General features: G+C 34.3%; 1 protein-coding gene across 1 annotated transcript; it reads left to right on the top strand.

The window, feature by feature from the left end:
• Nucleotides 1–112,634: 112,634 nt before the first annotated feature.
• LOC149527818 (pentatricopeptide repeat-containing protein At2g21090-like) lies at nucleotides 112,635–114,407 on the top strand. Its single transcript, XM_089812097.1, has one exon. It carries the CDS (start codon nucleotides 112,635–112,637, stop codon nucleotides 114,405–114,407), a length of 1,773 nt encoding a protein of 590 aa, XP_089668223.1.
• Nucleotides 114,408–144,179: the final 29,772 nt, after the last annotated feature.

Raw genomic sequence — 144,179 nt, 5'->3', positions numbered from 1 at the left:
GAAATGTACCAAAGAACCTTGTGAGGCACCTTTTTTTTAATTTGATCTTATCAATGTCTACTAATATGATAATTAGGGCATTCTATTGCAAATTCATGTTGTTTATGATATAGAATGTGATCATTGGGACATGAATGTATTGTCTAGTACTTCATTCCAATCTAATTCATAATGGTAGATAATTCTTAGTAAAAATGAGGTAGAATGTTTGATGATGGTAACAAAAACACACCTATCAACCTACAACAACAAATATGCATTATTAATATAATGAATATTAATTGTATGCTAACATTGAAGATGACAAAAATGGCATACCTTAGCATACGTGACATTTCTACATTGGATAAACCATTCATAAATTTTAAGTTCACCAGCAACACTATAGGTGAGAGAAGAGTTGTTTGGGAGCCTTCGTATAGGGGCTTGTGTGCCTTCTCAAGTAAAGGTATACCAAGACCATCTTCATCATCATTATCAAATGCACTAGTACCATCATTGTGAGCCTCTTCATCACCTTCTCCAATACCATCTTCTTCAATAATTTTCTCTAGAACATTGTCATCTTGTTACATGGGAGTGTTATCCTTAGCTTGGATATTTACACCTCCATGCTCCTCTAGTAGGAAATTCACATTCAACAATGGACAAAAATCATTGTCCCCTTCAACATGACCATTTTACCTACAATGGCTCTAGGCTATTGTGATTAGAATTCTTTGATTCTTTAAGCCCTTACACTTTTTACAAGGACAATTACATTTATCATCTTTTCTTTAGAATTGAGACCACAATGTAGCCATTGTCTCGTTATTTTGTTCTGGGTTCATATTGTAAGGTGTGGTCTTTATTCATAGGAAAATATATCTGCAAATAAATTGGACATGTTGTACTTAATGTTTATATCTACACATATGGTTTTGAAAGAAAAATTTGATCTAACTAATATATATATTATCTGCAAAAAAAATGGACATGTTGTACTTAATGTTTATATTTGCACATATGGTTTTGAAAGAAAAATTAAAATTGGACATGTTGTACTTAGTGTTTATATCTACACACATGGTTTTGAAAGAAAATTTTGGTGTAACTAATGTGTATATCTGCAAAAAAAATTAGACATGTTGTACTTAATGTTTATATCTACACATAAGGTTTTGAAATAAAAATTTGGTGTCATCAAGAGTTGAATTGTTCTCATTAAAGTCCTAGTTTATTCATACTTGTCCAAAAATTGTAAACCTTATATTCATATGTTTTGATGGATTGGTGCTCACATTCAAATTCAACCCTTTCCTTCTACATGATTTAGTTTGTAACATAGGTCTTTTTTACTAAATTTTATTCTTGGACTAAGAGCTTTTATCCATCCATAAATAGCATCGTCAACCTCCTCTATGTTATACTTGTTTACCCTAAGTCTGGATTGAGGGTTTAGAAGTAATTTTTTGTTTTCTTTCATTCTCGCAACCCAAACTTATTGATACCTAGTGGATAGTTGTATTAGAAGGTGGAGATAGTATGTAGGGTGAGGATATTGGGATTTTTCATTAGATGGAGATGCAACACTAAATTTTATAATTGTGACTATAAGTTTAACATGCTAATTGCTAAGAATCACAACATATAAGGTGTTGTAGGACTAGTGAAGGAAAAGTCTTTAGTGGAAGGAATGGAAATACCATGCCAATGATGTTTGTGGAAGAATTTTCTTCATGGGTTTCATGGGAAAGATACTTTAAGGGAAAACAACATTTTTAAGCCCAAAAGGCCTAGGAATTAGGGCTTGGTAGGAAAAAGATGAAAACTTGTGATCTTAAACCAATATTAGATATTTAGATATGGTTTTACACTTACTAAGAAATTCTATAAATATTTTTGGTAGTTGTGTGGAATTTTGTGAAGTTTAGTTTAAATTTGGAAAAAACAAGGCTACTAGGAATGAGCCCCTTTTAGGCCCCTAGTGGAACTTTTGAATTTGGAATATTGGGAAGGGCTAGATTTGTTAGTTGGCCAATAAAAATTGTAGAAGGTTAGAGAATGAGATGTTAAGGTGTATGGAGAGAGGAGAGGAGTCAGTATTTGAAGTCATGACTATATTACTACCAATAGAAGAGCATCCAACAATGCATACATTCAACAATGCGTAACTTAAAAATCTTTGCAGTGAGTGGATAATGATATGATAGAGGCTTAATAAATTACACTTAGTTGGATTTTTTGCAATTATTAACAAGAAAAACAATTATAAATGGCATAATATCATTTTGATGAAACGCTTACCAAATACATGCTTTGAAAAAAAATTACTTATTGATTTGATGAAACCCTTGGCAAATATATTATGTGGTAAGAAAAGTTGTAGATTTCTACCACTTAGTGATGGTAACTCAAAACCTTTCAATTGTCTATAATGTCAACTCAAAACCTATCAAAATTCTACAATGGAAATTAAAACTTTGAAAACATCTTCAATGGTAACTCGATCAACCTGCAAACCATACAAGAAATGCAAACATAAATAGCAAAGGCACCTAAGTCAACTTGAAATACAATAAAAAATAAAGGCATGAAAGGAAAATTGATGGAAAATGGTTTCTTCTTAACTAAAATGGAAGCCATGCTTGATGCAATCATTCCTTGTCATACATTAGTTCATTGATCAATCTCTCCCAATGATCAGCTATTTATTAGCTTCAAGAACAAAAAGGAATCAATAAGAGCCCTTCCAAAACAATGCAATGCTTAAAAGAAAATGCATAGCATAGCTTGGAAAATATGATTCAAAAGTAATAAAGGGTTCTATTATCTTGCATATTACTACCATTACTATAAAACATCTGATTCAAGAACATCCAACAATAATTGATCATTAAATCAATGACTAGAATGTGGTAGTTGTCTTGATTTAAATGTAAAGATTGAAATCAAAGGCAAGTTGGCACAAATTGCTTGAGATTATTTCAAGGTCTTGAATCATATTCATTATATCAAGCTTTGTAACAGAACATAGTTGCTTGTCCAAGTTAAATTTGTATGTTGGAAAAGAAATTGTTATTGAATATTCATAGTTTCTTTACTTTAGCTATTAAAGTTTTAAAAAACCTCCCCTTTTTTGAAATGCATAACATTACAGACACATGAAGATCTGAAATCGTAGAAAATTAGAGTAGGAAATAATTATTGAAAAACTTGTGCACGCATACATATAAATACACAAAAGAAAATAAGAAAGCATGCATATAAGGTCATGTTCCGTCTCCATAGACTATTTGTTAAAAATGGAATGATTTATAAGTTATCCTATAAAACTATGCACTGAAAACTTATTTATTGATATCATAGTTTTTCATAACACAATTATTTTATTTCAGATTGGCCATATTTATGTTCACTTGATTAACTCAAAAGACAGTGACCATTCGTGTATCCAAAACTGTACTATTTGTTGCAAAATGGATGATTTATAAATATGTTTTTGAAATTATGCACTGAAAACTTCTTCATTAGATATCATAGTTTGGCCTAACATGGTTAAGTTTTTAGATTGGCCATACTTAGATCACTTGACTAATTCAAAACCTAGTGACCAAGTATGTATCTTTAAGTTTTTGTATCTAGATTTTACACACAGTACCTATAAATGAACTCCTAATGAATGATTTAATAGTGGGAATCTAGAATATTTAGAAATAGTATTTGCAAAAGGCTAGCAGCTTAGTTGTAGGGCATCCACCATTGATGTGATGGCTTCTAGGATGGTGTTGTAGCTAGACCATGCAAATTTACAAGAGTTCAAGTCTATATAAGGATTGAAACATCTATATAAGCCTTAATTTGAGATCCTAAGCATCACACTCTTGTATAGAGGCAATAAGGATGGCTTTTTACCCTTTTTTGAGGAGTTAATATTTGCAATTGTACATATAGCTAAAGGAAAACACCTTGCATTACTATGTAGATTTCAATTTCCAAATCCTCCCTCAACTTACTAAACATATTTGAAGTTTTGAAGATTTTAAGTATATGTGAAAATTCTCCAATAAATTCCATTCATTACTCTTAACATTCAATTTCTTACAAGAATTACCCCATACACTCTTATTTCAGTATTTCATGTATCCCCTTAATCTTTTGCAAGAATGAAAGTTGTACTTTAATATACCTTAGGAATATGTCAGTGCTTCTTCCTTACATCAAAGAAAGCTTATAGCAACTTCTCCAACATTTGTATGACCCACCTAGGAGTGAAAAGTCAAAGGAATAGTAGTCCCTTGATTGAAGAATTTCATCACAATCAAACTTAACTTGCTAGATGGAAATTAATGTTATGTTGTACTTTTTACAACTTTAGGCATTATTAATTGATATGGATAGTATTAGCTATATGAAATGAAAAATGGATACCCAAGTAAATGAATTTTACCTAGGTCTATAAGTTTTCATTTTTTTTGAAGGTATAGGTGAGACAATTGAAATAGGTGAAACCTATGCAAGGAAACAAGTGTGTCTCCTTGCATAGAGAAGAAATGATGTTATATTTCACTAGGATGACCAAATCTTTCCATTCAAGGTCTATATAATTAAATCTATTCATTCTTGCAAGTTATTGTTCCCCTTTCCCCTTTTTTTACTAATCACCTTCAGAATTGTATTAGTAATAAAAAATAATTGGTAATCTAACATTGTTAGAAATATTAATCTTCCCTTGGATGTATTTAATTGGGATATTCCAAGGATTCCTAAATGTAGTTTGTCCTATTGTACACATGTAGAGGACATTTCATTTACTTGTCCTTTAGTCCACATGTGAGGACAGCTCATTTTTATAATTCCTTTATTAAGGAATTTAGTTTATCCACCTTAAGAGGATTGTGACACTTTGCACACACCTATTATGAATGTGGCATTCATAGAAATGGGAGTTACACATGTGAGCACATGCAACTCCTTTCTCATCTCTTTAAAAGAGATGCTCCTCTCTCTTTCTTCTTTACACATCATTTTGGTGTTATTGTATTGAGCTATTTTGCTCCACCACTCTCTCTCTCTCTCTTCTAGTCATTTTCCTTCATTCATAATATTCACAAGGGGTATTCTTTGCTTTCCCCTTATAAATCCTTGCCTCCATTGTTGAACTATCTTAGTGTATGCTCTTGGATTTTGCTTATCTCATGGTAACATTGTTTCACACTTAACTTACTTGGATTGTTTTCTTTCCTTTCTCTATCTTATCATTTCTTACATGGTATCAGAGCTTGGTTACTAATCCTCATTTTAAGTTTTTGTGTTGAAGGTTTCCATTCATTGGAGCACACCTTATTTGGAGATGTTATTGAGAGAAGAAGTTTGTTTTGTGATTTTTAGCTCATCCTAACATCTTGTGTGTGCAAGTTTTATTTTATCATCTTTTATCATTTTTTTACTAAATCTCTTTGGAAGGCTTCCCGCCAAAGGGTTTTTCCTATCAAATATTTCAATTTTTTTTCCCTCTTGTTTTGGAAGGCATGCCACCAAAACAAGGAGCATTTATCATTCATATTATATAGCACTCATTTATTATAAATTGTACATTTTTTAATTTTAATTTTAAATATTTATCATCACTTATTTCAATAGCATTTAATTTGTGCAATTTTGTAGATTAATTATCATCATTTAATTTATTTTTTAAAAAATTCCCTAATATTATTATTATAGGGAATACTTAAATAATCCTAAGTGTTATTATTATTATTTTTATCCTACATTCAATAGATTAGTTAAAACCTTTTTATTTTTAAATTTAAAATATACTTTTTTATCTATGAGATTTTAATTTTTTTAATATCTCATTCTTTCCAAATCTGGATCTTATCTTTTGATTTTCTTTCCAAGATCATTTAGCATCCTTTCTGTTGGATACAATTAAGTAATTTTTTATTGTCTTTGATGTTACACAAATGCCATATCAGTTATCAGACAGAGTCTACCAAGTTCTGTCGGTCAGGAAAATAGTTTACAGAGTCTACCGAGCTCAATCGGTCAGTAAAGCCTTTTGTAGTGTATATCGAGCGTTCCTGTATGTCACACGGTGAGTTAGTGTTAACCAAGTTCGCACGGTAAGCTAAAGAAAGTTTAGTTCTTACCGAGATCACTCGGGTATCAAAGGATTTTGTAGCGAACGGTTAGTGTTAACCGAGTTCGCACGGTAAGCTAAGGAAAGCTTAGTTTTCACCGAGCTCACTCGGTAATCGAAGATAGCTTTTACCGAGTCTAGTCGGTTTCCAAAGGAAGTGGCAGGTTTACTGAATTCCCCGGTAACTATAGTTTTTACAGAGTTCTGTCGGTTAACACAGGAAGCAGTTTTGTTTTTTTTTTGAGCAGAGTCGGCCAGTGAAGAATTTTGTTTTGATTGTTAGTTCAAGCTGACTTTGGAATATGTTTTGTCAAGTTGTTTGGGCCAACCTAGTATTATGTATAGTATATAAAGAGGTGCTCAAGATGCGGAAAAGTGGAATAGAGAATATATACAGATAGTGCAAGGAAGTGCAAAGAAGAGACTTCCGTGTGCCTAAGCAGAGTTGAGCAGAGGGAAATCTTGGAGCTGCAAAGATATATTTAATCAGTAAGGATCTTGTGGAGCTAAACTGAGATCTGTATTCAGCAAGATAAGTTGCATGTATTTTCAGATCATTCATTGTTGCTTTCTAACCATTGTAACAGTGATTCCAAAATCTCCTACCAGAGTTGGTTTAATAGCCATTCCATAAATCCTTTAACAGGGTGGCAATTCATTTGAATTGTTCTAAAGACCTCTTACAAGGCCACTCCTAATAGGGTGATTAAATCCTCTAACAGGGTCACACCTAACAGTGTGTTTTGTAACCTTTAACAGGGTTGGCTCCTAACAGGGCTCACTTCAGAAGAGTGAAAATTGGTGACTAGTTGCTAGTGGTTTTTCCCATATTGGGTTTCCACGTAAATCTGGTGTCTACTGTGTTCATGATTACTTTTTTTTGCATGGTCGCTTATTTCAGTAAATGCTTAATAAATTAACTAAACATCTATCAAGTTTTAAGCAGTAATTTATGTGTTTACTGAGTAGCAATAGCAACTAAGTTTAAGGCATCTTTGGGACTGTTGAATTTGTTTTTGTGGTAACTGATTCACCCCTCCCCTCTCAGTTACCCCATCTTCATTTTCCAACACTTTCTTGATTTTTTTTTTAGAATCTTTCATTGTTTATTCCTATTATTTTCCTTTTCCCAAATCGGCTTTCTATATCACATAATTTTTTTTAGCAAATTCATTGTCTCTGCATAATCTTCAAATTGAATTTCTTTTTCATTTTTTTTCTTCCTACCCTTGCATCTATTTGTATCTATTCGAATGAACCCAAACCCTAGACCAGTTATTTTGCCTTAATCCTTGCATTCTATCACTAATCAAACTCAAATCCAAAATAATCGTGGGCACAACAAAAGAGCCCTTGAGAGCTTTTGTTGTATAATAGTCAAGCATTCTTTCTTGTTTTGTGCCTACCAGAAGTCAAACCTATCTTCTTGTTCTATACTTGCATTTTATCACATGTCTCAAGCTAGAGATTTTTGGATGCTATGATGGTATGCACTAGATCTAGTAAAGGAAGACCTTATTTATTTGAGTTTTTTGTTCTTTTTTGCCCTATACATATCTTATTGGCAACTCTATTTGTTTATTTAAGTTTTTTGTCTTCTCTTTGAATTTCCTGACACTTTCTATTGACTACATGGCTCCCAGACGTGAATGATTTGAAACCCTTTCTATTTTTTTGATTTGAAATGCTTAATAGTGGTGCAAGAACTTCCCTGCTAAACCATTTATTTATCACTATGAAGAATTTGTGTGTGGGTTATCTGACTGATTTCTATCCAAAAATTTGACTGGCTTCGTTAACTCCCATAGCATTGGTTGTGCCACCTGCAACAAATACCTAAGACCAATGTATAAATTCAGCTTCCTTCATTTTTTTTCAACATTTTTTTTGCATGCAATTCCTTTACATTCAATCATTTCTTTTAACATTTTTTTTATTCTAAAGTTTAAAGTTTTTCTTGTCTCTTTCACTTAAGCAAGGTTTAATTCATTAACTTTTCTTTGTTTGAGTTTTTTTTTTTAACTTTTGGTTTTACTAATAAAGTTTTTTAATTAAAAAATTTATATATATTATTGATTATTTAGAAGAATCATAAGTTTTTCAACGTTTGGTTTATCATTCAATATTTTAATTCATTAAGTGGTCTTATTACAAAGTTATAAAATCAATTTATAACTTCAAAATTTGATTCCTTATAAAAAATTCAATCATTTTACATCATTAGGAATCATTATTATAGCTAGTTAGATTCCTTTTTAATGCAATAATCATTTCATCATTCATTTTTTCTTAAGGCAATAACCATTTAATTATTCTAAATGCCTCTGCTTTATTCCTTATTAATTATTCTAAAACATCTCTGCATGATTCCTTTTTGTTTTAGATTAATCATTGTGCTAACGTTTATTTGCAGGGTTGTATCTTTTTTTAAAGAAAATATTCATAGTTCCATTAGCACATTTTTTAAAATTCTAGTTAACTTTTAACTCATATTTCTATAAAGGGGACATTTCTTTTCCATAAAGATGTCAACCTAAATTCTAGAAATAAAATGTAATAGCTCTAATTATCACTCTTGCAAAACACATATTTTGTTCATTTTTTGTTTCAAACACCTGTTCGAGATAGCCACTGATCCTTCTGTTGAACCTGGTTCAGCAGCTACCCAAGATGAAAAAGATACTTGGAAACTTAAAAATGAAGAAGCTTTAGGTTTAATTGGTATTTCCATCATTCTATATTTATATTCTTTAATTTCAAATCGTTCCAAAGCTCATGAAGCCTAGACAATTTTGCAAACACAGTATGATAGTGTAGATGAATCCTGCAAAATACAGTTGCAAGATCAACTTGAAGATCTCAGGTATACATATTTTAAGACCATGGATGAATTTTTGTTAAAATTTGATTCTATTAAAAGTCATCTTATTGGTTTAGGTGTTTAGTCAGATGACATTTGCTTAATTCATATTATTCTTAAAAGGTGTCTTCCTAAGCAATTTCAACAGTTTATAACTAATATTCATGCACAGCTTGCTATTCCTACATCAACTGCTCAGTTAACTTATGTTATTTTTCAAAATTTATTAAGACAAGAAGAAGCTAAGATAATTTAATTTGGTACTCTTAAATCAACTGAACATGCATTTATGTCTTATAATTCAAATAGTAATAACTTTCGTTCAAATAATAATAATCATCATAATATTAACAAACACTATAATAATAATTCTAATAATTCCAATAATAAATCTAATGTCAAACATAAAAATAACAACAATAACCATAACAATCATCATAATAACAATCGTAATAATAATAATCAAAGGAATCATTCAAATTCCAAACCTCATTGTTCTTATTGTGGCAAAGATGGTCATGTTGTCAATAACTATTTTAAAAAGAAAAATGGTAAAAAACCTATGAACAACAGTAACCATAATCAAAAATCAAATCATAAAAAAGGTAACTCTAATGGTTCTAATTCTCGTCATGCTTATACTTGTAGCTATAATGTTTGTAGACCTTTAGAGTGGATTGTTGATAATGGTGTATCACAACATGTAACTTCTCATAAGGAAATTTTTGATTCTCTACAACCTGATATTATTAACATTCCTATTCAATTAGCTAATAATCAGACTTGTAAAGTTGTAGTTTTAGGTGATGTAACTATTCCTAATGGTAAACTATGTGATGTACTGTATGTTCCTGATCTAAAAACTAATTTGCTTTCTATTTCAAAGTTATGTCAGGACTATAAAGTTGAATTCTATAAAGATATGTGTTATGTGATAGATCCTCAAACTAAACAAGTGATTTCTCATGCTAAAATGGATAATGAAAATTATTTAAATTCCATGAATTTGCTAGTTCACGATATTATTTACATACTTCCATTGATTTCAATATATGGTATGAAAGACTTGGCCATTTAAATTCAGATTATATTACTTTAATGCAAAAAAGAAATATGGTTGATCGCTTGCCTCACATTATTCCTTCTAAGATTGCTTGTACTAGTTTTATGAGTGGTAAGATGCATAGGGAGCCCTTTCCAAGTGGTAAATCATGGCAGGCAACTCATAAGTTATACCTTGTGCATAGTGACCCTTTGGGGCCCATGGAGAATAACTCCATCCAAGGTTCTCGGTATGCACTTACCTTTGTTGATGATTTTACTAGACAAACTTGGATCTATTTTTTGCATAGAAAGGATCAAGTTCTTGATATATTCATTGAATTTTAGTTATATGTTGAAAGGCAATCTAGTTTTAAACTTAAATTATCAAAAATAATAATGGAAAGGAATATGTGAATAATGCTTTTCACTCTTATTTGAAATCATGTGGAATTAAACATGAGCTTACTATTCCTTATACACCAGAGAAAATGGTGTGGCAGAAAGAAAGCATCAAACCATTGTTGAAATGGCTAGATGCATGTTACATGCTAAGAATTTGCATTATAAATTTTGGGCTAAAGCCATGTTTTGTACAACTTATCTTCTTAATAGGACTCCTACCAAAGCTCTCAAGGATATTACTCTAGAAGAGGCTTGGTCTAGTAGGAAACCTGATTTACATCACTTGCAAATTTTTGGATCTATTGCTTATGTTTATACTTCTAAACAGAAACAACATAAATTAGATGCTAGGTCTTCTCCTTATGTTTTTGTTGGTTATGATGAAAACACTAAGGGTTATCATGTTTATGATTCTACTACTAACAAAGTTCAAGTTGCTAGAGATTTTTGCATTGTAGAAAATGGTGTACATGACTGTTCTACAGTGGCACTAAAATTGTGCTAGTGGAGGACCAACCTCCTCTTAACCCTACTCCTCCTCTTATCCCTACAACTCAAGGTCCACCTATTATTTCTGCTTCTACTAGTAATGATATTCAAGTAGCTACTAATGATGCTTTTATTGATAATGGTTCTTCCTCTAGTGATGATTCCATTACAACTAAATGTAAACCTAAATGGGCTCAAAGCTTAATTAATGAAAGTGATGACTATATTACTAGATTCAGTGGAATTAAAGCTAGAAGGATTAATTATTATAATTATGCTTTGATGAATACTATTATGAATTATAATAATCCTAAGTCTTTTGATCAAGCTAACTCTCAACCTCATTGGCAAAAAGCCATGAAAGATGAATATGACTCTCTAATTGCTAATCAAACTTGGGACTTAGTCAATTTACCTCATGGCAAGAATATAGTTTCATGTAAATGGTTATACAAAACAAATTTGAATGCTAATAATGAAATTAGTAAATTTAAGGCTAGATTAGTTGCTAGAGGTTTTTCATGAATTGAAGGATTAGATTATAATGAAACTTTTGTACCTATTTCTAAAATGCCTACTATCAAATTAGTTCTTGCCTTAGCATCTAAAATGAATTGGCCCATTCATCAAATGGATGTTAAAAGTGCCTTCTTAAATGGTGATTTACATGAAGAAATCTATATGGCTCAACCTCCTAGTTTTGTTAAGAAAGGTAGTGAAAATCTGGTTTAAAAATTGAAAAAATCTATTTATGGTCTCAAACAATCACCTAGAGAATGGTATTCTAAAATTAATTCATTCTTTATTTCTCAAGGCTTTTATAGAATTAAGAATGATCCTAACTTATATATTATATTGAAGATGATATTATCATTGTTATTGTTTATGTGGATGATCTAATTCTCACTTCTAGTTCAAATGCTTTGATTTTTGAGATTAAGTTTCAACTTAAACAAAAATTTCAGATGCCTGATTTAGATATTTTACAATACTTCTTAGGGATGCAAATTTGGCAAACTCCTAAGGGTATCTTTCTTTCTAAAAGAAAGTATGCTCATGACCTTTTAGAAAAATTCAAGATGAATGATTCTAACCATGTTTCAATTCCATGTGAATTAGGAACTAAATTAGTGGTTGCTATGAATACTCCTTTTGTTGATGAAACTTTGTATAGGCAATTGGTAGGAAGTTTAAATTATTTAACTCTTACTAGACTTGATATTGCTTATAGTGTTGGTTTAGTTTCCAGATTTATGTCTAAACCTACACAAACTCATTTTAAAGTTGCTAAAAGAATCTTAAGGTACATTAAAGGAACTATTAATATGGGATTATTTTATAATGCCAATTCTGCATTTCTTTTACATGGCTATACTAATTTCGATCTAGGTGGAGATCCCAATGATGGGAAATCCACTTGTGGCTATTTTTTCTTTGTTGGTTCAAGTGCAATTTCTTGGAAAAGTAAAAAAGAACACTTTATTTCTCTTTGCTCAATTGAAGCTGAATACAAAGGTTGTACTAATGTAACTAAGGAAACCTTATGGCTTAGAAGACTTCTTGAAGATTTGGATCTACCTCAACAAGCACCTACCCCTATACATTGTGACAATCAAAGTGCCATTGCCTTGGCAAAAAATCTAGTTTTTCATGTGAGGATCAAACATATTTGTCTTCAACATCACTTCATTCGAGAACAAGTTGAAGAAAAGAAAGTTACTCTCCTTTAATGTAAGGGTGAACATCAAGTGGCTAATATTTTGACAAAACCACTTTCTAAAGAGAGATTTCAATTTCAGTGTAAAAATTTGGGTTTACAACCCTTTGATTTAAGCTCCCCAAGTAAAGATTAAGGGGGGGTGTTAGAAATATTAATCTTCCCTCGGATGTATTTAATCAGGATATTCCAAGGATCCCTAAATGTATTTTTGCCTATTGTGCACATGTAGAGGACATGTCATTTACTTGTCCTTTAGTCCACATGTGAGGACAACTCATTTTTATAATTCCTTTATTAAGGAATTTAGTTTGTCCTCCTTAAGAGGATTGTGACACTTTGCACACACCTATTATGAATGTGGCATTCATAGAAATGGGAGTTACACATGCGAGCACATGCAACTCCTTTCTCATCTCTTTAAAAGAGATGCTCTTCTCTCTTTCTTCTTTACACATCATTTTGATGTTATTGTATTGAGCTATTTTGCTCCACCTCTCTCTCTCTCTCTCTCTCTCTCTCTCTCTAGGAATTTGCCTTCATTCATAATACTCACAAGGGGTTTTCTTTACTTTCCCCTTATAAATACTTGCCTCCATTGTTGAAATATCTTGGTGTATGCTCTTGGATTTTTCTTATCTCATGGTAACATTGTTTCACACTTAACTTACTTGAATTTTTTTCTTTCCTTGCTCTATCTTATCATTTCTTACAAACATAAATTTGATAGCCAAGTAATCAACAGATCCTCTTCAATGATAAAATTAATTAAATTATTTTGTTGCGCATGGATAATTTTTCTAATTTTCTCTCCTCTTTTGACCTTTCAGCCAAGCCCTTTCTTCACTAAAAAATTAACAAATTTTGAGGCATGACTTGAGCATGGATCTGAATGAAAAAACTACTTGAGCATCTTTGTATTGTTCTTATGATAAATTATAGTTTTCTCACTTTATAATTGTTATTTAAGTATAGGTGAAAACAAAGAAATCTCTAGAATTCATGAACATGTCATATTTCACCATATGCCCTTTTGGTTATACATGTAAATGATTAGCTATAACTGTAAACTTTTTGTATGTTGACTACTATAAACTTGATATTCTAGACTGTGACATTTGTAAATTTCAAGTTTGGATAGTTTGATAGATTATCTTATGCCACTAAGTGCCTTAAGGTATAGTTGTTGATTATTAAAGACACATTTAAAATTTTGTAACAATATCAATGAAAGCAAATAAAAATGAAAAAAACAAAGGATGGTGATTCACAATATAAAGGTTTCAAATTACGCACATTAACACAAGCCATAACAAAAATGCACAAACTCAATAAGGAACACATAGAAATCCATCTTGTTATATTCTTCCTTATTCTGATGTAGAGACACAACCTTGGAAAACCTAGGAGGATGGTTCACTCAAATAGGTTTTCTTCAAGGCTCTCACACATCACAACTATAATTACAAAATGAGCTCTTTAATCAAATCTACATTAATTGAAATATCATTTCAAAATATCTATTAAGACCCTCTATCTTCTTCAATATTATTTTCCCTATTCCAAGTAGTTAAACACTTTTAGAATCATTTCCTTATCCAAATTTTCATATTCGCACCTCAAACTCATTCATAACTATAGGGAAAAAATAGTTGCCACATATGAAAACACATTGGGATAAACTATACATTAACTAGTAGAATTATTAGTCCATTTCATTTTCTCCATGAAGAACCGATACCATTATTCTAAAACAAATTTATATTCACCAAATTCAATTTTGAAACTAATCCTCTTTTCTCAATATAGTCATTCCTTCTAAACAAATAATCAGTACCAAATGGTTTTCTAATCCTAATTTTGAACTTTAAGCTTATCTCTTCATTTCTAATGCAAAGGGAAGGGTGGTGGTCTTCAAAACACAATGAGAGTTTACAATTTCAAAGGTTTAGGAACTCAAGCCTATCAACAACCTCTAATGTTTAAAGAACCTGACACATAATGATGGATTTGGTTTCCTAGGCCTCAAACCACTTAGACTTAAGGAATCCAAATATTTTGTTTTGATTCCCATGCTTCCAATACACAAAGTTCTTTCAAACTGTTCCAAAGGCCTAATAGGCTATCCAATAACCCTACAATAGAATTAGGATGGTAATAACTTCATCCTCCCACAAAACACTTGACAAGATGATAGAATTTATAGACACCCTTTTCAGAGTTCTATGACAAATCAAAAATATTCATATGCTTGTTTTGGAACAATACACCTAACCATGACTGACCCTCTGTTTTCAATACATAAAATGACCAAATTTTCAAAGGAAGTATCAAAAAATGACCTCTTATCAACCCAAACTCTAGGATAGTGTCTTCTTATGCCTTCAATTTCTTAATTCCAAAAGGAATTAACCTCCAATGCTCTATAACCTAGAAAACCCCAAATTGTGCCCTTAAACGCTTGTAATCCAAGGCTTCCTCAATCTTTTGGTTCTCCACATTTTTTATCCAAATTTATGATGGATTCACCATAAAATGAACATTTTACAATGTTTCCAATCACAAAATAGGTCCCTTGTTCGGTTATAATGCTCACTGTTATACTTGAGCATCCAATTTCAATGCTTTCCTCACTATTCTTGAATTGTGATCACATAAATCTTGCTTGGATCTGTATATACATGATTGTAAATCTATAATACATGTTAAATTAATTCATTCCATGAATATTTGGCCTCCATATTCATGGAATGTTCCCCATTATCCTAAAAAACTAATTGTGGTAACAAAACAATTAATAGAAAGTCATTGGTTTGCACTTAGCGCAATAGTAAGTACAATCCCAATAGAAACTCATAAAATATAAAAATTATTGGTTAAAAAATCTCTATCAATACATATATAAATTAACCAATTCAAATTTAGATTATAGAAATGAATATAGTTGTAGAAAACATGGAAAACTTTATTATTCAAATGTTTTCCAACTTATACACCAGTTCTCTATCGTCCCCCATAAAAGAGACTTCTTCAAAATAACCATTCCAACCAATTGTCATTGTTGAGTTGGAAGGTTAAGAATTAACCAATAATAAACTAAAAGTTTCCCTCAATTTTGCAAACTATCCATTTGTTTTTTAAATATTTGAATATTTCAATAACAAGAAGGTTTTATTAGAATGTACAACTCTTTCCTAATTGTTTCCTAGACTCATCCCCAACCTATCTTAGACTCCTAGAAACTTTATTGAAAATATTATTTAAATTTAGACATTATTAGTCCATTACAACCAACTATTAGTCCTTTTGAGGACCTTACAAAAAGATTGAGGAATTAGATTATTTTAGTATCATTATAGGTTCTAAAATCTTCCAATTGATTTGAAGACCTTGTTTATACATTCTATCCTTCTGGTTTGTGTTGAGGGTCTTTGAGGTCTCCCTAATCTTCAACTTTGGCTTGAATGTTTGAGGTGCTCCTACACCAATCTCATTCTCATATGTATCTTGCCATCTTGAAGACTTAGTGCATAGATTATTTATTTGACTAAATAGTGAGAATCCATAGTCTTCAAATTATGTCAATATCAGTAAGAGGTATCTAAATTTGCCTTTAGTTTGAAAGGTGTTTTGGATAATTTGAGTTCTTAATCTACCTTCCAAGGGCGGCTATAAGGTAGAGCAATTTGTATTGGTGTTATGAAGCCTCTAAGGTGTTTAGAACCTTATGCATAATGAAGGTACTATATTGGAAATGAGTTAGTTCATTTTGAATCTTATAGGGATATGGTGTTGATAAAGATCTAGGAGGTTTGAGGTGATGGAGGTTTTGTGTGGTGAGGTGTGAGAGGTTGTTGTGTGATTTTTTTTGAAGGTATAGGTAGAGACAACCAGAATAAGTGAAAGTGGCACAAGGAATATGTCATTCACCTTATCTCTAATCTTAGAGAATTGAAGGGGATAGCATATGTTATGCTTAGGTAGTATTAAAAGAAGCCTAGCCTACTTTGAGATTTTTTGTATTAACAAACAAGTATCATCTCCACCATTACTTGTATCAGTATTGCATATAGTCAAGTAGATAATATGTATGCTCTTCAATGAATACATGAAAATCAAGCTGTGAGATATTTGTGAATATGCCTTTGGCTTGGTTGATTCTAGTAATGTGAATAGTAAACCTAATTTAAAATAAATCAGACCCATTAAATTGAGTTCCAAAATCAAGATTGGCACAATCTGTCTAATAAGAAATAAGAGGGGTAGGAAGATGCCAATTGTCAAATACAGAAAAATATTTGGGTAGTGTGTAAAAAGCATTATTGAAAAGAAATGGAGTTGGAAAAAGATGAATAAATGAAGTGAGCAACATGATAAGAAGAGAGAATGCTAAGGGAGAAAGAGAATCTTTGAAAATATTAATGAAGCAAGGTGAAGTAGACTTGAGAAGATGTTTCCTTTTAATTAAGGATTGGGTGTTTTCCTCAAGATTAAATTAGATGAATAAGAGGAATAAGGCTCACTCAAGTAGATAAAGAGAAATTAAAAGAATGGTTTTGTATTGCTATGTGGAAGTAATCAAGATAAACAAATGTGGAATGGCATTGCTATGAATTTATCAGCAATTTGATTTTTCTATTGGAGTAGTAACAAAGAGGGATAATGATGTTTGGCCAATTCTAGAAGATATTTGGAAGGAATGTTGAATCCTTTGCATTTCTAAATGATAAAAAAATATGGAATGGCATTGCTATGAATATAACAATAACATGATTTTAATCTTGGAGTGGTAACAAATAGGGATAATGATGTTTGGCCAATTCTAGAAGATATTAGGAAGGAATGTTGAATCCTTTTCATTTCTAAATGATAAACAAATATGGAATGGAATTGCTATGAATATTTCAGCAACATGATTTTACTGTTGGAGTAGTAGCAAAGAGGGATAATGATGTTTGGCCAATTCTAGAAGATATTTGGAAGGAATGTTGAATACTTTGCATTTCTAAATGATAAAAAAATATGGAATGGCATTGATATGAATATATCAGCAACATGATTTTACTGTTGGAGTAGTAGCAAAGAGGGATAATGATGTTTGACCAATTCTAAAAGATATTCAGAAGGAATGTTGTATTCTTTGCATTTCTAAACAAGAGAGATTGAAGATGAGGAGTTGTCAAATGTTTATTGATCAAGAAGTTTCATAGAAATGACTTCTAAGAGACATGCTTTTATGGCATGTAGAGATAGTGAGAATTGGTTAGGAAAAAAATCTTTTCAATGTCATCGCTTCCTAGCTAGGTTCCCACTACTTCACTTGCAACCCTCATAGTGGTGGGGCTAGCATGGTTGATTATGCACTCTCCAACCATTTGTTCCTCCATTCCATCTACCACTTCTCCATTCTCAGATGCTTGCACAAGTCTTGTTGCCTCTTTCTTTCAAAACATTTATCCAACTTTCCCAAATAAATTCTTTCATGATGAAGAGATAATTATACTAGATTGAAATCAAAACACTTTGGATATAGATGCCATGGTTGTATGAAGTGAATTGTGTGATAGAAAAGCTGAGAAAGAATGTTTGATGATGTGGAAGACATACTGATGGAAATTGTGCCAAATAATACATTGAATGAGAAGACTCTAATCTTGGAGAAATTGGTGCAACTATTGAAAAGATCAATAAACCTAATGTACATACCAAGTCTAAGCTGATGGAAAGAGATAAGAAGAAATTTGAACATAAAGTGTTGGAAATGATTACAAGAAATATTTCTATATAGCAAGTGGGTTTGTCTACCCAAGTTACCTAGTTAGAAACAAATGTGCAAAATGTTTTAACATTATTCAATAAATTGTGTGTTATTCCATTTCTTACCAATAAAATTAAAAACAAAATGTAGAAAGTGAGTGAAGATCTAAAAGAAAGTGCAAAGACACTAAAGGCTGATATCTTTACTTCATAATTACATTACTCCCAAGTGCTAGATATCAACATAATCTCTTACAAGAGGAAAGTTGATTAAGGGATGAGATTAATTAAATTCAAGCATTACTGTTACCTCATCTTTAGGTAATGTAAGATCATTTAAAGATCACCCAAGATCTTATTATTTCCTTGAGTGTATCATTTTCCAATATATGAATGGTCTCACAATAAAGGCAAAAATTTAACAACATATTGAGCTACTAAAGACAAATAAGGACAATACCATGGCATGAGACAAATTGTTAGCACTATCCTCTACATTCAGGTTCAAGATTATCACATATACATTGTTCAAGCTAGTCTTCTCCATAATAGAAAAAATCTAGGTCTAATAAATGGAGAGGTCTAATAAGGTTTAATATTTCACAACCTTCAGAATAAGCTAGGCCTCAAGAACAAAACCTAAAAGAAAACTACTAGAAAACTAGGAAAAGTTATTGAAAATAGTAGGTAAAGTTCAAACATACCGAGATGAGAGAGAAATGGGATCATCTTTCCATGATTGGATTAAGAGGAGGTATCATCATGGTGATCCCTCACTATTGCCTTTGCTCTTTCCCAATCCAACCTACATAACACCAAAACACAAATCAATTGAAAAAATCAAAAACTGAAAATCTAAAAGCACAAATGTATGCATTGAGCTTTCGAAGAGAAGAAGAACCCAAAACAATGGTGTATGCACTCAAAAATGGTCGCCTAGACTATGGGCCCCCATTATTCAATTTATCAATTTATCAAATTTTCTGAATCAATGGTTTGTAATATTTTATTAAATCAATTCAAATCAATTTCCTTGATCAAATTCGATTTATTTCATTTCTAAGATTGATCATTTTATTCCAAGTCTTATTTAATTAAAAGAAAATCTTCTCTTTTAATTAAATAAAATAAAATCCCCATTTAATTAAAAGAAAACCTCTCTTTTAATTAAACAGTTCATCTACATTTAATTAATTAAGAGAAAAAGCTCTCTTTTAATTTAATTAAATATCTTCTATTTAATTAAAAAGAACTTGCTCCCTTTTAATTAAATAAAAATCCCACTTAAATATCTCTTTTGATGAAAAAAGGAAATAAAATAAATTCTTTTTATTTAATTTCTCTACACTTAAAAATGTGATCTAAGTGAGATTTATCTTTCCACTTTCTCCTCAACCACTCCTCTTTTCTAATTGGTGGAATCTTGTCTCACATAGATCACCACTTTCTTCTCAACCACTCCTCTTTCCTCATTGGTGGAATTTTGTCTCACATGGATCAAGCTCTATTATCCCATATTGGTTGTGAGAAGCCTCTCACCTCCATAATTTCCTTTATAAGGAAGAGCCCTCTCCTCATGTTAGACACCCAGGATTATGCTATCGTTATGCTGCAGGTTTGAAGACAAATTTCTGAAGGAGTTTGAATACAAAAGCTTTTTGTGGAGAACTTCTATTTTCTTGTCTTTTTCTCTCTTGCACCCATCATGGGCTTTTAGCTTAGATCTTGCATTTATAGATTAGAGTTTGCTTTCATAGATTAGATCTTATTTTCATGCATATCTGAAGATCATGGAGACTAGTATTCTTGCTTTTCCTCTTTGAATCTCTCATCTCATGGTGTACTTGCATGGGCACAAAAATAGGTCAAACTGAGGGCCTCCATTGCAAACCCTTGCACTCTATGAGTAGAGAGCTATGGATCGATTTGTGAGGGCTCATTCTTGAGTTTTCTTACATGTAATGATTCATAGAAGTGTGGCAACATTTTAGCACACATTTTTGGTGCCCACCGTGGGGCTTGAATCAAGTTTCTAGCTCCATTTGATTTTATTTTTCATCTCTGATTTTTTACAGTAGCATATTGGATCTAATCAAGTGCTCTTGTAAATTTTTCACTTTGGTTTTAAGGCCAACCCATATATAGATTGGTTTGCAGGCAAAAAATCTAGTTGGTTTAAAGATTCAATCATATCTTATAAACCACTTAGATTTTGGTTCTAAAAAAAAATTTCTGGGTTGTTTTGTGATCCCAAATTGACCTCACACTTCAATTTCTTTCTTTGACTACATGTGTTCCCGAATCGATCACACATTAGTCAAAGAGGGGCAAATGTATGCACCCAAAAATGGTCGCCTAGACTATGGGCCCCCATTATTCAATTTATCAATTTATCAAATTTTCTAAATCAATGATTTGTGATATTTTATTAAATCAATTCAAATCAATTTCCTTGATCAAATTCGATTTATTTCATTTCTAAGATTGATCATTTTATTCCAAGTCTTATTTAATTAAAAGAAAACCTTCTCTTTTAATTAAATAAAATAAAATCCCCATTTAATTAAAAGAAAACCTCTCTTTTAATTAAACAGTTCATCCACATTTAATTAATTAAGAGAAAAAGCTCTCTTTTAATTTAATTAAATATCTTCTATTTAATTAAAAAGAACTTGCTCCCTTTTAATTAAATAAAAATCCCACTTAAATATCTCTTTTGATGAAAAAAGGAAATAAAATAAATTCTTTTTATTTAATTTCTCTACACTTAAAAATGTGATCGTAGTGGGATTTATCTTTCCACTTTCTCCTCAACCACTCCTTTTTTCTAATTGGTGGAATCTTGTCTCACATGGATCACCACTTTCTTCTCAACCACTCCTCTTTTCTCATTGGTGGAATTTTGTCTCACATGGATCAAGCTCTATTATCCCATATTGGTTGTGAGAAGCCTCTCACCTCCATAATTTCCTTTATAAGGGAGAGCCCTCTCCTCATGTTAGACACCCAGGATTATGCTATCGTTATGCTACAGGTTTGAAGACCAATTTTTGAAAGAGTTTGAATACAAAAGCTTTTTGTGGAGAACTTATATTTTTTTGTCTTTTCTCTCGTGCACCCATCATGGGCTCTTAGCTTAAATCTTTCATTTATAGATTAGATTTTTCTTTCATAGATTAGATCTTATTTTCATGCATATTTGAAGATCATGGAGACTAGCATTCTTGCTTTTCCTCTTTGAATCTCTCATCTCATGGTGTACTTGCATGGGCACAAAAATAGGTCAAACTGAGGGCCTCCATTGCAAACCCTTGCACTTTATGAGTAGAGAGCTATGGATCGATTTGTGAGAGCTCATTCTTGAGTTTTCTTACATGTAATGATTCATAGAAGTGTGACAACATTTTAGCACACATTTTTTTCAATGGCATTCAAATAACAGGCTATTTCATAGTCATTTTGAAATGTTAAGATCTCAGGTTCTTGGTTGCATTGGGACCAATCAATTAGATCAGGATGAACAAGGGATAAATCAATGACAGGTTCAAGATTGTGAATATGGATGATATCTCTAGTGTTTGAAGATTCAAGGTCTGTCAAGTAACTTCCTAAACTACCCTATCTATGATTCCCAAGAAAGTCATGTTATTTGTACCCTTGTTGGTCATGAGTCATCTCATTATGGTGCCATTTACTTGTACATTCGTGATGGGATTATACCTGAAACCTTTAACCGATCTGAATGCAGAAACCTTATTTGAAATGCCTCTCATCACTCCCTTATCTCTGGTGATTTGTATAGGAAGGGTCTAGATGGAACACTTCTTAGATGCTTAGAAAAGCATGAATCTGATCAAGCGTTAGTTGACATCCATGAGGGTATCTGTGGGGGACATTCTAATGGTCTTGCCATGGCTTCAAGATTGCTTAGGGTGGGATACTATTGGCCCACAATGCAGATTGATGCAGTAGCTTTTGCAAAGTCATGTGAAAAATGTCAAAAACATGGTAATCTGATACATACTCCAAGTAGGGAGCTCATTCCTTCTATATCTCATTGGCCATTTCAATGGTGGGCCTTTGATCTTGTTGGGCAAATTCATCCCAACTCGTCATCTGGACACAAGTTTATTATTACTGCCACTGATTATTTCACTAAATGGGTAGAAGCTATCCCACTTTCTGTTGCCTTGGGAAAGACAATTTCTCTATTTATTTTGAATCATATTATTTGTAGATATGGAGTGCCTTCTGAGATTATCACTGACAATGGAGGTCAGTTTAAAAATAAGGACCTTAAGCAACTCTATAAGAAGTTTAAGATAAAACAACATTGGTCCTCTATTTATTTCCCACAAGGGAATGGTCAAGCAGAAGCATCAAACAAAACCATTCTTTAAATCTTGCACAGAACAGTTCATAAGAATGGTAGAGATTGGCATTTACAAATAAATCCAGCTTTGTGGGCCTATAGAACGAGTATTCACACTCCTACTGGGGCTACTCCTTTTGCTCTTACATATGGTGTTGAAGCAGTGTTACCTTTAGAGGTTGAAATTCCTTCACTTAGAGTTTCTCTCAAAAGTCTAGTTACAGATGAAGACTACCGTGCCATGAGACTTCAAGAGTTAGAACTTTTAGATGAGAAATGCCAAGCATCATTTGACCATATGAGAGTCTATCAAAAGCGCATGTCAAAAGCATTCAACAAAAAGGTTCACCCTAGAGAGTTTCAAGTGGGAGATCTTGTCCTACGTGTGAATCATAAGAATCAACAGAATAGAGATCAAAAGGGTAAGTTTGAACCTAATTGGCTTGGACCTTACATTATTACAACAGCTTTTGGTTTAGGTGCCTATTTACTATCTACAGCAGAGGGAGAGCAGCTCCCTGATCCTATCAATGTCTTGCACTTAAAGAAGTTCTATCCATAATGCCCATTCTGTCTAGGGGCATCTTTGTACATATTTATTGATCCTAAAAAAAATCCAAAAAAATTGATATATTTCAAAAATCCAAAAAAATGGTATATTGTAAAAAATTCTAAAAATTGAAAAATGTCCTGAAAAAATGATCATCTTAGTGACAACCTAGCAAAAGGCACTTTGATGTATCTTCAAAAAAATTATATATTCCAAAAATACAAAAAAAAAAATTATAAAAAGTCTTGAAAAAAAAAAAAAAAAATCCAAGTGGTGAAAACTTGGAAATAGGCGCTACTTGAGGCCTTTGCACCCTTGTTTCTTAGCACATGTCCTCGACACTTAGCCTTTATCCACCTTGCCTTGTCCTTTTTACCTTGATTTGGAATTGGTCTTTGTCTAGGGGGCATAACTATGCTAGTTTTGGTTTCTTAGATGTGTGAGTCTTTAGGACACCTCGCAAATGGTTTTTTTCAACACCCATTGACATTGAGTGTTTTTCAACACTTATTGGTTTGGTCTTACCCAGTATCATCATGTGATCTTACCTTCCTGCAAGCATTTGATCCTTGTCCTCAGAACTCAGTATCAGTTAACACACTTAAATTTTTTAATGCAACAATTAATGCTTGACTTATGTCATAATCTTTCCTTTGTGTGCTGACTGTTATTGATTTTTGTTGAGTGTCCTTGTCTGATAAATCTCTCCATGATGCATCGTTAGAGGACTTGAGGCATGGGACATGTTTTTATTTTTTGTTTTCTTGCGGGTGTGGTCTTGAAACTCTAGAGTGTCTCTTGTTGTCCCCTCGAAACACTTAAGAGATTTGAGGTATCATTCTTGATTGTTTTTGCAAACCCATTCTTATGGTCATCTTGGCATCTATGCCTTGATGTGAGCATGGTTTTGCTACATTAAATTGGGTAAGCTAACATCAAAGTCATCTTGATCTTTATGTCTTTGATGCTTATGTTATAATCTTTCCACATTCCAATCCGATATTAATTACATTCATATCTTCATAGTTGCGCTTGTGACTACTGATGATTGTGTGATTTTTCGATGTCTGTTAATAATGGCCCAATGATGAAAATAAGTTCTTTTACATTCTCTAATGAATGATGAACACAAAATCCTATGTTACAGTTGCTCTTTTGCAAGTACACCATTGCATTTCATGTAGCTTGCATTATTAGACTTCATGTTAGTTTGCATTTTTAGGCTGCATTATGAGTTTGAGAGGGTTCTCCTTTCATCTTTATTGTGGACATTTAATCAATTGTGGTCACATTTTGATCTTCATTTCCTTATTTTCTTTTGTGATCTCAATCAAAATTTCTATCTTAAATAGTTGATTGATTTTTGGAGCATTTTCTTTTCTTATTTCTATTTCTTTTCATATCTTTCAAACTTCTATCTTCCATTTTCTTTTTCCCCACTTCTTTTCTTCTAAATCAACTTTGGGGCATAATATTTCATGCTTGATGATCTACCTTGGTTCTATGATTCTTATATCTTTCATCTTACATCAAGAACCTTATCTCTTGTTCGATTTGATCAAATTTATCAATTTTTTATTTCTCCTCTATCTCATTTCGATTTTGATCACGAGGGGGCAGTAATTATCAATTTCAATCCTTGATTCAGTTTTATGAATTTTATCCTCGACTTTTTCAAGTTAAAATTTATTTGTATTCTTTGTCGTGATGTGTTCCCAAGTCGACCACACATCTGGATTGTTTTGTGATCCCAAATTGACCTCACACTTCAATTTCTTTCTTTGACTACATGTGTTCCCGAATCGACCACACATTAGTCAAAGAGGGGCAAATGTATGCACCAAAAAATGGTCGCCTAGACTATGGGCCCCCATTATTCAATTTATCAATTTATCAAATTTTCTGAATCAATGGTTTGTAATATTTTATTAAATCAATTCAAATCAATTTCCTTGATCAAATTTGATTTATTTCATTTCTAAGATTGATCATTTTATTCCAAGTCTTATTTAATTAAAAGAAAACCTTCTCTTTTAATTAAATAAAATAAAATCCCCATTTAATTAAAAGAAAACCTCTCTTTTAATTAAACAGTTCATCTACATTTAATTTATTAAGAGAAAAAGCTCTCTTTTAATTTAATTAAATATCTTCTATTTAATTAAAAAGAACTTGCTCCCTTTTAATTAAATAAAAATCCCACTTAAATATCTCTTTTGATGAAAAAAGGAAATAAAATAAATTCTTTTTATTTAATTTCTCTACACTTAAAAATGTGATCTAAGTGAGATTTATCTTTCCACTTTCTCCTCAACCACTCCTCTTTTCTAATTGGTGGAATCTTGTCTCACATGGATCACCACTTTCTTCTCAACCACTCCTCTTTCCTCATTGGTGGAATTTTGTCTCACATGGATCAAGCTCTATTATCTCATATTGGTTGTGAGAAGCCTCTCACCTCCATAATTTCCTTTATAAGGGAGAGCCCTCTCCTCATGTTAGACACTCAGGATTATGCTATCGTTATGCTGCAGGTTTGAAGACCAATTTTTGAAGGAGTTTGAATACAAAAGCTTTTTGTGGAGAACTTCTATTTTCTTGTCTTTTTCTCTCTTGCAACCATCATGGGCTTTTAGATGAGATCTTGCATTTATAGATTAGAGTTTGCTTTCATAGATTAGATCTTATTTTCATGCATATTTGAAGATCATGGAGACTAGCATTCTTGCTTTTCCTCTTTGAATCTCTCATCTCATGGTGTACTTGCATGGGCACAAAAATAGGTCAAACTGAGGGCCTCCATTGCAAACCCTTGCACTCTATGAGTAGAGAGCTATGGATCGATTTGTGAGGGCTCATTCTTGAGTTTTCTTACATGTAATGATTCATAGAAGTGTGGCGCCCCATGGTGGGCACCAAAAATGTGTGCTAAAATGTTGTCACACTTCTATGAATCATTACATGTAAGAAAACTCAAGAATGAGCTCTCACAAATCGATCCATAGCTCTCTACTCATAGAGTGCAAGGGTTTGCAATGGAGGCCCTCAGTTTGACCTATTTTTGTGCCCATGCAAGTGCACCATGAGATGAGAGATTCAAAGAGGAAAAGCAAGAATGCTAGTCTCCATGATCTTCAAATATGCATGAAAATAAGATCTAATCTATGAAAGAAAAATCTAATCTATAAATGCAAGATTTAAGCTAAAAGCCCATGATGGGTGCAAGAGAGAAAAAGACAAGAAAATAGAAGTTCTCCACAAAAAGCTTTTGTATTCAAACTCCTTCAAAAATTGGTCTTCAAACCTGCAGCATAACGATAGCATAATCCTGAGTGTCTAACATGAGGAGAGGGCTCTCCCTTATAAAGGAAATTATGGAGGTGAGAGGCTTCTCACAACCAATATGGGATAATAGAGCTTGATCCATGTGAGACAAAATTCTACCAATGAGAAAAGAGGAGTGGTTGAGAAGAAAGTGGTGATCCATGTGAGACAAGATTCCACCAATTAGAAAAAAGGAGTGGTTGAGGAGAAAGTGGAAAGATAATTCCCACTTAGATCACATTTTTAAGTGTAGAGAAATTAAATAAAAAGAATTTATTTTATTTCCTTTTTTCATCAAAAGAGATATTTAAGTGGGATTTTTATTTAATTAAAAGGGAGCAAGTTCTTTTTAATTAAATAGAAGATATTTAATTAAATTAAAAGAGAGTTTTTTCTCTTAATTAATTAAATGTGGATGAACTGTTTAATTAAAAGAGAGGTTTTCTTTTAATTAAATGGGGATTTTACTTTATTTAATTAAAAGAGAAGATTTTCTTTTAATTAAATAAGACTTGGAATAAAATGATCAATCTTAGAAATGAAATAAATCGAATTTGATCAAGGAAATTGATTTGAATTGATTTAATAAAATATTACAAACCATTGATTCAGAAAATTTGATAAATTGATAAATTGAATAATGGGGGCCCATAGTGTAGGCGACCATTTTTGGGTGCATACAAATGGAATTCTAGGTCAAATCCATGCCCAGGACTCAGCGTATGTTGACTGATCTGCAAAAAGCCAAAATGGGATGACCCCCAATACACAGGCAAACTTGTCCTAGTATTACCCAATGTGCAAATGAAGCTCCAATTTCGCTGCTACTTGTGCTCATACCTTTAGTAATATAATGTGACATAACATTATAAAACTTTTTCTTTTTCTGTTATAACATTGAGTTGGTCGAAATTCAACTTGGGAAAACATAGGTTGGTTCAAATTTCAACCAAATTAGGCACAAATTTGTTATTTTTGACCAATGTAGGAATGAAAACAAAAAAAAGGAAGGAATCATAGCTTTTGTCAAAAAATTTGGTAGAAAAAAAAGTGCAAATGTACCAGTGTGTGTGAAGTTGCCATCCAATATCTATAGAGAATGTGAGATATATGTCAGAGAGGGAGCCAATACAATTGGTATTACAATACACTTTTTCCATCGAATGGTAACTAAAGGTGTTTCCATCAATGTCAAGAGGGAGATTATTGGAACTACAATTGAAATAATTGTTATGTTTTCACTAATGTGAAACATTAATGGTAAGACATTTTCTAACACTATAGAGTGTCATATCATTTGATTGATGAATAAGATTTGAAAGGAGAGATAACAAGATGAACTAGTAAAATAGTTTAGTAAAGAGGAGTAAGTATGATGGAGCTACAAAGGTCACTTGATCAATTAGTATTTGACAAGATAATATGTTGTTTGATCATTTTTTTAAGTAAAGAAGAAAGATGAGTTAAAGTACAAGTAGAAGAGATGATTGATGTGTTGGTGTTTTATTTTGATGTTAACAGTGCTAAAACTACTAGGCGACAAAAGGCTTAATACCTAGATATCAGTACATACACAACCTAAAGAATAGCCAATTCTCATTATCACTTGCATATGCAAAGTACTAGGACCCAACTCCAACAAAACTTTAGACGGTTTTCTACTCTTTTGGCTCTGTAAAAACTAGGGCGGGTGTACCCGGGGATGGTTCAAAGATGGAACAATTGTATGAGAATTATTCTTAGTTTCATTTTGATTCTCATCTCTAAATCCTCAAACATATACGTAAATCTTACCGAATTGATAAACACGTCCCTTGAACAGATATGGCCAAGAAATCTTCTATAGCTCTGCAGATGTTTCCAACAGCAATGGCTAAATGAAGCTAAAACAATCCATACAGGCAAGTGCTGGCCAACTTTGAATATCTTACAGGAAATATAAGTAAAAATTGATTTTATGATGTACTTTGAAAAAGCCAGTCATAATATACTTCTCTTTTGGCTGAAATACTTTCGATCAGTGCCTAATCCATTGGGGATTCAGAGTCAAGTAAATTCTTAGATCTAATTTGTTGCTTTGCAACAAATTTTCATCAGCAATTCTTACTAGAATTTATCATTCAAAAATCCTTATTAACACCCAAACAACCTCATCACATTCATCAGAGCCTTTATTTAATCCATTGAATTAACAGCAATAACAAATGGATGTACAGTCTTACTATATTGCAATCAATTGCATAAGCTTTTACTCACACAACATCAAGGTAGCTAAGTATTTAAAAGGAGACAAAATTCAGAAAAGAACAGATATGGGGACAGTTCATAATTTGTATTCATTTCCTTTGAAAATGGTATATCCTTTACAATAGACCCAGAAAGACCTTCAGAGAAGAAGCACAGTTCTTTCTACATTCATTTATATCTCAGAAATTTTGACAGAAAAGTATACTATAAATTTCCTTCCCAAAATGTTTGGACCAAAAACAGAACTAAGCACAATACTTAGTAAAAACCAAATTCGGACCCTTCTTTAGCCTTGGGATCTCACTTAAATAATGTGAGATGCAACAAGCTTCAGGCTAAAGAAGGTGACAGGTGTCCTCCTTTAGAAAAACAAAAACAAGAATAACAGAAAGGTTAATTACAACAACAATTCTTGGCGGGTCCCTTTCTGTTATGCTTCTTGGTTGTTATGATCTGATCTCACAATCATTCTTCATCTTCAGAGTACATACCCATAAGGTCTGTAAGTGATGTATCATCTTCTGTTACATGCAAACTCACTTTAACCTGGGGATTTTCTATGTCATCATTGTTGATTACAAAAGTAACTATTACTCTTACATCTTCTTCGTCATCGTCTCCTGACATATGCTCACTAAACTGATTTTTCCATCTGTTAAAAGTATCATCATCTGGCCAATCAAAACTTAGGGTTTCTCTTTGTATCTTTATTAAAGAATTGGCATTTTCCTCTAAATGATTTTATTCTTTTCTCATAACAGCATAATATAATTGTATTTTTACCAGCTCCTCATTTGTCTTTGCCCAAAACCAATGGCCAGTCTCACTGATGATGTTTGTTATTCTGTTATCGAATAATTCATCCATTTCCTTTTTCCATTTTTCTTTTTCCTTTACCATATCAACAGATTCTAAAGCACAAGGAAATAGGGTGAATTTTTCAGCAAGATATTTTGAAAAATAGAGTATCAATTTTCTCTGTAAAGAATTTCTTTTATTCTCAAAATTATCTAATTGATTCAATAAATCAAAAATCTTTTCAACCTGATGATAAGGCATTTGGACTGTAGATATACAAATAATTGTAACATCATTGTTTCTCTGTCTCCATTTCTGTGCAAGAGAATCTAGTCCATCCTTTTCTTTATTTAACTCATCCATGAGGGTTACAATCCTTGTCAACTGATCATAAAAAGTTGACCATTGTATTTTATCCCTCAAATATGTCACACCCTGCCTCCATTTCTCTTCCTGCTGATTTCTAAATTCTATCTGCCACTCATGTAATTTGGTTTTTTCTGCTTCAAATTCCTCTGCAGTATAGAATTGGGGTCTTTCAGGGGTGTTAGGTATCTCAATAATAGGGGTTAATTCCACAGATGACTATGGGGGATATGCAATTCTCAGTGTACTGGATTCTCCTACTTTCCTCTTTCCAAGTACCTTTTCTAATTGAGATACCCTATTTTCTAACTCAATTCTCCTTTTTACCTCTTGGTTATAGGCATCCACCACTATTTCATATTTATTATGCATATCAATCATTTCCCTCTCTTCTCTTTCCGCAGTAGCCAAGGCAAATTTAGAATAATCCACATTCATGTGGGTTGCCTATACATTTGAAGTATCAGTAACTCTCCTTATAATGATACTCCCTGTTAATCCTGAATCATCAGGCTGTGATGAAGTAGTTCTAGATCCTCTTCTCAGGGACCACATAACAAGGGCAGCTTGATCATTGCTGAATGTTGTACCCAAGAATTCCTCTTTATTTGGATCCTGGAGTCCTAAATTATTTGAAACAGAATTAAAAATTAATGCGTCAGCAATGTCCCAATTGGGCAATAATAAAACATTAGCATTTTTTACCATCTGTCTTCCCTCATCAGGGGTTATATTTTGGAACTCTTGCACCATTTTTTCCTTTATTAGATTTTGAATGGAGGTCTCATCCATTTCTGGATGTTCTGTTTTCATATTCTTACACCTTTGCTCAAAAATGTGCATGTTTACCCTCCACGCAAACTGATGGAAATCCCTAAATCTTACAAAATTGTTATCAGATAAAAAATGTTGACTGGCTTGTTCCAAAATAGGGTCCAATTCCCTTCCTCTGAAATCTGCTATAGTTAATTCAAAACTTGGCACAGGGGGTTCCTGGGGGTTCCCTTCATCAATTTCTGCTTGTGTAACAAAAATTTCTCCTTGTGACCCCATTTGTTCGAATTGCTCATTGGTGAGCTGTTCTTCCTCAATTCTTATTGGGGTTTGAGAAGGTGAGTAACTTTCATCAGGGGATTCTTCCTCCCTTATTATTCTTCTTCTTTTGGGAGAAGGTTCAGGGGGTCTTTCTTCTAGGATAGTGCTGGTGGATTCAACTATCTGTTTTTCTTTATGTACAACGGGCACCTGCTGTCGAACAACAGTATATCCTGTCTTCTTTCGTACCACCAGTGGACCTATTCCAATGTTGGGGGTGAAACCCAATTTTCTCATAATTTCTCTGGCTTTATTTGGAAAAGAATTAATAAAATGTTGTTTCTTCTCATTCATTACTTCCATTATCTAAGAGAAAGTACTCATGAGCTTATGTATTTTATCTGCATTGGTTGCAGCATTACTAAGAGGACTGAAATATTTGTCAAAACAATTAATGAATTCCAAAACTTTTGAATAGACTCTCCATTTTTCTTTCTTTATTTCTTGCTCATGGAGAGAGTATTCATTTCTTATTATATCTTCAGGAAAATAGAATTCATGCTGAACTGGACAAAGCTTGATTCTAAATCTAAGGGCAGAGTTAAAGAAACCTTCTGTATCACAAAAACGAGAGTGAGACACTGCCATCTTATATTGATCCAAAATTTTATGGAGAAAGACCCACCCTTCTTTAGTTATCACAAACTGTTGGGCTATAGTACAAGTAGGAAAAATTGATCCTATCCCCCTTTTGTGCAAAAAGGCCTCCTCCACTCCTCCCAACTGCCACAAAAATTCAGCTATCCCTACCTTTAAAGGTACCTGATAGGGTAACACATGGGGTGTTCCTTTGAATCCATAGACCCTGATGACAGTTGAGACTGAATATGGGATAATATCTCCCCAATTATGTGAAACTTTTAAATTATGGGTTTTGTCCATAGGCCTAACAAGGTGCATTAATGCCTTAGGGATTCTGGGATTATCACTCAATATGAGGCACCTTAGTTTGGAGGCAAAGTGCCTATCAAATCTAACGAAGCTAGCATTTTCTGCTTCCCAGGTCATGTCTGCACTCCATAATTGGACTGGCAGTGCCTCCCCTTCTTGTTCTCTATTTAAAACCATTTCTTTACCAAAATAAGTGGCCTCTTTAAAAAGAAACATATGCATCAATAAGGAATACTAACCCCAAACCTTTTCCACCTTGCCCTGTGCAATCCCCACCAATCCCTGGTGAATCTCATTTGCCAAGTAAGATGCAAAATCAAAAATTATTTCCACACCAAAAGAGGAGATTTGGGTGATCATATACATGAAGCTCCCCGGAATAAAGTCTTCTTTGCCCTCTTCGAAGACTCTGCACAGGGTCCTATATATCTCCACTGCCCTGGCATTAAAGCATGATTTCTTGAATGGTTCTTTAGAAGATGATGTTATGGTTGGGAGGCCTCCAATCCGGCCTATGTGGGCTTTCAGTGCACCCTGTCTAACTACACCCCTCTTGGATATATATTCTTTTTCTAAATCTATCAAATTAATGGGCACATGATACATGGTGAGGGGTCCCAGACTGAAAATCTTCCTAATCTCCTCGGGACTGATGGTAACTAAAGCCTCACCATCCATTCTTCTCACTACCTTAGTGGCTTGGTCATAGTTTTTTGCTATAGCTTCAAGCAGGTCAAAATCCATAAACACGCTTGGGACAACAAGCTTCCCAAGATCAAAATTTCATATATTGGCATGAGGGGCATATAACTTTCTTTCTGCAAACCATTTTTTGAATAAACTCAAACCAGTTTGAGAAGTTTGAGCATCCTGGAACCAATTACCCTTATCATACAATCCATCAGCTACCCTTAACCTAGGGTTCAGTGAGGTTAACCTCTTAACTTGCACCATTTCTACAGTAGATTCAGGAAGTAACTCAAGCAAATCATCATGCACATTTCTATCCAAGTAGTTTATTGCACCTGTAAATCCCTTCTTAGGAGGCATCTTGGGCTATCTTTTTAAAACTTAAAAGCTCACGAAGATGATGGTAGTTTTACTTACTTGAATTCTGTCTCAATTCTCCTCTGTATTCCTGCAAATTTTTTGCGAACAGACAACTTGACAATTTTTTTTTTATCAAACCTTGGCACGCTTTTCTTTCAGTAATGGCTTCTGCACAAGAATGGCTTCAAATATTTTCTCACGTGAAATGAAACTGTTGAAATCTCTCTTTATTATACTCTATTTTTCCTCACGGACGAAGCTTTCTTGTCTAATTAATACAGAGAGTGGCACTACATTTTTCATTTAAAACTGCGTCGTTGATCTTCAAAGATCCTACGATCATGCGGTACAAAGAGAACAACTAGGAGTTATATTTGCCATGTCAGTTATTTTACCCAATGAGAACTTGCCACGTACAAAATTCTTTCTTTTGATGGCACTTATATTTAGACCCACTGACGACGGAGAACACATGTCAGCATGTCGCTATTTCGTTATGCATAAAGAACAAGCACCTTGCCATGGCGAAGCGGCAACAATTGTTGATCAGATCAAGAAATGATCGAAAGATACACTACAGGGCTTCTTAAGAAAGAAGGCGGCGGGCCCAACTCGCTATGTCGCTATAATTATCTCCCTTGCAACTCTTCATAGCGAGGTAGCGAGCTCCGTTGATCCATTTCAAGCTGACGTTCAAGATTTCTTGTACATTCAGTCAGATAGGTATAATGAGAATCGGATCTCTGCATAGTTGGCACATGTCAAAATTTATCACAGTCATCTGTCATTACACGTCATCAAAGATCTTGCCGATCTTTTGCCATTTTAGGGGGCCTCGCTAACTCGCTAACGGTGAAGCACCTGAATTTTCTGATAGCGAAGTAGCGAGCTCCGGCACTTAAAAGGATTCCATGCCGGAAAATGCAAGGGTTACCCAGTAATTACTTCTGTTAATTAAAACTGATTCTGACAACGGTATTTATGACTTCTCATGCCACCTGGTGTAATTATGATACAAGCAAGATGCAATGTCATCATTTTTAGATTTTCACTTGGCCTCGCTACTTCGCTAATGGTGAAGTGTCTGAATTTTTCGATAGCGAGGTGGCAGAACTTCCAAAAAAATCAACATTCTGACTCTAATGTCAGATATTCTAGTGGGTCCCTATCCTTTTTTTGCATGGTGAATTGCAAAGTGTACCTGCACAATAAAACATTTAATAAGCAAATCTCCGATCGCCGCATCTTCACTTTATGGTCCCACCGCTTAAAATACTCAATACTCGTTATCTCGCTATACTTAATGAGCATGCAACTCTCAACAGCGAGGTAACGCCAATGGTAGATCTAATCGGATCCGACGGTTGGGACAAATAGGAAGAGAGGTAACCCGGGAGAAAGGAAAAGGAATATGACAGCATATTCGTCTCTTTTGAAAATTCAAAATTTCGCGCCCGACAATTTATGAATAGGGATGATATAGGGTTTATATGGCAATTTTTTCTTATAGATGGTTTATCCAAAACCCTATGTTTCACTTAGACATAGAACATTTGACTTTTCTATGATTTAACTGAAAATTTTTACTACAGAAAAAGTCAGACCAATAGTGGCTCTGTCTGGGGATGATAAACTACTTGAGTCTATGCAAGGATTCAGAATCTATGGGAGAGTAGACCACACATCCGGTAAAGTGACAACTTCTTCAGAGAGCACAGAGCAACACACAAAAACAAAAACTCAGACTGTACAAGGATTTATAGAAAACAGGACTACAGGAAACCCTAAAACTATTGTTCATGGAAGAAAATAAATATTTTTTCAAGAAAAATACCTCTTCAAGAACTGTCCATGAACTGGAAATTCAAGAATATTATCAAATATATCTTTGATTATGTAAGAATCTTTACCCCAAGCATTCTCAATGAGATATGGGCCTAACCAAATGGGATCAAATTTGCCATGTTTTCCTTTATCTTCAATTCTAGCGTTCCACATTAAGACTAGGTCTCCATTTTCAAATTTCTTGTTTACAGTTCTTTTATCATAGAGTCTTTTGACTTGTAACTGCAATTTTTGATTCCTCAGAGATGCTTCTCTTCTGGCTTCGGTCAATCTACCAATTCATTCTTTCTTTCTTTCATTTCATCAGTAGTATCTTCATCATATGACTGGATGTAATTGTATAATCCCATCAAGTTGTTCTGGGGCATTCTAGCTTGAATTCCATACACTAAATCAAATGGAGCCACCCCAATTGCCTTCTTTACAGTTACTCTATCAGCCCATATTGCCAACTGTAACTTGGAATCCCATGCCCTTTTATTATCGTCCAAGGTTCTCTTAATGATTTTCAACAAGCTTTTATTTGTGGACTCAGCTTGCCCATTCCCTTGTGGATGATATGGAGCAAATGATGTTCTTGTCATTCCATATTTATCACAAAACTTGATGAATTCCTCAGACCTAAAACACATAGCATTATCTGTGACAACTTTCTGTGGACATCCAAATCTGGAAATGATATTATTCAATAGGAAATTATTTACCACTTTACTCGTTGCATTTCTGGTAGGGATAGCCTCTACCCATTTTGTAAAGTAGTCAGTAGCAACCAGAATCCAAGAATAGCCAGTACTGGACTTGGGAAAAATTTCTCCTATGAAGTCCATACCCCATTGTTGAAAAGGTGCTTTAGTTTCAACTGGCTTCAGTGGAGTATTTCCTGAGAATTTCAGCTTTCTAGCAAATCTCTGACAAGGATCACATTTCTTAACCATAACTTGAGAATCTTTGAACAAAGTAGGCCACCAGAAACTAGCCCTCATTATCTTATGTGCAGTAGTTTTGGCCATGTAATGTCCTCCACATACTCCAGCATGCATTTCTTTCAAAATCTCTTTTGCCCTTTCTTTGTCAACACATTTCAACAGAACTCCTTCAAAGTTTCTCCACCATAAGTTATTTTGAACAATTACATACCTGATGGCTTGCAATTTAATATTCCTTTTTTCATTATCAGGCAGATGGGGAGGAACTTCCATATGTTGCAAGTAATGTATAACATTGGTGTACCAGTCACACTAGTCCATGTCGCAGAAATCAGTTCTAAAATCATCATTTACTAGGTTTATCTGATTAGCTTCCAGGTTAGTTTTGGCCATAAGTTTGGCCAAACCTTGACCTCTTAATAACTTAGTTATCTGCATATCAATGTTGAATTCTTGGATTCTATTGATCCATCTACATCTCCTTCCTGACACTTCCTGCTGAGAGAAAATATCTTTAACTGCAGCACTAGGTACAAAGGCAATAATAGTAGCGCCTACCAAATAACTTCTGAATGCTTTTACAGCCTTTACCAAAGCATATGCTTGTTTTTCATTTATTTCATACTTCAGTTCAGCATGCTGCAGGGATTTGCTAAAAAAGGCAATAGGCTGCTCAGACCCTTCTTGGTTTTTCTGTAATAAAACTGCAGCTACAGTATGGAATGATGCAAAAGAAAAAATATGCATGGGTTTAGTATAATCTGGGGTCCTCAACACTGGAGCATTTTTTATCATAGTTTTTATATCCTAGAATGCCTGTGAAGGTTCACCATTCCAATCTATAACAGTTCCTTTCTTGAGCATTTTTGAAATGGGTCTACTAATTTCAGCGAAATTGGTAACAAACCTCCTCAGAAAATTAACTTGGCCAAAAAAGGACTGTATACCTTTCACGTTTTTAGGTTTGGGGACTTTATCAATAGCTATTACCCTTTCTGGATCTATTTTCACCCCATCCTTAGACACTATGTGTCCTAATAACTTTCCTTCTGTGACCCCAAACGAGCATTTCTTTGGGTTTAGAGATACCCCATATTCCAGGGCTTTTATAAAAAAAATTTCCAAGTGTTTGCAGTGATCTTCAGCCTTGTTAGAATACGCTGTAAGATCATCCTGGTACACAACCATAAATTTTTCAATATACTCATGAAATGCTACATCCATGGCTCTTTGGAAAGTAGCTCCTGCATTAATCAAGCCAAAAGGCATCCTCACATACACATATGTTCCCCAAGGGGTTGTGAAAGCTGTTTTGAACTGTTCACTTTCTTTTACCAGAACTTGATTATATCCAGAAAAGCCATCCATCATTGACATCAATTCAGAGCTGGTCACTTGTTGTAACATGGCTTCCATATTAGGTAAGCCATAATTATCTTTTAGAGATGCAATGTTTAGATTTCTAAAATCCACACAAAGCCTAATATCTCCATTCTTTTTTCTTACAGGAACAAGGTTTGAAACCCAAGTAGAATGCCTAATTGGTTTGATTATTCCACCATCTCTCAGTTTTGTCAGTTCTTCCTGCATTTTTGGGGCAAGGGTAGGATTGATTGGCCTCTGTTTTTGCCTAAAAGCTTTTACATTTTCTTTTAACGGTATGACATGCTGGAAAAGGTCCTCCCTATAAGCTTTAAGGTCATCATATGACCAAGCAAAAACATGTATGTACTTTCTAAGTAGGTCAATCAATGCTTTTCTGATTTGAACAGGCAGATCTTAGCCGATGTAAACCCTTTTAGGGAATTCATCCGTTCCCAAATTCATTTCTTCTAGCTCCTGCGGTTTGGGGTCATTTACTCCCGATTTTACTCTGTCTTGGTTATCAAAAATATTCTCCAAGACTACCAACCCCTTAGGTATCTTATTTGTTTTTATTTCTTGACCCAAAATGGTTTCTTTCCCATTTATGGTTTCAATCAGTCCATTGTAGTCCATCTCCTGACCATGGTATTTGTCTTCATTTAGCAAAAAATTTGTAATATCTTTGTCATCTTCAAACACCTACCAATTTTCAATGTTGTCAGGTATAGAAGGTCTGTTTTGGGCCTCAATCTGAGAGATTCCTGCAAATGATATTTCTTTTGGTTTGATAGCTACATTGGCCAGAAGATCAGCCATTTTATTCTGGGTCCTATCTCTCCATGAGATCCCAAATGCATCAAAGAATTCTATTTGATCCCAGACTGTGTTTCTATATTGTTTTAATCTCCTATTTTTTGAGGAGTAGGTTCCTTTGATCTGAGAGATGATCAATTCAGAATCCCCTATGACACACAATTTCTTAATTTTGTGGTGTGTGGCCACTTTGAGTCCTAGCAGCAATGCTTCATATTCAGCGATGTTATTAGTGCAAGTAAACTTCAAGGTGAATGAATACCTGAAGGTGTTATTTTCAGGGGACACAAAGACTACACCTGCCCCTGCACCCTCTTTAGAACTAGCCCCATCAAAGAACATTGTCCATAATTTTGGTGAATTCATGCAACATTCAACCTCATTTTCAATGATATCAGGCAAGTTTTCCACTTCCTGAATAATTAATTCAGCCCAAAAAGCATTAATCCCAGTGTCTAGGAAACAAGTGGTATCTTTGTCAATTTCTTCACCTAAGATGTGGTTAACCCTTGGTTCCCTATTTACCCTGATAGCTTTGTCCCCTATATGGAAGGTGGCATAAGTAAGGTCACATTGTAGGCTTCCTCCCATGGCGGCACTCCATTTTCTGGAAAGTAGCATCCTGTAGTGTGGGGGTATATCCACCACAAGGACAGACATGGTTAATTCTACCTCAGGAAATGCAGCCAGTTTGAATGGTAAGGAATTTATAGTACCTATTACTAGAACCTCTCTAGCATCCATCCCTCGGCATCTACCTTGCTTAGTATCCACCTTCAATCATAGGGCTTCCATTACTTTGAAAGGCATTATAGTGTTGGAAGCTCTAGAATCTATCATACAATTTTTCAAGGTTTTCCCTTTTATGATTAGACTAAGGAAAAAAGGATCAATATCTTGTATGAACACAACTGATGAATCATCTAAAAACATCTGAAGAATCTAGGATATAATACCATTGTCCTCTATTATTAATGGGGTCTGTTGGGCTACAGCTTGATCATCAATACTATTGTTGTTTTCTATTCCACCCAACCATGACAAAGCCTTATTCTTATGCTCTTCAATTCTAAAAAGCTCAGACAAGGGTACTTTCACAGTAATTTGAGATAACATGGCAATCATATCAACAGGTTCAACCACAGTAGGTTTTACAATAGTACCTGGAATCAGAGTCTTTTGAGTAGTGGGCACCACTTTTTGCTTGACAACATCTGGTTCTGATTTCTCTGGTTGCACTACTGTCTTTGTTGCTTCACCTATCTGAAATTGAACCTTCTTTTTTGGTTCCCATTTCTGACCCTTGTTCTCCTTGATCTTAGGCACATCTATATTGACTTTCTTGTGTTGATCATTTGTCTTATGAGTGGTGTCTTTGATGAACACACTAGATGGCCTTCCTGCATCATTATTTATTGCTCTATTTCTCAAATTGTAATTACTATGGACTTGTGAAATCATCTCGGCTGTAATTCTATCAATTTCCTCCTTGGAGGGGATTCTTAGGTTTGTGAAACCTATGTCAGAAAATGTATTGCATACCTTATCTGTATCATTCTTTTCATCATCTAAAAATATTTGCTGATGATGTAACTGGTAAGCAATTCTCTGGCTGGTAACATCATTCTCAGGTTCTTCTGAATCAGAATCTATCAAATCATCAGATGTGTTCACCATATTGCAGCTTATATCATCATGGTTTTTTTTTTTCTGTTTCTTCTTCTGCTTGCACTCCTTGAGCTTGGGCGAACGACTGGGCAACAGCACAATAATCAGCAGAATGAGGTGATTGGCATATAATGCACCAAGGTACATCATCATTCATATTTACAGTGTTCCTTTGCAGGGGGTCTGGGGTACCCTTATCTTTCATATTTTGGGTCTGGTTGGGAACTGGTTTACCATCTTTCCACTGGGTGGTGTAAGGGTAATTCTGCATCCTAGGCTGTCTATTGAAATTGTTGTTATTCACAAGGTTTCTCTCAGTAACATTTGTCTTATTGAAAATAGCGGGATTCATCTTCTTGAGCATTTCTAAAACATGGCCTATAGTAGGTTCTTCAGGCTTTTTTCCTATGGGAGTTTTGTCACCCTCCCTTTTATTATTATTCTTAGGATTGAAAAGCTTAGGATCATCCCTCCTCCCTAATTTGCCAGAGGTCTTTCTATTATTTTCTATATTCACTGCAACTCTATAGGCATCTCTTAAAGTTTTAGGATCCTTATCTCTCAGTTGGTAGGCCATTTTGCTATCAAAGGCATTGAAATAGGTTGTAAGACAGACGTCTTCATTTAATCGCATAAACTGAAATAGTTTGTACATCCCTTTCTGAAATCTCACATTGAAATCAAATGTGGATTCATTTGGATTCTTCTTGATATTGTTGAACTCATTCAACATGAATCCTGCATTAGTATTGTCCCCATATTGTTCTTTGAACAATTTCTCCAAATCACTCCATGAAGTAATACTATCATCAGGCAACCTCCTGAACCAATCCCTTGCATCCTCTGTGAGTGAATGCACAAATAATTTCATCACCATGTCCTCATGTTCAACTTCATAATCATTGAGCATGTCAATGAAAATTCTCAAATGTTCTTCACCAGTAACAGCATTATTTCTAGAAAACTTAACCACTTTATCCCTTAAATCAAAAGATATGGGATGGGGGGCACCAGGAATACTGGAAAATGATATTTGTCTATATTTTTTGAGGTATATAGGTTTCTTCTGGAAACCAGGAATGTTAGAGGTACTAGCTGCATTAGCTTGACTTAGGAGAGCAGCTTGGGACAGCTGTGGTGGGACAAATGGGACTTGAGTGCCAATATTGGAAGATGAGGTAGGAGCAGATTGGGGTACTTTCTGAGTCGGGATTATGGGACCACTAACTGGTGCAGGATTTGTAGGTGGGATAGACAAACTAGGCCATGAATTCAATGCAAAATTAGACTTTATGAATTGGATTTTCCTTCTGGTTTCTGCGGCCTGAGCTTCATTTTCAACCTTCTCAAGTTCTTTTGCAAGGTCTTCCCTCTCCTTTCGAGCCTTCTCTAGTTCTAGATCTAATTTTGATATGGAGGGTTGTATAGGTTTGCTCGGTATGGCTTGAGGCTCATTTATTTGGATTCCTATAGCCTTGCCTTTCCCTTTATCTGGAACTATTCCAGTGGGCTCTATTGGATCAAGTTGAATGGGTTTATAAGCTTGAACTTGAGCAATAATTGGTTCTTGCCTTTGATTTAGGAGTTTCTCCTGTTGTTGAACTTTAGCTCTTAGATTATCAACATCTCCAAAGACATCCTGATGGAGAGTGGGGGTATTCTCTTCTAATTTTTTATTTTGCTCTTTCAAAGCAGCCATCCTTCTTAGCAGAGTATCTCTTTCTATTATTGCATCCAAAATGGCTCGCTCCCTTTCCTTTTCAAGACGGATGCGTTTAGCTTCTTCCTCAGCAATCCATTTCTTCAAAAATCCTATTTCAGATTGCACTTCTTTAGAATCAGCAGAGGTTGCCTTGGAATCAGCAGGGTCATCTAGATCTATAAGGTTTGGTTCCATATATGGGGCTACTCTGGGATCAAAAGGGGTATCAGATGAACTCCTAAATCCTAGCCTACAATTTATATCTGCTACAGGCCCTGGTTTTAGTGAAGCAATTCCCATAGTAGATACGTCTTTGTCTTGAAAAACTCTCTGATCTGGTAATGGGGTACTGAAAATACTTCCTAAGAGTCTTGTATTTTTGGATTCAGAACTAAGCAAAGATGACTCTCTTGCTATTATCGGTTGATAATGGGAATTTACGGAGGCATTACCTCTAGGCTTCCAAGTAGGATTTGGATCTATTCTTTTCTTATTTTGGTTCTTCCTACCACCTTGGGGTAAATCAGTATACATTGATACATCGGGATTGGCTCTCATGTAAGCCCTTGTGTTTTTTCTCTTGTCAGCCATATTCTTCTTTTGTTACAATAAGCACTAGCTTCAAAACCTTGACTGATTCGCCACCCTTTTTTGGGAAAATATAATAACACTCTTACTGACAGAAAGAAAACAATACACAAGTGGGAACAAAAATACGGCACGAAGAGACCAATCACTGATGTTGTAAGACTGCAACTCTTGCTTGTTAGATAAGACACTCAGATAAGCTGGATGCGTCAGTGTGTAGCAATGGTACTTGGGTTATATCTTCTTTAAATCCTCAAGTTTTGACACTAAAGATTCCCCTATAGCTATGGGAAAAATAAAGATCACACGACACATACTTACTTAGTAAGACTAAAGACAACTGCAGTACTTTTTACAGATGTGTTAGACAGTCCCTAGTAGAGTCGCCATTTTGTTGGTGTTTTATTTTGATGTTAACAGTGCTAAAACTACTAGGCGACAAAAGGCTTAATACCTAGATATCAGTACATACACAACCTAAAGAATAGCCAATTCTCATTATCACTTGCATATGCAAAGTACTAGGACCCAACTCCAACAAAACCTTAGACGGTTTTCTACTCTTTTGGCTCTATAAAAACTAGGGCGGGTGTACCCGGGGATGGTTCAAAGATGGAATAATTGTATGAGAATTATTCTTAGTTTCATTTTGATTCTCATCTCTAAATCCTCAAACATATACGTAAATCTTACCGAATTGATAAACGCATCCCTTGAACAGATATGGCCAAGAAATCTTCTATAGCTCTGCAGATGTTTCCAACAGCAATGGCTAAATGAAGCTAAAACAATCCATACAGGCAAGTGCTGGCCAACTTTGAATATCTTACAGGAAATATAAGTAAAAATTGATTTTATGATGTACTTTGAAAAAGCCAGTCATAATATACTTCTCTTTTGGCTGAAATACTTTCGATCAGTGCCTAATCCATTGGGGATTCAGAGTCAAGTAAATTCTTAGATCTAATTTGTTGCTTTGCAACAAATTTTCATCAGCAATTCTTACTAGAATTTATCATTCAAAAATCCTTATTAACACCCAAGCAACCTCATCACATTCATCAGAGCCTTTATTTAATCCATTGAATTAACAGCAATAACAAATGGATGTACAGTCTTACTATATTGCAATCAATTGCATAAGCGTTTACTCACACAACATCAAGGTAGCTAAGTATTTAAAAGGAGACAAAATTCAGAAAAGAACAGATATGGGGACAATTCATAATTTGTATTCATTTCCTTTGAAAATGGTATATCCTTTACAATAGACCCAGAAAGACCTTCAGAGAAGAAGCACAGTTCTTTCTACATTCATCTATATCTCAAAAATTTTGACAGAAAAGTATACTATAAATTTCCTTCCCAAAATGTTTGGACCAAAAATAGAACTAAGCACAATACTTAGTAAAAACCAAATTCGGACCCTTCTTTAGCCTTGGGATCTCACTTAAATAATGTGACATGCAACAAGCTTTAGGCTAAAGAAGGTGACAAGTGTCCTCCTTTAGAAAAACAAAAACAAGAATAACAGAAAGGTTAATTACAACAACAATTCTTGGCGGGTCCCTTTCTGTTATGCTTCTTGGTTATTATGATCTGATCTCACAATCATTCTTCATCTTCAGAGTACATACCCATAAGGTCTGTAAGTGATGTATCATCTTTTGTTACATGCAAACTCACTTTAACCTGGGGATTTTCTATGTCATCATTGCTGATTACAAAAGTAACTATTACTCTTACATCTTCTTCGTCATCGTCTCCTGACATCTGCTCACTAAACTGATTTTTCCATCTGTTAAAAGTATCATCATCTCGCCAATCAAAACTTAGGCTTTCTCTTTGTATCTTTATTAAAGAATTGGCATTTTCCTCTAAATGATCAAATTATTTTCTCATATCAGCGTAATATAATTGTATTTTTACCAACTCCTCATTTGTCTTTGCCCAAAACCAATGGCCAGTCTCACTGATGATGTTTGTTATTCTGTTATCGAATAATTCATCCATTTCCTTTTTCCATTTTTCTTTTTTCTTTACCGTATCAACAGATTCTAAAGCACAAGGAAATAGGGTGAATTTTTCAGCAAGATATTTTGAAAAACAGAGTATCAATTTTCTCTGTAAAGAATCTCTTTTATTCTCAAAATTATCTAATTGATTCAATAAATCAAAAATCTTTTCAACCTGATGATAAGGCATTTGGACTGTAGATATACAAATAATTGTAACATCATTGTTTCTCTGTCTCCATTTCTGTGCAAGAGAATCTAGTCCATCCTTTTCTTTATTTAACTCATCCATGAGGGTTACAATCCTTGTCAACTGATCATAAAAAGTTGACCATTGTATTTTATCCCTCAAATATGTCACACCCTGCCTCCATTTCTCTTCCTGCTGATTTCTAAATTCTATCTGCCACTCATGTAATTTGGTTTTTTCTGCTTCAAATTCCTCTGTAGTATAGAATTGGAGTCTTTCAAGGGTGTCAGGTATCTCAATAATAGGGGTTAATCCCACAGATGACTGTGGGGGATATGCAATTCTCAGTGTACTAGATTCTCCTACTTTCCTCTTTCCAAGTACCTTTTCTAATCGAGATACCCTGTTTTCTAACTCAATTCTCCTTTTTACCTCTTGGTTATAGGCATCCACCACTATTTCATATTTATTATGCATATCAATCATTTCCCTCTCTTCTCTTTCCGCAGTAGCCAAGGCAAATTTAGAATAATCCACATTCATGTGGGCTGCCTGTACATTTGAAGTATCAGCAACTCTCCTTACAATGATACTCCCTGTTAATCCTGAATCATCAGGCTGTGATGAAGTAGTTCTGGATCCTCTTCTCAGGGACCACATAACAAGGGCAGCTTGATCATTGTTGAATGATGTACCCAAGAATTCCTCTTTATTTGGATCCTGGAGTCCTAAATTATTTGAAACAAAATTAAAAATTAATGCGTCAGCAATGTCCCAATTGGGCAATAATAAAACATTAGCATTTTTTACCATCTGTCTTCCCTCATCAGGGGTTATATTTTGGAACTCTTGCACCATTTTTTCCTTTATTAGATTTCGAATTGAGGTCTCATCCATTTCTGGATGTTCTGTTTTCATATTCTTACACCTTTGCTCAAAAATGTGCATGTTTACCCTCCACGCAAACTGATGGAAAGCCCTAGATCTTACAAAATTGTTATCAGATAAAAAATGCTGACTGGCTTGTTCCAAAATAGGGTCCAATTCCCTTCCTCTGAAATCTGCTATAGTTAATTCAAAACTTGGCACAGGGGGTTCCTGGGGGTTCCCTTCATCAATTTCTGCTTGTGTAACAAAAATTTCTCCTTGTGACCCCATTTGTTCGAATTGCTCATTGGTGAGCTGTTCTTCCTCAATTCTTATTGGGGTTTGAGAAGGTGAGTAACTTTCATCAGGGGATTCTTCCTCCCTTATTATTCTTCTTCTTTTGGGAGAAGGTTCAGGGGGTCTTTCTTCTAGGACAGTGCTAGTGGATTCAACTATCTGTTTTTCTTTATGTACAAGGGGCACCTGCTGTCGAACAATAGTATATCCTGTCTTCTTTCGTACCACTAGTGGACCTATTCCAATGTTGGGGGTGAAACCCAATTTTCTCATAATTTCTCTGGCTTTATCTGGAAAAGAATTAATAAAATTTTGTTTCTTCTCATTCATTACTTCCATTATCTCAGAGAAAGTACTCATGAGCTTATGTATTTTATCTGCATTGGTTGCAGCATTACTAAGAGGACTGAAATCTTTGTCAAAACAATTAATGAATTCCAAAACTTTTGAATAGACTCTCCATTTTTCTTTCTTTATTTCTTGCTCATGGAGAGAGTATTCATTTCTTATTATATCTTTAGGAAAATAGAATTCATGCTGAACTGGACGAAGCTTGATTCTAAATCTAAGTGCAGAGTTAAAGAAACCTTTTGTATCACAAAAATGAGAGTGAGACACTGCCATCTTATATTGATCCAAAAATTTATGGAGAAAGACCCACCCTTCTTTAGTTATCACAAACTGGTGGGCTATAGTACAAGTAGGAAAAATCGATCCTGTCCCCCTTTTGTGCAAAAAGGCCTCCTCCACTCCTCCCAACTGCCACAAAAATTCAGCTATCCCTACCTTTAAAGGTACCTGATAGGGTAACACATGGGGTGTTCCTTTGAATCCATAGACCCTGATGACAGTTGAGACTGAATATGGGATAATATCTCCCCAATTATGTGAAACTTTTAGATTATTGGTTTTTTCCATAGGCCTAACAAGGTGCATTAATGCCTTAGGGATTCTGGGATTATCACTCAATATGAGGCACCTTAGTTTGGAGGCAAAGTGCCTATCAAATCTAACGAAGCTAGCATTTTCTGCTTCCCAGGTCATGTCTGCACTCCATAATTGGACTGGCAGTGCCTCCCCTTCTTGTTCTCTATTTAAAACCATTTCTTTACCAAAATAAGTGGCCCCTTTAAAAAGAAACATATGCATCAATAAGGAATACTGACCGCAAACCTTTTCCACCTTGCCCTATGCAATCCCCACCAATCCCTGGTGAATCTCATTTGCCAAGTAAGATGCAAAATCAAAAATTATTTCCACACCAAAAGAGGAGATTTGGGTGATCATATACATGAAGCTCACCGGAATAAAGTCTTCTTCGCCCTCTCCAAAGACTCTGCACAGGGTCCTATATATCTCCACTGCCCTGGCATTAAAGCATGATTTCTTGAATGGTTCTTTAGAAGATGATGTTATGGTTGGGAGGCCTCCAATCCGGCCTATGTGGGCTTTCAGTGCACCCTGTCTAACTACATCCCTCTTGGATATATATTCTTTTTCTAAATCTATCAAATTAATGGGCACATGATACATGGTGAGGGGTCCCAGACTGAAAACCTTCCTAATCTCCTCGGGACTAATGGTAACTAAAGCCTCACCATCCATTCTTCTCACTACCTTAGTGGCTTGGTCATAGTTTTTTGCTATAGCTTCAAGCAGGTCAAAATCCATAAACACGCTAGGGACAACAAGCTTCCCAAGATCAAAATTCCATATATTGGCATGAGGGGCATATAACTTCCTTTCTGCAAACCATTTTTTGAATAAACTCAAACCAGTTTGAGAAGTTTGAGCATCCCGGACTCAATTACCCTTATCATACAATCCATCAGCTACCCTTAACCTAGGTTCAGTGAGGTTAACCTCTTAACTTGCACCGTTTCTATAGTAGATTCAGGAAGTAACTCAAGCAAATCATCATGCACATTTCTATCCAGGTAGTTTATTGCACCTGTAAATCCCTTCTTAGGAGGCATCTTGGGCTATCTTTTTAAAACTTAAAAGCTCACGAAGATGATAATAGTTTTACTTACTTGAATTCTGTCTCAATTCTCCTCTGTATTCCTACAAATTTTTCACGAACAGACAACTTGACAATTTTTTTTTTATCAAACCTTGGCACGCTTTTCTTACAGTAATGGCTTCTACACAAGAATGGCTTCAAATCTTTTCTTGTGTGAAATGAAACTGATGAAATCTCTCTATATTATACTCTATTTTTCCTCACAAACGAAGCTTTCTTGTCTAATTAATACAGAGAGTGGCACTACATTTTTCATTTAAAACTGCGCCGTTTAACTTCAAAGATCCTACGATCATGCGGTACAAAGAGAACAACTAGGAGTTATATTTTCCATGTCAGTTATTTTACCCAATGAGAACTTGCCACGTACAAAATTCTTTCTTTTGATGGCGCTTATATTTAGACCCACTGACGACGGAGAACACATGTCAGCATGTCGCTACTTCATTATGCATAAAGAACAAGCACCTTTCCATGGCGAAGCGACAAGAATCGTTGATCAGATCAAGAAATGATCGAAAGATACGCTACAGGGCTTCTTAAGAAAGAAGGCGGCAGGCCCAACTCGCTATGTCGCTATAATTATCTCCCTTGCAACTCTTCATAGCGAGGTAGCGAGCTCCGTTGATCCATTTCAAGCTGACGTTCAAGATTTCTTGTACATTCAGTCAGATAAGTATTAATGAGAATCAGATCTCTGCATAGTTGGCACATGTCAAAATTTATCACAGTCATCTGTCATTACACGTCATCAAAGATGTTGTCGATCTTTTGCCATTTTATGGGGCCTCGCTAACTCGCTAATGGTGAAGCACCTGAATTTTCTGATAGCGAGGTAGCGAGCTCCGGTACTTAAAAGGATTCTATGCCGGAAAATGCAAGGGTTACCCAGTAATTACTTTTGTTAATTAAAACTGATTCTAACAACGGTATTTATGACTGGTCATACCACCTGGTGTAATTATGATAAAAGCAAGATGCAATGTCATCATTTTTAGATTTTCACTTGGCCTCGCTACTTTGCTAACGGTGAAGTGTCTGAATTTTCTGATAGCGAGGTGGCAGAACTTCTAGAAAAATCAACATTCTCACTCTAATGTCAGATATTCTAGTGGGTCCCTATCCTTTTTTTGGATGGTGAATTGCGAAGTGTACTTGCACAATAAAACATTTAATAAGCAAATCTTCGATCGCCACATCTTCACTTTATGGTCCCACCGCTTAAAATACTCAATACTCGTTATCTCGCTATACTTAATGAGCATGCAACTCTCAATAGCGAGGTAACGCCAATGGTAGATCTAATCGGATCCGACGGTTGGGAAAAATAGGAAGAAAGTTAACCCGGGAGAAAGGAAAAGGAATATGACAGCATATTCGTCTCTTTTGAAAATTCAAAATTTCGCGCCCGACAATTTATGAATAGGGATGATATAGGGGTTATATGGCGATTATTTCTTATAGATGGTTTATCCAAAACCCTATGTTTCACTTAGACATAGAACATTTGACTTTTCTATGATTTAACTGAAAATTTTTACTACAGAAAAAGTCAGACCAACATGATGCATGTCAAGAAGTTAAGTAAAACACTAGTTTGATCGAGAAATAAGTTACTAGTGTTGGAAATATTATAACAAGTTAAGTTGCTGAGAGGGGAGGGATGAATCAGTAACTTCTAAAACTTTCAACCCAATTAGCAATTAATTCTTTATGTGAATCCTCATCTAACTTTATGCATGAGAAAATTAGAAAATATGAAAGCATACATAACACTTTGACACAAAGATTTGGTGACCCAGAAACCTTCCAAATAGAAATTAAAATTGGGATGGGGATGATACCCACAAGCTTTAGTATTGTAGTATAAATTTGGCTTGTTAAGGCTTACATTGATTACTTCTAATGATCTAACCTATTAGGAGCAATAAGGACTGCTAGGTCCACCTTGTGAAAGGATTTATAAACATACAATAAACTATGCACTCGATAAGGAGATTTGCATAAGACTATTAGTTCTACCTTTTTAAAGGATTTGACTAATCCACCTATTAGGATGAAACAGTAGCTGATCTCTAATCTACAACTTGGTTTACTAAATGAGTTTCCCTTGAGTGTACAAATCTCCTTGCTATGATAAATGAATGTGTGTTTCTCCTTATGCTATTGTAGCTTTTGTAATTTGCACTTCTCCAATTTTATAATGGTTACATTACTTTATTTTTGATCCCATACATACTTTGGATGTGATACAATACATTACATTTATATCAATCCAATTACATAATTACAAAGTCAACCATAATTCAAGTTTACACAAAATATTACAAAGTCAGCCAAAGTGTAGAAACTTGGGCTCTGAAGACTAAATTGGTGAGGTTCTAATACTTGACATCCACTGTCACTGCTTGGCATCATCATGCACTCAGTAGATGTAGAATCTTGGTCCATATGATCACTTCTAAGTAGTATTGAACTCAGTCTACACTAGTGACTCGATGAATACTGTGAAACTCATCATCTAAACTAAATCACTTGTTTACCATTACATAGCTCAATAAACACTATCACTTTGAGTTCAATATAAAATGAGTCACTTGATTAACACTAAGTAGCTCAGTCAACACTACACTCACATCACATCAACTATAAACTTGGTAACCACTACACAACTTGGTTTGCGCTGGTAAACTTGGCATAAACTGAGATGCTTAGTTTACACTATTGATCTTCACAATAGTTGTAACTACTTGACATACACTGGAATTTGTCCAAAGGACTCAGTAGCAACTGTAGAACTTGGCAACAACTAAAATGCTTGATTAACATTCTCAACTATATAATATGCTTACTATGAGCTCACAATCTAAATAATTGTATGTCACTAATAACAAACATGACTAGAATGTCAACAATCTCTCCCTTTGGCATTAGTGACAAAACACTTATCAGTCAAAACTGAATTATCCATCACCTTATATCTCCAAATAGGTAGAGTTTACTATTTTTGAGATTTTTCAAATTTTTTTTTATAAAGAATACATTTCTATACATGGTAATATTATACAGTATACTGTACATACAATGTTTCTTTGCACTTTCTCATAATTTCCTCCCCCTATCTTTTTACATCTTTTTTTTTATATCATCTTGTAACTCCAATATCTTCTCCCCCTTTTTGACATTAATTCCAAAAAATTATGCTATATGTATTTACATCATAATGCCAAAATGAGACAACAAATCTAAATATACCTTCAATATGATTACCAAAGTCTTGTCCCAATTCTTTTGCAAGACCCTGCATGTGTGCAATGCCACCTACACTTCTGCTAAAAATTCAATCATATGTACTGCAATAGAGAAATTATTATCATGGATGAGAGTTTTGAATAAGCAATATGCTTCTACAGTGCATCCATGGTGGGAAGTACCATATTCTAGATATTTAATGTTGTAGACCTTATTATTGCTTCTTCTCTAAGAAATTCAGCTTGCATATCTATAAAAAATATGATCTTCTTGAAATGTTCAGAGCTTGAACTTGGATCAAGCTATAATTGTTGAGCACTTGCTTTGAGATCTTCATCAATCTTGGACAATTTATCCTTTATTTTTGTAGTAAAGCTTGGAATATCACATAGTTTACCAAAAAGTAGAGTTACATTTGTACAAGAAGTTTCTAGAGAACCCAAAATAGTAGATAATTCTACTTGGTAGATGGAAATTTGTTGAGCAATGTGTTCTAACACTTTATTTTCAAAAAAGTTATGTTCTTTCTATAGCAATTTATCTTGTCCATGTAGATCATCATTATACTTCTGGACTACTTCTGCCAACTGAAACAAAACTGGTTAAGAAGAATCAATCTCTATGTCTATAGCCTCTGCCAAAATATTCTTGGCATCCTCAATGATTTTGAATTCTTTATCTCTTTCCTCTCTTAGCCTTTGTTGTTTGGCTTTCTTTTGGAGTAATTCTCTAAAGGTTTCCATTTGATCAGGAGTAAGTTTTGAGATATTCCAATTTGAAATCACAATTTCCTCATCAAGATCAATATCCTTCTCCTTTTCTTTACCTTTGCTCAAAAATTTTGTGCTTGGTTGAGGCTTGGTCTCAAACTTTCCTTGCACTTATTTCTAGTGTACTTGGAATGGAAACAATAGTCAAAATAGTGGGGCTTGCTGCAAAAAATGATATTGCACTTATTGTACAAATACTATTAGGAGTACCTGTTAAAGCCAAAATTGATGTATCCAAAATTGATGTGTCCAAAAATGATGTCTTAATCATAGTTGAAGAGGGAAGAGTCTACAACATGGTAGATGAAGTACTTGGTACTTCAATCAATGATGTGTTGAGCTATATTGGTGCAAAGATTGATTGGCTAGTTGTGCTTGGAGTGCTAGACACAATCAATCTATAGAGGTTGTCTTTGTGCTTGATGTTGTCAATACCTTTCTTGGAGAATGAGGAAGTGAGGCTATAACCATTGTAGCAATCTTGACTAAGTTAGTTTCCTCTATATCCTAAGTTTCTTCCTCGATAACCTCTTGCTCATGTTCCTCTTCATTATCAATGTTATCAAAATGTGTTGTTTCTTCATCATTTTCCTCTTCATCTTTTTCTTCTTTATCATCATCATCATTTTGTCACTTATGGTGACTGGAAAATCACCTGGTTTATGAAGAAGATATACATTCTTCAATGTATTTGTTGCATTATTCACAACATGCTCTATGTTTTTCATCAATACAAGGAAAGTGTTGAATTTCAAGGTTATTTTTTCTTCATTCTTCTTCATGGATTCCTTCACTTCCTTGTCAAATAGACTTGGCATAAGCTATGTTAGGGTTTTCTCATAAATATATTTAGTAGTTTGCTTTGAAAATTCCTATCTTGGCTTATCTCATACTTACAATGCCTTGAAGTTGGTTATGTTGGCCTCTAACGGTAAACCCTTCAATCTATCCTAGAAGGTGGGTGGAGGTTTCTTGAATATTATGTCTTCTCCTTCCTTGTTTTATTTCTTCCTAGAGGATCTCTTGCTGAACACTGCAGTGGATGGCTTAGTAGGATTGGTAATTATTACCTTGCCATTTTTCTTTAGTGGTTCTTCCTCCTCTAATTTTTCTTCATCCTCACCTTTTCCCTTGATTAACAAAAGAGTAGAACTTGTTTTCAATTTGGCAATTCTCTTCTTGCCTTCATTTATTGCCTGAGGGATTTTTATCTCTAGTTCTATCTTGGCCTTGGTTTCATCATATGTACCAAAATAGGCTACCTTAGGATCAATTGGTTTAGTAATCAGTGCCTCAATGATATCTTTAGTTTCATCAATATTAACCTCATATCCAAGAGGTTTCACCCATGCAATTCTAGGCCTAACTACTTGAATGTATACTTTATCACTATATACCATAAAACATATATCATCCTTGTAATCCTCAACTAGTTTCTTGGGGATTATGAATTTATTATTCATTTTCTCCTTGAATGCATCAATATAATTATCCATAATACTATTATAGTTTTCACCCATCTCAACAATATACTCATTAATTTGATAGAGTACAGGCACATCTTTTCTCCATACAATAGTGCCATTTTAAGGGAAGATTATTTTAACATAAAAGAATAAGCATGTCAATTGAGAGCCAAAATTACATGGATTTTTCTTTGATGTTATGATGCTCTCCATGTTCTTTTTGTATTGTTTCAACTATAGCTTAGCAAGGTCAAGAGAAATGTTGTTCTTGACAACTTTGTATGCTAGGTCAACTACTTCACATGGTACACTGTTCAACCTACTTGAACTGAAGATTTTGTGTGCAATGATATGGATGCCAAACTTCAATTCCATATTAGTTATGCTACTTATTTTCATACCTCTTCCATCCCACTCTGTCAAGGTTTTCTTCTCTAGTTCAGCCTGACCTTGCTCACTAGAGTCTATAACCCATCCTTGCTCGGTAAGATAGTAACCTGACCTTGCTTGGTGATAACTTTTATTTGTTACTTTGTGATCCCTTTTTCATCTTGAATGATGATATGGATCTTTTTTCCTGACAACTAGAACTTATTTAGATGTCCTCTTTGGTAGCCTAGTTCTAGTTCTCCTTCTAAGAAATCAAGTAGAAAAAGTCAAGTCACCCAATTCTTGAGTAACTTGTTCATCATCGCTTGGACTTGTATTCTCAGTAGACTTTGGAACCCATTACTATCTCATCTATTTTTTGATGTTATCAACCTTTTTCTTCTTTTCATCTTTAATTCTTTCAATGTTCATGTAGTTCTTAGCAAGATGACCAAGTTCAGTACAAATGAAACATCTTTTAGTAGTATCTCTTTAACTCAAATGATGTTTTACACAATTCATAACAATGTGTCTAAATTCTCCATATTAATAGCATTTGCACTAGGTTTTATAGTCCCAACCAAATATAGCTTTCACAATTTTTTCACCTAGATTTAATATCATGGTTTTGCATTTTGATGATTTGTGTCCATGCTTCTTACATTTGTGATGTTTGCCTTCAAATCTTGGTTTCTCTTTGCATTCATTTGCTCTATGATCATGTTGATTATAATTGTAACATTTTCCATTGAATTTTGCCTTCACATTGCTCCAACATTTTTTTGAGGTATGACCTATCTTACCACAGTGATTGCAAGTATGTCTTTGATTCTTTTGAGCTCCTTGCTTGGATGATTCTCCTTCTTCTATATATCCAATTCTTGCTTTTTGTTTTTGTCCATAGAGATTTTTCTCATTCAACTAGGTCACATCTACTTGGGATTTCAACATTATTTCATTGGTTTTTCTTTCAAAGTTTAGATCATTCTGCAATCTTTCATTCTCTGATCTTAGGGTCATGATTTCTTCATTTGCATTGGTGAGCTGATCAATGAATTCTGCTTGCTGAAGGGATAGGTGTTGGATTTCATTGTTATTTTCTTCTATTTCTTCTCTTATATATTTTTTCTCTTCCTTAACTTCACATAATCTTACTTATTGAATTTCTTGTTCTCTTCTTAGTTTTCTTACTTCTTCTTGTAGTGAACCATTCTTTTCTAAGAGTTCCTTGATTGCTTCATTGGCTTCATCTAGATTTCTTAATGAAGGTCTTCAATGTAGAGATCATCATTCATTTGAATTGCAAGATCTTTTCTTCTTTTTAGGGATTGAGAGAGTTGCTCCTTTGCTTTCTTGAGTTGAGCAATAGCCATTTCCAAAGCTAGCTTCTCATTGTCAATAGCCTTGTCAAGTTTGAATATCTCCATGGCCTTTGATCTTTTCTCAAGCTGTTAAACTTTTCTCTAAGAACCACAATGTTTTGATACCAATTTTTGGAAGTATTATAACAATCTAATTTACTGAGAGGGGAGGGGAGAATCAGTAACTTCTAAAACTTTCAACCCAATTAGCAATTAATCCTTTATATGAATCCTGATGTAACTTCATGCATGAGAAATTTAGAAAACATGAAAGCATACATAACACTTTGACACAAAGATTTGGTGACCTGGAAACCTTCCAAATAGAAAGTAAAACTAGGGTGGGGATGATACCCACAAGCTTTAGTACTGCAATATAAAGTTGGCTTGTTAAGGCTTACATTGATCACTTCTAATGATCTACCCTATTTGAAGAAATAAGGACTACTAGGTCCACCTTGTGAAAGGAGTTATAAAAATACAATAAAGTATGCACTCGGTAAGGAGATTTACATAAGACTATTAGGTCTATCTTGTTAAAGGATTTGACTGATCCATCTATCAAGATGAAGTAGTACAACTTGGTTTGTTGAATGAGATTCCCTTGAGTGTGCACATCACCTTATTGTGATAAATGAATATTTTCTGCTCCTTATATGTTGTAGCCTTTGTAATTCACACTTTTGCTCTTTATAATGATTACATTACTTCCTTTTTGGTCCCATACATCCTTTGGATGTGATACAATACATTACATATATGTCAATCCAATTACATAATTACAAAGTCGGCCACAATTCAAATTTACACAGAATATTAGAAAGTTGACGAAAGTGTAGAAACTTAGGCTTTGAAGACTAACTTAGTGAGGTTCTAATACTCAGCATCTACTATCACTACTCATCAGCATAATGAACTTAGTAGACATAGAAGCTTGGTCCATATTGATCACTTCCAACTAGTCTTGAACTTGGTCTACACTAGTGACTCGATGAATATTGTGAAACTTGTCATATAAACTAAATCACTTATTTACCACTACATAGCTCAATAAACACTATCACCTCAAGCTCAATATAAACTAAGTCACTTGGTTAATAGTGAGTAGCTTGGTCAACACTGGACTCATATTACATCAACTATAAACTCGGTAACCACTACACAACTTGATTTGCACTAGTAAACTCGATATAAACTAAGATGTTCATTTTACACTACTGATCTTCACAATAGTTGTAACTACTCGACATACACTGGGATTTTTCCAAAGGACTTGGTAACAACTGTAGAACTTAGTAACAACTGAAATGCTTGATTAACACTGTTAATTGTACAATATGCTCAGTATGAACTCACAATCTAAATAAGTGTATGTTACTAATAACAAACATGATTGGAATGTCAACAACTAGGTCAATGAAAAAGTTAAGCATTATTAAGAAGAACATTAAGGAACTTAAGTATTAGTCTAGTGATCGCAATGATCAAGCAAGATGAAGGAAAACTGAAGTAGTGGCTGAGAACAATGATGATCAAGCAAGAAAGTGTAAGACAAGTGAGATAGATCATTAGGGGCTGAGCTACCCAATGATGATTCAGCTGAAGAACATTGTGATAACCGATTGTCCACACATTAATAGTTTGTAGTTTGAGAAAGAATTAATATTTGAGGATGACATAGTTAATTTAATGGAATAGTCAAAATGTGTTAACAATGAGGATTGATGAGTTGGCACATTTAAAGTATGAATTAATTTTGTTAAGAAATATAAGGAAAAGATTCAATGAGAAGTTTCTAGAAGTTTTGAGGAAAGAAGAAAAGAGACAAAATGATAAATAGGCTCAATAAATCTAATCAAGCCCTAAGATCTATGGTTATTTTTAAGTAGAAAAAGATTAAGCTTATTTATTTAAGAAGGTATATGGGCTAGAAAATTTGTGAAGAATAAGTGGAAGAACAAGAGTTGATGAGGAAAAGTGATATTGCTTGAGGTATTACCAAGTAGATCATCAATTAAGAAGGTGATGAAGACAAGTCAATAAACTAGGAATGAGAAGAATGAAGATCTGAACATGCAAAGTGAGTTGTAATATAGCAGATCAACCTAGCTATTACTTTCTAACCATTATGGTAGTAAAATCCTTTCATCAAGGTTGACCTAATAGTCATGTTGTAAACCCTTTGATCAAGGTGACATTTTGATGGGATATTTTTGAAGACCTCTAAGAAGGGCACTCCTAATAGGGTTATTATATCCTTCAATAGTGTTGTTAGCATGAATTCTAATGGTATTCCTTTGGGGGAATATCCTAAGAATTTCTAGAACACTTAGGGAGATTGTTATCATGATTGACATGTTGCATTCATGACCATGTTTTTCATTAATGTCAACATATAATTGTTTCTATAAATACTAGAAGAGTACCAGACAGAGACCGAGGTCATACAAATTGATTATTGATGATCAAGGTAGCCATAATTAAGTATGAATTCTACTTTTCATCCTGATGGAGTGGTTAAGTGTGCATGGAGAAAGTCAAAGGCATATATAAGATATGCTTGATTTACAAAGGATAGTATACATACAAAGTACTTGTGAAGCAATTTTTGATGTTTGGATTGTATCTCCTAATTGGGATAGAAACTTGATACATGTAGTTAGATAGTAAAAGTAGACAACTTGATGATGACATCAGTAAGTGTGCAAGGTCTGAGGTTGCACATGTGAGAAGTTTTTTATTAAGAAAAATAGGTTTTACAAGGATCCTAAAACCTGAGAGTTTTTACATAATATCTGAAATAATATTTTTAAATAAAGTCTAGACCCTATACAACTACCACTAATACATTTGGCATCAATTTGTGATGGCTATGTGTCACAATTATAACAGCAATGTGTCACCACTATGACAGTAATAGAGGTCATTATTTTTTTGTTGTAGATTATGACGTTTATCCTTTGTCGTCGTAATTATGATGAATATCCGTCACTATGCAACCACTTTATTGTGACACCAACCTCGTTGCAATGCTTGTGGCTGACATCACAATTGTGATGGACACCTTGGAAATTATGATGGTAGTTGGGCATCACCACTACAGCAAGCCCATCACAATGCTTGTGGCTGACATCACAATTGCGACAGAAACCCTAGCAATTGTGATAGCAGTGGGCATCACCGCTACAACAACCTTGTTGCAATGCTTGTGGTAGACATTGCAATTGTGACAGATACAAAGTAAAACAAAACAAAAAATTGTTGGCTTCTTTTAGATGACCTTTACAATTTTGGTAATTAGATTCTGGTTTTTGTCCAGGCCTGATGGAAGTTATTTTTTCTTAAGCATGTGTCAATTTAAAATGTGACCCAAAAAATAAATCTAGTTGTAGGTATCCAAAGCAATTTGATATTTAAGTCAACTCCAAATTATAGTATTTCATCAAATCTTGTCCATTGTAGGAATAGGAAAAGAAGTTATAGGATTCTGGGGAGCTAGGAATGGCTACTAATTAGAGTGTGCCTGCGTGTTTGTGTGATGCAAATAACTTAATATTAACCTTGCCCTCTAGAGGCATCTCAAGAGCTAAGCCCATGTTCATGTCGCTATGTGTCTTTGACAATTTGTCCCATACTGTTTCTCATTCAAATGGCTTGTAGTTTTACCAATTGGTAATTATCAGATAACATATGATTTTGTATCTTTGCTCTGGAAGTAAAATCTAGCGTGTGGCATTATTTTTTATTTGGATAGCACAAAGTAGAAATAATAACAGTTATATATCATTCTAGAGGTTACCACACTTTATCTTCTCTACCAATGTCTACCAAGCTTTCTCTTAGAAATATCATTTTAAATACATAAAACATGGACTTGATGAGTTTATCTTTCATATATCTATTTGCTTCATTATAATCAATTATTAATAAAAGTTTAAGATGAATAAGACAATTGGTTAAAAATCGGTGGGGTATAGGCACACATTTAGACCATATAAAGATAACTTTGAATAGGGAATCTTGAATGGGACATTATGAATACTAAAATTTGCAACAACACCGAATACAGACAGAAAGCAAAGAAGCAGTCAGAAAGAGCAAAGCAAAATATAGAAAGACATAAATACAAAACTATAATACTTAATAAACTTAAAATCAACCTACTATTTTTAACACAATTTTAAACTAAGAAATATTAGCATTTAATAAAGGCTTATTGAAATAGGGGTTTGCAAGATAGCGTAGTATAAATTCCTTAAAATAACATAATTACAAATGTTTGTAATATGTTTCTACAATGCAAGCTCAAGATGGAAAGACTAAAACTAGATACCTATATAATTGCAACAAGCCCCAACTTGCACAGCACATTCCATATGGAAACATCGGGAAACTTTGAATGTTAAAAAATACAATTAAAAACACATAATCAAAGCTAATCGTATCTCTTAGACTTCTATTTAATGGTAGAAATACTAGTAACATATCAAAATTTTCAAATATAATGCATGTTGAATAAGTACAATTGTTACATACAGGACTTATTTGTAGATAGCATAATTTATATATCATTAGCTTGTGGTAGTTACATGAAAAGAGCTATAGTTGTTAATAGTAGTTACCTTGGAAGCATTGAATTTATATAGCACCTTTGTACTCAAGGGAAGAGACCGCATGTTAAGGATTGTTCCCTTATTCTAGCTTTTGTATAAGAGCATCTATGAATAAATGAAACAAATGTGATGTCATCTATGCTTCTAAGTTGTAGGTCATCTACTGTTTAGTGAGATTTTTGGGGGTTCTTTTCGAGGCATTTGGGTATATCATTGTAGACATATGTCTAAACAAGATTGTAAAGTTCATGTCTTGGGAAATTGTAATTATTTTCCTTCTCTGATTCACTTCTCTATTTTATCTCATAATACACTCTAAAAGATCCTGAACCATTTAATACAGGGAGTACAAAAGTTATTCCAATCAAGACATATAGAATGCATCTCAAGACTTTTATTCTACATCAGCATCATTTTCTATTCAAACTCATGTAGCTTTATATGTTGTTCAAAGAGCCTCATTTTTTTGCCTTCTTGTGATGCTTTTCATCAGTCCTATCCATCATTTAATGTTTTCTAAAGCTCTCGTACATATTTGGATAACTATCAGAACAGTCATGAAATGTCTATTGACCTTGTTGAGGTTCAAAGCATTCCTTTTAGGCATTTACTTTACACAGAATATTCAATCTCAAAGCTTCTTTCACATTCCTTTTCTGCCTATCATGAATGTTCAGTTATAACTGTCTTTGGGTAACCAAACTATGGGAATTTCAGCATGATCAATTTCTTCTATGGATCCATGAGGAAGCTTTTCTAATATGCTAGAAGATCTTATTATGTTGCTATCCAGGGATTGTGCATTAGATCTCTCTTATGAATGTTGATTGTTGTATCATTGGTGATAACATAGTCCCAAGACAGTGCTAAGATCCAAGGATGCAATAAAAAAGCTACAAGTTTAGAACTTCATGACAGTTCAAAGCATGAAGCCTTAGATGCACAGGACAACAGTCTAAACATAGGACAAAATAGAGAAATATTTAGTGTCTTAGTGAGCTTCACTTTGTTTCGAGAATAGTTTAATATTCTCTACTAAATAGGGCCAACCATGTGAAGGTGGAAGCTCATTTGGCCCCACCCCCCTCCCCCTAACATCACTCTACATTCCTTGTTAACATCTAAAATTCATTCATTTTTTCAACCATTAATCAAATGTAACATTTAATCAATATCACACGATAACATTCAATCAATATCACATGATAAAATTCATTAACACATTAGATTCATTAACATGCAACATTCATCAATATTCTGCATTAACACATAATTCATGAACATTCATTAGCACATAATTAAATTCATTGAGACATAAAATTCAGTCATTATCAATTAAGGTATGTAGATGACAATCATTTATTTTTTTTCTTTCTATTTCTTTTCTCTATGTAAGCTCTAAGAGGAGCATCAGTGTCATCATCAATTCCCCCCTCATCAGTTGTTATGTTCTCTATTCTTGATGATCTCAAATTCCTATGTTGTGGCAAAGGGGGGTCCTCTACAATAACAAATAAAAGAGTTAAATTAAAAATAATTTATTATAATTGTTACAAGTGTTTAATAATTTTAAATAACATAATTGTGGTGCTCTTTACCTGATCTGACCACATCATTTTTTCTGGACTCAACATCAACACACTCATGAACATCGACCCCTTGATCTTCTACAGCCGCTATACAAAATGTTACGTTAATCCAAACACTAATTGCAATTACATATAAAAAATTAAATAGCAAATGTATACCTCCACCACTGGGATGCACATCATGCGAACCTTCAGCATCCATAGATTGTCTAGAAGGATTGTCAGGCTACATTCCAACATCCTACACATTGTTATCATTGCTTGCTTAAAATAGATATACTCACGTTATATTGGAACTTAACATCAAATAGACTAATTGGTAAAGTATTCAATTTGAAATAAATTTCATTTAGCTTATTTACCTATGGCTCAGATGCATCATTATTAGAACCTTCCATAGTGATTTCAGCTCGTAGCCATTCAGCCATGGCTCTATAGCCTTGTTGGAAGCCAATTCTCTTATCCTCTTCTATGAGGCATCTCTTGAACTTTGAGCCCTACATTTTTGCATGGTATGGTGAATTTTACTTGCATTGTTTCATCAACCAATGGAGGGTAGTTAAAATATCAAAAGGAAATGGTAAATAGTTAGTAGGGTTTCCAACCCTTGTTACACCTTATTTTGGTCATGTTGGAGTTGTTCTAAACTGTCTTTGGTGTTTGGGAGTCCTAGAGGATCCAATTGCACTCTTGGTTGGGTGTGTAGAATAAAGGTCAATTGTTGCAATCTACCCTGTGACTGGTAACAACAAGTTTTCCTTAGACCTAATTTGTTTTGGGTTGTGTTGATTTTTGTTTTGGTTTCCATTTATGTTAGAGGGTTGGAGTTGTCCAAAACACTTGGTGTCAAGGTTGGGTGTATGAGGCCTTGAATGGTACAAACTTATGTGAGTTGGGTCCATGAATTAAAGGAGCAGTTATAATAGCAGATTAGTTCCTTGTTTGAAGGTGAATCAAGCCTTGAATGTTCTTGTGGAGAATAGAGGATTGAGGTGATAACTTGAATTGCTTAGTTGTTCCAAGGTGCTAGGAGTTTCTTGGTGCTTCCAAAGCGTATTACTATGCATCATATATTGGTGTGGAGGAACACTGAGATCCAAGTTGAGGATCAAGAGCATAGACAAGCTAGTCTATCCTAGCATTTCCCATCACAATATATAAATAATTTGATACAATTTTTCATTTACTAATACTTACAACTCTTCCTTGAAGTTTTGAAAAACCACCAGAGCTGAGCTTGTATGTCCGGTGCTTTTATAGTCTTGCCTTTATTGCCTTTGATGTGTTAAGAAATCTATGAAAAGTTTGAAATATGTTAGATAGTATAAATATAATGGTTGATTAGTACATAATTACATTCTCAGCAGTATCACATACCTTGATGTACTCTCTACTGGTGTAATATTATTTTTCTTTTCAGCTTTATACTTTCCATCCAAAATCAAAGCCTGCCACTCAGCCTCAGGAACATAGGGCGGACGCTTGTACCTGGGGTTATCCTATAAAATTTGTCTATACTGGTCCCTAATATACTTCAAGCATAAACTGGCTTTTTCAAGGAGCTTGTTTCTCTCGAATGCACAAGGTCCAAAGAGTTGGGTCATGCTCTCTATAAAATCATCCTTCAACTTATTGTCTTGGTTATTCCACCTTTTAGGTAAAAAAAACATGTTAGACTCATAAATGAAGTGAAGCTACCTTTAATATAGTTCAAGAAATGGATGAAAAGGAAAACTATTCTAGCAATGATATGAAATCAAAATAGTGGTTTGGGGTTTTAGTTAGGATATGATGTTCTGCTAGGTATGTAAGGTGGGCTCGAATATTCGCAAACACTCATCACCAAGTTTTCTCCAAAAAACATCATTCCCTACAAAACAATCATGGGATCATTAGTCGATGAAGAGTGATCAAAAACTAAATTACTATTATATCACTATAGAATAATAATAACTTTAAAGTACCTAGAAATTTGGCTACTTTTAATAGAATGCATTCATCGTTGCTGATGATCAATATGACATCCTTCACCATTCTCATACTAGGAACATAGAAACATCTAGGAAATGATGTTGCAGCTCCTATTGCAAAAATTTTCATAAGTTTCATAAGTCTTTTTCATGAAGTATAAAAGAACAAATAATAATTGATGTTAAAAAGTTGTAAAAAAAAAAAATGGTTTGTTGCTGTCATAAGAGAGAAAAAGAGGGATTTGTGTACCAGTAGATGGTGCAATAGTCAATGCCTGTAAGCTGCGTGTTGTCAACTAGCCAGTCGAAAAGAGACTTGTGGTTGTCCTAGATGGAGGCGATGTTGTCATAGGATACAATTGATTTGAAGCTAAAGAATAAAATTGTTAGAGCATGCATAAATATAGAATGTGTGGACTAGCATGGACAAGATTGTTAGAGCATTAAAAAATAGGATTGTTCAAGCATGTATTGTCAATGATTATGATCATTCCTATATATATTCAGTGGAAAACACAAGTGGGGAATGGAACATGTGATCTACCTGAACCACCTACAACACCCTCACCATGGGAATGAGGCTCGAAATCATGTGAAAATTTTTGTAAAGACAACGCATCCATATTTTAATTAATGCCATAAAAGAGCATAACATAAAAACCATTATTGAACTCTTGTTATAATTAAAAATTTCATTAATACTTACTTTTAAGGTTTCAAAGGTGTGCAACAATTCAGATCCCCTATCTTTTATTTCCTGAGTAGTAGGCTTTATGGTTGCCAAATGTATAATTTCTCTGCCAATTTTCTTTAGCACCTTTTTAATCGAACCAATCGAGCCATCGGTCTCTGCTAAATCAATATAGAAAGGATCCTCCTAAAGGGGGGGGGGGGGGATTGCTGAGGGACTGCAGGTCCTATCTCATCATCATAAGAACATGACCCCCCTTGAGAAAGGAAAAATTTCATGCATTTATTGAATTTCCTTCTAGTCCTTTGACCTCTAGTTAATCTCCCTATTCTAGATAAACTGCATGTCTCACTTTCCTCTTCTATTCCTACATTTCCCTCACTCAAGGAAGACACTTCTAACAAATACCTATTCGTCGGTACCTACAAATGGGAGAGATCTTAGAAGACATCAATCTTACTATTGATAGTGTATTAAATAGACTGTCTATAAGGAGTATTGACTTATACTTGTCAATCCATGAGACTGTGCAGGATGCTCCTGAAAGGAGTTCAGTTTCCTGCAAATGTAATTCAATCATCGTGAGCATAATCACATCATAATCATAATCACATCCATCATAAGCATCACATAAAAATTAAAAACATTAAAAGCTACACAATATAACACTTAAATCAGGCTCACATTATAAGCCTACTAGGGAAGTAGGCCTAGTGAAGGGTTAAAACTGGATTTTTATATCAGTTGATGAGTTGAGGGCTTAGTCACCTTGGGGACATGCTATTTGAATTTTTTTGATGTGTGTGGAGGTGGAGGAAACACCTAGTTAAGGTGAAGTCAAGTTTAGCGCCTATTGAGGCATTGTGAGCATTTGATAGTTTGTTGATTAGATTGCTTGGATGAATCCATTGGATGGATTGAGGGACATTCATGGGATTATTCCAAAGATGTAGAACCTAAGGTGGCATAAGGATTTGGTGTGCACTCTGATAGGTTATGGAGTTGGCTTGGATCAAGGAGAGAGATCTTATGAAGATGTGTGTTTGGTGTTGTGAGAACACTATGGAAGTCCCTCTTGTTATGAATGATTGCAAGTCTGCCTAGGGTCTTTGCATCACCTATAGAGGAAAAATTATTAACCAAAAAATTGAGTAAGCACTTAGATTATGTTTTCCCTATGAATTTTATTCTAGGTACAACTCCCTTTTATAGATATTTAATGAATTCCCTTTTCTAAACTAAACACTTACAAATGCTTTTGACCTGAAAGAAAATAAGGCTCAATACATTCATGCATCAATATGTGTTTTAAATAGTTTTATTTAATTAATTTATATTAATAGTTCATTTAGATTAGCAGTATTCTATTTGTAGTTGAAACTTGTAGCTTTTAAATAGATAATGAATAAACTATGTAACCATATAAAACAAATATATTTCTATCAAGAAATGAATATTAAATAGATTAAGGATTGATGGCATACCTCTAAATTTCATCATCATCATCCTTGTCATCATCATCATCATCATCATCATCATCCTCATCATCATCATCATCATCATCCTCATCATCATCATCATCATCCTCGCTGCCATCATCGTCATCGTCATCATCGTCATTGTCATCATCATCATCATCATCAACATTGTCATCATCAACATCAACATCATCTTCATCATCATCATCAATAGCAACATCATTGTTGTCATCATCTTCTTCTTCTTCATGAAAATTTGTGTTAGGAACATCATCCAATAATTGTCAATCATGATCACCATCTACATCATCTTCTACTTCTTCAATATCTTCTTCTTCCATCGCATTATACTTTATTGGCCTTCCTCTCAGTTCATGTCTAACAACAAATGACCAACCCGATTTATGTGGAACCCCTGAGTAAAATATCTACTCACATTGACTTGGAAGAAAATAGGGATCATCCCCAACTGGCTCAAATGACCTTGTATTAATCATTGTAAATCCATTATCATGTTCAATAACAGTTCTATCAGGATCATTTGGATTAAGTCATAGCATGTACCATTTGACAATGAATAGTACTAATTTGAAGGAACTAAAGTCACACTCAAGTATATCATCCAAAATGCCATAGTATCAATTTTTAGACTCTCGAGGATGTAAGTCGTTTCTAGATGAAATATTAGTCACTTGAAAGATTGCAATTATTCCTAAATAACAAGTTTTCTTCATGTCATCCAACACTTTGATGCAAAATTTTTGACCATTACAGAACATAGCCTTGTGGTGTTTAACCTACAATAATATGTGAAACATGTCAAAATTATTGTATCGTGAGTTGATAAACATACAGATGATTAATAAATTTGTACGTACCTAGAAATCTCTTAAACCATGTGCTAAATCTATTTCCCTTTGCATAATATTGGAGTCTCCATTACGATGAGCTTCTTTAACCAATAAAGATACACCTTCCCATGTTAATGTGCAACTAGAATGTTGACATCGTTCAATCCATACCGTCATCCAATCAAGATTGTTTGCAATATACAAATGTAGTACATCCCAATCTCGAGCACTTGTACAAAAAAAATATAGACAACTTACAACCGATTTATTTTGAAGATTAAGAAATAATTTATTACCATAACATCTTATAATTTATTACCTCTCACTTTCCTCAATGTACCTTTCCCCATCAAGTACTCCCCTTCTAATTTTTTAAAAGACTTGAGATCCCAAATGTGATTTACATGGATATTTGATGCAAACTTAGGAAGATATTCAGTAATATACACCATAGTTTGATATACCATATATCCCTCTACCATAGAACCCTTAGGATGTGTTCTTTGTCAAAACAAAGCCTTCAAAGATTTCAAGTGCCTCTCAACCATCCACATTGACCTAGTGTGTATAGGTCCACACAATTCAATCTCCTCAACTAGGTGTATGAGGTAGTGTTCTTGTGCATTGAAAAAAGTTGGAGGTGGACACTTTTGCATTTCACACAGTAAATGAGGAATTCTTCTCTTTCAATAGTTTATATCTTCTTTATGGATTTCTTTAGATGACAACCACCTACATTAAGAGATTCAAGTTACACAAAAATATAGATATGAGACTTTACAAAATAATATAAAATAGATTACATAGCAAGAAAAACAAATCACAAATATAATAAATATATACAACAAATTGAATAGATATTACTGCTTACCTCATGTGTTTTCCAAGATCATATATCACTTGTTTTATGTTATTGTTGAAGTGCTCTGGAAGAGATAGAGGAAGCATGTATTGCAGTAATTATAAACCAATCATTTCATTGTTTTCTAACATAACATAAAGATTAGTACACATAGTTTATGAATATATTATAAATACAGAAGAACATAACTTACCTTGATGAAAGTATGCCAATCATGCATTTTGAGCCTTGGCCCAAATTTACTTTTTTTTTTATATGAGACTCACAAAAAATTCTGTGGGAAATCAAATTTTTTGCATGACTTCTTTTATGGCATCACTTTGCTGCTCCGTTAATAACCAAGGAAGGGCACTTATATTAATCTGAACTCTATTGCTATTTGAGTGAATGAAATTCTTCAATGCATAATTGGATTCATGAATGTCTTTACAAATTTTGACAATTTTTTCTAGGTCACGCCTTCCATTCAATATTTTCCACAATGTCTCTGTTATATTCTTTCCAATATGCATAGTATCAAACAAATGCACAATTTGTAAGTGCTTGTAGTAGGGCAACCTATTAAATTATCTAGGATAGCTTTTTAGTCCCTTTGGAAGGTTATCAGTACTTCCTTGACGACCTTCACGATCATCAATTACACAATTAGTAAACAAAAATCACAATAGAAATATATAAATTACAAACATAAACCATTAGGTGGAATGACATTACCTTGATGACTAATTCTATTATATTCCAACTTCCATAGGTGAGGTGTCATTCTTTGTGGCTTTGATGTAGTCTCTTCTTTCCCATTGAAAAGATGGTTTTCTGTACTTCGATACTTATGATTCTTGTGGAGGAAGTGTCTACACTCATCAAACACCTGTTTTCCTAAACTTTTTGAATGGAGAGATTTCATCTTTGGACCACACACTGGACATGCAAATTTTCCCTTTGTTTGAAGACCTACAAGATAATGATATAATTGGATTATTAAATATGTTCATTTTTATAATTAGAATTATCGTGCGCAACTTGAATTCGCTATAACATACCACAAAAATGTGTTAGCCCTGGGGCATCATGTATTGTCTATGCAAGTATTGCATGGAATTGAAATTGTCTTTGTCCTATTGGTCTAGACACATCATACATAATGACACAGTTCCATAACTCCACCAACTCGTCAATAAGAGGCTCAATATATACATTCATATCTTTACTTGATATACCTACTTGAATGAACAATAACATTACATAATTATTGTGACCGTTTTACTGCAAGATTTGTAAGTACATGTAAATTAATAACTATCAAATGATAAGATACCTGGAACAATCATTGCCAACATAATGTGCTCCCTCTTTACTGACATCCATGGAGGAATGTTATTGTTGATAACAAAAATAGGCCACACTGAGTAAACAGATCTCATCTCTCCAAATCGATTGACACCATCTGCTACCAATGAAAGCCTGAGATTACGAGGTTCTTCTTTGAAGTGTTACCACTTTTCCTCTATGTGCATAAATGTCAAACCATCTGCAGGGATTCAAATAATGTCATCTCAACTTCTATTGCGTGCATGATAATCCATAAATTGAGCCAAGCTACTACACCTGAATAATTGTTGCATCTGTGGAATAATGGGGATGTAACAAAAAACCTTTTGAGGCACCTTTTTTGTTAGTCGATCTATTCAATATCTACTTGTATGACATACAGGTCATTGTGTTGCAAATTCATGTTCTTTATAATATATAATATGATCATTGGGACAAGCATGTATTGCTTCATACTCCATTCCAATATATTTCATAACAGAAGATAATTCTCGATATGAGTGAGGTAGAATAATTGATGGTGGTAACAGAAACTCACCTATCAATCTACAGGAAAAAATATAAGTTGTTAATATAAACAATATTAGTGGTACATTATTCACCCTTTGTTAACTATAAAGACATATATGACATACCTTAACATACATGACATTGTTATGTTGGATAAATCATTCATAGCCTTCAAGTTCAACAACAACAATATAGCAGAGAGAAGAGTTGTTTAGGAGTCTTTGTATAGGGGCTCGTATGCCTTCTCAAGTAGAGGTACATCGAGGCTATCATCATCATCATGATCAGATACGCTTGGACTAAATTTGTCATGGATCAATGTATTTATACCATCATCTTCAATTGTGTTTTCTAGCGCATGATCGTCATCTTCCATGGGATCATTATCTTCACCTTGGATATTTGCACCTCCATGTTCCTCCACTTTGAAAACCATATTCTTTGGATTATTGTGCTTCATATCATGTACTTCTCTAGGGAGATCAACCTATATAAAATTGATTAACATAAATAAACCATGATCATGAACTCATCATCAAGTGATTTCATATATATATATAAATTATTAAAATGATATAATGAACAACTTACCAGTGGATGATAGTCATGTCCCCCTTCAATGTGACCATTCTCCCTACAATGTCTCTTAACTATTTTGATTAGCAGTATTCTACGGTTTAATCCCTTACAAATTTTGCAAGGATAATAACATTTTCCATCACCTTTTCTTTTCAAGTTAGACCACAATCTAGCGATTTTCTCCCTATTTTTTTCTTCACTTATATTATCTGACATGATCGTTCTTCGTAGGAAGCAAAAATCGGGCTATGAAAACTTTGGTCTACAACTTTCATGAACTAAGAAAAATTGTCAAAAGTACACAAATCTTCTTAGACCTAGTTAAATACTTTAATATTTTAAGAATACTTTCTTTGACTTTATTCCTAAGACATTTAACCCCATCACCTTTTATAACATTCAGTCAATTGCTCTAGGCAAATTTGTGGATAAGATTATTTGTAAAACTTTGACCAACCACCTGAAGGTCTTATTTCAAGAGACCTTACAACATCAAGCCACTAAAAGCAATTTCAAAACATATAAGCTAAAAGTCTAGTTAAAATATACATTAGATTAAGAAATATACAATTTTCATACCCGAGTGCGTGGCTATAACTCATGCAATGACCTTCTTGCTTAGTTGTAGAAGCTCTCCAGCAATCAAATTATACAAGCTACAAGGCCTAACAGAAATTTCAAAACATATAAGCTACAAGGCAGGACATATTACATGACATGGAAAAAGGAACAAATTTTACAAGCTTTAGCAAGACATATTAAAAGACATCATAGTGCTAGAGAGATCACAATTATATGAGTCAAACATAGTCATGAAAAAGTACATAAATTAGTTATTATATGCAATTAAAAGATATATAGTTAGATAGGGACATCCATAGGGCATATTGAAGAAATGAAATGGTCATATAGATTTCATATAGGATTTTGAAGATGATAGTGTAGGACGATGATGGTCAACTAAGTTTGCATTTGTAGTAGTGTAGATGCTCTACTCTTAGAGGAATTAAAATATATATAAATGATTTTAATTGAGATCCATTAAATTTTCCTAAAAGATCAAAGGAGAAAGATGGAGGAAATGACAAGAAGAATATAAAGTAATTAAAGAAGTCGTACAAAGGAGGCTTAGAAAGAGGATAATGTCATGCATTATTTTAACACTATCACTTAAAACACTCTTAGTTTGTGGTATTTTGGACTAGGAAGGGGACTTGCCAATTGTGGCAATTTGATGGGGAATGCATGAGTGTAAGCTATTCACTTTATTATGAAATTGTCCTATTGATTATTGTTTTCATTTTGTTGTAACTAATTAGACTAATATTTCTCTAATGAAATTCATTTGAGGAATATGCATCAATCTTGCAGTTTCTTGGGTTTAAGTTGACATGAACTTCATTGATTTATCTTTGAGAAAGGTTAAATTATCAAATTGATCCTGCCACAATTATATGTGTCCTATTTTGTTTTGAGGTTCAACCATAGTTATTTTCTATATGTGAATATCACACAATTATAGTTTTGTTAGTCTTAATATATAATCATTTGAGAAAAATATTTTTGATACATTCTTGTAGGTGATTATGAGTATATATCTATAGCCTACAACAAATATGAACTCTTTCTTTCATTCTTAAGTGTAGATATATCTTTAAAATTAGTTTATTGAGCTATATTCCTCTCAAAATACTTTACTCTGAACCCTTAAAAGTATTGATATTTTCTGTGATCTAGAAAATGCTAACAAATGACCCAATCAAAGTAATGGTTTCAATAAAATGAACCTTGAGAGAGAAAGACTCCCATTCACTTACTATTCATCAATGTCAGTCTTTGACAAATAAATTAAAATGGAGATTATTGAAGATGTAAAAATAATTATCAAGTGAAATCATGATAAATAAGTCCTAACCCTATTTTTTTACATTAGAAAATCATTGTGAGTTGAATACTAAACCTCTAAACATACAGGAGTTTGCAACATCCTCACCTAATATGCCTGATTGTGTTTAAGCTTTTTGTAGGTTGCCAGGTTGATATACTTCGATATATATATATATATATATATATATATATATATATATATATATATATATATATATATATATATATATATATATATCACTTATTCAGTTTAATTTTATATAATATAATGTAAAAATAAAGAATTGGTAATTACTAATTTGTGAAAGGATAAATAGTTGAAAGTTATAAACAAGAGTCAAAGGACATGTATGATAGGTAGTATACCTACAAGGTGATAGGTAAGGTCTTTTCATATTAACCCTTGATAACTAATAGGAAGGATTGAAGATTTAAGATTACAAGGATGTAATAGTGAGTAGATTCCTATAATCCATGAGAAGTATCTGAAAAGTTGCTTCTAGATTCAATTGTGAGAGTATTTTTTTATCAATGTTTTGGATCACACTCTGTGATCCATGATCAAGATGAAGAGAGAAAGCATAAGGAGAAAATGAGATAAGTTGCAGATCTAAAATCTTTTAAAAGGTGGGGAGGATGAAAGGAGGAGAGAAGCAAGAAGGGGCACCCAAGAGTCAAAGATATATATTTGTATACACACAAATATAGATATAGTTTTTTGCATTTTTTAACTCGGTACTTTTATATGTTTGTAGGTCTTTTTTAGTTTTTTTAGTTGACTCTCACTTTTTTGCCTTTTTTTTATATTTTTTCTTTTGGTTCTCTTTTAAAAGGTGGGGAGGATGAAAGGAGGAGAGAAGTAAGAAGGGGCAACCAAGAGTCAAAGATATATATTTGTACACGCAAATATAGATATAGTTTTTTGCATTTTTCAACTTGGTGCTTTTATATGCTTGTAGGTCTTGTTTAGATTTTTTAGTTGACTCTCACTTTTTTGCCTTTTTTTGTATTTTTTCTTTTGGTTTCTTATTTTTATGTTTGCCTATTATCTAGTGATTATGATACATTGCTATATAGATATGCTTTGTAACATTAATAGCTAGACAATAGATATACAAATATATTTAAAATTTATACAATATTATTATAAACAAAAAAAGAAATGCTATAATTATATATATAAATATACACTACAAAGATATAGCTTTATGTTTGCCTATTATCTAGTGATTATGATACAGTGCTATATAGATATACTTTGTAACATTAATAACTAGAAAATAGAAATACAAATATATTTAAAAATTATTAAATATTATTATAAACAAACAAAAAAATACTATAATTATATATATAAATATACAATACAAAGATATATGTATAGCATGGGTTTTTCTACTTTGTACAATATTGTATATACATTGAGCTTGCCACCAAAATTTCCATTTGAGATTCGTGACATGATTTAACAGCCTCTTGTGTCTTCTATAAGTCTACTAGTTGTATCAAGCATCAACAAGTCGATCTTTTGGTGCAGCGGCAACCCTAGTATTTAACAAGTGGTATTAGAGCTTGGTCACAAGTTTGAATTTCCTTTGTTAAAGTTGAGTGGGGGATTGTTGGAATAACCACCAAAATTCCACTTTGGGATTTATGATATTGTTTAATAGCCTTTTGTATCTACTATAAGTCTAATGGTTGTATAGGGCATTGATAGGTCAATCTTTTGGTGCAACAGCAACCCTAGTAGTTAACAATATATTCTTATATATTTGGATGAAAGGGATATATATTCTTTTTTTTGTTTTTTTATCTTGTATATTTGTCTAAAAAAAATTGTTTGTTCATTTTTGTTTGAGTGTTGGTCTATTTTATGTATCATTGTCCACTTATATTTCTAGTTTTCTATATATAGTTGTTGTTGATCACTCTTTTGTACTCACTAGAGATCATAAATTATGAACTACCCTCCTTTAAAAAGCATATTCAAAGGTGGGTTTTGTGATGAAGGACATGAGGAAAAGTTGGATGAAGACATGTTCTATTGTGATAAATTGGTGGATAGATATTAGACATCGGTCACCCATCAACATCATAGTCACATGCTCAATTGATTCTTGTTTTCTCAAAGCCATTGACTGTTTAGAGGAGTGCAAGGATGCAAACTTTCAATTCAACATTTCAAGAGAGGCCATATAGGAGGTTGGGTCCTAAAATGTTGTTCAGGTGATCACTGATTCAAGATGTGTGTGCAAATTGGCTAGCTTGATGGCCCAAGCTACTTACAAGCACATCTTTTGGACTCCATGTTTTTTTTCATGCATTGAACAATTCTTTGAAAAATATAGGAAAATTAGATTGGGTAAAGCAAGCGGTGGCACAAGATTAAATATGCAAATGTTCAGTTGCAGCCACCACACTTCACTTACTCTGTTCTAGACCTTTTCAAAGAAGAGATTTTTCAAACCTGCAGGGACAAGATATGTGAGGTTAATTCATTCTGTTAGAAATAATGATTGAGGCATCTGAGGTTCTATAGTTGATGCTGGTGAATTCTGTAATGTCCCCTAAATTGGAATGTTAAATAAAATTTTCTTTTTGTTTAATATAAGTAATTATTACCTAGTATTAAATAATTAATAATAAAGTTTAATATTTAAATCTTAGTCAAAAATGACAAACTAATATTTACCAATTTAAACTTCATTAAGTTACAGTTTTTGTGAAGGAAGTTGATTTATGCGAATGTCTCTCCTTAAATGAGCATTCTCCTAATCATGAGGATAGGTTAAGAATTTAAATGAAGTTGGAAATTGGATTAATGTGTTGTTCATTTTTACTCGGACTGGAACCAATATCTTTCAGGGAAAGACCTAGTCTAGTGGTCGTGGAAAGTGAATACATGAAGGATACTAGCAAGTGCATTTAACAATGCTACATTAAGGAACAAAGAATTATTTATGATCTATTCAGTGACTGGAAGCCACAACATACATGTTGAAGTTGTCATTTTTGTGCAAAACAACTAAATCAAAAGACTACATGGGCTCATTAGTTTGCTTGGATCAAAACTGTAACTAGACGCGATGTTGATGGGAACTCATTGCTTGCAAGATAAAACAAATAGAGTCAATATCTGTTGAATAATATCTAGGCCTAACATCTAATGATTTGCTTCAATGTATTAGCGAACACAAGGGAAGTTTAGCAATTCCAATCTTGTTGCTACCCACATGTCAGTGAAAAAGCATACAAAGAGAAAAATAATTTGTCTTCTAATGGTATCAAAGTGTCCCACAAGGCCAACCCTCTACAAATTGATTTGCTTGCACCACAGGAAGCTGTTGTCAGCATATCTGATCAGGAGAGGTTTGAGTTGGTATTCGAGAAGGAATGTTTAGAATGTGTGGAAAGCACTGGGAAGAGATGTTGGCATTCACTTGTTGCATAACATTAGGAACCATCGATCTTAGCTAGAGTTGGGTGCAAATAATCTGACCATGGCAAGCTTATTATAGCAGCTTGATAAGCAACCCACATCCATGGTGTTATTGAAGAGTCTAGATACATTAATAGACAGGTTGGGACTTTTGTAGAGATCATGTTGAAGCCTTATTACAAGGGTGATATTGATATTATGGATCTGACACAACAACAAACAACTTTGAGAAGCAACAATCATTCTAAAGATTTGTATTCCACATGCATGACTACTATTCTATTAAAAATTTTGGAAATGCATGTTACTCTCTGCACTATTCATAATTGTATAAATGTAAATATTGGCAATAAAAGGAGTAAACATGAATGAAAAAATTGCACTCAAATATTCTTGTACTAGAATTATAATGATTACATTAATTATGCCATCTTTTAGAATAAATTGTATTTGGGGTTTATATACCAATTGGAAGCAAAGATTGTATACCTAATAAATATATGGCCATAGTTTTACAAATCTATAATGACAAATGACTTAATTCAAGCTCAGTACAATGGGTTACCTTGTGTCAAGTGGTTGCATACAGAGTGTTGTTGAAATGTCTTTGTGAGAAAGGTCAATGGAATGGTTGTAGAAGTGAGCTTTAGCTATCGTAGAGTTATCACTGCTGCTATTATTTGGCATCTCCACCGTGTACTCTTAACTTCTCTCAGACAACCATGTATCTCTTTCTAAGATCATTTCTCAACTCAAAAAAGGAAAAGATAAACAACTATATTCATCTAATCAGGCACTTCCTATATTATTATTGCAACTTGCCTCTTTTATGTTTTTAGTTGCTTTCCCTATAATGCTTCGCTAATTCAACCTACTACCTATATCCTTTCTAATTCAAGATACAATAAATCATGTGAGTGCCCTTTCTCATTCAAGCCGATTATGAATTTGATAGAATGCCAACATGTGTACATGAAAATCTCACCTAAACTTTGAAAACCTTCTGAAACCCTTGTGTGCTCTAGAGGGCATAATGACCAACATGCTTTTTTTTTCTTATATCCTATTAATGTCACAATTGCGACATTGTCGGGTTATAATTGAAAAAAAGAAGAAGCCAAAAACACATTACATTTGCCCACCATCACAAATTGATGTCACAAATTCACCCCTAATGTATTAGTGTGCTTATAAAAAGCCATAATAAAAGACATGCCCACAGCCAGGAAAAAAAAGACAAATACTCTAAACTTAAGATAGGAAGAAGTAATGCACACGTGAGAAGTTGTAAAGACTATGAGCTGATAATGATTTATAATTACTAAAAGATGTAATATTTTATAATATCTTAATGAATTCCTATTATAATTAATTGGGAAAGCCTCAAGGCTGACTCAAGGAATTATTTTGAGGATATGGTATAAAGGAAGGTTATTTTCCTTGTGATTAAGTGTGTGATAGATAAGATTAAAGTGTGATATGTGAAGTATTTGGTAAATGTGAGTAAGCAATCCAAGGGATTATTGGATACGAAGTTGGTGATCTAGTATCAAGATTAGAAGAGGATAAGTCTAGTTAGAGGATAGAGAAGGAGTTATACATTTATATTATTCTAAAAGGAGTAATATAAAGATCATTTGGATAGTGAGTTTGGTGGTGTTTCCCCTGAAGCTATTTGGATAGTGGTTCCATCTATCTTCTACAACTCCTAACAGGGTTGGAATCTCCTAACAAGGATTCAAAGTCTCCTAACATGGACTAATATGTACTAAATGTATTTCATTGACACCTAATAGAGTCCATCCTCTAACAAGGAACTTTTATATTAGTATATAATTTTGTGGGTACCATCCCCACTAGGGTTTTCCCTCTAATCAAGGGTTTCCCTAGTTAACATATCTGGTGTTATTGTGTATGAGTACCTTGTTATGGTTCTTGATTATATTACTCACATGTTTAAGGACTAATAAGGTTGATAAATATTTTAATAGTTGGATAACTAATTTACCCCCTTTCTTAGTTATCTTGGTGGACTTTACATTCTAATGATTGGTATCGGATTATCATGTCCTTGAAGAGAAAGCTTAACATCTTTGGGAGATCAATGATGAGTCACTTCAGAAAAGAAAGTCCTAAATTTGACAGAGTTAACTTAGATAGCTAGAAGAAAAGGATGAATACTTGTTTCCTATGTATGGGTCTAGGATATTGACTAATGAGAAAGAATGAAAAGAAGATTGTGGAAGAAAGAAAGCTTGAGGAATACGGTGAAGCTGAAAGAGATTTGTTTCTATCTAATATGCTTGGCATAGAATCATTATTGTTATCTCTTCCTAAGAATAAATACATTTAGATAAAATCTTTAGAAACATCTCATGAAATTTGGATAGCCTTAGAATCTACTTTTGAAGGTGATAAGCATGCTAAAAGAGTCAAAGTACAAAACTGGTTATGTTTGTTTCAAGATGCTAAAATGATGGAAGATGAATCTATGAGAAGATATGTTGGTAGAATATCTAAGATTTTTATACAAATTAAGTCTTGTGAGGGATCTAAAGATAAAGATGAGATTATATGGAAGATCTTGAAGACATTAACACCACCATTCACAAATAATGCAAATGATTGAACAAGTGATACCTTGTACTGAGAAGTTTACTAGAGAGAATTTACTTGGAAGATTGGAAGCAAAAAAAGAGAGCTGGAAGAGATCTAGAGATTTGTCCAAAGTGGAAACAACCTTTAGTGTATTTACTTCTTGTCCTTCTTTATTAAGAAGTGCAAGCACCACTAGAGACTATGCTAGCAGTAATAGATCCATATCTGAGGAGGATAGAAGAATTGAAGAAGGAATTTCTCTATTTGTAAGAAGAGAACTCGATGGTAAAAAAAATTAACATTGGACATGTAAAGAATTTGATCATTTTTACTCCAAATTTCCTAAGAGTGAAGAAAACTAGAAAGGATTCACTTTTTGATGATGGTGATAAATTTTAAGGAAGTATGGAAAGATTCTTGAATGATTTCAATAATGAAGTCGATGAACTTGGATTGGTTAAGGAAGATGAAGTAATAAAAGAGATAGCTTTAGTGACTATTGTTGATCCAAAGGATAACCATGAGAATGTTGAAGTTTCTTTAAGACTAACAATAACTTGCAAAATGATGTTCAAATTTTTGAACAAAGATCGGAACTAAGAGAAGAAGTGAGAGTTGAAATACAAACTCCCACACCAAAGAAAAATTTGACAAAGAACCTCCTTGAGAATCAAATTATTGGAAGTAGAGACAAAGGAGTGATGAAAAAAATAGAGTACATGAGTAATTCTATTTGATTTCTCAAGTTGAACCAAATAGTATAGGTGTGGCATGCAAGGATGATCATTGGATTCAAGAAATGAAAGAAGAACTAGATCAGATTATAAAGAATGAGACATGGGAATTGGTTACTAGGCCTAAAGATAAGAATGTTATAGGAACTAAATGGGCATTCAAAAATAAGATGAATGTATAAGGTGAAGATGTGAGAACTAAAGAAAGGTTGGTATGCAAAGGATATTCACAATAAGAAGGTATAGATTATGAACAAACATTTTCCCCTACTGCCAAAATGGAAATAGTCAGAATGTTCTTGGCTTATGTAGCAAATAATTAGTTTTGAGTGTATCAGATAGATGTAAACTCAACATTTCTGAATGAAGAACTTGGAGAAGAATTCTATATTGAGCAGCCTAAAGGATTTCCTTTGATAAAAGAAAAGGATATAATATGTGTATGCACCCAAAAATGGTCGCCTAGACTATGGGCCCCCATTATTCAATTTATCAATTTATCAAATTTTCTGAATCAATGGTTTGTAATATTTTATTAAATCAATTCAAATCAATTTCCTTGATCAAATTCGATTTATTTCATTTCTAAGATTGATCATCTTATTCCAAGTCTTATTTAATTAAAAGAAAATCTTCTCTTTTAATTAAATAAAATAAAATCCCCATTTTATTAAAAGAAAACCTCTCTTTTAATTAAACAGTTCATCCACGTTTAATTAATTAAGAGAAAAACCTCTCTTTTAATTTAATTAAATATCTTCTATTTAATTAAAAAGAACTTGCTCCCTTTTAATTAAATAAAAATCCCACTTAAATATCTCTTTTGATGAAAAAAGGAAAGAAAAATCTAATCTATAAATGCAAGATTTAAGCTATGAAAGAAAAATCTAATCTATAAATGCAAGATTTAAGCTAAAAGCCCATGATGGGTGCAAGAGAGAAAAAGACAAGAAAATAGAAGTTCTCCACGAAAAGCTTTTGTATTCAAACTCCTTCAAAAATTGGCCTTCAAACCTGCAGCATAACGATAGCATAATCATGGGTCCCTAACATGAGGAGAGGGCTCTCCCTTATAAAGGAAATTATGGAGGTGAGAGGCTTCTCACAACCAATATGGGATAATAGAGCTTGATCCATGTGAGACAAAATTCCACCAATGAGAAAAGAGGAGTGGTTGAGAAGAAAGTGGTGATCCATGTGAGACAAGATTCCACCAATTAGAAAAGAGGAGTGGTTGAGGAGAAAGTGGAAAGATAAATCCCACTTAGATCACATTTTTAAGTGTAGAGAAATTAAATTAAAAGAATTTATTTTATTTCCTTTTTTCATCAAAAGAGATATTTAAGTGGGATTTTTATTTAATTAAAAGGAAGCAAGTTCTTTTTAATTAAATAGAAGATATTTAATTAAATTAAAAGAGAGGTTTTTCTCTTAATTAATTAAATGTGGATGAACTGTTTAATTAAAAGAGAGGTTTTCTTTTAATTAAATGGGGATTTTATTTTATTTAATTAAAAGAGAAGATTTTCTTTTAATTAAATAAGACTTGGAATAAGATGATCAATCTTAGAAATGAAATAAATCGAATTTGATCAAGGAAATTGATTTGAATTGATTTAATAAAATATTACAAACCATTGATTCAGAAAATTTGATAAATTGATAAATTGAATAATGGGGGCCCATAGTCTAGGCGACCATTTTTGGGTGCATACATTTGCCCCTCTTTGACTAATGTGTGATCGATTCGGGAACACATGTAGTCAAAGAAAGAAATTGAAGTGTGAGGTCAATTTGGGATCACAAAACAACCCAGATGTGTGGTCGACTCGGGAACACATCAAGACAAAGAATACAAATAAATTTTAACTTGAAAAAGTCGAGGATAAAATTGATAAAACTGAATCAAGGATTGAAATTGATAATTACTGCCCCCTCGTGATCGAAATCGAAATGAGATAGAGGAGAAACAACAAATTGATAAATTTGATCAAATCGAACAAAAGATAAGGTTCTTGATGTAAGATGAAAGATATAAGAATCATAGAACCAAGGTAGATCATCAAGCATGAAATATTATGCCCCAAAGGTGATTTAGAAGAAAAGAAGTGGGGAAAAAGAAAATGGAAGATAGAAGTTTGAAAGATATGGAAAGAAAAAGAAATAAGAAAAGAAAATGCTCCAAAAATCAATCAACTGTTTAAGATAGAAATTTCGATTGAGATCACGAAAGAAAATAAGGAAATGAAGATCAAAATGTGACCACAATTGATTAAATGCCCACAAAAAAGATGAAAGGAGAACCCTCTCAAACTCATAATGCAGCCTAAAAATGCAAACTAACATGAAGTCTAATAATGCAAGCTACATGAAATGCAATGGTGTACTTGCAAAAGAGCAACTGTAACATAGGATTTTGTGTTCATCATTCATTAGAGAATGTAAAAGAACTTATTTTCATCATTGGGCCATTATTAACGGACATCAAAAAATCACACAATCGTCACTAGTCACAAGCGCAACTATGAAGATATGAATGTAATTAATATCGGATTGGAATGTGGAAAGATTCTAACATAAGCATCAAAGACATAAAGATCAAGATGACTTCGATATTAGCTTACCCAATTTAATGTAGCAAAACCATGCTCGCATCAAGGCATAGATGCCAAGATGACCATAAGAATGGTTGTGCAAAAACAATCAAGGATGATACCTCAAATCTCCTAAGTGTTTCAAGGGGACAACAAGAGACACTCTAGAGTTTCAAGACCACACGCACAAGCAAACAACAAATAAAAACATGTCCCATGCCCCAAGTCTTCTAGCAATGCATCATGGAGAGACTTATCAGACAAAGACACTCAACAAAAATCAATAACAGTTAGTACACAGAGAAAAAAAAATCATGACATAAGTCAAGCATTAAGTGTTGCATTTAAAAATTTAAGTGTGTTAACTGATACTGAGTTCTGAGGACAAGGATCAAATGCTTGCAGGAAGGTAAGATCACATGATGATACTGGGTAAGACCAAACCAATAAGTGTTGAAAAACACTCGATGTCAATGGGTGTTGAAAAACACCATTTGCGAGGTGTCCTAAAGACTCACACATCTAAGAAACCAAAGCTAACATAGTTATGCCCCCTAGACAAAGACCAATTCCAAACCAAGGTAACAAGGACAAGGCATGGTGGAGAAAGGCTAAGTGTCGAGGACATGTGCCAAGAAATAGGGGTGCAAAGGCCTCAAGTAGTGCCCGTTTCCAAGTTTTCACCACTTGGATTTTTTTTTTTTTTTTTTTTTTTTTTTTTTTTTTTTTTTTTTTTTTTTTTTTTTTTTTTAATTTTTTTTTTTTTGCTACCAAGGCGCCTGTTTCCAGGTTTTCACCAAGGCACTTTTTCTATTTTTTTTGAATTTTTTTTTTTTTTTTTTTTTTTTTTTGTATTTTTGGAATATATAATTTTTTTGAAGATACATCAAAGTGCCTTTTGCTAGGTTGTCACTAAGATGATCATTTTTTTAGGACATTTTTCAATTTTTATAATTTTTACAGTATATCATTTTTTTGGATTTTTTTAAATATATCAATTTTTTTGAATTTTTTTCAGGATCAATAAATATGTACAAAGATGCCCCTAGACAGAATGGGCATTATGGATAGAACTTCTTCAAGTGCAAGACATTGATAGGATCAGGAAGCTGCTCTCCCTCTGTTGTAGATAGTAAATAGGCACCTGAACCAAAAGCTGCTGTAATAATGTAAGGTCCAAGCCAATTAGGTTCAAACTTACCCTTTTGATCTCTATTCTGTTGATTCTTATGATTCACACGTAGGACAAGATCTCCCACTTGAAACTCTCTAGGGTGAACCTTTTTGTTGAAAAGAGGAGTGGTTGAGAAGAAAGTGGTGATCCATGTGAGACAAGATTCCACCAATTAGAAAAGAGGAGTGGTTGAGGAGAAAGTGGAAAGATAAATCCCACTTAGATCACATTTTTAAGTGTAGAGAAATTAAATTAAAAGAATTTATTTTATTTCCTTTTTTCATCAAAAGAGATATTTAAGTGGGATTTTTATTTAATTAAAAGGAAGCAAGTTCTTTTTAATTAAATAGAAGATATTTAATTAAATTAAAAGAGAGGTTTTTCTCTTAATTAATTAAATGTGGATGAACTGTTTAATTAAAAGAGAGGTTTTCTTTTAATTAAATGGGGATTTTATTTTATTTAATTAAAAGAGAAGATTTTCTTTTAATTAAATAAGACTTGGAATAAGATGATCAATCTTAGAAATGAAATAAATCGAATTTGATCAAGGAAATTGATTTGAATTGATTTAATAAAATATTACAAACCATTGATTCAGAAAATTTTTGGCGCCCACCGTGGGGCAAATGTATGGATAGTGGAGGAAGTAGAAGATGGAAGGGAACCATCACGAGACAAAGGTTCAACATTAACATGATCTTTCTCAAGAGTGTAATCTTTATTTTCAGCATGAGGGTTCTTAGAAGAGGAACTCTTATCCCATTGATGTTGTATTTCAGCACAAAAAAATGCTTTCTCTTCATCAAAAAATGCAGATTTATCATTTAGGTATTGTTCACAAAATTTATCAATGTTGTTTTCAAAATTTGATTCATATGAATTACCATCAATATCTTTTCGTGACTCATCCCCTTTAAGCACAAGCATAGGACTAGGAGGACTTTTAGGAACTGTTGGAATGTAATAATTATCACCATCATAATCATTGTCACTAGAATAATTATAGATAGGCATATCACAAGACTTTTCATGTTGTTCATTATCATATGTCTTAATAAGAGGAATAAGACTCTTGGTAGAAGTAGAAGAAGAATGATATCATGAAAAAGAGGTAGGTGAAGACCTAGATGGATGATATCTAGAAGAGTCATGGTAAGATTTAGAAAATGAAGTATGTGAATGATATTTAGAAGAATTATTGTAAGACTTAGAAGATGAAGAATATGAAGGATATTTAGAAGAATCATGATAAGACTTGGAAGATAAGGAATTTGAACGATATTTAGAAGAATCATGATAAGACTTGGAAGATGGAAAATCTGTATGATATTTAGAAGAATCATGATAAGACTTGGAAGATGGGAAATATTTGGAAGAAGGATATTGTGATTTGATCTTGCACATGATCCTAGCAAAGGTGTCTGATTTATCCATTTTTTTAATCATTTTTGTTGCAACGTTAGCATCCATGCATCTATTGGAGTGACAACACTTTTCAAATTCAAGAAGGAGGTGGATTTCATCTGAGCTCAAATGAGGATCCCTAAAAAGATATCCAAGATCCATGGTTCTAGAAAAAGAAGAATCAAGTATGGAAGAAGAGAAAGAATGAATAGAAGAAGGTATACTATATGATAATAGGAGGAAAAGAATCAAGAAGACATGAAGAAGAGGAATAATGGAAATGAGAGACTAGAAAGACATGGAAGATGAAGAAGAAAGAAGACCAAGAGTCATTTTGAGAAATTTGATACCATTTGAGATCATTTGAATGTTGAGAAACATGTAATAGCACTTGTAATCAACATGAAAGAAAAGGTACTAGTTGATAGGATAACCCTAAGAAACGTTGGTACCAAACTAGGATAGTAAAAGCTCTCACTTGTCCAAAAGAGATGTGATAAGATAGAATTTTGCAATAGGTGTAAACCAACACTGTCACAGAGGTGCCCACAACTTTGGGTGAATACCCTAGCACATATGGACCAGGAGGATGATTGACCCAAATTATAAATAATTAAAATTGAACTTTGATGAAAGTGAATGGACAAGAGATTACTAAGACTCTCCAAGTGTAATATCAAAGGATCCAAGTGTATATCTTTCTCAATAAAGACGGTTTCTAACTTACCAACTCCAAACAAGGTCTCTTGTGAAATCAATGATTACTAATTCAAAAGGTCAAAGCACAATAACCCATGGTGCAAAAAGGCTTCTAAAAATGGGTTAAGTAGCCTAATCCAAATAGGATCAACCTAGGGAGACTCAAAATAATGGGACAAAAAAGTTATTCAATCGTAAAGTCTCAACTCAAGAACTCAGATTTTGTTCATTTTAAATATCCAACTAGATGTATCAATAGATTCTTTATCATAAACCAAGCACGCAAGATAGAAAATAGGGATTTCAAGCAAACAGTCTTCAAACAATGAACAAGGGGCAAAGCAACCTTGCGCATGAGCAATCAAGTGACTTAGTTTATGCTAATCCCTAGGAGAGCTAATTGTGTATGTTCTCAAAGAGTTTCACAATCATTGCATACATCCCTAGAAAATAAAAATTGGCCTCTCTAAGGTTTTTAGTAATGGTTTGACTCTACAACTTTTATGATTCACAAGGGTGACCTCCAATCCCGGCGCACCGAGGTTTTGACATAGTCTGAGAACTTAATCTTCAAGAGCTGCTAGGGAGATCTGACAACCCACAATAAACCATACCCCATGGAGATTTCTTGCACGAGGACATTTATATAGCGATTGTTGCAACCACGGCAGAAGTGGCTATTACCGCTTGAGGTTCCGTCCACAGTTTTCCCTGTATAGGGATTGTCTGCTATGGTTAACCCTCTCTAAAGGTGACCGACTCACAATAGTGGACCACAAAGGGACTTAGCTTTCAGATCCAAGGTTTTGACACCTTTTCACTTTTAGCCCAATCAAAGCAAGCAGATTAATCTGACACACTAACTAAGATTATCTCGAGATCTATGATATCAACCCCTAGTGATCTATCAACCTCTCCGGAGAAAGGATGTCTCAATCACCAAGTTGAAGATCCATCTATCTAAGAGATTCTCAAAGTATCCTCCCCACCTACAAGGAATCCGTCTTTTAGAGGAGTTTCACTAGGAACTCACTCCCTCAAGATCCACGAATAGTATTCATGGGGCCTAATTACTATGTGTGTATAGATGTTCATTACCCAAAAGCAAATCTATCCAAGAATAATCAAAAAGCACAAGGTGGTACACTTAACGCTTTAACTAATGTAAGGTGAGTCCAAAGATGTGGAACACTTAACCCCTCACACAAGCCAAAATGAGTCCACAACTTAAAGATTAGTGAGTTCTAAAAAGCACAAGAGGGTTGCCAAGTGGAGCACTTAACGCTTCTATCCTATAGACCCATCCCCTTTAATGTGGCGCTGATCTTGCAACCACGGGGTGGAATGAGGGGTCGACGGATTCAGCGAGTCCAATAACCCAATATAGCTATCTAAATCTATCACTAATAATCAAGCTTGCTAAATAAAAATCAATGGAGATTACAACCTAGTATCAATTATGCATGTGTTTGAAAAATAAAAGCATAAGCAAAACACACAAGCTAGACACATGAGAGGTTCATTTTAAAGTTCCAAATCAAAGTGTTATCAGCCAAAGAAGAATACCTGAAGTCCTCGCAACGTGCTTAGTAGATCTTACCTATTTTTAACAACTTTAGCACTTTTTTCCAATGAAATCATAACTTGCTGCTATGCTGTTCCAAAAAAATCAGAAAACATAGAAAAACCCAAAACAGTGAGCAGTTAACAGAAAAAAATCAGAAAAACACGAAAATCCCTGCAAAAAAAATACGAATAACCTAGTCAACATGATTAGACCTTTTTTTTGTTATGATTTTGAACCCAAAAATAGAAATGAAAAGAAGAGACCCCTGGTAAAAACTAAAGAGCTTTCCAAAAATGTAAGAAATTCAAAAAAAATTCTTCATTTGTGCCCTAGGGACCCAATTTTTCAAAATAGGCCAGATTCATCAAATCGAGTTTTTGATCTTTAATAAGGCTTCAAAATTTAAAACACAAAGAAAGAACCCCCATTAGAATTCAAAAATATTTCTTAAAATGTAATTTTTTCTAAAAAATACGCTGATTTGCGATCAGAAATGGGTTTTTATGAAAAATAAAGAAAAATTCATAACTCACGCAAATCATGGAAAAATGATCTAAAAATAGAATTGGGACATGTTGGGCACATAAGCAACGCACAAAAAAAATTTCAGAACCAAACTCTAATTGGTTTAAAAGAAATGATTGAATCTTTAAATCAACTAGATTTTTTGCCTGCAAACCAATCTATATATGGGTTGGCCTTAAAACCAAAGTGAAAAATTTACAAGAGCACTTGATTAGATCCAATATGCTGTTGTAAAAAATCAGAGATAAAAAATAAAAGCAAATGGAGCTAGAAACTTGATTCAAGCCCCACGGTGGGCGCCAAAAATGTGTGCTAAAATGTTGTCACACTTCTATGAATCATTGCATGTAAGAAAACTCAAGAATGAGCCCTCACAAATCGATCCATAGCTCTCTACTCATAGAGTGCAAGGGTTTGCAATAGAGGCCCTCAGTTTGACCTATTTTTGTGCCCATGCAAGTACACTATGAGATGAGAGATTCAAAGAGGAAAAGCAAGAATGCTAGTCTCCATGATCTTCAAATATGCATGAAAATAAGATCTAATCTATGAAAGAAAAATCTAATCTATAAATGCAAGATTTAAGCTAAAAGCCCATGATGGGTGCAAGAGAGAAAAAGACAAGAAAATAGAAGTTCTCCACGAAAAGCTTTTGTATTCAAACTCCTTCAAAAATTGGTCTTCAAACCTGCAGCATAACGATAGCATAATCATGGGTGTGTAACATGAGGAGAGGGCTCTCCCTTATAAAGAAAATTATGGAGGTGAGAGGCTTCTCACAACCAATATGGGATAATAGAGCTTGATCCATGTGAGACAAAATTCCACCAATGAGAAAAGAGGAGTGGTTGAGGAGAAAGTGGAAAGATAAATCCCACTTAGATCACTTTTTTTAAGTGTAGAAAAATTAAATAAAAAGAATTTATTTTATTTCCTTTTTTCATCAAAAGAGATATTTAAGTGGGATTTTTATTTAATTAAAAGGAAGCAAGTTCTTTTTAATTAAATAGAAGATATTTAATTAAATTAAAAGAGAGGTTTTTCTCTTAATTAATTAAATGTGGATGAACTGTTTAATTAAAAGAGAGGTTTTCTTTTAATTAAATGGGGATTTTATTTTATTTAATTAAAAGAGAAGATTTTCTTTTAATTAAATAAGACTTGGAATAAGATGATCAATCTTAGAAATGAAATAAATCGAATTTGATCAAGGAAATTGATTTGAATTGATTTAATAAAATATTACAAACCATTGATTCAGAAAATTTGATAAATTGATAAATTGAATAATGGGGGCCCATAGTCTAGGCGACCATTTTTGGGTGCATACATTTGCCCCTCTTTGACTAATGTGTGATCGATTCGGGAACACATGTAGTCAAAGAAAGAAATTGAAGTGTGAGGTCAATTTGGGATCACAAAACAACCCAGATGTGTGGTCAACTCGGGAACACATCAGGACAAAGAATACAAATAAATTTTAACTTGAAAAAGTCGAGGATAAAATTGATAAAACTGAATCAAGGATTGAAATTGATAATTACTGCCCCCTCGTGATCGAAATCGAAATGAGATAGAGGAGAAACAACAAATTGATAAATTTGATCAAATCGAACAAAAGATAAGGTTCTTGATGTAAGATGAAAGATATAAGAATCATAGAACCAAGGTAGATCATCAAGCATGAAATATTATGCCCCAAAGGTGATTTAGAAGAAAAGAAGTGGGGAAAAAGAAAATGGAAGATAGAAGTTTGAAAGATATGGAAAGAAATAGAAATAAGAAAAGAAAATGCTCCAAAAATCAATCAACTGTTTAAGATAGAAATTTCGATTGAGATCACGAAAGAAAATAAGGAAATGAAGATCAAAATGTGATCACAATTGATTAAATGTCCACAATAAAGATGAAAGGAGAACCCTCTCAAACTCATAATGCAGCCTAAAAATGCAAAATAACATGAAGTCTAATAATGCAAGCTACATGAAATGCAATGGTGTACTTGCAAAAGAGCAACTGTAACATAGGATTTTGTGTTCATCATTCATTAGAGAATGTAAAGGAACTTATTTTCATCATTGGGCAATTATTAACGGACATCAAAAAATCACACAATCGTCACTAGTCACAAGCGCAACTATGAAGATATGAATGTAATTAATATTGGATTGGAATGTGGAAAGATTCTAACATAAGCATCAAAGACATAACGATCAAGATGACTTCGATATTAGCTTAGCCTTTCTCCACCATGCCTTGTCCTTGTTACCTTGGTTTGGAATTGGTCTTTGTCTAGGGGGCATAACTATGTTAGCTTTGGTTTCTTAGATGTGTGAGTCTTTAGGACACCTCGCAAATGGTGTTTTTCAACACCCATTGACATCGAGTGTTTTTCAACACTTATTGGTTTGGTCTTACCCAGTATCATCATGTGATCTTACTTCCTGCAAGCATTTGATCCTTGTCCTCAGAACTCAGTATCAGTTAACACACTTAAATTTTTAAACGCAACACTTAATGCTTGACTTATGTCATGATTTTTTTTTTCTCTGTGTACTAACTGTTATTGATTTTTGTTGAGTGTCTTTGTCTGATAAGTCTCTCCATGATGCATTGCTAGAAGACTTGGGGCATGGGACATGTTTTTATTTGTTGTTTGCTTGTGCATGTGGTCTTGAAACTCTAGAGTGTCTCTTGTTGTCCCCTTGAAACACTTAGGAGATTTGAGGTATCATCCTTGATTGTTTTTGCACAACCATTCTTATGGTCATCTTGGCATCTATGCCTTGATGCGAGCATGGTTTTGCTACATTAAATTGGGTAAGCTAATATCGAAGTCATCTTGATCATTATGTCTTTGATGCTTATGTTAGAATCTTTCCACATTCCAATCCGATATTAATTACATTCATATCTTCATAGTTGCGCTTGTGACTAGTGACGATTGTGTGATTTTTCGATGTCCGTTAATAATTGCCCAATGATGAAAATAAGTTCCTTTACATTCTCTAATGAATGATGAACACAAAATCCTATGTTACAGTTGCTCTTTTGCAAGTACACCATTGCATTTCATGTAGCTTGCATTATTAGACTTCATGTTATTTTGCATTTTTAGGCTGCATTATGAGTTTGAGAGGGTTCTCCTTTCATCTTTATTGTGGACATTTAATCAATTGTGATCACATTTTGATCTTCATTTCCTTATTTTCTTTCGTGATCTCAATCGAAATTTCTATCTTAAACAGTTGATTGATTTTTGGAGCATTTTCTTTTCTTATTTCTATTTCTTTCCATATCTTTCAAACTTCTATCTTCCATTTTCTTTTTCCCCACTTCTTTTCTTCTAAATCACCTTTGGGGCATAATATTTCATGCTTGATGATCTACCTTGGTTCTATGATTCTTATATCTTTCATCTTACATCAAGAACCTTATCTTTTGTTCGATTTGATCAAATTTATCAATTTGTTGTTTCTCCTCTATCTCATTTCGATTTCGATCACGAGGGGGCAGTAATTATCAATTTCAATCCTTGATTCAGTTTTATCAATTTTATCCTCGACTTTTTCAAGTTAAAATTTATTTGTATTCTTTGTCCTGATGTGTTCCCGAGTTGACCACACATCTGGGTTGTTTTGTGATCCCAAATTGACCTCACACTTCAATTTCTTTCTTTGACTACATGTGTTCCCGAATCGATCACACATTAGTCAAAGAGGGGCAAATGTATGCACCCAAAAATGGTCGCCTAGACTATGGGCCCCCATTATTCAATTTATCAATTTATCAATTTTAGATCACATTTTTAAGTGTAGAGAAATTAAATTAAAAGAATTTATTTTATTTCCTTTTTTCATCAAAAGAGATATTTAAGTGGGATTTTTATTTAATTAAAAGGAAGCAAGTTCTTTTTAATTAAATAGAAGATATTTAATTAAATTAAAAGAGAGGTTTTTCTCTTAATTAATTAAATGTGGATGAACTGTTTAATTAAAAGAGAGGTTTTCTTTTAATTAAATGGGGATTTTATTTTATTTAATTAAAAGAGAAGATTTTCTTTTAATTAAATAAGACTTGGAATAAGATGATCAATCTTAGAAATGAAATAAATTGAATTTGATCAAGGAAATTGATTTGAATTGATTTAATAAAATATTACAAACCATTGATTCAGAAAATTTGATAAATTGATAAATTGAATAATGGGGGCCCATAGTCTAGGCGACCATTTTTGGGTGCATACAATATGTAGATTGAAGAAAGAATTATATGGTCTAAAGAAAGCACCCATAACCTGGTATGCAAGATTGGACAAATATTTGGCAAAATTGGGATTTTCTAAAGGTACAAAAGATAGTAACTTATATTTGAGAAAAATTGAGAATGGATTGTTGATCATTGTAATATTTGTTGATGACATCATCTTTGGAGGTAATGATGAAGCAAGTTATAAATTTGCCAATGAAATGAAGAGTGAGTTTGTGATGAGTATGATTGGTGAGATGAAGTTTTTCTTGATTTTACAGATTATTCAAAATAGTGATGTTATTTTCTTATCACAAGCAAAGTATTTGAAAGACTTATTCAAAATATTTTACTTGGAAAATTGTAAGCCTGTTGGTACACCTATGATAACTAATCACAAGTTATCTAGCAAAGATGAGACACCTAAAATTGAGAAAAAGAAGTGTAGATCTATGATAGGAGGTATGAAATATCTAAATCATGCCAGACCAAATATAAAAAGTGTAGTTGGGATAGTAGCAATATTTCAAGTTGATCCTAAGGAATCACATTATGCAATAATAAAGAGAATATTCAGATATCTAAAGGGTGCACCTTGTTGGTCATGTTTTCACTTCATGCCTATTTGAATATATCTCAAAGTGAATATTTTAGGTTCCTTTTGTGAAAGGGTTTGGTGTTCTTAATTTTGTTAACCTTAGAAAAACCCTAAATTTTGTTTCACTAAAGTGTTTCCCTAGAAAAGCTTTTGGGTTAGGTGCTTTTTCAAAGTATTTTGAGCATGAGAAATCATTTCAAAAATTTAACCTCTTTTTATATTTTTGGGAACCTTTTAAAAGATTATTCACATTGTTCCCTAAAGCTCCCAAAATAATTTTTGAGCATCAAACCTTCTCAAAATATATGGTGGTCACTATGTCAATATACGAATTTGTGTGCCTTTTATTGCTAGTGACATGGTGACCAAGAAACTATTACATACAAGACCCAGTCAATAAATAAATGATGTTTCAAGGTGAATTACCCATGCTATCAAATCTATCCAAGATTGACAGTGGTCACCTTGTCACTATGGGAAGTCGCATGAACTTTACTGCTAGTGACATAGCAACCAAATATGGGCCCACCCTATTCATAACAAAATCATCACATGAGTTCTATCATCTAGTGCAAGGGACATTGATGATGGTTGCTATGTCACCATGGGAAGTTGCTCAATGTTTATCCTTAGCGAAATAGTGAGAGCATGACACGTGTCCAAAAGCACAAGTGGGTCTAGTGTAAATTGCCAACAATGAAAGAGAAGGCTGATGTGGAAGGATCTAATTGGGTTGACTACCAATTTGGAGGGTTGAAGCTAAGTCATTAAAAATTTTGTTCCTCAATCATTAGATTTTTCAAAAATTGATGGCTTGTTTTTAAAATTGGAAGGTAATGCCACCATTTTTTCCCTACAATCCATTTATGAGAATTAAAGCTCCCCGTACAAAGTAAAACTAGAGATATAGTGCAAGATTTCAAAAATCTTCTTCATACAAATGAGTTTCTTATTTTCTGAGAGCCAAGAACCTATTAAAGAACTTTTTTCACCTAGTTGATTTGTGAAAGAGATTTTTGTATCTGCTATCTATTGCAGAATTCAAAGAAGAAATAGAAAAGATCCAAGTAAGTATCTCAACCTGTATATCACTCAGAGAATTCTATTTTTTTTGCATTATTATCATCAAATATGCCTCCAAAGAAGGGTTTCTCAGGAAAAGTAGAATATGCTAGTAGGAATATACATGACGATTTTTTGGAATAGTTAATTGAGTCCATGAATGAGTCAGCCCAAATTAAAAAGCTAATCCCTGTGAACCATAGACTCAAGATTGTAGATGGTTAATATGATAAAGGGAATTGGATTAGGGATGCCATTACTTCTAAAATAAGGCTCCAGCTATTTAAGAAATGATTCTTAGAAAAGAATTTGTTTTCCCCCCATGGAAATATCTAGAATTTTGATTTGGGTAAACTAGTAGTCCCTAGGGTTTTCATGGATTCAGACCTTCTCACAGCCATAGCCCAAAATTACAACCCAGTAGCTAGGATAGCGAGGAGAGTAGATGGGGAATGTCTAATAAGAATCATTGTTGAAGAAATTTGAGAGGTTTTTGGGTTGGAGCCACTCACAGATTACCATGAGATCATTGACTTTTAGGGTTTGGAAAAGGAGTATCTATCTAAAAGAGATGAAGTCAAGCAAGGTGCATTAAGAAGGCACCTAGCCACAATTGGAAACTTAACCTTTGTTATAGCATCAACTAAGGAGCCCTTCAAGAGGCAATTTTTCAATACTAGGGGCATAGACATTTACATGACTTTATGTAGGGTTTTTGGTGAGAATGAACAAAATTTTATGCCCATAAAGTTCATGTACATGATGACAAAGATCTCTTCTTTTGGTGCGGGTATCATCTTTGATTTTGAATCTTATTTAGTAGAGGAGATTCATGTAGGGCTAGTTGGGATTGCAAAGAGCAAAGTTAAGAAATCATTTGGCCATTATTCATTGTTGATGCATATGTTCTTCTTTAAAGGGGTTACTTACTTTGAAAATGAGATGGTTTTGAATAGATAATATGAAGGAGAAGCTCTGCCAGTCTAGTTATGGAGTGTAGATGTGACCTAGGATGAAGAGGAGGCTAGCTTTGTTGGATTTGATAGGTACTTTGCATCCAGGTTGAGAAATCTCATATTAAGGGACAATCCTAGAATCCCTAAGGCACTACTAGATTTTATTAGGCCTATGGACAACCCTACTAGTTTGAAGGTGTCTCACAAGGGAAGACATCATACCTTACCTTATTTCTATAGTTTTTAGAGTATATGGATTCCAAGGGACTCCCCATGTAATCCCTTACCAAGTGTCTCTAAAGGTAGGGATAGCTAAAATTCTATGGCACATAGGTGGATTGGAGGAAGCACAATTGACTACTAGGTCTAGAGGCTCAATTTTCCCAAGTTGCATAGTTGCTCACTAGTTTATAATAAACAAGGGTGGTTGGTTGTTTCTATATAAATTTTTGGACCAGTATAAAATGGTTGTCTCTCATGCTCATTTTAGTGACAATGAGGCATTTTTTAATATATTCAGATGGAGGGTTAAGACTAGTGCCAAGGAGGATCAACCCTATTTCCATGAGGACATAATAAGGAATGAATTCTCTCTTTAAGAGCAAGAGATTATAAAGGAGAAGTGGAGAGTTTACTCTAGGGTTTTAGAATTCATTAATTGTTTTGATAAGAATTATAAGCCTCTAGAAGATGCCAAGATAGAGGTAGATAAATTAAATAAATTGATGATCACTTTTCCAGAGATCATGGAGGGTATGAATGAGAAGAAATTATTCTTTATTACTTCTTATCTTGATAAGGCCCAAGAGGTCATGAGAAGATTAACTTTCACCCCTATAGTAGGATCATGGAAATTAGTTATTCAAAGAGAGACCTGGCTATAATATAATTCAAAATAAGAGGTTTGCAATGGATAAAGGAAAAAAAAAAATTGGGTTAACTAGTGTTGTTTTAAAGGAAAGGCTTGATGAACCCATGCCCAAGAAGTAGAAGGTAGAAGAAAAATAGGTGCCTCAAACAAAGGAATATTTACCCACCTTGTCTCCACTACATATAGGAGATGAACAACTCACGAAGGAGTAGATGGAATAGTTAGGGTCCCAAGGGGGAGTTTTTATTACTACCTCAAAGTTGTAGGAGAGAAATCCTCAGGAACCTCCTATGCCAAGCCTAGAGTTGATTGCTACTGACTGCAGAGGAGGGGAGTTGGACCCTATTGTAAAATAGGTCAGCCATGAATTTATTTCTAATGATAATTTTGTTAAATCTAGAGCCTTTTATCAGTTTTCTTGGAGGACAAATATTGGACTATTTGAAGAAAGATGTAATAAAATGAAAATAAAGCATCTTGAGATTGTGGAGGAAGATCTATAGAACCAAATAAATGAGGAAATGATGCAAGAATTTAAAAGCTTGACCCCTAAGGAGGGGACGAAAATGATAAAATCATCTGGTGTTTTTTTGTTTCCAAATTGGGACATTGTTGATGCAATGGTTTTTAATTTTGTTACTAAAAAATTGAATGGAGATGAGAAGGTGAAGAAAGAGATGAAAGGTGCCAAAATTAATGAGGATCATGTTGCATTAGTGATCTAGTCAATGAGGAAAAGATAGGGAACTAGCTCTTCCTAGCCTGATGACATTAGCTTGATAGGAAACTTAATTGTGAAATGGGTGGAAGATACTACAAGTGAAGAGGCTGCAGAGTTAGGTGTCAGATCAGCCAACTTCACCCTAGCCATAGCTCAGAGGGATAAAAGGGAAATATTAGAGCTACAAGAAAAATATGAGAAGGTCTTCGCAGCATATAATAAAGAGGTGCAAAAAAGGATAGAACTTGAGAATAAATTGATGGGGCACCAAGGGAAATTTGGTAGGCCTAAAATCACTTATCCTTATCCACCAGTGGAGCCTTTTAAATGCAGTCCTATTATTGAAATTCCTGATACACCACAGAGACTTCAATATTACACTACATAGGATTTTGAAGAAGAAAAGAGTAAATTGTGGGTGTTACATGTAGAGCTAGATATTCAATATGAGGATAGGCTAAGGAAAGCTATCATGTATTTGGTTGATAAAATTTATTGGCCAACTTTTTATGAGCAATTAGCAAAGGTAATAAATATATGGGATGATCTGAAAGAAAATTATGATGCCCTAAAGCCAATTGTCAACAAATGGAGTAGAAAGAATAAAAGTGTTACTCTTTTGTGTTTTTTTTTTATAACTTTATCCTGTGAGTATATAGAAAAGACTTATGATTTGAACAATGATCTCTCAAAGTTTGATGATAAAAGAATTGTATTGCAAAAGAAGATCATAAATTATTTTGACAATATAAGAGTATTAATTTTGAACTCTTCCCACATGCCATAGATAAAAAGGATAAGTTGAAGAATAAAGAGGAATGGGCCTAGGAATTGAATAACCTATTATGCCTTCAAATGAATAAGGTCATAAATGAGAAAGAAAATGCATGGTGGGAAAATACAACTGAAGAAGTTGTAAAAATCTAATTATTTTATGATTCTTTGAGAACATATTTTATTGAAATTGATAAATTAAGGGAGTATGTGATGAGGAAGCAGCATAAGATTTTGAATTTAAATTGGCCAAATGACACACTCTTTGACAAGTGGATGAGTTAGAATGAAAAGTGATTGAACAATAGATGTGAACTATTTTTGAGCATTTATATTTTACCCCTCTTTGATATAATGTGATTTAGAGCATTGTGTCAAAGAACATTGATGAAAATGTCATTAAAGCATGCCCTAGTAGGGGGTGGTATATTGTTGGAAATATGAGGTAGGCAAGGTTGCTGAGAGGGGAGAGATGAATCAGAACCAATAAAACTTAATCTTATTTCAACAATTAATCTTTCATGTAATATTTTGATCCAATTGCAACCATAAAGGAATGAAAGAAAATAAACATTCATATCAATTTGACACAAGATATGGTGACCCAGAAACCTTCCAAATAGAAAGTAAAATTTGGGTGGGGATGATACCCACAAACTTGATTACTATAGTATAAATTTAACCTGTTAAGGCTTATAATTGATCACTTCTGATGATCTGCCCTATTAGGAGCAATAAGGACTATGACATCCACCTTGTGAAAGGATTTACAAAACATACAATGAAGTATATACTTGGTAAAGATATTTACATAAGACTGTTAAGTCTATCTTGTTAAAGGACTTAACTGATACACCTATTAGGCTAAACCAGTGGTTGATCTCTGATCTGCACCTCTGATTTGTTGGTTGAGATTTCTTGAATTTTAATGATCACCTCGCTGTGATAGATAGATCTTTGTTGTCCCTTATACTACTTGTAGCCTTCTTAATTCACACTTTTTCTCATCATATACTCTTCACACACACATTTGGATATGATATAATACATTACATATATACCAATCCAAATCATAACTTACTGAAGTCGACTACAATACAAGTTTTACCAAAATCCACAAAGTCAGCCCAAATATTGTAACTCAAGTTCTGAAGACAAACTCAATGATATTTTGATACTCGAAAACTACTGTCAACACTCAGCATCATCTGGCACTTGGTTGACAAAGAGGCTCAGTTCATACTAATCACTTCCAAGTAGCTTGAACTTGTTCAGCACTATGTGACTTAGGGAAAACTACGAAGCTCAATATATATTGAATCACTCAATTGACACTCCATGTCTTGGTCAACACTAGATTCACATCGCTAACACCGCAAGCTTGGTAGACACTGGAGAACATGGTTAACATTGTGTAATGTAGTTGACACTTTAGAGCTTGGTTAATACTAGAGTTTCCACCACTTGCACTAAACATCTCGATAGATACTGGTACACTTGGCATGAATTGTACATAGGTTCTGAAGCTTGGTAGCAACTAAGAAACTTGGTAGCATCTGAATATTGACTAAGTGTGGGTCACTAATAGACAAATTGACCTTAACGTCAACAATCTCCCCCTTTGGCATTAGTGAAAACCACTTATCATCCCAAAAATTGAATACTCAAAATTATAAGTCAAATCATTCTTTTATCATCATTCTATGTCTACAACTCAATAACATACTCCATTTTTCAAATTTTTTTTTTTTAAATTGCTTTTGTAAAAGATGTTTTATGCTTTTTTGTTCATGTATCTTGTATAATACTATATTGCTCCCCCATATATAAACCTTATATATCTAGAGTACTTCTCCCTCATACATATATTCTTTACATGTCCTCTTTATACATATATACATTCATCTACACTTCTCCCCCTTTTTGACATAAATGTCAAAGGTGTATACTATATGTTAATACCAAAATGTGACAAGAATTCAAAGTGTACCTTCAAGATTAATGCCATTATCTTGTCCCAATTTTATTATAACACCTTAGTTGCATGCAATGCAATCTGAACTTCTATTGATAACTCCATCATGTGATCAACTATGGAGAAGTTATTGTCATGGATAAGTGTCTTAGCATGTGCAATGTGTGTCTGCAATGCATCCATGTTTGGAAGAATCATGCCTTGGATTTCTACAAGTGTGGCCCTAATCTTGGCTTCTTCCCTTAATAATTTTTCTTTCAATTTGTCATAAATCTAATCTTTGAATAATGAGCAGAGCTATAGCTTGGTTCAAGTGACAACTAGTGTGCACTTGCTCATTTATCTTTGATAGTTTATCTTTAATTTCTTGTGTGAAGGTAGATGTATCACACAACTTAACAAATAATGAAGTGAAATTATTTACAAATTTCTCTAATGAAACAAGAATAGTAGACAATTCTACTTGGTTTATTGCAATTTTTTGTGCCACTTGTTCCAATATCTCGTTCTCAAACTTGCTTTCTTCTCTTTGTAGCAACTTATCCTATCAATTCAAGTCTTCATTGAATTTATGGACAACTTATACTAACTAGTTCAAAATAGGTTGTGTACTATCAACCTCAATAATCAGTACATTTACAAATGTGTCCTCTATATCTTCAAGCACTAGGGTTTTATTTCTCTTCTATTCTCTAAGCTTATGTTGCTTAGTTGTCCTTTGCAATAGTTCATCCATGGTGTTCATTTTATTAGGAGTGAGAGTAGAAATATCCCAATTTGGAATAACTATATCCTCATCTAGATCAATTTCTTCTTCTTTACCCTAACCCTAATCTAAAACTTCAATACTCAGTTGAGACTTTCTCAACTATCATTGTACTAGCTATGGATACATGCGAAATAGAAAAAATAGTAGAAACTGAGGGGCTAGAAACAAATGTAGATATGGAACTAATAGTAGAAATGCCTTATTGTTGCATGAATAAACCTAATGATGGAGGCACTTACTACTTGGTAGATGAAGTGTTAATCACTTCAATCAGTGCAATACTTAGCTAAACAAGTCCTAAGCTTGGTTGGGTGCTTGGTGTTGTAGTGGTACCCACAACCAACTCGATAGAAGCTTTTTCTAAGCTAGATTGCACTAAGAATTTGCTTAGAGAATGAGAAAATGAGGCCATTACTACTGTTGTAATTTTCTCTGCATCATTTTCCTTAATGCTTTGAATCTCTGGAAGACGTCGTCCAATATCTTCATGTTCTTTCTCCTCATCATCTAGATTTACATCATCAATCTCATGATTTTTCTTATTATTCTCTTCCTCATCATCATCATCATAATATTTTTCATTAACATGAACAAAAAAATCACTAGGTTGATGTAGTTTGTAGATGTTCTTCCATGTGTTTGTAGCTGCCTTCACTACATATTCTATGTCTTTTATCTATATGATGCATGTGTTCACATTGAGAGTGAACTTTTGTTCATTTTCCTTCAAAGATACTTTCACCTCCTTTTCACTAAGACTCGACATGAGTTGCCTCAGAGTCTATTCAAAGATGTCTTTTGCAATCTTGTTTGCATGCTCCCATCTAGGATTGATTGCTTGGATATAAGCACATCAGGAATTTCCTGAGTAAACTCATCAAGAGAATATTTTCATTTTTCCAATATGGTCATAATAACATCTTCAATCTATCTTTTCTCATGTGCATTCCTTGATTCATATTTGAGGAATTTGAAACATGCCATGCTAGTTCCTTCTTCCAATTTCTTTAACTTTTCTTAAAGTGTAGGTGTAGGCTTTTTGAAGATAATCTACTCGGTATCCTCTTCACCTAGCTTCAACTTCTTTCTAGACTTTGTTGCCCTTCTTTTGAATACAACAATGGATGACTTAGTAGGTCTAGTTATGATAACCTTACATTTCTTCCTTATGGACTCTTCTTCCTCAAATATGGTTTCCTCATCTTCATCCTCTACATTATCTTCATCCACATCATCACCTTTTCCTTCTATCAGCAGGAGAGTAGAACTTGTTTTTCTTGGTTTTGCTATCCTCTTTCTTCCTTTGTCATCTGCTTGAGGAAGCTTAATTTCAAGTTCTATTCTTGCCTTGGCTTCTTCATAAGTCCCAAAATAAGGTGTTTTAGGATCTATAAGCTCATTTAGCAGTGCCTCAATGACATCTTTGGTGTCATCAATGTTAACCTCATACTCTAGAGGCTTAACCCATGCACTCTTGGGCTGACTGCCTAAAAACACTTTATCACAATCCACCATGAAATAGATATCATCCTTGTAGTCTTCTACAAGCTTATTAGGTATCCTATATCTATTTTATATCTTCTCTTTGAATGATTGAAAGTAGTTTACCATGATGCTATCAAAGTTTTCACCCATTTCTGCTATATACTCATTTATTTGATATAAATTAGGGACATCTTTTCTCCAAACTATTATACCTTTGGAAGGGAAGAATTTTTAAAAAAAAGAAGAATAAACAAGTCAAGAGTGAACCAAACTTACACAAATTATTCTTGGAACCTCTAATGCTCTCCATGTTCTTATTGAATTGATTCAATAACAACTCAACAAGGTTGAATGCCATGTTATTCATCACTACTTTGAGAGCTAGATCAACTGCCTCATATGACACACTATTGAGATGACTCGAGCTATAGATCTTATGAGCGATCACATGAATTCCAAAATTTAGTTCCATGCCTATGAAATCGCTTATCTTTTTTCCTCCATCATCCCACTTGGAAAGAGTTCATTTCACTAATCCAACCCTACCTATGGTTTTGGTGGCTTTGAATTTGTTCAATATTGGAAGACCAATGATTTTATGAATCATTTTCTTCAATATTTGAATAGGTTGCTCCAACCATAACTATCCATTATGCACATGGCTTAGAATATATCTTCTATATTTGACCTGGAAGCCTGTTGGCATATGTGATATGCATGTCAAGCCCTTGGCTTCCAAATGTTGATGCTCAAGTTTTAGAATGTCTTTCACACATAACTCGTTCAATACTTTGTTTATCTCATGAGTGCCTAGCTCTTGAATAGAATAGTGATAATATGAATAAATATCATGCACAAGAAATACCTTGGGTAGAATTTGTAATTGTGCACTAGCTAGGTCAAGTGCTTCTAAAATTGCCAAACTCAACTTGAAGTTTGGTCCCTTGTAATCAACTCCTCGAAGCAATATTTTAGACCTTTTCTTGGTTTTGCTACTAGAAGACACCATGCTCGATAGGGTTTCTGAAAACTCAAAAAATTTCTTCAATGACAAACACTCAAATCACTTGGGGGCTCTGAAATTATTTTGTAGTAATAGCTGTAGTAATTTGCAGTGAAATAATGCCTTTAATTTCTCTATTTTAATTAATTTCTTCTTTTCAATCACCATTAATGCTTGGTACATTTACTCGTTCGATGATAGGTTGCCTTCCACTCAATTTCAGTCTTTAATAGTTGACAAAAATTTATAGCTTAGTAGAATCATTATCACTTAGTAAAGTCTTCAACAACTCAATGTCCATATACAATACTTTAGTGTATCCATACCTTGCTCGACAAGGTCTTGCGACCCGAGCTAGCTTGGTAAGGTCTTGAATTTATGCAACCACTTGGTGATCCTTATGCATCTTGAATACTGATATGGATATCTTCTTCTTGCTTACTAGAACTGATGAGGGATGTCTACTTCAAAATCTTATTTTTAGTTGTTCTCATAGGGATTCAAGTTGAAATGCTTGAGTCACCTAACTATTGCATGACATCTATTTCATGACTTGGGATTGCATTCTCAAAAGATTTCAGTATCCATTGCTGCTTCATCTACTTTATGATATTGTCAACCTTGGCTTTCTTTTCATCTTCAATTCTTCCTTTTTTCATACAATTCTTGGCAAGATGCCCAAGTTCTGTACAAATGAAGTATCTTTTAGTAGTATCTCTTTTCCTCATGTGATCTTTTACACAGTTTGATCCAATGTGCCCAAATTCACCATAGTAGTGGCATCTACACCATGTGTTGTAGTCCCATCCAAATATTGCTTTCACAATCTATTCTATTGGATTCCATTTCTTGGTTTTTCATTCAGAAGATGTGTGTCCTTGTTTATTACAACTATAGCATTTTCCTTCAAACTTAGATTTTTCCTTGCACTCACTTGCTCCATGTCCATGCTTACTGTAGTTGTAGCATTTTCCATTGAATTTTTCTTTACCATTACTTCAACATTTGTTTGATGTATGACCTATCTTACCACAATTATTGTAAGTAGGCCTTTGATTCTTTTGAGCTCCTTCCTTAGATGATTCACCTTCTTCTATGTATCCTATTCCAACTTTGCCTTTGTGTATGTACTAACTTTTTTCATTCAATTGACTCAAGCTTTCTTGAGATTTCATCATCCTTTCATTGGTTTTCTTTTCAATGTTTAGATCATTCTACAGTCTTTCATTTTCCAGCCTTAGATTCATGAGTTCTTCATTTGCATTAGTGAGTTGATCAATGAAGTATGCTTGCTAAAGGGATAGATGTTGAATTTCATTGTTCTTTTCTTCTATATCTTCTTTTTCTTTGTCTTTTTCTTCCATGATTTCACATAATCTCACTGACTAGATTTATTGTTCTCTTTTCAGCTTTCTAACTTCTTCTTGAATATTGGAATTCTTTTCCAATAGGTCTTTGATTTCTTCATCAACTTCATCTAAATTTCTTTCAGGGTACATATCTTCGATTCTTTCTTCAGTGTAGAGATTGTCATTCATTTGTACTGTAAGATCTTTCTTTCTTTTCAATGATTGAGAGAGTTTCTGTTTTGCTTTCTTCAGATGCCCGATGTCTAATTCAAGATCCAACTTTTTATTGTAAATAGCCTTATCTAATAAATTTGATAGGTTTCCAAGGCATTGAGAGACATGAAAATGCCTAGGGTTTGATAGATGATAATTCATTTGAGATATTTGACATGTTTGTGATGGTTTTGCGTTGATTTGGGATGAATCTAGATTTCTTTGGGATGATTCTGGATTGATTGGGATGATTCTCGGTTGATTTTGGAAAGTTTGGATAAAATGGGAATCAGTTTCAAAGTGATGTAGAATTGATTTGAAAGGAGATATGAATGATGAAGGATATTGTCGAAATATGTTTGAATGATAATCAAGTTGGCCAAAATATCAGAATTAGTGAAATGAGAAAATGAGATGAGTTAGTATGAAAAAGTGATTAAACAGTAGATGCCAACCATTTTTGAGCATCTACACATTCATGACTATGTTTGTCATTGATGTCAACATAACATTGTTTCTATAAAGATTGACAGAGTAGTAGATAGAGAACGAGGTTGTATGGACTAAGTGTTGATGATTAGGTCAAGTATAGTTAAGTATGCATTCTATATTGCATCCTAATGAAGTGGTTAAGTGCGTGTAATGCCCTGCCAAGGGATCCAAAAGAATTAACCTAAAATTTTACTAAGTTTGTCGAACATTTTTTTTTTTTAAACATGAAAGATAAACCATTCATATCAAACACATAGTAGTGGAAGTAATAACATACATACAACTAAAAACATTCATAACAAGTTACATTCCTTAATGATCCCAAAACGTTGAGTCACATTTGATCTAATTAATACTAAGTCTAACCACTACCACATCCACATCAAAGAATAAATAGAAAGTCCAATGTCCATATTACACTTTTTTTTTGAATGCCTCATGGCAATTAAATTCAGAATGCTCAATCATCCACTGTACATGACACAAGGTACGAAAGGCTTAAAAGAATATACATGTGTGAAAATGAAGTACATCATCCTATTCTAATCCATGATACAAATGAAATAAAGTAAATGAAACCAATAACATACATGATACATCCATCCATCAAAAAAGATATAACAACCATTATAAAAGATAACTAGCCATCATAAAACACATCTAATCTAAGTGCACGGTTCCTCCCAACCGTAAATAGCATCATTAGTGTAAGGATAAACCATGGACAGGAATAAAAAAACTACATGAAAATATAACCAATAATAGAAAATAATAGATCACACAGAAATAAACACAAGGCACCAAGATTTAACATGGCTCACCTAATCCCTGGGCTACGTCCACCAAACAACAAGTTCGATCTTATTACAATCTAGTGATTGCAACCTGATTACAATCTGTAATCCCTTATAGCTCAATACCGCCACAAGAAGCAATTTTGCATCACAACATAATGAAAATACCCAACCCTAAACCCTTTTATACAAGTATTAAACCACTTTAGGGTTATAACATGTCGGCCATAAATTAGCCATAACTTTAGTGGTGAATCTATGAATAGTACTCAAAAAAAAAATTTCGAGGCAATGCCTCGAACCCCACTAATTATGAAGTATGTACAATACTTTCTTAATCAATCACCACAATCTAACAATTAGACCATCATGGGCCCCAGCCATCCCTCTGTGTGTAACATCCCAAGTGATCAAAGAGATCATCAGTATTATCATAATAGGGACATCACTCCTAAAACATACTACATCATATGTAGAAAGCAATCTAACATTCTATAACATATGCATCAGAAATCTAATCATGCAAAATAAAGCACAAGATGATCTACAAAGCAGATAACATCATCTATCACATGCTAATCATTAATATAAAGAAACACACTAGTAAATAACATCCATCATAATGATCCATGAATAGAGTGAAGATAAATACCAACAAAGAATGCTCCAACCATGGTGTCTATGAATGGATCTCAAATGGTAAGAGTGAAAAAGCACTACCACCTGACCGCGTGGATCCTAAATGGTCCACTCCAACCGTGCTGAGGAGATAATCTCAAGTCCCAAGAAAGATATCAATCAAATAGCACAAACACTCTCTAAGTCCAGAAATCCTAAAAGTATACTAACTCAAAGGTTCCAACACAAACCGACATCTAATCCTAGAGGCACCACAAAGACATGTAGGACACCTACTATGTAAGCGGAAAAGTGTCATCGCACGAATCATGCTAGAGTTACCTTGGTAGTCTCTCAATAGACCCTGACTCCCTAGTGATCCCTATGCGGCCACAACTATCCTCTCATACTGACGAGACATACTAGGAAATACAAGGTCACAACCAAGTGTTCTCTCTACTCCCATCCTAGTCTGTACTAGCACTCGAGGCATGGGTGAGAACATACAATTATCTTATTAGGTTCATTTTAATCCTCATTTAGTATAATATTTTCAATTATTAATACAACTTACAATGAGTTATCCTGGCAGCCACTTAGGGCCCCGACCCCCATTGCAAGCCACTTCTCGACACTACAAGTAGATAACCTACCCTAGGCTCATGGAATCATAAATCTCAAAATCACCTCAGTCCTGAACAAGCAACTAGAAAAATATCAAAAAATAATCCACAATAAGAACATCAAATCTCCATGAGCAACTAAAAAGCATCCAATGATAATCATAATATCCATCAGTTCTCAACAAGAAACCAAAAAGTATCTCAAAGTAATACTGATCAAAGACTCCAAAATGGTCAAGTCAAAACATGTCACAACATGACAACATCAAGAAATAAATCAACACTTTAGTTCCATCATGGTGACTAGAAAGTAATCCAAGGATAACTAATCGATGACTCAAAAATGGTTAAGTCAAGTGTCTCAAATACATACACCTCAGCTTCACACAAGAAGACTGGAAAGCAATAACAATCAGTAAATACAAACATCTCATAGAGCATGCCATCACATTACCATGGTTGGATTTTAAAAAGATTGAGACCAAATAACATCAACATGCCATCAGATTCACATAACTCCCAAGCCTCTGGTAGACATCCTAACTGGTCAACACTCTAGGACCACCCAAACCCCATACATTGATAGCATAAAGAAAAAGATACAAACACATATTTTAGTTTGCTTTCACAATCACATGGTTAAGCCAATTATTAGGTTTCAGTTTTCGTTTTCAAGTACACTTCAAGTGTATAAGATTCTTCATTTAATCTACAACTCAACCCATTTATTTTTTTGAATAAAACATAGAATTATCCCTCCATTATTTTAAAACAATTCTCTAAAATAATCATAAGATAATTCTTTACTTATTTAAATCATTGAACTAGTTCCCATTGACTTTTAGATAAAATCATTCACATTATTCAAAACATTAGAATAATACTTATCAACTTTCAAATAATTAGTATACAATTTCCTATAAACACTTCAAGGACAATCATTTATTTAAAATAATCCTCATTGATTTTAAGTAAAATCAATCTCATTAATAATTCAATTATTTAATTTCACTAAACACTTATTAATTTTTCTTTTAATTTGCCCTCATTTAAAAATCCATTTACTTAAATTGACTAATAATTAATTACACTTCTACTATTAACCAATCTTAATTATATTAAATTTAATTAGATTAGTTAATAAATCATATAAAACTAATGCATAATAATAAGATTCTATTTTAATTTGAACCCAAACCCGAGTCAATTTCCAAATCTTGATTCTACTAAGGGAAGATTGCAATAATATTTTTAATTCCCATAACTGGATGAAACAATATGCATGGCCAAATTCCAAATTACAAAATTGAAGATTCATTCATAGAGAATTATTCAAACACACATAATAGACATGATGAAGATAAGGAAGAGAAAGAGCGTAATAAAATATGTGAAATAATCATGAGTGCCTACCTGGACACTGATGCTAATTCACTACACCTTAGAAAATTGTAGAGAAGCTCCTCCTCTTAGAACCTTCTCCTTTTCAAAAATTCCTTCCTTCTCCAACATTCGCAATTCCTCCAAGAACCGAACCCCCAAGTGACTAGGAGTGCTTTTAGAAGCATATGAGAATGTCCATACACACTAGGAGAGCCTCTATATAAAGGCCTCTAAGATGCATCTAGAATGTGTCTAGAAAGAACTAGGAGATAAGCATGACAACTAAGCACATAACTTCCATGATAAGAAGATAAAGATGATGAGGTTTCTAGAATGTTGTAGACAACATGTGCTTAAATAATATGCTAACTCCTAAGTGTAGACAACACGTGCATAATTAGAGTGCAAACTCTTGTGTTGTCTACATGACAACTCTCGAGAGTTCGCATACTCCTATGTGAATAAATATTAAAATAATGCACATTAATTTATTTAATATTCAATTTTCTCTTTTCAAATTAATTTATTAATTCTTACATCTCATGCACTCACTTTAATAAATCCACTTGTTTTATCTTTATATATATATATCATGCAATCTAGAATCTTTTAATAATTCTAATATCCTTTCCACTTTTTAAATTTATTTTCGAATCTTAATTGATAAAATATTTATTAACTTAAATAATAATATTATTTAGCATTTATTTAAAAATGTACTCTAAATATATTAGTATTAAATTAAATAAATATTATCACATTCCAAATTTAAACTTATAAATTTTATCTCCAAATTAATTTTTTTATTTAATTAATTTACCAATTAATTAAATTTTTAAAAAATTTAAATATCATATTAATTTTCATTTAATTAAATCTTTTAATTAGACTTAATTAATAGAAAATACACCAAGAACTCATAAAATAAAATACAAAAACCCATCAAAGCAAAACACATACAAAATCAAACTAAGGGGTTAATATTACGAATTACATCATCCGACGTATTCGAAGGGTACTCGACTCAGATACTTGTCCTAATTTTCAATTAGAACAAATGGTTTAAAGGGTTGGGATTTGGACTTGAGAATTTATCTCCCCTCTCTTACCATTGAGATAATGTGATAGGGTACGCTCATCTTGACAATTCAAGGAAGTCGATACCCAGTACCTGCAACCTGTATAAAATTCATGCATGTACATACACAATATATACTAAGCTAAAATGGCAATGGTAGGAAGTGGTGCATCGTGTAGATCCCGACTAGCGGGTGACTATGACTCCCTTCCTTAACCACATCAGAAATGTCATACAGAAAGAAAACAAACGCACACACCATACACATGCAAGTATGGGGTAAGTATCCATAAGAAAACACATATGATAATAAATCATCTAACTAATCATCATCAATAATTGCAAACATTGTAATAATCATCATGCATACATGAAATATAAAGTACCAAGTAATCTCATCATATAATAAGTTGAATCTGAGACAATATATGATAATCTCAAAATAATGTCACTAATAATCATCAACATAAAACTGTCCTAAAAGAGTTCAACAACAATAGCAAAAATGCGAACTAGGGCAGGCACTACAAAGTGCCCATGGAGAAAGTCGAAGACATGCAAAAGATATGTTTGATTTATAGAGGACAATATACATACAAAGTACTTAAGAAACAATTTATGATGCTTGGATCATATCTCCTAATAGGGATATAATCATGATACATGCAATTAGACAATAATAATAGACAACTTGATGATCCGTCAGTAAGTGTGCAAGGTTTGAGTTCAAACATGTGAGAAGTAAAGATTGTGAGCCTATAGTGATTTGTAATTATGAAAAGATGTAATATTTTTTAATATCTTAATGAAGTCCTATTATAATTAATTTGAAAAGTCTCAAGGATGACTCAAGGAATTATTTTGAGGATATAGTATAAAGGAAGGTTATTTTCCTTGTGATGAAGTGTGTGATAGATATGATTAAAGTGTGATATGCAAAGTATTAGGTAAATGTGAGTAAGTGATCCAATGGATTATTGGATGTGAAATTGCTAATATGGTATCGAGATTAGAAGAGGATAAGTCTGATCAGAGGACAAAGAAGGAGTTATACATTTCTATTATTCTACAAGGAATAATATAGAGATCAGTTGGATAGTGACTTCAATGGTCTTGCCCCTGAAGTTGTTTGGACGGTGGGTCCATCTTCCTTCTACAATTCCTAACAGGGTTGGCACTACTCCTAACAAGGTTGGAATCTCCTAACAGGGATTCAAAGTTTCCTAACATGATTGATGTGTACTGAATGTATTTCATTGACTCCTAACAGAGTCCATCCTCTAATAAGGAACTTTTATATTAGTACATCATTTTGTGGTTACCATCCCCACTAGGGTTTTCCCTCTAATCAAGGGTTTTCCTAGTTAACATATCTAGTGTTATTGTGTATGAGTATCTTGTTATGGTTGTTGATTACATTTTTCACATTTTTAAGGACTAATAAGATTGATAAATGTTTTAATAGTTAGACAACTGATTCACCCCCCTCTTCTTAGTTATCTTGGTGGACTTTACTTTCTAACAAGGGTTACACCTAATAGTGTTATTTGTAGCCTTTAATAGGGTTGACTCTTAATTGAGCTCACTTTAGAAGAGTGAAAAAGTGGTAGCATGTTACTTGGTGGTTTTTACCAAACTGGGTTTCAACAATAAATTTTTGGTGTCATACTTGTGTGAATGTTGTTTTCATGTGTCGTGTTATTTACCATTATATGTTTCTATAATTTGGCTAACTCTAAAACAAAGAGCTAGGTGTTGATATAAATAAGTTGGATTATTGGTGATTTGTTGTATTGACTGAGTGGATTTATGAGTTTGATTAAGTTGTTTAAAGTTATTAAAAGTTGAATTGGTACATTTGGACCTGACGATAACCGATTCACCCCTCCTCTCAGTTATTCTAATCATTCTAACATTTTATAATCTCACTCTCCTCTCCAAATGAGACTTTGTAGGAACATCTTGAGTGTCCCTAAACTATAGCACATCTATTGGAACAAGACCACTATACCTTTCAGCCTCAACCAACTAGCCTAAAGTCTAACTCGAGTTAATTCTACAACTAGAACCAAATCAATAGGATCAATATTAAAACACACCATTCCTAGCAAAAAATACACACCCACAAGCCATGAAACAATCTTCCATCCCAAGCCATCTAACTTTAAGGACGGCCCTAATAAAATTTTCTTCTGAAACCACCTCCATAGGATAAAAATGCAAGATTGTAATGATCAAGAGAAACTTTAAAATAAATGTAAGATTGCATTATCTCCTCCAAGAAAGATCTCCACCTCTATAGACATGGGGCAAGGAGGATCATTAAGAATGAAAATAAAAGATCATTTATCACAACAGCATAAGGGGGTGATGACAAAGATAACCTTTAGAAATAAGAAACACCAATTCCCACCTCACCTCCCCCTCCCTCTACCCTCCAAAAAGAAAAGGAAAAAACCCCACATGAGAACCCCCTTTATAGGAGCATCAAGGGAAGGGACCATGGTCATAAACACCAAAGTGTCTAAACACAACCCAACACTAGATAAATACACAAAAGGTAGAGATTGTACTACCACCTTCTTAGAAAGTAGGGCATGGCTAGATCCCTCCTTATTGGAATGCATAGAGAACTTGTCCCTCACATAGTCCACTTTAGCATTCAGGAAGAAAAATATGGAATTTTAACACAATCAAAATAGAAGAAACCACACAAGGTGTGAAAGGGCCCTAAAACACTCAAAAGCATCAAGCCTCCAATGTACCAAGATTCTAATATAAGGAAACTCTACCATAAACCTCAAAAACCATATGCTAAGGAAAGGAAATGAGCCAAACCCTGGGCCCTTGCCACAAAATGATACAAACACCCTACAAGAAAAAAAGACTCTCTACATAAGCAAAAATAATGAAGGAGGCCCATAATAGAACTCTATCAAACTAATGCACCTCCCTAGACATAGAGGAAGATAATGTAGGGAAACAAGAAATCACAAGTGCTAACTATAGGACCAAAAAGACCAACTCAATAATAACTTCCAACACATCCTCAATAGAAATAGAACTCAAGGAAGTAATAAAGAGAGGAGATAGAGGAAAAACATACAATAGACATCTTCATCAGAAGGGGAAGCCACCTTTGCACACCCCCAAACACATCTTCCATGTGAAACAAACTTTCAATTTGAACACCAAAGACAACCAAAACACATAACACAAGACTAGGAAGTGGTTAGGGAAACTATTCACTAGAGAACGATTAGTCCCTTTCACAAACAACACATGCGTTAGGCATACAAAAGTAAAGAAAGGGAAAACTCCAACCAGCAAATGAGGATGATGATGATGATGATGATGGTCTCCTGTCTCACCCATGCCCTCTTTTGCAAAAGCAACATTTGAAAACCCTCCATGCATTCTTTATAATAATAAGATATTACTAACCACATTTATATGTTTATAAATTTGTTCATTATTTAAATTTAAATATCGAGTTAATGTAGACTAACAATAACGTTACATGCTATATTATATTGCTGAAACAATACATAATAATTATAAAAGGGTGTTTGATATGGACATGTTCGAATAGGTAAAGCATATATATTTTAATTAATTATACAATGTTTACATTGATATTTTAAATGCATGGTGAATAAATTGTTTGAAGAAAAAAAAGAGATCAAATTTTTTATATCAAAGATACATACCAAAGCATTCGAGATGAACTTTTTATTACGCCAAAAGAAGTGTTTTATTCTTTGTAAATTTGTATTATTTCAATTTTTTTTTTTAAAAAAGTGTTACAACCTCAATATTAAATCAAAGGTTTCAATTGATTAATAGGCAATGCAAGACAGTTCAAATGATATCAAGCGTTCACAAAAATTAAAGGTACTTTGCCATCATTTTCTTAAAATTGTTAGTTACTCTCGTTTTTAATTTGACGATGGTTAATAGCAATTTCATTCATTACAGGAGCGAAACACTAGGGAAAAAAACAAACCTTGATAAAAATTATTATGGGGAGTAAGATGAAATTTTTTTTTTTCAAATAATTTATTTATTTTTATTGCAAAAATAGTAAACATAGGGTAAGTTAATCTTATTTCCATTTTATGTTTGATAGGGTTGAATTTGATTTTTGTGTTTACAAAATTAAATTAATTATATATAATGTGGCAACTCTTATATTAAAAAATGTATAATAATAAATATATATTATGAAATAATTATATTTTAATTGACTAATACAAATTGAAAATTCTTTTAATCATAATAATTCTTTTAACCACTAGCTTAACTTTACTAATGCTTTCTCTACTAACTCTAAATTTGGTTAGATGGATTTTTTTAATAACTAGAATCATTTTAGTAATTATATAAAAAGTAATTAAAATTAAATGTGACATGTTTTATATAGAACTTATGTTAGATGAATTTATTATCTATTTAAAATTTCTTAAAATTTTATAATAAAAAATATTTATATTGAGATATTTTAGTTTATATATACCAAAATATTTTATTTTAGAATATTATAGATAGTAATATATTGAATTTTTATATATTTAGTGTGTATTATGTCGTAAAAGTTATTTGTAAAAAAGTATTTGTGTTTTACTTACATACATTTTGAAACTAGAGATATAAGTATTAAATAGTAACAAACATTCAATCTTTTTAATTAATATAGATAATGCCTATATATATATATATATATATATAGAATAAACAATATTTCTATATCTTAATATTATTATTGAAACAATATAACGAAATTAATTAGTATTTTAGAATTAAGATATACATCATAAACATAATAAGGTAAAAAAGAAGGTTTAGGATATATTTAAATAATATAATATAATAATAAAATCAATTCAGATCATGGTTAGAATTAAGGTGTATATATATATATATATACACATGAAATTTTTACCCCTCTTATCACTTAGACGTCCCTCCTAAGGTGCATTTGCTAGTTTTAAACTTCAAGTACTTTTTGGTTTAGTCCCATAAACTATTTAAAATATGGATGAGTAGTCAACGGGCCCTTGGTCTATAGGTGAAGTTGAATGGCTCACAAAGAGCCCACCAGGGATCAAGTCTTGCTGAGTGCAAGGCCCATAGACATCATAAGGGATGAGGCCAAGATCGTGCCCCGGGCGAATTTGGCAACGTGGATGCTCCTCAGTCCTTGGCTCTTAGCCGAAGAGGTGTTCAGTATTCAAGCACGTGTGGGCCCGTTGCTCGCAGGCGAATTTGGCAACGTGGATGCTCCTCAGTCCTTGGCTCTTAGCCGAAGAGGTGTTCAGTATTCAAGCACATGTGGGCCCGTAGCTCGCAGGCTTCGTGCCTCACTGGGCTGCCTGAACCCTCCATCAAAAAAAAAAAAAATATGGATGAGTAGGAGATAATTTCCACAAGTAGTCAAATTGCCATGTCTCACTGCAGTATTACTCCAACCACAAACCCTTAATTAAGAAATTTTCTCAAAGCTTGCAATCCCATTTACATAAATGTTATTAAAAACCAACATCCGTTCCTTCAATCTACCCAGTGCATTGTATTCATAAGCAGTAGAAAAGTGGGAAATCTGCCACAGAGACAATCAAATATTAGCCTGCTCCCTTGGAAAGCGATCCCAAAGGTTCACGCAAGAAAATCACAGCGACTCATGTTTCTCCCGGGAATTCCAGCATTCTCAATTTCCAGGGTATTTGTTCATTAACCATGATTAATGTGAGGAGGAAATTCCATGGACACCTAGTCTTCCTTAAAAATTGTAGCTCAACGAGTTCGACTTTACCAGGGGAGGGGACTCAGTTGTCAATACCACCTCCGCTTCCATCTTCTCATGGCATACCGGTACCTTAAGCTTTTCAATTTTCAGCCTTCACTTTGTAATGTTAATTACGTTTCCATGGAACCGAAGAATGTGATGAGAAGTATTTTTCTGAGCCGTTCCCTGTCAGAACCCAGTCATTTTGTAAAACAGAGCAATGAAGACGAATTGAACGCCGACAAAGTCTACGAGGCTTTAGACATCCTTTGTCAAGAGGGACGATTAAAGGAGGCGATTCATCTTCTCTCCTCAACCGATTGGCGTCAAATTTTGCGCGAGTGTGATATTCATGCCCGCCTCTTGCAGGGATGTATTGATATGAAATCGAGGCGAGAGGCCAAGCGGGTTCACCTGTTTATGATCAAGCATGGATTCATACCAGGACTTTTCCTGGGAAACCGTCTCGTAAACGTGTATATTAAATGTGGGCTGCTGGATTATGCGCGCCAGGTGTTTGACAGGATGTCAACGAAGGACGTGGTTTCGTGGACTACTATGCTTGATGGTTATGCTAAGATGGGATTTATAGACTATGCTCGTCAAATTTTCGACGAAATGCCCAATCGAAATGTGGTATCTTGGAATGCAATGATAGCGGCGTATGCTCAGCAGGGGCGTGGGCCGGAAGCCCTGCAACTGTTTTGTAAAATGCAGAAGGCAGGAGTAAAATCTCAATCTTTTACATTTGTGGCAACCCTCAGCGCAAGTGCCGGACTGGAGATTTTAGAAGCGGGAAAGCAAATTCATGCCTTTGTCCTCAAGGTTGGGTTTGAATCAAATGTATTTGTAGGCAGTGCACTGCTTGACATGTACGCTAAATGTAGATGTGTAGAGGACGCGCATCAAGTGTTTGACAGGATGCCAGAACGAAATATAGTCTCTTGGAATGCAATGGTTGATGGGTATGGAAAATATGGTTCCATCTCAGAAGCTCGCTATCTGTTTGACAAAATGGCTGAGCGAAATGTGGCCTCATGGACGGCAATGATTTCAGGATATGCTCAGCGTGGGGTTTCAGAGGAGGCTTTTAAGCTCTTTTGCCAGATGCAAAAATCTTTATCGCAACCGGACCAATTCACGTATGCCTGTGTTCTTAGCATATGTGCCAGCCTCACGGTTATGGGTTACGGTAAACAAGTACATGCACGGATTTTGAGAATTGCTTTCGAATCGTATGTGCCTGTGGGTAATGGTCTTGTCACTATGTATGCTAAATGTGGAAGCATCAAAGATGCACGCAATGTGTTTGACAAATTACCCATAAAAAATGTGGTGTCATGGACAGCAATAATTTCAGGCTATGCCATGCACGGTTATGGTTATGATGCTGTAGAGCTCTTTCAACAGATGGAAGAAGTAGGGATTAAGCCTAATTGTATTACTTTCCTTAATGTTCTATCTGCATGCAGCCACTCTGGTTTAGTGGACATAGGCCTTTCCTATTTTACTTCAATGACTAAAATGCATGGGATCATACCAAACATAGATCACTATTCTTGTATGGTTGGCCTTTTAGGGCGTGCTGGATGCCTAGATCTCGTGAAGTGTTTTCTCAATAACATGCCATGTGAACCGGACATCCGGCTCTGGTCGGCATTGCTTGGCATCTCTAGAATAAATGACCATCCAGAGTTGGGAAAGCATGCGGCAGAATCTCTTTTTCTGTTGGAGCCAAACAACTCTGCAACTTATATCGTTCTTTCCAACATCTATGCTGCGGCTGGTAGGTGGGATGATGTTGCAAAAGTGAGGAAATTGATGAGAGAAAAAGGAATTAAGAAGTTGCCGGGATGGAGTTGGATTGAAAACAAGAACACAGTGCATGCCTTTGTGGTAGGGGATGAAGCATAGCTTTAAATGGAGCAATTTGTGAATGCATTGTGATCCCAAATGTTGATGTTCAAAATGCAGACACAATTTCATTAGGGGAAAAAAAAGGGAAACTTGCATAGATACAATCCAATGCAAGTCGGGGACATGGATTTTTAAAAGTCAGATTTTAGGGTGCTTTCTGATAAACCAAACTTCAAACATATAGAGAATGTGCTCCCGCCTTCCACAGAATAATTACGCTTGATTTTGGATGTATAGGCTTATCCTATTATCTACATGGTGAGTTCCTTGCTCCCTTCTTCTCCTTCATGTAAGTTGCTTCGAAACTTTGAGCAGAGTCACAAATTGCTTCCACAATTTAATTGTTATTGCAACTGTTCTTTATTTTTCACCTTTGGGTCAAAAATAGTCTATGTTTCCTCTAGATCTTATGTCAACTTTTTGGAAGGTTTAAATGTTCAGAGGAGAGAGATCAATAAAAATATTTAAATATCGTCAAATGTTACAACATAAAGCAAGCCCTTGGTTTTTTGTAGAAGTCAAATAAGGGTTTCAAAGAAGAGAAAATCATGTCCCTCAGTTGAGTTAAATTGGGCAAGTTATACATTACGTTGGAAGGAATTGGTTTTTAGGGAGTAAAGGTCCAAGGAAAAGATCTCTTGTTTTCAACCCTAGCATGGAGTTAGGTGAAGCTTTACGTTTTGTGTTTCGGTTTTTTCTTTCCAAGAAGAACATGCAGTCCAAGACAAATAACAACAGATAAGCTCAAATAGCATTGATGAGAGAGCTTTCATGTGCATAAAAGCAGTAGTCATTCAAGAGTTGAAGGAGCAGTAGTCAAGAACAAAGATCTTCATTCAAAAGTAGAAATAAGAGTGCGAACAACGGATCCTGCAGCAAACTCATGTTTGGAGGAATACTTACAAGTAGCAAACAATGATTTCTCACGGAGGACAGAAAGTTACTTTCACTATAAGCCAATAGCAGCACTTAAAGAGGGTGAGCAGAAGACTTCTCAAGCAGTTTAAGCCAACAGAAAGCAGAAATTTATTTATGAACAGCATGTAAGGATGAAAGATAGCAAAATAATACAAGAATAAGGGCTTTCAAGGTTTATAACAGCGAGTAACATGAAGAGAAAATCATATTTAGTGTGAGCACCAATTACCAAAAGAGGACAGCATGTGATATAAGGGAAAAGTGGTGAGTTTATGAATGTAAACATCTGATCTAATAAAGCAAACAGAGTTTCAAATTGAGAACAAACAAATTCGAGAGCAAGCTGTAGATGAGAGGTAGGGTTTCAAACAAGTTCTGAAAATTCTATTTTCAAGAAAGTTTTTGTTTTTATCTATCAAAGAGATTTAGTTCCAACTTCTATTTAAAGGACGTTCCTATCAAGCTTAAAAGTGAAAGCTCTTTTTTCCATATATTCTTTTTCATTTTGACAGTCAGTGTAAGAGTTTGTTCATGAATTCAAGACAGTGCTTTTAGCCCAAAAGAGCTGTCTTGATGAACAATTTTTATGCATGTAAACCATATTCAAAGGTCAAGACAGAGCAAACCAATGTGATTAATAGAAAATGGTCATGATAAGAAGTGTTGTTACAATATTACCAAAGCAGTGATAGGAGAATGAATTGACCCTATTCAATATATAAGGATCAGTGAAAAGACATGACAGAGAAATGTCATTGGTACAGAGACAGTAACAGAGATAAGAACGGCTTTTTGTTATTCAAGAGACAATCCATACACTGACAGCACATAGTCTAGATTTAATTTTAACATCTAGGGTTCACTAGGATGACTGAGGATGGTCTTTTCAATCAATGATAAGAAAGGAAACCAAGTATGGAGGGGAGAGCTATGAAGAAAGGGAAAAACTACCAGAAGAAAAGAGTGAGTGAGCTGTGTTCTTATGGATGCAGGTGTATTGCTGCCTTTGAGCAGCAAGAAAGATTAAGAAGCATTGACTCAAGATAATGAGATTGACATTAAAAGTAGACATTCCTTTTAGAAACAGTAAAGTGATGAATAGCTATTGTTCAAGAAGATGGATATAAAAAACAGTGCTAAGAGGTATGCAGCAAGGACATCTTTGTTGAAGATTACACAATGAAATCAGTGAATAATAAGGCTAAAAGTAGCAGAGACGTGTCTTGAAGTCCAAGATAGTGATAACATGAAGACCAAAAAGGATGATAACGGTTGCACAAAAGACAGTGATAGGTCAGACGAAAGGAAAAACCAGTAAAACTCATGATGTCACCAAGCAGGCAAAAAAGCAACGGTAAAGGACTTAGGCAGTCATATTGAGGAAGTCATAGAAAGAATGTTTAAAAAGACAGAGATCTCTAAGCTGTCATAATGTAGAACAGATATACTATTGGAATGATTGCAGTCATGGCGAGCAAGGCATTGTCATAACATTGAACAAGACAAAAGAAGTGGTAAGCAAAAATAGCCAGTCATGGTGAGCGAGGCACTGTTATAACATTGAACAAGGCAAAAGGAGTGGTGAGCAAAAATAGTAGTGCCTATATAATGTAAGACAAGCTCACTGTCTAAAGATGGGTCATAATGATCAAGGTGGAAGAAACAATCATGTATGATCAGCGAAGACATTAGAGGACAGTTTTTTTCATTTGAGAAAATTATACATGCAAGATGTAAAAGATAAATTTCGGTGCTTTTAGTATAAGCAGTGAATTTCAATATGGAAACAATGATCTACAACATCCACAAAACTAGTAATAGTGAAAAGAAGAGTGTATTTCATTGTTGATAACTTGATACGACAGATTTATATGTCATTGTCAAGACAGAGGACAGCAAGATCACAGTGAAAAGCTCATACAACAAACTAAAGCGGGAGTGAAGTGAAAAAGACAATCACTGTGACATGCACATTGCAAAAACAGTTTCAATTATGACAACCCAACAAAGATGCAAAATAATAACCATGGCCATTAGACAATGAAAAATTCAGTAAGTTGCTGTTATAAATATGCCATTTAAATGATGAAAAGACAGTGATTTCTTGCTGAAAACAATGTATAAAGCTCAAAAGCCATGAGGAGACCATGCCTTGTGGAAGTGGAATGATAGGTTTTCAAAGAAGCCAAGAAAAACTGTCATGACAAAGGATACAATCAAGAACAATAAAGATCAAATGATAGGAACAGAGATTGCTGGTGAGCATGAAGTCAATGACAGTGTTCAGAGATGCAGACAAAGTCAGTGGCAACGATGCAATCAAAACAATATGAAAAGCATATATCACATGAAGAGACATGAATACTCTGACAGAAAGGGCAGAAACATTAAATGCAGGGGTAGTCATATACAAGAAGGGATAAAGATCTTGTAATGTTAGTAAGAGCAGTGCTATTATGGCTTGACAGTTATGTCATGAAATTCAAAAGGACTAGTCAATGTCATGGAAAGCACAGAGAGAAAGTTATGCAAATCAGTGCAGCACCAGTCAAAGCCTAAAAATGAGTTTTCCATGCATATACATCAGTTTATCATCAGTTAGATACCCCTTATGTTTAGTGCACTCACGAAGGAGACCATTTGGCTCAACAACAGAAACGAAACTTCATTTTTTACCACTTTTTGGGGAGCTTTCTTGCTTGCTCCACCCAAGGGTATTTTCCCAAAAAATCTGAAGCAACATTTAAGGATAGAGCCCCAATTCAAGCTATTTTCAAGGAGGCCAGTTCAGTTCAAGCTCAGTTCCTCTTTCAGGAGAGTCTTTTTTATAAATCTCTGATTCTTTCTTTTCTTTCTAGTTCTTATCTCTTGGCGTTTGCACACAGCAAACACAAAGCAGCATTATAACTCAGAAATTACTCTCTTGTAATAGCAGATTCCTTCATCTTTCAATGGAAAAGGCAGCAATTTTCCTTAAGTATACTTCTTGTGTTGAGTGCGTGAATGATTTGGTGATGTTTATATTTTAGTGTTCTAGAATCCTTTGATGTTGTCTCATGCAAATAGTCTTAATGCAAGAAGATGCATGATTAATGTAGGTCGCAGATTGTGCTAGTTAATTTTAGTAGTTTGCGGTTGAGAAAATAGTTTATTCTCCTTCAAACAAGCTCTAGATTCAATCCTTCCTCACGAAATATTGATGTATTGCATTCTTCATTGAGTTGTGAAAGACTAGGGCCTATTTATTGAAATACTTTGTGAGTTTGTAAAAACAAGAACAAAAGAAAGTTTGGTGAATCACCACCTCGAATAGGTTTCATTTTCAAAGCTATCCCTATCCTTTTCCCAAGTAGGTTAATAGTTTAGAAGGTGTTGATGTGAGTTTTGTTCCACTACAACATGCAGAATCAAATACTTAATGTTTCAAGGAGAAACACCAAATACTCAATCCTCTCTTGATGTAAGGTCATTCTCTCATGCTAAGCTTGCAAAGTAAGATCATGAAATGACTTCAAGTTTCCTTCTTAATCGTGGACTTCACTTAGTTTTATGATGTGATGTGTTGTTTATCACAAAGGGACTTACGCTATTCATTCAATGGATATCAACTCTTGCACTTCTAAAGATTTAGCTTCACAATGTGCAATGAAAATGTAGTTCAAAATTTCAACTTCAACTCCAACTTGAACTTTTGACCTCTATTTCTACTTCTATGAATGAAAGGAATCATGGGTGGACTTGGACTCTACTAGGTGTAACCTCACCAACGGCTCCACCCACCTAGTGCAAGCTTCTAAGGTATACACAAATGATTTTCACATCAATATCCTCTCTCATCACATAATCTAAATGCAAACCAAAGATTGAACATCAATTGAAGTTGAGTGTTTTCATTGGCTTACCACGCAAGGCACACTTACCATCGGCAAGAAGCTAGTGACCTAGATTTGTTCAATTCAAACAAGAAAACATCCACAATAACTTCCACTCAATTAAACTACTTCAACATGAAAATAAATCCACTTCAAGTGAAAGATTGAGGAAACCATGCAATACTACAGAGCAATATTAAGTAATCCACCATGAAGAACCAACAATGAATTATCCATTACTTTGAAAGCATCATAGCAATGATTTGATCGTCTCTCCCTTAGCTAGCCTACTCTAATCTCCTAGCTCTCTACTACTTCCAATCTCTAAGCTTATCCAAAAGTGCCTCCCCTAAAACTAATGAATTACAAATGAGAAGGCCTTGGCCTTTTATAGTGGTTCCATAACAACGAAGGGCCAAGATCGATTCAAGATCAACGGTTGAGATTTCTTTCCACAACCCTAATTAGGGTTGCTAAATTTACAAACAATCACATGAAGGCATTTATGGGCAAATAAGAAAATTACAATAATTTAGATAACCAATGAGAAAATAAGACACTTGGCATGTTGTGATTAACTATACTTGAAACTAAAATTTTCTAATTGGAGGAGGCAAACAATTTTGGTCTCGTTATCCTTATCTTGTGCTTGAAGTCTTGGCATGTAGAGAGTATCTCCAACATTTGTGATTTTTTTCATCCTTCGAGATTTCCTCATGGAATTGACTTGAACCACTTGCATCTTCGTGAACACGTGAACTTGATCTCTCTTGGTTTTCCTTAGATATGTTCTAATATAATTGGATCCACTGTGATTTTCTAAAAAAAATTTGATTCTGACTTGAAATTGTAGGTTGAAAGCTTGAACATGAATCCTTCCTTCTCACTAGTCCTTAGGATTGAGCCATGTCCTTGTAGTATCCACTTGAAGTTTTGAGGCCTTGATCATCACCTTGCCCTCTAGCTTCTCCATTTTGAATTCATCTTGCCAAACAAAGGAGAAAAGCATTAAGTTTGTGAAGAAAAAACTAAAATTAAAATCACATCAATAATGAACAAAATTCATCCCAATTTAATACCAACCATTTTGTAGAGGTAAATTTTAATCTTATCTTAATACAAAACCAATTATTATTATTATTTAGTTTTTATTTCTAATTTTGGTCACTTGCTCTCCCCTTTTTTTTTTTTGAAGAGAGGTAGGATGGTTTTGGAAATTAACAAAGGATGATGGTTGGCTAGGGAAATTTCTAAAGATGCAAAATTTTCTCAAAAGAGAAATTTCTGAAGATGAGAAATTTTCCAAAGTCACCGTGTTCTTAAAATTTCCTCACTAGAACATTCCTTGGTGAATCCTTTCTCTATTCTTGTTTATGGTGTTGCCTGTATGCCATCAATCGATCTTTTAATGCCTTGAAGGATGGTAAAACTTGAGAGACTTAATGTGGGGAAATTTCTGAAGACACGAAATTTTCCCTAGGAGGGAAATTTCTAAAGATGCAAATTTTTCTCAAGAGGGAAATCCATTGGAAAATCATTAATTTATTCCCCTCATGGTTCTAATACTAGAATGCTCAATTTGACACCAAATAAAGGCCTCCTAAAGTGTATTCGCTTCATTTTTCCCAAAGGGGGACTCTTGAGCTTTTTTGGAGAAATGAGGAGGCAGAGAAATTTTCGAAGATGCAAAATTTCCTCAAGAGGGAAATTTTTGAAGATGCGAAATTTCCCCTAGAGGAAAATTGTTGAAGATGGGAAATTTCCCCAAGATATGGTTCTTCCCAAACTTTGTCAAACATGCAAACCTTTCTCTCCCAAACTAAAATTCCACTCTCCACTTGGACTTAAGCTATACAAACTCTTCTAAGTTGCACCAAAGTGCCCACACAAACCTTAGGGGAAAATTGCTTCCCAACGAGCCAAAATTGCTCAAACTCACCCTAGACTTGGAGATTTAAAAAAATGTTGCCAACCAAAACCACCTAAGACAAAGACTCCTACTTGCTAAAACAAAAAGAGAGGATCCCCATTTTCTTGTGGACATGGAGGTTCTACGTTTGGTGCTTTAGTGAGCTTGAACTTAACCAAGGTGGAAGTGACTACCTAGTTCAAGTAACCCAACCGAGGATTCTTCGACCTTTGATCAACTTTTGGTGTGATGCTTGGTTGGGTGTTAGCTTTCTGTTTTGTGATCCTTTGTACAGGGTGATGGTTTGGGCTTTGTAGCCTGCCAATTTAGTGGCTTTGTAATTTTTTCATCTTTTTGTAGTGTTTGTAAAGGACTATATGTTTTGCTATCTAGGTTGTGTGTAGGGACTACTTCGATTTTGGGTCTCTGCAAGTTTCATGGCCCTTGGTTGTTTTTGCCACGGCTGGTGCCAAATCTTTTTGTCTATGTGGTTTGGTCTATTGAGACAAATGTACCAGTTAAGTGGTCTATGTTTTTTGATGCATCCAGTCCTTTGGCTATTATAGGGGCTAAATGTAATCTCGTAAGTTTTATCAATAAAATCAAATATTACCAATAAAAAAAATTAATATTTTTTAAATCTAAATTGTATGTAAAACTCTTTTTAGCATCACCTAGATCCAATGAGTGCTAAGTGTTCCATTTATTCTCATGAGAGATGGATTCATGTTTAATCACTACTGATGAAATATGGGTCAATGAGTTTGACTCAAAATCACATAGTTAAATCCTCATATCAATATCATAATTTGACTTGTTGTGGAAATGATCTCCTACTTATCTTTTTATATAATTTATTTCTTATAATTTATGATTTTCTTTCAAATATTTATATGTATAAGAATTTGTTTGTTAGGACTTAATTTATATGAATAAAAATTCCATTCACATACACATAGACACAGACACATGTACATATTAGAATGTTTAGAATAACCGGGGGGGGAGGGGCGGGGGAGATGAATCAGTTGCCCAAGGTCTAGATGTACGAATTAAACAAAGTCTTGAATAATTTCATATCTTAACTTTTCATGACTTGGTCTGTACTATAAACTATTAGTAACATTAGCTAGCTATCCACTATTATAAAATAACAAACTTGTAGACTGTAAACATTAATTAGTAAAAGATCATAATCACATCCACAAAAGTTTGACATTAAGATTTAATGTGGAAACCCAATTTGGGAAAAACCACTAGCAACATGTCACCAATTTTAACTCTTCTAAAGTGAACCCTGTTAGGAGCCTACTGTGTTAAAGGTTACAATACCCACTATTAAATGTGACCTTGTTAAAGGATTTAATCACCATATTAGGAGTGACCTTGTTAGAGGACTTTAGAACATTCTATTAGAATGTCACCTGGTTAAAGGATTTACATAGACTGTTAGGTCCTTATGAAGGTCAACCTTGATTAAAGGATTTCAAATACTATTCACAATGGTTAGAAAGTAAAAACAAGTTTGATCTATTATGTACAACTCAATTTGCGTGTACAAATCTTTGTTGATCTCTCATGTACTGATTCACTGTCTGGCCTCCATTGTCATTTCAATCTCTATTTTGCTTGGCAACTCTTCAAGCAATCACCCTTGACTTTTTCTCAACTCAATTAAGCCTTATGCTTAGATTCACTAGTCAATAACATCAGTAACCACTCCAACTCCTTGGAACTTCATGCGCAAAGCCTCTCTACATACACACACACATATACACAAAAAAATTGCCTCTATACCTCTTTAAATAGGAAATTCTAATCTTTTGTCACTTAATCAACACTGCAAATCTTAGGGCTTATGATTCGATCCATCAAATACAATGAATCTGATCACTGTTTTTTTTATCTCATCTTTACTAGAAACTTCTCTTGGAATCAATCTCTTAGGTCATTTACCTAATTCTCTTTGGAATTAAATGATCCAACTCATCGATCCTTATCTTCAACACGCTTTCAATATCCCAAGAAATCAACTTTGTCAGTTGGAAATTATAATTCCTCACAAATAGTTCAAATGTTGATCCAACATTTTGTTCTAACACTCGATCATCACTAAAATACTTAGTCATCGGTAAACTTCTTGCTCGCCACATACACTATCACTCGGTTGATACTAATGCTCGACCAACACTAACTTTGCTTGGCATTTACTGTGAATCAGTTGTCCAACGTCCAAATATATGAATTAAACAAACAAACACTTAAATAATTTCATATCTTAACTTTTCATGACTTGGTCTCTACTGTAAACTATTAGTAACATTAGCTAGCTATCCACTACTATAAAATAACAAACTTGTAGAATGTAAACATTAATTAGTAAAACATCATAATCACATCTAGAAAAGTTTGATACTAGCATTTAACATGGAAACCCAATTTGGGAAAAACCACTAGCAATATGTCACCAATTTTAACTCTTCTAAAGTGAGCCCTATTAGGAGCCTACCATGTTAAAGGTTACAATACCCACTATTAAATGTGACCATGTTAAAGGATCTAATCACCCTATTAGGAGTGGCCTTGTTAAAGGACTTTAAAACATTCCATTAGAATGTCACCTGGTTAAAGGATTTACATAGACTATTAGGTCCTTATGATTGTTAGGTCCACCTTGATTAAAGGATTTCAAATACTATTCACAATGCTTAGAAAGTAACAATAGATTTGATCTATTATGTACAACTCAATTTGCATGTACAAATATTTGTTCATCTCTCATGTACTAATTCACTGTCTGGCCTTCATTGTCATTTCAGTCTCTAATTTGCTTGGCAACTCCTCAAGAAATCACCCTTCACTTCTTCTCACCTCAATTAAGCCTTATGCTTAGATTCACTAGTCAATAGCATTAGTAACCACTCCAACTCCCTGGAACTTCATTCTCAAAGCCTCTCTACATACACATGTACACATACATAGAAAGTTTGCCTCTATACCTCTTTATATAGGCAATTCTAATCTTTTTCTGCTTAATAGAAGGCACAAATGACTAGGCTTCTCATGTCAAGAGGCTTATAGTCATGTTTGGATGAGAATCAATCTGTTCTAACGCATTGTTTTGAGGTTCTTTAGTACAGGAATAAAATGGACGAGTCTATGGGATTGATTGCACTGAACATCTCAAGTAGTCTTTTGTTTCACTTGGATGGTTTGACCACTCTGCAAGCTATTTGGATGCAGTTCCAAACTTTTTTTGACACAATGAATGAGTTTCGAGCACTTCAGCTTGATGCAGAGTTGACCTCTTTGACACCTGATAGCTTTCCCACCATTGAAGACTTCTTGATGAAGTTCAAATCTTTGCGTGTAGTTTTTCAAGGATGTGGGAAAAACAAAATAGATGATGAGTATCTTTTTGGTACTCTCAAAGTTGCGAGGAATATATCAGATCTTTTCTTCTAGTTTCTACTCCTCTATGGATACCTTGGGTACCAGACATTGGATGCCCTCTTTTGAGACATTTTGTAATCAGTTGACACGGGAACAGTCCAAGATCATTCACATTGATTGACTTACAAGTTCACAGCACAAGCATTGCTTGCCAAGGATACATAGGAGCAAAAGCCAAAGCAGATATCTAATTCCTCCTCTCAACAGACTACTAGTACATCCTCTTCTTCTAAGAAGAAGGAGAAAAAGAAGATGGAGACTCCTACCTATTCCTATTGTCAGAAAAGATCTCATGATGAGTCACATTGTTTTTAGAAGAGATTTGATGGAAATGAGAAACAAATTGCCGATTTGCAAGCTCTCCTTTAGAAGAGCACTATTTCCTCTCCATCCTCTTCTACCTCACAAGTGTCTTCTTTTTAGGCTTCCTCCACCTCTTTGACATCTACACCAAATCTTGGAAAGAGTCATGCATTACGAGCTTTCATTGCATCCCCTTCATAGGCCCCTTGGATACTGGATTCAGGTGCTTCTCACCATATGACGTCTTCTCAAGGTGTCTTCTCCACTATTGAGGCTTCTCCCATTCCTCATATTCTCATGGGGAATAACATTGCCCTACTAGTCTGCTAGAAAGCTTCAGTTTGCATCTAGGATGGTATATTCAATGATCTATTGTATGTTCCATCTCTGTCTAAAAAATTCTCTCTATTTCTCAGATTACACATAGTGGATTAGGGAAGATAGTTGAGTTCATTGTTGATTCAGTCTTCATTCGAGATCATGCAATAGGAGGTCTTATTTCTTTAGGGGCAGTTGATCCTTCCACTCGTCTCTACACCTTCTCACACTTTGCTCCACCATCTCCATTGTCGAAGCACAGTACTTCTCTTTCATCATGTGGTGTAGTCAGGATACTTAAACCTTTGTATTTTTCTTGAGATCTCTATTTTGACTACCACACCACATCTAGTTGAGGTCTTTTGTCTTTAGTAGGATTCTTCTTCTACTTTTCTTGATCCTCTAGCTCCATTCATTGAGCCTCCAGGTGCACCTATTGCAGATTCTATAGTTGACATTCATGACAATATCATCACACTTGCCTTCGGGATTCCCTTTTAGGATCCCCATATTTTCTCCTTGGAGCATCAGCTAGGCCTTCCAATTTTCCCTCTCATTCAGGGGTTCCCTTGTTTTGTTCCCTTGTTTACTCTGCATTGGAGTTTCATTAGTTCGATTTTTTCTACAGGGGCTCCATTATTCTGGGGGGTCTTTGGCATATTTTTTATCTCTCATGGGGGGGCTAGTTGTACTTATGGTTTTGAGAGAGTCTCTTGAAACATTTCCAGTGGAAGTTGTCCTTGGGGGGTCTTGTTGAGGCCTTCCTTCCTTCATTTTTTTAGCATGTTGTACTTACCTCTTTTTGGGGGAGGGTTTTTCCTATGAGGTTTTCCCTCTTTCCCCATTTTCAGAGGTTGCATTTCTTTTCATTTGTACATGGGTGCCTAACATGGCCTTGTTGCCAGGACCCATCCTGCATTTGATTTTAGTTTTTTTGATTTTAAGGCATTCCCCTAAGTTGCACTTAAAGGGAGGTGTTAGAGTAAATAATTATTAATTAATTAATTATTCTTTTACTTAAGTTTACTTAGGTTAAATGCATTTAGACTTTAGTTGTCATCTAGGAGTTGTTGATGAGTTGTTGACAACATGGGAGTTTGTTCCTATCTAGTCATACTTATCCTCTTACCTTGATCTAGGATATCCCACATTTTGTGGACATATGCTTAGTTGTCACAATTATCTCCTTGTGCTTTCTAGCTTGCTCTAGAAGCTTCCTTGAGGGCTTTATATTAAGGCTCTCTCATTGTAAATTGACATCATTCACATAGTAATTTCTTTTTCTTATTGTGAAATATCTTTTCTTGCTTTGTTGAATTGCTCCAAGCTCTTGTTTCTTCTTCTTTGGTTTCTCTTTAGCAAGCTATTTGCATGCAAGTGATCTTGGCACACTATGAAATTGGCTTTCATCAACTTCTACATCGACATGTGCAACAAAATTAATTGGTCTTCTACTCTATTACTTAGTTAAGCCTATACATTTGATCTATCTTTTTTCACATGTTCAAGTCTTGTACATTACTATCTTCTCCTCCTGTAACATGATTTAAAAAATCAATACATCGTGTCAAAGTCTAGCTAATCAAGTGTCCATTTGCAGTTTCCTCTTCATAACTCAACCTTTCCTCTAGGTGCTTTTGTCATAAGCAACTTCTCAAATCCTTTTCATCAACCAAATAGATATGACACTTAGATTAGATAGAAAACTGTCTCACCAATAGGTTTGCCATCAATGAAAACTTAACAATTGTTTCAATTGTAGTTTCCAAAAATCTCCCTGTTTGGCATTGATGGAAACACCTCTTAAAAAATTTCAGGTTTAATTCAAGTTACCATAAAATCCAAAATGTGTACAACACGAGAAAGACTATCAAATATTCATTAATATCCTTAGTTTCATCCTGATTCAATTTGGTCTTATGAACTTCCTCTAAGTAATCACTCCCTCTTACTTAGCATGTCTCTGCTAGCTTTCACTTTATCCTTTTTTCATGTTAACTTTCTGATAATCTCTCCCTCATGATGTCATAGATACTCTCTTCTTTTGGATATATCCTCTTTATATTTTAGATAATCTTGTTAGAATATGTATATGGGAAACACAATATTGGGGTGGGGAGTGAATCAAGATCTTAAAATTTTTTATTGCAAAAACAATTTCATAAACTCATACCTAATTCATTTCATAGATCTACCATTAAAACTATAATGCTGAAACATAAATGAAATATATAACATCCATAAAAAGTTCAACACATAACACAACAATTTCATTAGCCAGAAACACTTCAAGATGAAGGTAAAATTGGGGTGGGGATGAAACCCACAAATCTTCACTATTGCAACAATAAAATTAACCTATTAAGGTTTCTAAAATATGATCTCTTGTGAAAGTTATGCCCTATTAAAAGATTAAGAGACTATTAGGTCTCACTTTGTTAAAGGATTTTGCACTTACAATGAAGTAAGGATTCTATTAAGAGGTTTACATAGGCCTATTAGGACCACTCTATTAAGAGATTTACCCTATTTCGATTAACAATAACTGATTCAGTACCTGACCCTCAGTTTTCTATACAAACTGATCTTAGGTCTCCTTTTTGCTATATCTGTAATCTGTTAACTCTGTTCAATCCTTCACTACTCTGATTGCTATTTGTCTGCTCTGCCTTTGAATCTTCATTCTACTCCTTCACATGCACATACATTCCTATGCATCTCAACAACTCCTCTATATATTGATTCTAGTGTTAGAATCCTCCTTAAATAGACATTATGTGAAGGTTCTCAATCTTGATCAACTGCTTACACTTCATCATCTTTTTTTGTTTATATCCCATTTTTTGATTGGTTGGATTGTACGCCATGGGATCATTACCTTTTGTAATGAAACGTGATCAACATATTAGCTAGCTCAAAAATTATTAAATGTTATGAAAAAGTCGGACAAAAATTGTATACATATGTGTTTGTGCCATTACAAACTCATATGTCAAAACTAAACTACTCAGCACTTGAATACTCTGATACTTGGTCATGTATACTTCTTCATGTTGTTACTTGGCTTCTATATATTTATTTTATTGACTCTTGATAGATTGCCAATATGCTCAGTCTCAACTATATTGATTGGCTCCAACTACATTTCTCAGTGTGTACATCTGTTCAGTTGCTACTAAGTACTTGACAATCACTATCTTGCTCGGTATAAACTTTTTATGCTCAATGTTTACTAGATAACTCAATTGCAGTGATGACCTTGTAATAACACCTTGTAAATGACTAAGTTTTTGGACATTAATAGACAACATAGGCATAGAGATCAACAATCTCCCCCTTTGACATTAGTAACAAAAACACTTTGGCATGAAATTATTTTGTTCAAAAATGAATACTCCCCTTGAGACCATAGTTTGATTATGTACAATCTGATATCTAATCTGTTATTTCATATCTCCTCCTTTATGTCATAACTCCCCCTTGTTATTTCATTCCCCCGTATATCTCTTTCATCATTCTCCCTTATTTTTATCACTGTTGGAACTTGGGGCCTGTGGGGCTAATTGATACTTATCAAAGAATTGTTGATGACTTGCCACAATGTTGGCATAGCCTTTATTCCATCTTTCTTGTACTTGCTTCAAAATTTGAAACTCAATCTCTAGCTTGATAGCTAGGTCAATGAATCCTGCAATATGTGAAAAATTTGTCTCCTTCTTCAAAATGACCTTGGCAACAAAGATTTCCTTTTCAATTATCTCTATATGTGGCAATAATTGAAGTTGAATCAACATCAACTTTTGCATGATCTTTGTATCTCTAGCCATAAGCTTGACTAACCTCTTTTGACTAAATGTCAGTTTACTATTGTATACTCTAAAAGAGCTACACTCTAAACCCTTCTATCCAAATGATTCCATGGGTTCAGAATGCTTGAATTCCGGCTTAGAGCTCCCTATCCATGGAGTGCAAGAAGGTATGTTTCAAGTATGAAGGCTCTTAGCTAAGCCTTTAGAGATATGTTTCTTGCTAGTAAACCATACAATGGGAGGTTCTTCAAGACAAAAGCAAGAATGCAAGTGTCTTCAATGAATTCCTCAAGGATGCAATGAAAATATGAAGACTACACTAGAATGAATATGCAAGGTGCAGCTATTCTAAGTATGAATGAGAGTATTACCAACCAACTAATTAAACTATGTGATTTAAGCTATTGCAAAGAAATTATACTAACATGCAACTATGATAAGAATTCCATATGATCTTATACTAGCATGATGGAATGAGAGAATGAAGACAAGAAATGGAAGTTCTCCTCAAAGCTCTAAGAAACCTATCAAAAAACCTGCATCATAACAATATTTGAATGATAATGGATCCTTTGGGAAGGAGAGAACTCTCTCTTTTAAAGCCATACAGATGGTGGAGATCAAGATGAAGATGGTGGATGATCAACATTTGAATTTTAAAATATGGGGAATCCATGCGCATGCACAAGTCAACCATTATAATATGAGTTGAGTTGTCATATAAGACAAAAAGTCTCACAAGCCTTTTCTTTTATTTACGAAAATAGAAAAAAGACTTTATGTGTGCACTTTAAGTGGATTAGAAGAATGGGGTCTTTTATTTAATTAAAAGGGGACATGTTCTTTTAATCAAATAATTAACTTGTTATAGCATAGTCAAACTATAGGTTATAATCAAATTAATTGATTATTAACAATTTGGTCTAGGTAAATGATTAATTAATTTAGCCAAAATGCTAAGAAGGGGGCTAATAGTCAGTTGACTGCTTAGAAGAAGGTAGAATTTTAAAAGGTAATTTTGACCATCAAGATGAACTTGGATTTTGATTTTGATCCCAAAAATGGATCCAAGACGTTGAAATTAGCTAGGGGTGCAATTTTTGCGCAATTTTGAGAGGTTTAAAAATTAGGTCAAAATAGGGTCAGAAGTTATAAAAGGGGCCCAAGTGTCATTTTCAAATTCACTTTCTCTTTTGTGATTTGGTGAGATCTTTTGAGTGGTCTAGAGAGCATCATGGCATTGTCAAATAGTCCTCTTCACCGACACCTTTTTGAGCGTAGCTATTTGCACAATCGGCTAGAGCAGTACGAGGTGCCAGTGAGTAACCTCTTTTTGTCATTTTTTGAGCTTTTTATGCACTTTTTTGCACGTACAAAGGGTTTTTGTGAAAAATATCATGCAATACTTAAAAATTATCGCATAGCTACTTTGATAAATGTCATGCTACATAATTTTTTTGAAATAGTATCACAATCATGTTATATCAAATGTCGTTTAGGACATACCCATATGTCACACAAGCTGGTGCAAAATGTCACACGATAGAATTGTATTGCACACCCTTAGAAAATGTGTCACATGATAAACTTCCAACAAATTGTATCGCCTATAGTAAAAAAAAAGTATCACACAGTTGTGTTTTGGCATGTTTTTGTGAATTTTGGGTGTTATGATCATGTTTTCGATATGTTTACAGATGTTTGCACGTTTTGTGTTGATAGGAGGTATTTCTAGCGTTAGATATAAAAGCCCCCAAAGTGGTGGGGCTGCATGTTGTAGATTATTTGAGCGATGATGAGTAGGCCGCAACATCTATGATGGGTTTGTGATGGGTCATACGGATGTTCCATATATAGGCAAAGCATGGATTGCTGACTGTGCTGGCTGAGCGGTGGCACAACAAGCATACCACTTTTCATTTACTAACTGGAGAGGCCTTGATTGCATTAGAGGACGTGTATCACATTCTTTGAGTGCTATGCCATGACAAGCCGGTAAGTTGCTTGATTAATAGTTCTTGGTCATGAGTTAGTAATTTTGGTTTTTGATGTCGAGTATACTGATACCAAGCTTTGGTGATGTCATAGGTGTACTATGATCAGACTTCGATAGAGGGGTGAGCATGGATGCAACAGTTTTTTTGTGATGTGACCATCCTAGACCATCATTTGGGCTAGGAGAGATTGATTGGCAAGTACGGAGATGATTTCTCTTTGCTGAGCTTGTTATGTTTGTTGGTAGCCTAGGCCTTGGTGACAGGCTGAGGCTAGGAGGGCTTCCCACTAGGATGGGGTCGATTGGTGTTTGGTCTGGTTTCACAACCATGCAAGATGGCATGGTGGAGATGTATCATGAGCTTCATGAGATAGTGTATCATGGAGGTGGCTCATGGGCAAGTGGTGCAGTGCTAGCACAGATCTAGGCTTGGGAGCACATTGTTGTGATCTGACCACGAGTGCAGCCACGAGAGTAGAGCCAACCCTACATTTTTGGGTATAGAGGTTTTATCGCATAGAGACATAGTGGGGATGTGACCTACTATCGGCATGTGTTTGATGTGCTGACAATGTTCACATGGTGGCCATACCGAGAGTGCCATAGATGGTTTGATTCAAGTGAGCTAGATTATATGAGGTATAGCAGGCCACTGGTGGGTTGGAGCAGAGATATAGTAGAGCGGTTCGTGATCGATTAAGTATGGCAGCAGTTTGTAGAGTGATAAGGGATATCGATGGAGACTACCACCTACACTCGAATGAGGCACTAGGATGGTTACTAATGCTGGACTATCAAATGGCAGTACAAGATACAACAGCTCTGGTAGTGACTCTCTCAGATTATTGTCCAAATGTTGTAGATGTAGGGTCAGATCCTCTATATCTATATGAGATGTAGAGACACCCATTCCCATAGTTTACTGAGCCTGATGCACTACCTACAAGAGGGAGACACAAAGGTAGTGGAGGCAGAGGCAAGGGTGTGAGATGGATGGAGGTTGGGGAGGGATCCTGATCAGGGCAGATGAGGAAGTGGGCATAGGTCATGAGGGAGGAGGAGGAGGAGGAGGAGGAGGAGGAGGAGGAGGAGATCCCATTGTGGCGATGGTGAGAAATGAGGGTGGAGGTGCAGGCAGAGTAGCTAGCAAGGGATGATGATTGGGATGTTAGGATTTGTGCCTCAGAGGCAGAGCTTTAGACAGCTTGGGTGGCGATTGTGGTGCCAAACCAATAGTTAATAGATGAGCTTCGGAGAGAGTGAGATGCAACAAGGTGAGAGGAAACACATCATGGTGCACGAGCAACATATTATTATGTTGCCTATAGGGGTGTGGTACTGCTAGGGCAGGGACTTCCCAACTACTCTGAGCAGGCTGGTAGATCAGAGGGTGTAGTATAGCCACCGAATAGGAGACAGGCTCCACCATAGGGCCACCACCTCCACCTGCTGTAAAGGGTGGGAGTTAGTCATAGGCTGAGGCCAATGTTTTGATTGTACATCATGTATTTTTGAGATGGATATCCAAATTTTGGATCTCATTCTTTTGTATATGTACTGTGAAATATATATATATATATATATGAGATACTGGATTCGATTAGAAATCTTGTGTAGTTGTCTCAAATGGATGTTTTAGCATTTTAGTTTCCATGTGATATTTTTGATTCTATTTTCAGCTCATGTATGATGTTTTAGCTCTCACATGCATGATATAGACTTTTATGTTTCTGAAAATATGTAACACTTGGATGGATTGATTGTGATGTTTAGATTAACCCCTTGTGATGACATGATAGCAAGATAGATATGAAATGAAAAGATCAAGAAGGTAAAAGACATGATAAAGAAATCAAAGAGGAACGTGAAAGGAGTTAACCGATAGGTCTGCAAAAAAAAAGATAAAGAGAAAGCTCTCCCCATATGCAGGAATGCACAACTAGATTAGAATGAATGAACCTAAAATGCAAGCTAATATGCAAAAGTGGTTTTCCAACAAAGGTTACATAACTTTTAGGATCTGATTTCATCATTGAGCATTTATTAGGGACATCATGAGATCATATAATTTTCACTAGTATGACCATGAAAATATGAACATGATCAATATTAGATAGTTATGTAGAAATCCAATCTAAGCATCAAAGACATGTAAGTCAAGATAACTATGTGATTAGATTCTCTAAGTTTGTTTTAGCAAGATTACACCTGTATCAAGGCATAAACACCAAGATAACCCCCAAGTTTTGTCTTGCAAAGTAGTCAAGGATGATACATTTATAAGTCAAAGTGTTGAAATAGGACAAGCATGAATGCTTACAACACTATAGGAAAATAAAGTATACCCACAAGAAGAAATCAAGAAACATGCCCCATGGCCCCAGTCTTCTAGTCAATGACATCCTTGAAAGACTATTAGGGAGGGAACATATAGCAAATAAATCATCATAGACAACACACAAAGTAGATAAAAATCAGCATAGCTCAGTCAAGTGTTAAAGTGCACGTGTGTAAGTCATTTGGCCATTTCTTCAAGACTTGATTATGATAGTGAGAAATATCGCAACATCGGAGACCGCAGGTAAGCTATCTGAAAATTGTTGAGAAACACTTGATGTCAAGGTGGGGGGTAGTGTTGAGAAACATTGTTTTGGGATTTTTTGAAGAAAACCCTAATGCACAAGGAAACCTCAATAGGCTAAGTAGCTATGCCCCTAAGATGAGGATAAGAAACAATTCCAAGCTAGGAAATGGGTTAGCAAAATGAGTGAATGAGACTGATAGACAAGGTGCAAGGGTCTCAAGTAGCGCCTGTTTCTAGGCTTTCACCACTTGGTAGATTTTTTTTTCATTTTTTTTTAATTTTTGAAATTTTGAATTTTTTTTTGGTGATACATCAAAGCGTCTATTGCTAGTTTTTCAATAAGATGATCATTTTTTCAGGACATTTTTTTATTTTTAAGATTTTTTAAGGATCATAGATATGTACAAGATAGTTGAGCAGTGACCCTCTAAGCATAGAATTTCTTCAAATGTAGGACATTGATAGGCTCTACAAGCTCTTCACCCTCAAGAGTAGATAGTTGATAAGCACTAGACCCAAATACTACCATGATAATGTATGGGCCCAACCAGTTAGGTTCAAATTTTCCCTTCTCCTCTCGATGCTACTGATTTTTTGGATTCTCTCTAAGCACGAGTTCACCTACTTGAAATTCAAGTGGGTGAACTTTCTTATTATATTGAGTAGACATGTGCTTCTAATAAGCTCTCATGTGATCAAAAGTAGCATTACGACATTCGTCAAAAGTCTCTATTTCTTGTACTTGCATAGCTCTATGGTCTTCATCGATTAGTAACCCATGTAAAGAGATGTGCAAGGAAGGTATCTTAACTTCTAACGGGAGAACAACCTCAGAGCCATAGACTAGGGAAAAGGGTGTAGCCCCTATAGGAGTATGAATAGTAGTTCTATAGGCCCAAAGTGTTGGATTTATCTATAAGTGCCAATCTTTCCCAAACTTGTGAACTGTGTGATGTAGGATTTTTAGCAGTGTTTTGTTAGAGGCCTTAGCTTTGTCATTCCCTTGGGGATAGTAGATAGAGGACCAATGTTGTTTGATTCAATTTTTTTTGAATAACTATTTAAGGTCCTTATTCTTGAACTACCCTCCATTGTCCATAACAGTAGAGGACAGGATACCATATCGGCAAATGATGTGATTTAGTATAAATAGAGCAACATGTTTTCTTGTAGCAGTAGATAGTGGTACAACTTCAACCCATTTGGTGAAATACTCTATTGCTGTAATGATGAATTTGTGACCATTAGATGAACTTGGATGAATTTTACCTACCAAGTCAAAGGCCCATTGTTTAAATGGCCAATATGTCATAGAAGGGATCAACTCTTGCCTAGGAGCGTGGATTAAGTTTCCATGGAACTAACATTTCTAACAAGACTTGGCATAATGAATATCATTAGCTTGCATGGTGGGCTAGTAATAACCTGTTCTAAGCAGTTTTTGAGCAAGTGCAAGGCCATTAGAACGTGCCCCACAAATGCCATCATGAACTTTAGCAAGTTCCTTTTCAAACTCTTCTAGTTCTAAACACCTAAGAAATGTTCCGTCTAGACCTTTCCTATACAAGTCACCAAAGACCAAAGTGTAATGTGAAGCATTACAGAGGAGTTGGCATTTTTGGTTGTGCGTGAGAGTTTCAAGGATAACCTGATCACGCAAGTAAGAGAAGATAGCTGCATAGTGGGAGGAATCATGACCTACAAAAATGCAAATCACCTGGTTATCTTAGGAATCATAAGTAGGATGACATAGTTCTTCTACCAAGAACTCAAATCATGATTCATGTTCTTGTAGTTGGAGGATAGATGCTAGGGTGGCCATAGCATCAGTAACCTTATTTTCTACTCTAGGAATTTGCTGGAATGTCACAAAGGTGAAATAGTTCCATAGAGTGTCTATCAACTTCTTGTAAGGGATCAACTTGTCATCCTTTGTTTGATATTAATTTTTTACTTGGTTTACAACAAGTTAAGAATCATCATAGATATGTAACTCAGTTATTTTCCATTCAAGAGCCATTTTGATCCCATTTGTCAGTGCCTCATATTTTGCAATGTTGTTTGTACAAGGGAATAAGAGTTTATAGAAATTGGGGATCATATAACCATGAAGGGAAACAAACAAGACACTTGCTCTAGCTCCATTATATGTATTAGATCTTTCAAAGAATATTTTCCAAGTTCTCTCAGTGATGTACATGATTGAGGCATCTGGAAACTCAATTGGCATGGGTGTTGTATCCTCTAGTGGAAAATCAGCCAGTTGGTTAGCTATGGCCTGCCCCTTGATGGCTTTACGTTCAACATACTAAATTTCAATTTTGAAAGAATCATCATCCATTTAGCTAGATGACCAGTAAGCCTAGCTTTTCTTAATAAATATTTCAAAGGATCAATTTTAGCAATTAGGTGAAGTGTAAGTGCCAACATGTAATGCTAGATTTTTTGAGAAGCAAAGACCACTGCAAGAAATGCCTTCTCTATATTTGTGTAGTTCATTTCATAAGCAACCAAAGTTTGACTAATATAATATATAGCTCATTCTTTTCCAGTCTCATCACTTTGGGCTAATAGTGCTCCTAGAGAAGAGGCTGTAGCTGAGATATACAAGACCAAAGGTCTTCCTAGAATAGGTAGCATCAAAACTAGAGGTTTAGCCAAGTACCCTTTGATTTGATTGAGACTTTGTTGACAGTCATCATTCCAGATATGAGTAGAACCTTTATGAAAATTATTATTGAAAGCTTGAGCTTTATCGACCAATTGAGAAATGAATCTTCATATGGATTGCAGACGTCCTTGTAGACTTCTAAGTTGACTGATATTCCTTGGAGGAGGCATTTCCATAATAGCTTGGATTTTTTCAGGATCAACCTTGATACCCTTGGAGGATATGATCTATCCTAGCAATCTCTTAGAAGTGACACCAAAGGCACACTCTTTTGGATTGAGCCTAAGTTGAAATTGTTCCATGTGGTCCAATATTAGACTAAGGTCTTCAAGATGTGTGTCTCATTTTCTAGATTTAGCCAATGTGTCATCAACATAGTCTTCCATGTTCTTATGCATCATATCATGGAACATGGTGGTCATTTCTCTTTGATAGGTAGCACCAGCATTTTTGAGTCCAAAGGGCATGATATTCCAACAAAAGGTACCCCAAACACATGTGAAAGTTGTCTTCTCTTGATCAACTAGAGCTATCTTAATTTGATTATGCCCAAAAAAACCCATCCATGTAGGAATACATTTCATAACCCATAGCCATGTCCACTATCACATCGGTGTTTGTTAGCTAAAAATCATCCTTGGGGCATGCTTTGTTTAGGTCTCTAAAATCAATACAAACTCGAATAGATATATCATGTTTAGATACAAGTACAATGTTGGAAATCCAATCTACATAATCAATAGCTTTGATAAATTTTGCAGTTGATTTTTTCTAGCTCTGCCTTGACCAATAGAGTGACGTGTGGATGCATCTTTCTTAGTTTTTGTTTAACAGGTTTGATATCAGGTGAGATAGACAAATGATGCATGATAAGATCTATGTCAAGCCTTGGCATATCTGAGTATGTCCATGCAAAATTAATCTTCTTGTCTTGAAAGAATTTGGTAAAATGTTCTTTCTCCTCTATTGACAATGATTGAGCCACATGTATAATCTTAGGAGATTCCTTTGTCCCCAAGTTGATAGGCTATGTAGGTTTGATCAGAATTGAAGATCTATCTTGAAAATAGCTTGGTAGACTACTAAGTACCTCATCTGTAGGTGCCTCAGGGAGGTTTTCACCATTAGATATGCCTTTTTTGTTTACTATTTTTAGGTTCAGATACTACCACAATGTGGTTTTTGCCATCTGACCATTTCTTTTTCCTTTTAATTTTATGACTAAGGTACTTGATATCCGATTCAATCATGTTAACCATGGGTTCCCTAGTGGAAGAACTGATGGGTTCAATGACATTTAGGTAGCAAGTGATCTCATAGTCATTTTGAAAAGATTATATTCTAGGTCTTTGATTTTGAAGTGACCAATCTATGAGATCAAGATGAATTAATGAGAGTGAGGTGGAAGCTTCAAGATTGTTAATGTGAAAAGAGTCATCTCTGGTGACATGTGAAGTTTAGTCTATAGTGAATGTCACAAAGGAGTCTAGATCAGGAATAGACCTAGAGGGACCAACATGATCCATTAAAGCATATTGTGGACCAAACTCATCTAACCCTACACTAGACTCATCAACCACATTTGGTTGGGTTGCATAAGCGTGGATAACATCCACTCCTAGTTCACAAGATGCATCTGATAGGCTTTCTCATTCATACTCATGAGAGTCTTTTCTTTGATCTCTAGCAATTAGATGAGAATTTTTTTTCTAATCTGGCCTCTATTGATGTCTTCATGGTCGGATTCATCTTGTTCTAGTTGTCGAGAAGTGGAAGCTTCAACATCATTAGTAGCATTTGGAGTGTCTTCTCCCCAAAGGAGAGAAGTTGTAGGCACAAAATCTTCATCTTGTGAAGTAGCAACAATAAAGGGAGGGTCAACATCTTTTGATTCACTAGACATAGGTACTCTTTTATCAAATGTTGATATATCTTTTTCTAACCCAAAACCTAGGCCAACAATATCTCGAGCATCACAACCTTGAGTATGACTTATAGGTTCAACTAGAGCTTTTTTGTTACCAGTTAGAGACTCGTGGCCTTGATAGCCCATGTCTGTGAAAAATTTATAGCCTTTTCCATAATGTTTAGGAGAAATGGGAGTAGTGACTGTGACTTCTTCCTCATCTTCCTCTCGCCCATAGATCTAATTTTTAATAGCTTGTTCTTCTTTCTCTGCTTCTAGGGGAACTAAGGATTGTACAAAAGTACCAAAAAGAGTCATGGTGGAAGCAGAGGGCTTCTTTTTGGTAGATAGTTTCCCATAAGACTGAGGGGAAACAAGTAGGTCAGCAATAGAGTCTAGAGCGTATTTTTGCATGCCAAGACTCATCATCTTCAATTTTTGTTCACACTCTTTGAAAGATGGTGTCAGCTCGTGAGAAGAGAGATTATGTGGAACTAATGTTTTAGTAGCAAATAATGTGTTGATAGACATTGAGTTGTCACCAGCGATAACTACTTCAATACCATTAAAAGGGAACTTGATACACTGATGGTACATAGAGGGTACTGCTTGCATGTCATGGATCTATGGTCGTCCCAACAACAAATTGTTTGCAAGTGGTATGTCTAGGAGTTGGAAAATGACATTCTTCTCAATTGGACCAACTCTAATTGGAAGCACAATTAGACCTTTAGAAGGCCTTTTGACCTCATCTTAGGCTTTTATAGTGATCTTTCATTTATGATGAATGGAAAATTCAGACATGCCCAACTATTAGATTACATTGAATGAAATGATATTTAACCCTGCACCATTGTCTATTAAGACCCGACGGACGCGAGTACAGAAGATTTGAATTTTGACATGGAGAGCAAGGTTGTGGGAACGATTGAGGGTTCGGTAATCTTCCTCAAAAAACTTGAGATAGTGAGGTGAAGAAATATGGTTCACCGTGGCTTGGAATTGTTTTGCATCAATGTTGGTGGGAATATTGGTAGAATGTAGAGCTTTTTCAAGGATATCCTTGTGCAAGGGGGACAACTCTAACAACTCAAAAATAGAAATTTGAGCCTAGGTGCATTGTAATTGATTGACAAGGTCATAGTTCAAGATCTTGGAAGTGGTTGGTTTCTTAGAAGATGAGGCATTCTTAGGATCATGAGCAACTTTAAGGACAACCTTAGATTGCCCCCTAGTGACAATGTTAAGTAGTTCACTTTATAAAGAGGAAGATTCAGTCACTTGGAGCTACACCTTAGGTCTAGTGCCATTATGGTGTTGAGGAACATTTCACATTTTAAGGAAAACTTTGGGTCATTCATCCTCAACATATTTATTGGGTCATTTATCATCATGAGGACTAGCCATGTAGAGGTACTCAACAGGCTCAAGCATGCTTATAGGATTTTTAGTGTCAGCATAGGCATAGCTGATTTTGGCATCATGATTCTTTTTAGCAACTTTGGAGGTCTCACCTTTCTCATATTCTAGCGAGGGTTGTTTAAAAGCTTTGTGGTCAACATTTTTAACGAGGCCATCTATGACAAATTTTCCTTCCTCAATGAGATCTTGAATTATGTCTTTGAGATTAAAATAGTTTTTAGTGTTATATATGTCCCTTTCTTCGATGATAACTGCAAGTGTGATCCTCTCTCAACCATGGAGGTCTGAAAGGTGGATCATAAGGACAAGAGTTGTCTAGTAAGGTAACCAGTTTATTTGCAATCAAAGTTTTCAAAACCACTTCATAAGACTCAACCATAGGTGTGTAAACACGTTGTTTCTTGGTAAACTTAGAGCTCTTGTCAAATGCTTGTGGTTTTGAAATTTCTTGTTGTTTTGTAGCATAGATGGAATTACAAAGGTTAAACATAGGTTCCTTGGTCTCAGGAGTGTCCACTACCTCATCATTGACAACATACTTGTTCTTATTCCAAGGTTTGCCTTTGTCTTTATCATTTCCATTGTTATTTTTGTCTTTGTTTATAACAATGTCACACCTTTTGATAGCAACATCCTCAATGCAATATGCACTCTCAACCATGGCATTGAAGGATGTGAATAACTATTTTCTTAGATCAAAGTATAGCTTAGGTACAAGCATATTGAAAAAAATGTCAATTTTTTCAGCCTCAAGAACTTGCCAAGGATATTGAGAGTATAAAGATCTCCATCATTGAAGGTATGTTGCAAAAGGTTCTCCTAGTTTTTGTTTGATGTTGCATACGTCCAACATAGTCACAAGATGTTGAATGTTGTATGAATATTGCTAGATAAAGTGTTGTGCAAGTTCATCAAATTTTTTAAGAGGACTTAGTTTTGTGAACCATTCCATAGCTTGCCCACTTAGACTTCTAGGAAAAAAACACATAAGAAAGGTGTCTTCATGCATAAAGTCCATGCTAATAGCATATAAATGTCTCACATGATCATGAGGATCACCATTTCCATCATATTTTTCATACTTAGGAACCTCTATATCCTTAGGAAATAGTAGCATTTATAGACTCCTATCAAATGGAAGAGCACAACTTGATTCAACAAATGAAGTCTTAGGTGGCTCTTTTGAAGTTTGTAGTTGTGCAAATTGTTTCCTTAGATCTTTTATTTCTTCTCTTAAGATTTCCACCTTAGTGGGCTCTTTTTTTGGGATTATGTGTTCAGCATCAAAACCTTGAAGGAGTTTCCATCCCCTAGCTGTCATGTATTGGAAGTATTGGTCTCCCTTTTCCTCTAAAGCTCTAAGCATCCATTTTTGAGTGAATCCCTCTAATTGGAACTTTATGAAATCTTTGCTAGTTACTTCCTCATCACTATCATGATGAGAGGGGCATGCACTCATGGTGACTCTAGGAGTTTTTGGAGGTGTGTTGTTTTCATCATTTCCATCAAAAGGATTTCAAGAGCAAGTCCCTTTGTTCCCTTCACGATGAGTATAGTTATTGTTTTCAGATTGTTGACGTTCTTTCTCCCTAGAATACATGGCTTTAAAGATCATTTTGTTTTCACATGCTTGTTCCTCTAAATGATGTTGGACTTCAAGGGTGTACCATGGTGACCAAACTATGCTCACCCTTAGGTGTTTCACAAGGTGTGCCAAATGGGTTCTCAAAATTGTAAAGTGGATTATGCCTAATGTTAGTTGTTTGTGTTTCAGTAGATTCAAGATTTTTATCACAAGGTTGCTTGTGAGGACATTTAGGTGGTGTTTCTAATTGCTTAAAAATGAGAGGCGTATGGTCATCATTACCAACTTGAAGTCTAGTTGTGATCGACATGTAAAAATTTGTCTTTGTTTAATAGGAAAAGAGAAGTATGTTAGATTTGAAGCTTTCACAACTAGGACCAGTCACTTGTTGAGGTGTAATAGATGGCTTGTCAAACAGTACTCAAGAACTTACAACACTAGTGACTCGAGCTAAGTGAGCGAGCAAGAAGCTCAATAGTGAATAGCTAGAATAGAATAATAATGAGATTTTGACAAGTGATTCATCAAGGATGTTTCAAGACTTACATTCGACAGACTAAACCCATCTTTTCAACTTAGCATAAATTCCTAACACACAAATATGAAATTAGGACCAAGGAAGACTGACATGACACACCTTAGGCCAGAAAAATATGGCTGTAGACATTGTTTTGGCAAAAAAAAATCTCAGGCGATACTTTCTTAAGAAGCAGGCAACAATAGGACAACATAAAGTATCATGCAATATAGTTTTCCACTGTGAATGACACTTTTTGTGTTGGCAACAATTCTCACTAAGAAAAATGATAAAATTTAGAACCAAGCATGATAGAGTTTTATACTGACAGGCAACACAATTTTTTGAAAATTATGTTGCGTGATATTTCTCTTGAAGGTAGGTGACACAATGCCAATTTTGTGCAAAAAAAAGATCAATTTTTGACTTAAGCATTTGTTTAAGTTTGTCAATCAGATGGTTTTTCAAGTTAGATAGTGTGTTTTCCTAGTTCGTGTTGGTTATCAACAAGGTTTGATAATAGTAGGTGTTTTAACATGTCTTCAAATAGTTGAACAAGGGTAACAAAAACCTTGTCAAAATGCAATTATGATATCAAAACAACCTTCCTATGAATATTACCAAGATGTTTGATTTGCAAGAACGTTAACATAGGTCAACACGTTCGAAAATAGTAGCCAAGCAATCTACCTTAAGATCACAATTCATTACTCAACAACTTGGCCCATGCTTGATGCTCCTTCACCTCACATCAATTGGTTTCCCACAAGAGATATTGGCTTTGTATGGAAGTGCCATAAACACAACCAAGGGAACACATATGGTGAGTGTAAAATCTTGGGGTGATCCGAGTAGTTCACTAGGATCGATCCTTGCATCAAGAAGTTGAGTAGCTAAAAAGGGTAGTTACTAACTTAGAGTGTTTAGATAGGGCTTTCATTCATAATGTTCCTCTTGCTCCCAATTATGGGACACCCCACCTTGAAGTGGGTAACAAGCCTTGCGGTTACAAGAGCACCTTAAGCGTTCTTGCCTAGTGATCTCTCTATGGTCAAAATCCCATAAGTGATCACACTAAGTGAAGAAAAACACTACGTCTACCAAAGTTTTGTGTCCTTGGTAGCCTTGAGTTTATAGTGGGTTGGAAGAGTAGGGTAATCTGCTTGTCCCTAGTTGGGTCGTTCCTCTCAAGTTGTCCAAGAGTAGGCCCGCTAAAGGATTCTAACTAAACATTGAGTGGATTAACTTTTGGAAGTCAAGATTTCTAATTCACCTCAAGGGTGAAGAGCATATTCTCCTATCCCAATATTTTCTCCCAAACATGCCAAGAAGATTCAATTACCTCTGGCTTTCAAAAATCCCAAAGACAAGTCAAGATTTTTGATTCACCACAAGGGTGAAGAGCATACTCTCCTATTGCCAAGAGACCCCAATTGCAAGTTTTAATGTGCCTAAAAAAATGAACAATTAGTCAATGCCACACATGAAAATAAAAAATCAAGCAAGTTTGGGTTTTTATGCTTTAGGCAGCCCTGCAAACAAGTGTTAGTAGCCCTTTTGCATTTGAAGCTTTGACATGCAATCTTTTAGGCAATGTTTCAAGTTTTCAAAGAATGACAACCTTCAACCACAACCATTAGCACCATGAGTTAGCTTCAAAAAAAATAAAAAAATTGCAAATTGACCTCTGTAAAACAACTTAAAGACCTATAAAATCCAACAACCAACCAACAACAATTGGAAACTTGGCTAAAATACTCTAAACAACAAGTGATCTCTGTTAAGCGATATTTTGTGTTGGAAGAGTATCACGCGATACTTCACAGTATAACACGGCGATACAATTTGTTCAGGAGATACTTCTCATTGAGTCATATGACAAAAATTTCAATAACTAGGTGACATAAAGTAGTAAGGATGTGCAACACAATTTCCACAAAAACTATCATATGACAATAATGTGAATTGTTGTACAAAATTGGAAAAATATCACCCACAACTACGACCGTTTAAAAAAGAAAATGCAAAACAGTAATGGAAAGAAAGCAATAAAAATAGCAAGATGAAGGACAAAACGTACAGTTCTACCCCATGGTGGGCACCAAAAATATATACTCTAAAAGGGTCACACTCTAAACCTTCTATCAAAACAATTCCATGGATTGAAAATGCTTGAATGTTGGCTTAGAGCTCCCTATCCATGGAGTGCAAGAAGGTATGTTTCAAGTATGAAGGCTCTTAGCTGAGCCTTTAGAGATATGTTTCTTGCTAGTAAACCATGCAACAGGAGCTTCTTCAAGACAAGAGCAAGAATTCAAGTGTGTTCAATGAATTCCTCAAGGATGCAATGCAAATATGAAGACTACACTAAAATGAATATGCAAGGTGCAGCTATTCTAAGTATGAATGAGAGTATTACCAACCAACTAATTAAACTATGTGATTTAAGCTATTGCAAAGAAATTATACTAACATGCAACTATGATAAGAATTCCATATGATCTTA

This window comes from Cupressus sempervirens, unplaced genomic scaffold (genome assembly GCF_028749045.1).
Source record: "Cupressus sempervirens isolate cs-2001-9-10 unplaced genomic scaffold, ASM2874904v1 CseChr00s100002_03, whole genome shotgun sequence".
Taxonomy (NCBI): domain Eukaryota; kingdom Viridiplantae; phylum Streptophyta; class Pinopsida; order Cupressales; family Cupressaceae; genus Cupressus; species Cupressus sempervirens.
The sequence above is the reverse complement of the archived record's forward strand: the minus strand, read 5'-3'. Positions and strand labels throughout refer to the sequence as shown.

Bases quoted from the DNA above. Each gene is read 5' to 3' on its own strand.
- LOC149527818 (XM_089812097.1), top strand. From the start codon at position 112,635: ATGGAACCGAAGAATGTGATGAGAAGTATTTTTCTGAGCCGTTCCCTG.